This window comes from Amblyomma americanum, chromosome 4 (assembly GCF_052857255.1).
Source record: "Amblyomma americanum isolate KBUSLIRL-KWMA chromosome 4, ASM5285725v1, whole genome shotgun sequence".
NCBI classification, from domain to species: Eukaryota; Metazoa; Arthropoda; class Arachnida; order Ixodida; family Ixodidae; genus Amblyomma; species Amblyomma americanum.
The window spans coordinates 67112392-67256570 of record NC_135500.1 but is presented as its reverse complement, the minus strand read 5'-3'; the positions used below and the strand labels follow the sequence as shown (position 1 = coordinate 67256570).

The 144179-nt window shown below is 47.4% G+C and overlaps 1 protein-coding gene, 1 long non-coding RNA gene, 1 other non-coding gene and 1 pseudogene across 5 annotated transcripts; 2 read left to right on the top strand and 2 right to left on the bottom strand.

The window, feature by feature from the left end:
• Positions 1–10639: 10639 nt before the first annotated feature.
• On the top strand, positions 10640–19372 carry LOC144128017 (uncharacterized). Of its 2 annotated transcripts, none has more exons than XR_013313657.1 (4): positions 10640–10741; positions 10857–10939; positions 11406–11488; positions 19193–19372. It is a non-coding gene; the product is annotated as an uncharacterized LOC144128017 (long non-coding RNA). The 2 variants fall into 2 exon arrangements; XR_013313658.1 differs by having other exon boundaries at positions 11344–11488.
• A 3968-nt stretch (positions 19373–23340) lies between these two features.
• Positions 23341–96246, top strand: LOC144128018 (uncharacterized). Of its 2 annotated transcripts, none has more exons than XM_077661070.1 (10): positions 23341–23505; positions 25760–25889; positions 32799–32922; positions 40089–40175; positions 52846–52972; positions 82369–82492; positions 86949–87003; positions 90721–90849; positions 94735–94888; positions 95832–96246. In XM_077661070.1, exons 2-9 carry the CDS (start codon positions 25776–25778, stop codon positions 94872–94874), a joined length of 900 nt encoding a protein of 299 aa, XP_077517196.1. In that variant the 5' UTR covers positions 23341–23505; positions 25760–25775; the 3' UTR covers positions 94875–94888; positions 95832–96246. The 2 variants fall into 2 exon arrangements, with proteins under 2 accessions (XP_077517196.1, XP_077517195.1); XM_077661069.1 differs by lacking the exon at positions 23341–23505 and adding an exon at positions 23657–23764 and having other exon boundaries at positions 95832–95969.
• Positions 96247–136577: 40331 nt separating this feature from the next.
• Positions 136578–136649, bottom strand: TRNAP-AGG (transfer RNA proline (anticodon AGG)). The gene has a single exon. It is a non-coding gene; the product is annotated as a tRNA-Pro (tRNA).
• Positions 136650–140328: 3679 nt separating this feature from the next.
• LOC144129551 (uncharacterized) overlaps positions 140329–144179 on the bottom strand; it is a 22411-nt pseudogene continuing 18560 nt past the window's right edge.

Sequence of the window (144179 nt, the reverse complement as noted above, 5' to 3'; positions counted from 1 at the left end):
TACCTGCATTCTTTGCGTGCACAGTCACCCCTGAAGCCAATCACAGTGACATTCATAGTCAATGGAGTGCCACTGGAAATGGAGTTGGATTCAGGTTCTCCCGTTTCGTTAATCTCAAAAGATACTTACCGGCAGCACCAAGGTGTTTTGCCGCAGCTTTCACGGACAGACATCAAGCTGAACTGCATACGTGGAACAATACCGGTGCAGGGAACGCTGGTGGTTGACGTATGTCTTGGCAAGACTACATGTCAGCAGACACTGCTTGTAGTAGCCTGCAAGAGCCCTAACCTGTGCGGCAGGGATTGGCTTACAGCATTTGACCTGCTACCACGCCAAGTAAATGCGACACAGCTCGAAAGCACCACTGAAGGGAAAGTGAAAGAAATGCTGCAGGAGTTTGAAGAGATCTTCAGACCAGGCTGCGGGACACTGAAAGGACCACAGGTGCATATCAACGTTCGACCGGATGCACAGCCACGATACTTCAGACCTCGCACGGTACCCTACGCACTTCGGGCCAAGGTTGAAAATGAACTTCAGCGTCTAGAACGTGAAAACATCATCACACCAGTGGACCATTCTGAGTGGGCTTCACCGATTGTACCAGTACTCAAAGCAGATGGCCAAAGTGTCAGGATTTGTGGAGACTATAAGATCGGTGTGAATCCAGCAGTGGTAACGACACAGTACCCATTGCCAAAAGTTGAAGACATATTCGCATCCTTGCAAGGCGGAGTCAAGTTTTCCAAGTTGGATTTCCGCGAAGCTTACAATCAGGTGCCTGTTGATGAAGAAACCAGTAAGCTACTGGTCATCAACACACACAAAGGTCTCTTTGCTTACAACCGTCTGGCATTTGGTGTTTCATCAGCACCTGCCCTCTTCCAGAGAAGAATGGAAGAAACCCTTCGTGACATCCCAGGCACATCAGTCTACTTAGACGATGTTTTGGTGACAGGAAGAACTGACGCAGAGCACCTTCAGAATCTGCGCAAAGTTCTGCAACGAGTCAAAGAGTCAGGGTTGAAGCTCAAACAGGAAAAGTGTGAGTTTTTCAAACCATCCCTCATTTACTTGGGCCACGAGATCAATGCCACTGGTCTTCAACCATCAAAGAAAAACACTGAAGCCATCATTGAAGCGCCCGAGCCCAAGGACGTTGGTGAGCTGAGATCCTTCATTGGACTCCTGTCATACTACGGAAAGTTTCTGCCGAACCTGTCCACACTACTAGCACCGTTGTATGCACTGCTTCACAAGAACAGTCACTGGAGGTGGACAGATGAAGAACGAAAAGCTTTTGTCAAAAGCAAGGAAGCCATCATGGAGGCAAAAGTGTTGGCACACTATGACCCATCTAAGGAGCTCGTGCTAGCCTGTGACGCTTCGCCGTATGGTGTAGGTGCGGTGCTTTCACATCGTGATAAAGGGGTTCAATTCCCACTAGCATTCGCATCTCGAACTCTCACACCTGCGGAGCGGAACTACTCACATCTGGAAAAGGAGGCACTAGCCATTATATTTGGTGTCACACGCTTCAGAGACTACTTGCTATGTCGCAGCTTTATCCTCATCACTGATCACAAGCCACTGGTCGGCATCTTCCGTGAAGATAAAGCAATTCCAGCCATGACTGCTTCACGTATCCAGCGTTGGGCACTCACACTTGGTGCCTACACGTATACTATTGAGCACCGACCTGGACGTCTCAATGGAAATGCAGATGCCATGAGCAGGCTACCACTGGCAGTGCTCTTTGCTGATCCACCGGAACCACCAGAGCTGGTGAATTCAGTCTCAAGCATGGAAAAACTGACAGTGTCAGTGAAGCAGCTTCAGCACTACACGAGTTGTGATCAAGCCCTAAGCCAAGTGCTGCGGTGGGTCAAGGACGGATGGCCACAAAGCACCCCGGACAAAGCCCTACAGCCATTCTGGCAAAGACGTGATGAGCTGAACACGTACAGAAATCTCTTGCACTGGGGTAACCGAATCGTGGTGCCTACTCCTGCCCAGAAGCATATCTTGGAACTGCTACATGAAACGCACCAGGGAGTGGTTGTCATGAAAGGCATGGCAAGGTGTTTGTTTTGGTGGCCTGGTATGGATGCTGAAATCGAAAAGTGCGCTCGACAGTGTACACAGTGTCTGCAGAATTCTCCAATGCCAGCAAAGTCTGAACCAGTGCCATGGCCTGAGCCGGGTGCATGCTGGGAACGTGTGCACCTGGACTATGCCGGACCATTTGAAGGTAAAATGCTCCTTGTACTTGTAGACGCCAAGTCAAAGTGGCTTGAAGTTATCATCGTGCCAAGTGCAACAGCGGAAAACACTGTAGAGCATTTGAGGGATATTTTTGCACGGTTTGGGCTGCCAAGGTGCATTGTAACAGACAATGGAACCCCATTTACTGGCCAAGCTTTCCAGGCATTCCTTTCGGAAAATGGCATTAAGCACCTACGGACAGCTCCTTTCCATCCAGCATCAAATGGTTTGGCTGAGAGAGCAGTTCGAACTGTAAAGGACGGCCTCAAGAAAACCACGGGTGGAGATCTCAAGCTCCGGCTAGCGAGATGGCTGCTTATGTACCGTAGAGCACCCCGCCCAAATGGAACGTCACCATCTGAGCTGATGTTGGCATACCCAATGAAAGCGAAGCTGGATCTTTGCATTCCTAGAAGGGAGAATGAGAGTGCACCCGAGCAGTTGCTGACAGAATCCAAGAGGCATTGCGGAGAGACGAAAAAGGGACCCAAATACAAGAAAGGTGACAAGGTTGCAGTTCGCAATTTCGGCAGAGGAGCTAAATGGTGGTTGGGCGAAGTTGATGAAACGAACGGAACTTCGATGGTAACGGTTTCAACCCCTCAAGGGAAAGTTCGCCGTCACAACAACCAAGTGAAAAAGCACTTGGCCACTCCAGCACCAAGTACAGCGGGTACACCTGCAAGCACCGAGGAAGACGTAGCCAGCACCGCAAGCACCTGGGAGGCTGCGGCGATGCCATCTGTGAGACGTTCAACTAGAACTGTTCGCAAGCCCCTACGTTACCGATAACCTTCTTAAGGAAGGAGGAGTGCTGTGTATGTGTATTGAGTGTGTGGCAAGAGATGGCGCCACCATCCCAGCGCCTGTGTGTGCGTGTATGAGTGTGTGGCACGGGACGGCGCCACCGCCGCAGAGCGCCCCCAGCAAGTGCTGTGTGTGTGTACGGCCAGCGCCGGCCCTGTGTAACGTGTAACCCAGGAGAATAAAGATTGCTGTTACGTTATCCCAAAACACAACATTAGCCACTTAAAGTTCCCATGGAATATCCGGTGGTGTAAATCAAGGCTTTGTGAGGTGCCAATTACACTTCTGCTATGCAAAATCCCTCACTTAAATTTGTACTTATACAGATGTGGGTTCGCTCCGACAAACCTTTGTGTATCATGTGGGCAAGTTGAAACAATAGATCATTTTCTCCTCTCTTGCCGGCGGTTCGCAGTTCAGAGAAAACAGTATTTGGAGGTCCCTCTTTCGAGGTTAGGACTCCCACTGTCTCTTCCAGTTATTCTTTCGTTCGGTGCGAGCGCAGAGGGATTCCCGTTAAGCAGTGTCTGCGGCTACCTTCATGATTACATAAGTGCAACTGATCGATTACCTTGTTAGCCGTGTACAAAATATTGTCGCATGTCCAAAAATGCTCGATTCTATTCCTGGTAATTCATATTTCTTTAATTAATTTGACTGTTCCAATTTCTATATTGATTTAGTCTTCTCACGCCTATCTCTCCCCGCGCAAATACCTCATTGGGAGTATCCACTGAACCTTGGCCAATCCCCCTGTGTGGGCATGTGCCATGCTTACTAAAGAGAAGAAGAAGAAGAAGGAAGGAAGAAGCTCGAGTCGTTTGAATAAAAAGGTGAGCTGGCCGGACACTGCCTCCTAGCGACATTATACCGGCAGAGAAAAGGAGCTCGAAGCGCAGCTACAGGCGCGAGAAAAAACGCAGAATTCAAGAAAGACATAGCTGAGATAAAGCGTCTCATTATAGCAAACCACCAAGGTCTAGGCAACATTACCTCTACACCTCCTTCCTAGTAGACGGCTACTTAGACGTCTAACCGAACAGCCGCCATCTTAATTGGGACGCGTTCCATTTCTCACGAAGCCAACGAAGCCGTCTAAGCTGACTGCTTCGCCGAAGTCTACATCGATGCAGTCTAACTTGCTGTCTAAAGATGGCAGAAGTGATGTACACGGATGAGCGAGTTGTGCTCTTGCGGGCGTCGGACTGTGCCCGGAGTATAGAAAAGGAAAAATGTGAGTCATTCCATTATGTTATTTGGTACGCAAACTAGCGGCTAAATAATCTTCGTGGACGTGCGATTCCTAGCAGTGAATCACGCAGGAGAAAGTCGTGCAGTTGAGAGCTTTGCTACAGCAGCGGACGCTGTAGGTCTGTTTACGTGATCCGGCATCTGACGATGCCGGATCTTAATTAGCTCCTTGATTTTAGAGATTAATACTCGTCGCTGTAGTTGGGTTCCTCGACGGGCGTTAAGGCGGCTGGCGTGACGGTTAACAAATGTGTTCTGTTGCTGTATTAGTTTCATCAACTCTTTCGCGCACATTCTTTTTATCTCTATAGTCTCAGAACAAACACACCGGCATGTTGCGAATTGATTTTAGTCTTTGCAGGATTAAAGCTCGCTGCTGTCCTTAGGTTTCTCGCCGTCTCCGAGTACCACGTACGGCAAACAGCAGGTTTAATGGCACGCATGTGTTTTCCTGTTGCAGTGTATATTAGCCGTATCGCATTTCGCGCATATTGATTACAGTTTTTCGCATTCTTATATTTACAGGACCGTCTGGACGAGCACGTTCAAGGAGCATGTACAGCTTAGCATCAATAATGAAAGAATAATCGCATATCTCGTTAGCGTCGTCTTCGGAGAGCGGCCCCGTCTGCCACAAGTAGACTGAGTCTGACTGACCGATAGGCGCATCCACCAGTCCGGTTTACGCGCAAAAACATTGCAGAAAAAATGTGCAATCCTTGTTGAGAACACGTTTTTATTGATCGGTATTGCTCAGTTTGAGAAAAATTATAGTACAACTGTTTAGAACCTTTAGTTACATTATTATGCCGCGAGGCGGCGGGGACGATGCTTCCGGCTCTGAGTCGACCCAAGTGGAGCAAGTCAGTACTTCCCCCAGCACCCCTAGTGGCCTTTAAAGTCCACTGCACATCGAGAAGTCCTCAGAATCACCCACGGCTGTTGGGGGGTTTCAAGGGGAGTTAGAGGTGCGAAGGCTACCGCAAGGCGAGCCAAGCACACCTACAGCGACCACAGAAAGTCCTGAAGTTGTGGAGGCTGGCGCCCACACAAGTAGCACAGTGGCGGGCGATGAGCTCGACAAGGCCTCAGCCAGCGGGTGCGCCTCAAATCGATCAGAGAGAGCAAGCAAACTGGCGCAGAGGGATAAAAGCGGCCAGGAATCCGGCCAGCGGGGCAACAGCGAGAGACACCCCCTACAGAGAGACGACGCCGACTCGGTTCGGGCGCCTTACGAGAGACAGGCTCCACCCTACTCCTCACGAGAAGTGTGGGTCGTGGATGATGGCAACGCATCAAGAATAGCCGGGGCACTACGACGGCAACTGGGCAAGCGTATGGGGGTGGAATGCGTCTATGACCGCCATGCGACTGTGGTCGATGTGCACCGGAGGCTCACTCAACACCACAGAGGGCCCAGGCACAACCTGCAGCTGCTAGTCCTGCACGCAGGTGTGGCGGATGTAATTAAAGGTGCCCAGCCGGAAGCGGTCGTCAAGTCAAGCAGACAGCTTTTCGCCCCCTATGCTCAAAAGATGGCAATATGTTCCGTCCCCGAAGTTAAAACACGTGGAAAAGAGCCACGGGCGAAGGCAATGCTCCTCAACACACAGCTGAGGAAGCTGTGCGCCTCGAGGAACACAGTGTTCGTTGACTTCTCCGAGCTCTTGGAGGGCGGCAAACGGATGGCGCAGGATGGCGTACACTACCTGGCAGCCACAGCTCGCCAAGCAGCAAAAGAAGTGGCACTCGCGGCTCGCCCTTTTTTATAGGGTGGAGGCGGGAGCCTCGGAGCGGACGACCCAACCGACTGCATCCGAAAGCGCCGGCCCTGAAAAGCGGTCGGCCGGCCTTAGGAAAAGACACACCCCGTCGACAAGTGGAACTGGCCGGGAAGAAACCGAACGCAGCCGATGCGGTCGGGGCAGCGGGACCAGCCCCAGCAGACCAAGATGTCCGGACGAGCTCCGGAACAAGGACAGGCCTCACACAGGCGCCTTCGCCTTGGGCCCAACCGATGTATTGGGAACAGCTGCCCCCCAGGACGCAGCTGCCGCTGGCGGCGGCCCCATGGCATCTGGGCACGATGCGGAGCAATGTGATGACATCGCACGGTGGCCCAACCCCTCTCCAGGCGACGCCGCACCTCCCGCAATTGACTCACCCGGGGGGAGTGCCCGGCGATCTTTTCCAGATGGTAGGCGACACTTCGTCCGACACCACATACGGCAGCAGTGGCCGCGGCAAGCGCAGTAAGGGGCGCGCAGCAGCGTCGCCGCCCAGCACCTCGGAGCAAGGAGCAAAGAAGCTTCAGAGTTGGCTTTCTCAATCTGCACGGCGCTCGACGAGAACAAAAGTGGGAGGAACTGTACAGCGCGCTTCGAACAGAGGAAGTATCCGTATACGCGGTTGCCGAAACCCACCTCCGCGATCTCGAGGAGCCTCCCATCGACCCGAGCTGGTGTTGGGCGGGAAATAACAGATTGGGTGAAAGTCGGAAAGGTGGAGGTGTGGGAGTGATGTGGCGCCGTGATTTGGAGTGGCAGGCGCAAGAGTGCAGTGATCATGTGGGTCATGACGAGGCATGCAGCGACCACTTATGGGTGGTAGGCGATCTTCTTGGGGTACCCACAGCGCTATGCGTGGTATATCTTTCTGTACGCAGCAGTCGTCCCGACACTAACCGTGGTTTAGTGGAGTGCGTGTGCAGAGAAGCTCACCTGATTGCAAAGGACAGGAAGGTGATCACTCTTGGGGACTTCAACGGCCACCTCTCCGAGCTTGACGGATACACTGACGCTAACGGTGACCTTCTACTCTGGCTGGTGGAACAGCTCCAGCTCAACATCGCCAATCTAGACTCGAGATGCAACGGTCAATATACGTGGTGCGCCAGAAACAGTGCAACATGTATTGACTATGCGCTGGCATCGCCTCGTCTTCTGAGCCTTATGCAGCACCTCCACATTGATGAAGAGGGGTTGGTTAGCATGGGCAGCGACCATAACCGCCTGCGTTTGGACTTCACCCACACACATCGTCGGAAAAACAGACCCCAACGGTCGAAAGCTCTCTACCTTCCGGTAAGGCAGATGGAGGTCGTCGCCAAGGAATTCGAAGAGAGCCAGAGGCGGCTAGGAGCCGCTACATACGGCGAGTACATGGAAGCCTTGCGTGCGATAATGCGCTCACACATGGTCCACAAGGGACATAGGCAAGCCTACAAGAAGCCATGGTGGGACAGGCAGGTGGCAGAGGCATGGCAAGCGCGCCGGGACGCGAACCGCGCCCATCGCAGGGCGGTGAAAGATAAGGACCAGGGCGCAGCAGCAGTGGCGTGGGACATGTACCTGCAACGCAAACATGAAATGCAATCACTGGCGCAGGCGAAGTTGGCTGCCGCAAATCTCAAGCAAATGCAAACCCTGCGGGCAGAGGGCAAGTCGGCGGCTCAGAAATTCTGGCGGTATGTCAGCTCCCTGGACAGGGAAAGGGTGGGGCCAACAGAAATGGTCGATAGTGCCACTGGACAGCCCATCACCGACCTGCAACAGCATGTCACAGACTACTTGTCCGGCCTCTATGGGCCACCAGCCTACATGCCTGAGGACAATCTTGAAGGGTCATCGCCCTCAGCTCCATACCAGTACCGACCAGACATCGCATGGGAGGTCACACTGCCAGGCATGAACCGGGCACTGGGGCGCATCAGCGCTTGCACAGCCACGGGACCCGATGGAATACCAGGTCGCCTACTAAAACTACTCGGTCCAAACTCGAGAGAACAGCTGGCCGAGTTGTTTACCACCATTATTAACGGCGGAGACATACCCGAGGACTGGCGCAATGGCAGGGTGGTGCTCCTGCTGAAGCCCGGCGGCAATGCAGCCCACATCGGCGACTACCGGGCACTCACGGTCACCAGCGTGGTGTACCGAGTTTTCATGCAAGTTTTGAAAGCCTGGATCAGCGGATGGGCAGAATCAGCGCACGTCCTAACGGAGCTGCAGAATGGGTTTCGTCCGGGCAGACGGCTAGAAGACAACCTCTTCGCACTCACCAGCTGTACAGACATTGCCAGGAAGGAAGGCAGGAGACTCATCTGCTGCTTTCTGGACGTCGAAAAGGCTTATGATAACGTCCCGCACGAAACTCTCTTCCATCGCCTTGGTACTCTGGGAATGGCACCACCACTTCTCGAGACGATAAAGAGGTTGTACAGGGAAAACGTAGTCACAGCCGTTTTTGGCAATGTGCATTCGGAACGGGTCTACGTACACAGGGGGCTTCGGCAGGGATGCCCATTGTCTCCCCTCCTCTACCTCCTGTATGTGTCCGGACTGGAAAAGGCACTCCTGCAGGCAAACCTGGGATTCGGCCTTAAGTACAGCACCACAGGAATTGGCAACTCCAGCCGACTTCCGGGTCTTGCCTTTGCTGATGATTAGGTAATTATGGGAGAAAACACAGAGGATGTGCAAGAAATGCTAGACATTTGTGCCGCGGAGCTGCGAAGCCTTGGCCTCAAGTTCAACCAGCGAAAATGCAGGGTTGTTCAGCTGGCAGGCGAGGCGACTGATCAGCTATCGCTGATGTTGAATGAAGAGACCCTGACAGTCGACAGGTCGTATAAATACCTGGATATAAATTTGTGTGCTGAGACTGACATGTTCAGACTGCACGAGGCCAAGGTCCATCAGTCTGCACTTCGAGCGCAATGCATCCTCCGACGTCGGTGCCTGTGGGGGTGCCACCAGTACACCATGGTCCGCGACCTCTGGAAGCTCGCGCACGTGCCAGGACTCACATTCGCCAACGCGGTGGTCTGCCTCCCATCAGCCACCAGAAATTGGTTAGAGCGCAGACAAACAGAGGTCGGCCGCACTGCAGTCGGATGTCATGGACGGGTGGCCAATGCAGCCATTCAAGGCGACCTGGGATGGTCTAGTTTTGAGGCAAGGGAGGCATGCAGCAAGCTGGAGTACCGCGGTCGACTGCAGTTCATGAGCCGCAACCGATGGGCAAGGCGGGTCTTTGAATACCTCGCTGCGACATGCCTACGCACTACATGGGTGAAGCGCCTCCACAAGATAGAAGGCAAGTATGGACTTTTCCAGACACCCATAAGTGCCGAATCGGCAACGGCATGGAAACAGGAGGCAAGGAGACGGGTCCAGGAAGAAGAGAATCGCCAATGGCTGCAGGCACTCGCGGAAAAACCGACACTGGCTGTGTACCGCGAGTGCAAAAACAGCATCGGACCCGAAAAGATTTTTGACAACGGCCTGGGTAGCGCATTGCTGTTTGAGGCCCGTGCCGGAGCGCTGCGAACACTGGTGTACCGCCGTCGTTTCGATGCAACACCAGAAGCACAGGCAGCAGTATGCCGAGCGTGTGGCGACGCGGAGGAGACCATCGAGCACCTGGTGATGTCGTGCCAGAGACTCCATCCGATGCCGACAGAGAGCACCACATTCCCACAGGCGCTTGGGTTTCACGGTCCTGCAGTGGACGACGAAGGAGACAACTCCAAGGTCAAGAGCGAGGGGGTGCTGCGAACCAAGCGTCAACTAACTCTTTGGTGGAGCACTGTGTCTAAAAGCGCGAAACCGCAGAGTCGGAAGTGAACGAGGTCGATGAGCGAACCCCCACCTCCTGACTTCAGCCTTTGCGTGTTTTTTCTTTTTTTTCTTCTTTTTCCTTTTTTTGTGCGGTTTATCGTCCTTTCTCTCCTTGTGCGCTTCCATCTTCTTGTTTTTTTGGTCCGGGTGCCCAACCTAGTGGTGCCCACCCGTTACAAAGGGCAAGGCCTCAAGTATCTATCTATCTATCTTCCAATACATGGAGGAATTCCAATACATGGGTGGACGGACATGTAGACAGCTTCCTAGACGTCACACTGGACGTCTTGTCGTCTAGAGTATTGGAACGCAGCCTAGGGCCCTTTTTAATCCATTCTCCTCGCTTGGAGAAAGAAAGGTTGAAGCCTAGTCCACTCCTCTCTAGCTTGGTCTCCAACCCTTGCAGGTACAACATGAACAGCAAAGGAGACAGAGGGCATCCTTGCCTAAGCCCGCGCTGTATCTCTACAGGCCCCAATCCATTTTTTCCCCATTTTATAAGCACTCTGTTACCTTTATATATATCTTTTAAAAGCTTAATTACACCCTCCCGACTTGCAGCGCTCCACGCCGCAGCCGTCGGCATTCATTGCTCGCGGTGCCACCAGCAGGTTGGACGCCATAGAGCTAAATGACGCGGTCGGCTCACTAGCAAGCGTTATTTCAACCCATGACGTCGAATCCGGTTTGAAAAAAAGGCGTCACGTCCGGCAATTTTTTTTTGCTGTTTGAGCCATGTTTGAGCCGAGCCGAGCATTGCCGGTCGACGGAAAGAACGCGCGATCGTGTTGCACGTGAGTAATTTGTTCTTGCTATCTTTTGGTATGCACATACTGAGTGATTGCCCGTTATCTGACACTCGGCATTCCGTTGTCAACTTCCTTGCGCCCGAATATTTTGTGTTAGCAGATAACCCAGGACTAGCGCTGAGCCCGCTTGCCCGGCAGTGGACCCAAATAAAGGGCCGGAGGGAAAGACTCGTCTGTTTTTTCGTAAGTTCTGCTCAAAAGCTCTGTGCAGTTCAACAGAAAAGAGCTTGCGCTGAGCGTGTTTTATATCTTTTGTCAACCCAGCCCAACGTAACTCATGGTCATCTAAAACACGCATAATTACCAGCTTTTGGGTGCTCCCGAAAAAAGGCGGGAAACATTTGACAACAGTCCAGTTGAAATAACCGTTTGTGCGATGAGTTTTGTACGCGGTCGGATTTTTTGTGGCCCCGCGGCTGGGAAAGTCTGTAGAGTGTTGAATTAATGCTGCACTTTACAGTGGTGTGCTGCTGTTACAATTCGCTTTCTAAAACAGGCGCAAAAATTGCGGCGAGATAAGCGATTACGCTTTGGTGTCTGAAGCGCGTAACATGTTCTTTTAAATTCATATTTATTTCGGAAAACAGGACTTTAAAAATTGACTGGCAGTTTTGTGGTATGCACGGACCTTCCCGATTCCTGCTTCGAGTCCGGCTTTGGCTTGCTGGCGCAGAGGCTGTACAAATGGGACGTTAAAATGCTGAGGCAGCAAAGGCTCTAAGGCGCCACAAGGTGAGCCCTCAACCTTCTGTGAGAATTTTAAAATGAGTGCTGTGCCACCTGCGCCGAGCATCGGTTTTACGTGGGAAAGGTGCTTGGACCCAGGTAGCCAACTAGAATGGAGCGCATGAGGCAACTGGAGAAGCAAGCTTAATTTTAAGGCCTCTAAGCTTAAGACATTTTTACAGCTGATGGTGTAAAGAGCCCTTAAAGAGATGAACATTGTGGGCAATGTGCTTGATGTCCTTTAACTGTTTGGAAGCTTGTGAGGTGCATAAAGCTCACAAGGCACTGTTGCAGTGTGTGTGACAGGTCATTGTGGTGATATTAGAAGAAGACATAGTGCAGCACAATGGGACAGAGAAAAGGAGCACACAGGATAAGCGCTTGTCCTGTGTGCTTTTCTCTGTCCCATTGTGTTGCGCTGTCTTCTAATATGCTATAGGAACAAGCCCAAACTACAACTTTGTAAAGATTGGTCATGATAGGTTTCTTTGATTTGGCTGCACTCTCTGCACTAGTTCTGTGAAGTTCCGCGGTGGTGCTGGCAGCGTGCAACAGCAGCTCAGGCAGTTCAAATGCAGCTTGGCACTGGCCGCTTCCAAAACGAATGGTCGAGTGCAGGCCCGATTGTCCAATAGTCTTGCTGTCGTCACGAAATTGCAACCAACTGCATGCCGCCGACACCAACAACCACCAAAATCCTGAAACACTTGGAAGAATTTTCAAGCAGCAAATCGCAATGAAGTTTTACCATGAACCTGCTCTAGGAAATGGTCGTTTCAGAGAAAGAAAAAAAATCGTTGCATGTATATTACACAGGCGACTTACGAATTAGCGCTGAAATGCTGCCCATGCGACTCGACTTGACCGCTTAGGTTTTCATTATGACTCCTCAAACAGTCACTCACCTCCTCTATGTGTAGGTCGAAGAAGCAGAGAATGTATGGCACGAGCTATTTAATGAAATGGTGACAGTTATTTACTGAAAGGTTATGGCTTATGGGGGTTTAACGTCCCAAACCAACTCAGGCTATGAGGGACGCCGTAGTGAAGGGCTCCGGAAATTTTGACCACCTGGTGTTCTTTAAGGGAGCATAGACACCTAACTTTTGGGTGCGTGGTTTCTTCTTTTTAATGTAATGACGCCAGTGCGGTGGCTCAGTGGTTATGGGGCTTGGCTGCTGACCCGAAAGACGTGGGTTCGATCCCGGCCGCGGGGGTTGAATTTTGATGGAGGCGAAATTCTAGAGGCCCATGTACTGTGTGATATCAGTGCACGTTAAAGAACCCCAGGTGGTCGAAATTTCCAGAGCCCTTCACTACAGTGTCCCTCATAGCCTGAGTCGCTTTGGATCATTAAACCCCCATAAACCAAGCCAATCTTTTTTGTAATGAGGTGTAAGGCATTATTATACACGGATTACCACGTGGTATGCTCCTATGGCTGCTAAATAATTTATAACTGAATTTCTTTCTTGTGCTGTTTCAGTTTCACTAGCTGAACGATGACTGTGGCATCAAAGAGAGGTTGTAGGTCATGTGAGGCGTGAAAAACTGCAATATAATCACTGCTTCCACATTAGTTGTCATTCCGGCTCTTGAGGAAGGCTGGCTTCAGCAGTGCAGTAAATCATAACAATGAAGCAGCGATTATATGGACGTTTTTCCATGCCTCACATGACATAAAAGCACTCTTTGACTTTGACGTCACAGCAATTGTTCGGCTGTTCAAACTGAAACAGCGTGACAGAAAAAATTCAATTATAAATTATTTAGTGGCCATGGGCAAATATCACATGGTGATTCATGGGTAGTAGTATTTTCTGCATCGTTGTAGAGAAGAAAACATGCCACCAAAATTACGTGTCTATATTCCTTTAGCACGCAGAAAACCAAATGGAAAATGCTCTTGGCCATTCCCTCCAATGCAAATGCTCTGTGGTGTATAGTATTGTTACGTGGTTGCCGTTCAGAGTGAGGCGCGATGAACGATGGCAGAGATATAATTTAATGGCCGTTGGCCTAGCGCGAGTGCTCTATAACGCACCACAGCCAGCTTCGTGGTCTTTGTCACAATATTCCTTTTTCTCATGGACATTGTCACATGTGGGAAACTGGGTGGTGTGTCATTGTTTGCGTAAGAACTTAAGGACACTGAGAAGTTCCCTAGGCAGCCGATGACCACAAACCATGCGTGGCAAAATTACTCTCTAAAAGTAATTGAATTCCATTACTAATTACTTTCCTAGGTATCAAAAGTAATTAAATTATATTACAAATTACTGGTCTCAAAAAGTAATGACATTACATTACAATTACCTGCCTTAAGTAATGAAAATTACTTTGTTTCGATGCTAAAATGTTGCGCATTGGTCATAGTTTGTGCAAAATTTCTTGAGTTTTTTGTTTGCACCGCCACTGAGCTTGAAAATGGGCGTCAAAAATTTTGCCCCTCTTTAGTCAATTTGAACAGCTGCTTTGCTGATGTAGATGAGGTCTTTGTCATATCACTCTTCAATCAGAAGTACATCGTTCAATGTGTAATGTGGTCCCACCATTCTGATTTTGAAGAATTTGTCATCTGCGTAAACAGCGGGAGTGCAGTGACTGCTTATCCACGCATCATCCCAGAAGTGCACAGGTGCGCGAGAAGCTGCCAATTCTGCTGTTCAATTGATTTGTTCTGGAGGCAAGTTGGTGGAAATACATTGCATGTCGCTGGGACGCCGTTGCCTATGTTGCCCTTGAGTTAGAAATAGGGCCTCAAATGAGGCCAAAAAAACCCGACAACTCACGGCCAACTTTCTTAGACGTGTCAGTTGAGACTTCTTGTCAGTGCGGCAACGTCAAAGCACTGTGTGCTTTGACGTCGCCGTGTGTGCAGTTTGCAGTGCAGGAAGATGCGTAGCAGTCCTGTGACTAATATGCAGACTCTTCACCAAGGCAGTTCTGATGCCTATGCGCTCGTCACCTCCCGTCCACGTGCGCCGCTTCCCTGGAGAGCTGGCCATTACTGGTTGTGCACTTTTAAGGGGAACGCCTTATATGGCACATTGACATTGATACCCGGCGTCATTGTCGATGTCCAGGAAACGTGGTCCACAACCCCCAGTGACGTCATCAGCAGGGGGAAAAAATTTCTTCCCAAGGTGCAGAGAATTGAACCAATTGAAGGCCTTCAATTGCGAGGCGATCACGCAACCTATGGGCCACAAAGCTGCGTTACTTCTTGGCGAATAATGATTCATTTAATTTATGTGTTACCTTATGACTGTATGCTAATGAGTAGGTGTGTCATTAGAAAGGAAGGAAACAATATAAATTAAAAAATGAATGTTTTTTGCCTTCAAAGCATCGAAGTAGTCTCAAGTGCCCTCCGTAATTTATTCTTGCTTTGGGAGTCGCCGCGGTGGCTCATTGGTTATATGGTGCTCGGCTGCTGACCCGAAAGACTGGTTCGATCCCGTCTGCGGCAGTCTCATTTCAGTGGAGGCGAAATGCTATAGGTCCGTGTACTGTGCGATGTCAGTGCACGTTAAAGAACCCCAGGTGGTCGAAATTCCCGGAGCCCTTCACTATGGCGTCCCTCATAACCATAGTCGATTGCTTTGGGATGTTAAACCTCCATAAACTGCATCTTTGCTTTGTATATGCTCATCTCCACAAACGCGAGGCCAAAGCATGGCAGATACGAGGAGAAGCAGGGACTCGGTATGCAGCGAAAGTAATATTGCTTGTAATTGATTACTTTTCCGTGAAATTACTGCTTGAAAGTAGTTCATTACATTAATAAAAAACCAGGCCACAAAAGTAATGAATTACATTAGAAATTACTGAGAAAAATAATTAAATTACTGTAATTATATTACAGTAATTTAATTGCTGGCTAGTCTGCCACACACTGATTTCAAGGTGATTGCACACTGCTTTTCAATGAATGCGAAATCCTGACATGATAGCTTCTGCAAATGGTACACAACAAGGCCTTTTGCATTTTTAAGGCAAAGGTTTGTGCCACCTTCCCTTTTATGTTTTTTTCCCCCCCACCCTGTCCCCCTTCATATTTTTTTTTATGTTATGAATGCAGTGTTTTAGCAACAAGCTTGAATTAGCCCCTATGAAAAAATTTTTTGCTGGTCTGCAGGTGACTGTCTCCATGTTCAGGTTTTGCGCCATTTCCTAGCCCCTGGCATTTATTGGCACCTTCACTTCATTAAAACTTTTGTGAATGTGCTGGTACAAATTATGAAAAGTTCCTTTTCTAGCGCTTGCAAGTTGTTTCCATATTTTTGTTTTCCATGGGGGTGAAGTTTCATGGCATGTCCAGACCGTCAACTATTTCTTACGGTTCTCAGATACTTTGACCCGTTACACTTGTGTATTGTGGAAGAGCCGCAGCTGCTCTTAAGATGCTTTGTGTCCTTGCCTTTGTGCAGGGCAGCAGCGGCGTCTTCTCCACAGTACTCAGATGCATGTGGGCAAAGCATCCAAAAATGATGACTAGCTTGGCTGGCATTTTCTCTTGGTCTCTGAATGCATCATATGGTCAGAATTTGGCTAAATTATGGACATGTATACCAGAAAATCGTTTCAAAAAGTTATCCAGAATTTGTATGGTGAATAAAAATAGCACAACACGCATAATTTTTGGTTTTATGATACTGCAGATTACACGAACCAAGAACAGAACAGCAAGGTTCTACTGAATTTCTTTGAAGGGCTGTGACGGTTTTAAAGGGTGTCTAGCAACCTAGAATTGTCAAGAGGAATTTCGTTTACCTGGAAAAATTGGAGAGTTGTGAGGGATATCATCAAGAAAGTGGTCAAGTCTCGGGAAAGGACGGACTGAAATTAACACAGAGGTCTGCTGCGAGTTTTAACGATACTGTGAGTGTCCAGCACGTGGTTCGTTCTTATTGGCATGACATATTTTTGCTTCTAATGAGTATTAGGCATGGCAGCCTGTCTGTTCTAGCTGTCTTTTTCTTGTCTTCAATTAAGTGAGCATTGTATATACTGGTTGGTTCTGTATAGGTTGCCACACTCCTCATTAAATTTGTCTGGTGCATATGAATAGACACAGCTACGTTCAAAAGTATTTTCTGTGGAATAAGCCGTTGTCATAGTAATGTGCAGAATTCATGCACTTTCAGTATACTGATGCGAGGTGCCACGCCACCCCAGTGTGGCATCAAAATTGATCTGTAAATCTTGCTCTCAGGCCTCGTCAATCTTGTAGGCTATTGCAGAAACAAACAGAGGCTAGTTTCTCTGTGGTTCGAGCTGTGATGACGAGGTCGTAAAAAGCTGTTACTTTTTGTGGAAATTGCTTGATGCTTGTCCTGTGCCATTGCTGCTATCGAAAGGGATGCCAGAGTGTGCCTTCATTGGAAAGGTAGTAAAAGTCAGTGCTTCTCAGTGATGAGCAAACCAACCTTTGTCAGCCCTCTTGTTCAAGGGTTCCTTCTTGAAAGCCTGAAGTATTCTTTTGCAGTACAATGAGCAGTGTATGGAACCCCTGAAAGCATGCAGAGTGTTCCGTTTAGAAATTTTCCAGAATTTTCTCAAAGTAGAGTTGTTTGTTTCTTTTGTGAAAGCACATGTAATGTCAGCACATATGGCCACCACTCTTATGAACCATTAAAAGAAAGCAAAAACTTGTGAGCATAATTTTAACAAACTTCCAAATCTAAGACTGGATCACCCAGGCACTTTTCATCTAGTGAGAAGGAAAACAGCTGCTGAAATTTCTGCACAGATCCCTAGTTGAAATGTGCCAGCATCTGTGGGTCCGTTACGGCCAGGGATTCCAGTGTGGTGAAACCCATACACAAGAGTTAAGCGGGCCATGTCCCGTCAAGAATGCTGCATCTGGGGCAGCATTTCACAGCTGGAGGTGTCACAAGGGAGTGTGGAAGAGGTCGTCTTGTTAATGCTCTCACTTTTGTTGTGTGTTCCGGATAAGTATCCGAGAGCCTTAAGCTGCTGTTCATAGATTTTTTGTGTCATTAATGTTTCTCAACAATGCCACATCACGTCATGCGCCTTTTCAGTGTCTGAACTGTGACAAGAGCATCTCCACCGCAGCTGTGGCTTCGTGCTTAAGTGCTCGCCTCGGCTATGGGAGGTCGTGGGTACGATTCCCGCGGCCTCCGGTCTACCAGCCAATTAATCCAATAGGAACAGGCGGTCCCCCGGCCTAGTGCTCGGCTCTCCAGGGGTGCACTGCGTGGGAAGGATAGCCTGCGCCTCAAAATTCCCGTCAAATGCAGGCACAAAAACGTCTCCACGTGGTTAAAACCCGCAGTCCAAAACTCTCGCCTTGTGCCAGTTACAAAACTTACAACGTTCACTTCTATAGCCTCAAGATAGATGTGCCATAAGCACTCTCCGCTCACAAACACCCTTTGAGCAAAGTGCGGCGGTATTTGCTTGCTACCGTTGTGGCTGGCTCACACGCATCGGCAGGTGTGCATGACGGGTTAAAAAAAAAAGATGGTCTTCTACTGCACGAGGTGGATTTAGGGTTGCTTGACGGCGGAACTTATCTCTGATCCGTCAAGGCAACGGTTTGGTCGAAGACCCTTCTCCCAAGCATCTCACCCTAGATGAGCCGATCACCATGGCGGGGAAATCTTAAAACCGGTGGGTACCCGGCGGCACTGGGAATCGAACACAGCACCTCCCGAATGTTAGGCGGATGCTCTACCACAAGGCCGCACTTCGGTGCTATGATCTTCGCCAAAAGGCTGAGAAATGAAAAGCCGAAAGATTGTCGTTCGGCAGCTTACAAAGTCAAGCTGTCACATTTTTTCCTGAACACAGTTATGGCTCAGACCAATTGTACCATTCTACATGATTTTCCCTCATTCATTGAGATGCTCAATTAGCTTTAGGATGCGATAAATTATGAAGAGGAATGAAATGTTTCTTTACATCACTGCATTTTGTGGAGACATGTTTGTATTGTAATTTCAAATATGTTTTATAATTTGAACTACTTGAAAATAAAGCATATCGCAGTACTGGCCGGCATTTCGAAAGGCCCTGATATGCACAGCGTGTGTACGAGAGCAGACGATGCAGCGGTCCCTGTGTCACTACTTTTGGAGCCCACATGACCAGGGGAGACGTCATAATGCACCCCGACACTCAGAAACCGAAATCGCTCAGTATAAATAATGCGATAATATTTAATGTACATATTTCAATTGCGGAGCACGTATCACGCACCGGGTGGGAGTATACAATGTTTGAAACTAAGAACACTCCAACCAAACATTTGATGTCTCCGCCCCTTTAAGGTTTTCGGTTTAGCATATGGAGCTTGTGACCTCCTGTGTGCCAGCGTCAGAAGCCTTTGAGAAACCCTTTCGTTGTTTGTCTTGACTATTTTTATTCATTCTTGGTCTCTGCCTTGTACACACTTCTTTTTGTGTGTGGTTTCTCTGGCACATCTTGAACAATGTTCCTTTTATCCTTTTTTTTAAGGATCTTTCTAATGTCCATACGCAAAGCCACTACAGCAGTGCGTGGGCTTCTGCTGTAGCCTGTTGGGAGATGTCCTTATCTTTTTTCCCTCATATGCATTCCATTTTTGTGTATTTGTTTGTGGGTTTCTCTTAGTGGTTTATTAGTTGCATTTTATTGTTGTGAGCTTGCATACTTTTTTCTTTTTTCATGGCATCCAACCCTGTGAATGACTGACACTAGTGGAGGGACTGCAGCAGCGACCTTGCATGGCGCGGCATTCTCTGGTCCAAGGCACCTATTCCCCTTTCCAGGCTACTGGCTCAAGATTGTGCCCACAATTCTGCACCTTGGCCTACAGGCAGAGTCGCATTAGGCCCACGTCGGCCAGGACTTCCTTGCCAAATAAAGTGTTACTACCGACACGCCTTGTCAGTAATTGAAGCATGTGAATAAATGAGTAACAACTTCGTTGGCCGTATAGAAAAACCGTGTTACAAAGCAGTTTTCTTTAAGGCCATACCCAGCCACCACATTGTTTCCTCTTAGCAACCTACTCATCTTTGAGGTAAGTGCTTGCCGTGTGTCGCATCACAGTCTGAAGTGTTGCTGCAGAACCGCATATTGCCTTCCTGTTTATGCCATTGCAGCAGAAAATGCTCCACAAAGCTAAAGAAAAAAAAAAATTCGCCAACATACTGCTTTGAGACAACTGCTAAACGGGTGCTGAAGCCCACTGAACATTGTAATTGAGGCCCTTTGAATTGAATGTTCTTTGTAGGTATTTTACAAAGGCAAGATAACAGTCCTAGCAGTGCTACTGGGATTGCTACTCGCTGCAAACGAGGCGGATTCTGTAGCACTGGGCTCTTGCTGGCAGTTTTTGAAATTCACATTACCCAAAACTGCACTGTAAAAGAGCATAAAGAAAACGATGTCTTCCTTCGTAATTCATGCCATGCAACGACACGGAAATCATCACATGGCCAGTTTATCCATTGCCTTCAGGTTCAAGACATCTGCCAGTTTCTATATGGTAGCTTGAGACTGTCGCACTGGAAAATTACATTTACCTTGAAGGCACTTTTTGAGCAGGAATTGGGCTTACCCTGGTTTTCGTGATTTATGTTTTGGGTGCACAAACTGGGTAATAATCAGGCTTTAACTGCTAACAAGAGGCCCTAAATATTTGCTAAATTTGATTTATAGTCTTACTGTTGTAACCTGTCTTTCCTCAAGCAGAATGGTGGCTGAGTGAATTCGCATCACCTGCTAATGTCAGATTATTTTTTTCTTTTCTCAGCTGCTGAGGGCCATTATTGCCAGAGGGGTATGTAAGGTGTGTACTGTAGACAGAGAAATCGCTTAATTCAAACCGACGGTATTTACAAACTGGCACTTCGCTCCCGTCAAAATCGTGCATTTCAGTGCGACAAAGCTGCTGGTAATATAAGCATACGCAACGGCCGTACAGCTTACCTGTCCTGACCGATGAAGCATGGCAATGCAGCGCGCTGCATGTGGCCATCGTGGAGAACCACTAGTCTACTACCCCTGTCACACGGTGCTTTCGAAGTGCAGTTTCTCTTCCCAACTGCGCTCCTGTTCCTGCCACGACGTGGGACCAGTTTGTTACCGTATGCGGGGCCTATCGAGTGGAATCTATGAGGCGCTGCTGACAGTGCTGGTGAGCGGTCGCATCAGAATGAAAAGACCCGTACCAACCTCTGTGGTCGGGCTCTCTTTATTCGGAACTCCGTAAAGAACTATTTTTCTGACCCCTTACCCTTTGTTTCTAATCAGCATAGTTTGAACAAATTTTCAGTCACTTAATAGTTTGAAGTATCGAGGCGCCGAATGCCTGACCATTGGCACGTGGCCACGTACATACTTCCCATCCAAGGCGCGCGCACAATTTGTCCCTAAACGTAATGGCCCTTGCATATATTGTCTTCATGTTCAAAAGACTTGTCGCAAATCTCGGAAGTTTATTATAGCGACAAATTTATATATAAGACTGCTCAAAGGGAGCACGGCTACAAAACCACCGCCGCACGCCGCTCTTAATTCAGTTCCAATAGATTGACCGAAAGTTTGAGCTATAAAAGCGAGCACGAAACAACGAGAATTCACTGTGCGAGTGTGTGTTTGAGGACGGATCGCGCATAAAAGGTTTTACCACTAAACGCACTGATAATAGTGCTTCCATGAGGCACGGCGAAACGGTGATATCAATATAAGATGGAATTCCGCATCTGGCGCTTCCAGCCCTCGCAATGAAAAGAGGTAGGATTAATTTTCCCTTTCCAAAACAAACATCTAATATAACCCGCTGTTACGTTCGCAGTTGCTGCGTTTTTCCCGGTACGTTTTTTTTTTTCATATGAGCCAGGTAGTCCAGCTGCCACAGAAGCACCTACAACTGAAACTCTGCCTATATCTGTTACATAATGCAATTGTTGCATAATTCCCTTGTCGTACGTCGCGAAAGTCATCTCACGATGGTAGTTTACACCGTCCCGGAATTCGTTCAATGCGCGCGTAATGGCGACGCCGGCCAGAAAAAGCGATACTATACACGTACTCTATATAGGCACTTGTTCGTCGCTGCGTCTGTCGTCGCTGCGTTCGGCGACGTCTGCAAGCACCCAGGCCAACATACTTACAGACCATGTGATTTTTGTGCGCCTGTTGGCACAGTTACATCGACGCTGCGACGCTAGTGCAAACGATAGCACAAAAACGAAACTATGCCGCGGCAGATGGCACAAACAGCGCAGTACGAAATGCGCTTGCGTGGGTTCGCTCCGACCATTTTGTTTCTGGCATCCGCTTTATTCTTGTCGCCTGCACCTTAAAATACAGAATTTCTAGATTCCAATATAGCGATGATTCTATGGGATTTTTAATGCGGCCACCGCGATAGCAGCGAAGAAGCGCGCGCTTACCGCATCTTCGCACGCTCCAGGCATGCTCCCTCTTCATTGCTAAATACCTTCCACAAACAGCTGCTCAGGCTAACCGAGACTCATCGCAGTGCGTTTCTGAAGGGCGGTATTTGCTTATGTCAGCTTTGTTCCCCTTTCCCTTATATGTCGTGTTCATTCTACTTGGTCGCCATTGGATGTGCCATACTGGGCACATCCACTGTGCCCAGTATGTCCCACAAATCCTCTTGAATAACGTTACCGCAGGCTCGCCTGATATCCAGAAATGCTAGCCATAGGGGCCTGTGTTCCTTTTCAGCAATCTCTATATAATGCGTCAATGAAAACAGATTGTCGATAGCTCAAACCTCCTCTGTTTCCGGAACCCATTGTGTAGCTCCCCTAGCACCCTCTCGTTCTCCACCCAAGCCTGCAGTCTGTATTTTATAATCTGCATCACCACCCTATAAACCACACACCTCACTGTTATGGGACGGTATTTGCTTACGTCAGCTTTGTCCCCCTTTCGACTATATATCATGTTCATTATACTTGATCGCCATTCATCCACTATCATTTTGTTCACCACCTCTATTAATGTTTGCTTAGATTTCGGTCCTAGCTTCTTTATTAACACAATCTGAATACCATCTGGTCCTGTCGACGGTCGACGTGCCACTAGCAGCCTTCTCCTGTCGTAACGCGAGCGCATGGTTGCGCTCTCTGGAGGGCCACTGCGTCCGACACGGCCGCGCATCGAAGCGAAGTGGCAGATGACGCAAAGCGCCACGCCCAGGTCCGACTTCTGCGCCACTCGACTGCGATGAGTGGCCGTGTCGGACGCAGTGGCCCTCCAGAGAGTGCAGCCACGCACTCGCGTGTTCAGGGTGGACGTATGGGACCGCTGCTCGCTTCGACCGACGGATGCCTCGGGGACTGCACTACCACCGTGCCTGGTCGTATTTCTGACCATTGCCACAGGTTGTAAAGAATTCACATTACTAACTTCAGGACGAAAGCTCGGAACGGAGGAGCGCACATATGGCCACTCGAACAGCCCATAAATTACGCGAAATGAAGGCGTATTTTCATACGGTCAATTACGACAAGATTTTCCTGAGAAAGCTTCGAAAAGACTTTCATTTTTCTGGAGCGCCTTCGAAGGCACAGGCACTACACAAGTGCGAGCACACAAATCACACAAGTGCGAGCACACAAACCACACAAGCGTCCTTTCACAACGAATGTACCACACCACACGTCCAGAGCATCCAGAGGCCGACCAAACAAGCAAGTGATGCAAAACACCCGCGCCCGCACGACCGCGATCCACAAATCACAAATAACGCCAAGCCACGGGTGAAAATAACGCTTTCGTTATTACGACCAGGTCGGAATAACGATTTGGCTTGGCTTTCCGTTATTTTCACGTCGAACTAACGCCGGCCGTATTTTCTAGTCCGACGCTGCTCGTGCCGAAAGTCAGCACTTCACACGAGCCAGCACAAGCCTAGCAGCACTAGCAGCCAGGGTAAAGTGTACTCTAGCCAGGGCGCGAGGTGGAAATTTGGTAGGTGTGAGTGGTCTGTGCAAGCTGGTGGCGTCTTGCAGTGGAAAGTCGCTGTCACCGTAAGTGGTAGCTCCCGTTTTTATTTTTTCCGCTTCTTGTCGCTTGTCACGTTGGCAGTGCCCCATTTCAGCGGTCGGAATTGGTGCTGGTGATGGAACGCTTTTTGCCGCTCTGCCAGTGAAGTAATTCTACGTCACTAAGGATTGAATGACCCTTTTTAGGATTCTGTACTGCCGCGTTTTAGGCTTGTTGGTTGGCTACTTGGGTAATGAAGAATAGCGGAAGATGAAAACACGTCTTCCTCTGCTTGTCTGGCAGGTACTCCTGCGTTTGTTCTAGTGCGCTGTTATTCGTTAGCGAAAAGCCTTATTGAGAGCTCCGATGACCCTTTTATAGCTTGCATTGAACCGTGAGAGGTGGCAGGGCTGACAGAACTTGCTTTCCGTTGCGCGGTATGTCTGTTCTCGCGTGCATGGTCTCTCGCAACCACGACGCGCATTGAACGCGTCTGTTTAGCTCGCTCTAGACCCGAAGCATGCACGACCATCGCGGAATGACTCGTCAGGTTCGCGCTGCGCGGCGTGTCCGATTCTAGAGTCGTGACAGGCCAGCATAGCGCCCTCAGCGGGCAAACGTCGATGGCATCTCTGTGTGGTTCACTAGTTTCGGGCTAGTAGGCATTTATTTCTACTGGACTACTTGTGGCAGTTCTTACATTTATAGGGTATACTATTATTTACTCGTTCCTAAAAAGTGCCCGCCTATCATGTGTCGCACATTGTGCAGAATTTTCACCTGGTGATGTCACTTGGGTGTGTCATGATTTGTTTCAAAAACCGATTCCACACTAAAGTGTGACTTCAGACTCAGCAGGAGCGGGCGTTCATTGTTGTATCGTAGGTGCACCACATTGGGTTACAGAAATGGTGAACCATGCCAACACTAGTCGTTGTCCATCTTTGACTCCAAATGAGCCATAGCAAATGTCTTATGATTCAGTGTTCTTGTGCTAAGCTTGCCACGCTTGTTCTCGTTGCTGGTAAACACCAGAACAATTTGCAATTTAGAATGTGTTTAGCACGCCTGTATGCGGTATAATTATGCGGCTTGTTTGGTGCTACAAAATTATTATAAGCACTTTGCGTGCAGAAGAATAAGTGGTTGTGTAATGATTGGCATTACTGTTCACGCTTTCTAATGTTTTTGTTGCCCAATTCATGTCTCTGCCGCTGATGCTGCGGTAACAAATTATTTTATCTGGTGCACATGATTCAGCTTTTTCACTCCTGTTTATCTGCATGGTGCACTGCCTTGTGCTGCTGATGAGGTTAGTTTGTTTTCTGGAATCTAGCTGACTTGAGGTTGTTTCATTGAACTTGTGGTTTATTTGAGCAAATTGCTTCCACTGCCTCAGCATCTCGTGTATCCCTCTTATTTTTGGTCTTGCTGCAGTGTGAATCAATATTTAACTTTCCTCTGACATACAGGCTACCTCCGACCATTCTTTCATTTGTAAAATATGTAATGAGTTAGATGACTATGTGTTAAAGATTATTTCTTCTTCCCATTATTCAGGCAGCTATAAATTCTAGCTATCATTCCTCATCACATTTAGCAAGTGCGTGATAATGCTGTCGTTAGCATAGTAGTGCTTTCAGCTTCCTACAAAAATGTCAGACTTAAACTAAATTTACAACTGCATGAAGTCACTGGCCAGAGCGACTACATTCCTTAGGGTTTGTTGTGTATACATTGTCATGTTTTAAGCTCTTTTCATGAGCAGTGTAAGCGTAAGTAGGCGTAAGCGTTTCACATTTGCACCTGCTCTTGATGACGAGATGAACTACAATTTCTTTTTTTCGAGCAAGCTTGTTGAAGTGATCGAGTATTGGAACTGATGTGTGTGTCGATCATGAAAAAAGGTGCACAAATGTCTTTTTTGTCAAAGCATTCTGAAGCTACAGTTAGTTTGAATTAAGCCTCCACGGTGGCTCAGTGGTTGTGGCACTCTGCAGCTGGCCCGAAAGACGTGGATTCGATCCCAGCTGCGGTGGTCGCATTTCGATGGAGGCAAAATGCTAGAGGCCCATGTACTGTGCGATGTCAGTGCTTGCTAAAGAACCCCAGGTGGTTGAAATTATCTTGAGCCCTTCACTATGGCTTCCCTCATAGGCAGAGTTGCTTTGGGACATTAAGCCCTATAAACCAAACTACACCAGTCAGTTTGAATTGCACCATGCTTTGTGGCTGCTTTACTAGCCATCATGTGCTTCCACTGGAGTCTGAAGTAGAGTGCGCTATATCTGTTTGCAGTGTGCTACGCGAAACCATGGCATTATACAGGGAGCGGCGTCGGCGTGAGTTTCTAGTTACCTGCCCATTCAATCCAGCACACCAAGTTAAAAACGGAAGATTCCAGATACACATCATGAAGTGCGAAAAGGTGAGTGCTGACTTTAATTAGCTGCATTATATACACCCGGCATCGAAAGTTCATGGAATAAGATGCCAGAAAAAAATTATCTCGCACTGAACATTCGCCCTGAAATAGGAGGGACATTGCAGTCGTGTCTACATTCCAAAGTGTGGCTATCAAGTCTCAGTTCTGATGGTCTTGTTGTTCATGCAGGATTGTTCAGCTTTTGTGGAGAACATATGTTCAAAACAGTTCTCGAACAAGGTTCTGTAGAGCCCTCAAGTTTCTTGGGGTTACTGTTCGGTTACCCGAGTACATAAATCCACGTGTACCTAAATGCTTACCTCTCGTTTGACCACTTCATCTTGGGACTAATCGCACTTATTGCAGGCTGTTTCACTATACAGCCTGCCAGTATTAATTGAATTTCGGCACGTATTGTGGACTGTTCAGTCTGTATGGTACATGCACCTGAGGCAGGAAGGGGTGGATGCCAATGCACACATGGTTCCTCACCACCTTTTGAAGGCTGTTTGGATCCCCCTAGGCTTTGAGTTTTAATGCTACCAAGTGTTGCAAGGCAGTTTCATCGAATTCTCCACACATATCTTAATTTTCAACTGTCTTGAGTGGTAGAGGTGCTGTAGTGTCGCTATTAAGAAATTTACCTCAATACTTGTCCAAATTATAGCACCAGAGCGTGGATATGGCTGTATTTAAATTTTCACTCTTTTCTTACCTTACAAGAGTTATTTGCTGTGAAGACGGGCAGCTAGTCATTACAGAAGGGTACTCTTTCAGTCCTGGCGCTAGTTTCCGTACCTCCCGAGAACTTGAACTTTATTCTCTGCACATAGATTTAAAAATGCTTTAACAAACAAGCACGTAATGTGCCATGTTTAATCATCAGTTGACAAAGTTACAATTGCAGCAGTAAAAAATTACACTTTACAGCCCATTAACATTTGGTGTCGGGCGTGCACTTCCGAATTCACTGTGATAGCACCGTTGTATACTGCTTTTCAAGGTCGTTGCAGCTTTCACTGGCAGCCAGAGCAGTCACTTGCTGCTGAGGCAAAAACCGTGGCACCGCACAACTTCGGTCATGTCTACAGTGAGAGCCAATAAGAAGAGATATACTGTATATTGCCAATTATAAGTTAACGTTTTTCTTGAAAATTAACCTTCCAAGGGGGGGGGGGGGGGGGGTTGACTTCTAATCCGAGTCTACCTATACGCGTACCCGTAAAGTGAGCCTATGTGTTGGGTCCTCGGTGTAAGAATGTATTCAGGCGATGACACTGCGCCCGGCAGCACGACCAGATTTTGTTCGCTGCTCCTCATGCTTCTCTCGAACATAAACAGATGGTGCCACACTATGGGGGCCTCTCTGGTCGCTGAGCTGTGGTGGTCATAATGCAGGTGTTGCACAATCGTTCGGTGCCACGGCGTGTACGTGCGCTTGTTAAGCACGGCAAGTCATAGAAGATTTAAATCTGCAGTTGACACCAAATAATTTTGGCGACTGCGTGCTTTACTTGCTGAACTACATGAATGGGTGGAACAGCAGCAACGACGCTGCCCTGCGATCCTTCAGAGCTCGTTATCGAAATGCGTTCACTGCAAAGTTTTTTCGTTCATCCGCACAAATAATGCTGAGAGCATAGTTAACTCTACCAACTCTTAAATATAAAAGGTTGGCCGCAGCACGCATGCTCCAAGATTTGAGCCAAAGTGCCTATGCGTACGTTGAGACATTGCTTGAGCAGTGTAATGCACCAATGGTGTGAGATGATGCCCGCCGTGCAGAAAACATGGTCAACTTCGGCCAACTGAAGTTTTTTAATGTGCAGTGAAACCTGAACGGCGGTACCGCATTTCGCCTGCATCAGAAATATTGCCTCTGTAGTCAAGAATAGAACCTGCGCTTTTGTGCTGCGTCGCAGAACACCCGCAGCGCTGTACCAACGAGCACAGGGGCCGGAAGAAAACCAAGTGTGCATTTGTGACTTTTTAATGGCTAGTGCAGTGGACTTCCAGCTATGGGACACAAAAATGGTTAATTGAAATTCCCCTGGCATTGCTTTTGCCAAGCTTATTTTTTACGCCAACACTGTGGATGATGAGCTGTTGTCGCCCTCAAGGAAAAACTAGCCTGTACACGCAGAGGTAAAATACTTATGAGACTCCAAACTGCAATTGGCGGATGTCATTTTAAAATAATTGCAGTTAGTGTGGTAAAGCAACTTGTTGACCTCAATAATGTTGGGCTACAAAATTCTCCATCGAGTGTTCTAGGGCCCGGAAAATTATGCAGCTGGATATTTGTTATAAATCCTACCGGCATGCCTTCTGCCTTTTATACCATCGTGTTTTGTTGCACCCAAATGTACAGCGGGTGGAAACCGGCCACGATATCGCCGACCGAAATTTTTACGCTGCCATGTCATGTACAGGTAACGCTGAGCTCCTATACATCATTTTACCAGGGCGCTGCCATCTTGCGTACTCAGTGCAGTCTATGATCTATGCAATATCATCGCCATGTTGGATTGTGCGATTGCGCAGTTGTCGATTGGCCTGTGGGTCAATGGCTGCTGTTTTCTTTCTGTAGTACTTTAATTTCGGTGCTGCAATGCACATGATGCGAAGAATTATTGCTTGAGGTTGACTCAAGCTCGCTGAGACGACATGTGCGGAGCTTTGGGTAGCAACGAAGCTGCGAAAGCTCGTCGAATCGTAACAGTGTGCTGGCTGCGCCTATGATAAGTATTGGAGGTTAGGGACGACTCATTATAAAGGCGTTTGTCTTGAATGGCTTTCTAGATCATTATATTCCGATTTTACGCAGCGCGAAGAAAAAGCGTGACAGGAGTGCAGTGCCTTTATTCGCTCTGCACTGGATCTTCTGTTTCTGATTGAATGTGTGCGAGCGGAAGCTTGCGCTGACTCTTCGTACTCCCACCCTCACTGCATACGTCCTGCTATTTATACTTACTCTTCACAATTTGCTTTTTTGTTTCACACCATTCATAAATGTGGCTGGATCGATCACGCCGATCCATTGCTGGCGACACTGTTCACACGCCCATTTCGTTGCTCTATCGGCCGTTAAGCAATACCGCGATCTTAGGATTGAATACTTGCGGAAAAAAACTCACTGTGAAAAGTTCCATACAAACGCGACGGGCACATTTATTGTGGCTTCGCTGTGTTGCGTTAACGAGTTTAGCCTGGAAAAAATCGAGTCCAGATTAGACTACTGTGTTATCAAAGTACTTTTCAGTGTTCATCGACCTGCCTGTGCTGCTTGCCTTATGTCGTTTTTTTATTATTTTTTATTTTACAATACTGCCACTCTCACCCAAGAGCCTAGCAGAAGGGCATGAACAATGATTTCTTGTTCGCTTACAAGTATACGTTTGAGTGACACAAATAACGGAGAAACAATACAATTTATCAAAATTAAAGCGATAAGGTAATACAAAAATACAATAGAAAGCAACGTAGAATATAATGAACAACAGCGGTGCACGCCATAGACATAAGCAATAACGGGAAATTTAAAGAAGCAGCCGCGTTTCAACTCTACTTATTGAGCGTGCTACTTAAAACAGAATTGGGAACAAACATTAGAAGATCTTAATAATCTTTTGTGATAAGCTCTAACTGTGAAATGAACCTGGATAATAAATTTCTCATTTTTAATGATGAGCTAAGTCCATTTCATTCCCTGATTACGCGAGGAAAAAATGAGTGCCTGAATGTGTCGTTAGAGAATGAATACTCAGTTAGCATATGCTCGTGTTGATGCTATGTTTTTCTAGCTTGCGAATATGAAATGTACTGCGTGGTATCCATTTTATACTGACGATGCAGAAGTTAAGAAATGAACTTAAGTCGAGCTTGTTTTGCTCTCGTCGATAGTGTGTGCAGGCCTGAACAGGCTAAGAGACGTGAAAGTGAGTCAGTAGGACAGTATTTGCTGTGAATGAACCTTGTGGCTTTTCTTTTTACGCCTTCAAGTTTAGCTATGTTAGTTGCTGTGTAAGGAAACCAAACTGTGTTAGAGTTTCTAAAATAGGTCTCACAAATGTTTTGTACGCCAGAAGCTTAATATTCATTGGAGCGAGCTTTAGGCGTCTTTTTAGATAAAGTAGCTTTCGCAGTGCAGTTGTTGTAATATTAGTTATATGCGTTTCTTATTTGAGGTTGACCTGTTTGTCTGTCATCATCATCATCGTCTGCTTTCGACAAAGGATTTTTCTTCTCTCACTGCCTCCCTGCGCATTTGTGCCGTCTTATTATTTTGAAACCTAGTAATGAACAATGGAAATATGACATTTCTTCAAATCCTAGAGGTGAATATTTTGTTTGTGCGCATGCCAGGCGTAAGACTTTCTGCCATCTTTGCTAGGCAATGGATGAACGATGAAGATGAATACTCACAACATAGACAAATGACAAGACTATTACATCCTTGAAGTAAAATAACTGACTCATCTTGCTCAACAGGTTAATTGTATAGCCAAGCCGCCCGTAGCTGCCGTTCCCTAGTGGCAAAATTCATGAACTAGAAGGTGCGCGCTGGAGCAGTGCCAAATGTGCAGGTCTGTAGTTCAGTAGGTCTTGGTCTGATAACAAAAATTGATCCATGTGCAAAGATGTTGGAAGATTATATCAAGTCGATGAGTGGGATCCAGAGTTCATGCATTAAAATAAGTTTTGCTTTCTCTGTGACATGAACATGACCATGCCGCGGCGCTAGAGCAGCCTCGATCTCCCACACAACAGCAGCAAGGTTCCAACCCCCTCTTGCCTCTACCGCGAATGGTGTTCTTCATGTGTCGCACACTCGTGTGTCATGTGCATGTGGCGCTCATATCCCCAGTCTGCATAGGCTCATTGACCAACATTTTTTTAATGTCACTTTCATAGCTGGTGGCACAGATTCAGGTTCATTGTTGTTATGCACCGCAATAATGGAAATGCCTGAAGACGTGGTGAAATGTTTTGCCTGAACCTGAAATCCCTGCTTTTCAGCTCAGAATTTCTTGAGTATTGTCGAAACGTCGCATTGAACGTTGTAAGAAATGTCGCTGCTGTTGTGTATGGACCTGGAGTAGCTCACAGGGCTTTTGCCTCTGAGGGCATACAGTGCTATGCATAGTCATTTTTCATGCTGTTATTTAGCAACAGTGAGCAGCACGGTCCTGGAGCACCTGGGTTGAAATTCTTTAGTGCTCAGTCTGACCTCACTTTGCTATGCATTGCGCTAGTGAAAACTGTCTCCCTGTAGTGCTTTTTATCTCTTGAAAGAAAAAGGATGTACATTAGCCGACCAATTTTTTCAGACTTCAATAATTCTGACTTAGTGGTATTTCAGACTTTGCTGAGGAACCGTCGTGCACCTCATAGGAGCATCTAAATTTTCACTACCAGTATTTCAGACCTTGTGGAGTCCAGAAGTTGGATTTTTCAGGCTAAAATAGGTGCCAACAATACTATGAAGATCGTTTCTCAACCAAAAGTTTGTTATTTCGGCCATATATAGAAGCAAGCAGGCATCACTGTCACAACAAACTTGTTCTCCGCTGCCTTGAAAGGCGCCCTCTTGAACGGAGTCAGCGGGTACTGATGGAGCAAATTCGACAGGCTGACTTCTGTAGGCTTGGCTATTCTCTTGTAATCGTTGCCATTCCAGATAATGGCACACTCTGTGTTGGCATGGAGATGGCCTGTAAAGAGTGCACGACAGCATTTAAAATGGGAGAGCGGGGCAACTGCAGCGTCCACTGCAACTTGGGTGATGCCACCCTTGGTGTGGGGCAGCAGATGCGAGAGGGGCGGAGGTGCATTTGGAGGCGCGTGTTTCTGATCGCGTTTGCCCGTTGGTTACCTGTCGGTCTTCGTGAGCATTACTGCCCATACAAACTAACTGTTCTTGCTTCGCGCGGCATGTGCATTCGCTCACAGCATGACTTGGTGCCTCGCATTGCAGTCTGGTATCGTGATGTAAGGTGCTGTGGACATGACGAAAGCATGTCTATGGTTCATATACAGTCTAATGTCTCTTGCAAACGGAACATGGGAAGTTGCGAATATTGCGATTTTGAAAGCCGCTTTCTTGCTGACGTTATATATTTTTTTAAGTTAATGGATTTTTCGGGCTGTTTCATTATTCAGACTATTTTCCGGGCCCCTCCAAATCCGAAAAATGTGTCGGCGACTGCGTTCTGAACTTTGGTACTTTTATTGTGAAAGCACTATTCCAGTGGGTAAACCCAGAGCAAGATCTTGCAATGTTTATGGGTTTGCAAAGATCTTGCAGTGTTTGTGGGTTTATGCCTAGGGAAATAAATAAAAATAAATGAAATATCCCCGACTGGGGCTCAAACCCACGGCGGCGCAAACAGATAAGCTTCGCTGGCCACTGCATGAGAGAACTAGCCTATCGCTGCAGCCAAACACTCCTTATGTTAAAGTGCAGCACACTCGCATTATGCATTGCGCATCGTCGTCTTTATCAGCTTCCATGTGCGGCACGAAGACGCATAGAATTCTGTCTTCATCGTTGTCATTATTGTTCATGCAATTCTGCTTTCGCATGTTTATAGAGTTTAGGCAAAAATTCTGTCATTTTTTTAAACCAGCGCACCTTAGAGGGTCTCTGGTGATGGGGTCTTCAGCTTTCGAGCTGTGGTGGCTCAATTGTTATGGTGCTCGGCTGCTGACCCTAAAGACGCAAGTTCGATCCTTGCCACAGCGGTCTCATTTCGATGCAGGCGGAATGCTAGAGGCCTGTGTACTGTGCGATGTCTGCGCATGCTAAAGGACTTGAGGTGGTAGAAATTATCCAGAGCTGTCCACTTACACCCCTTAAACCAGTAAACGTTTTTCGGCCATTGACACTCTGGTCCTTATTTCTTTCTGTAGGCACATCCTGAGATGGACATGAAACACTGCCCATTTTCTGCGGAGCATGTAGTACATGCCAGCGACCTGATGCACCACATCTTCACTTGCCCTTTGAGAACTACTGTGGGGCGCTTCCTCACTGGTATGAACGCTTCTTTGCGCATTTTTCAACATTTTTTTCTTGGATTAGCCATCATGGCAGAGAAACAATATCGTGCCATACTGACAAGCTCTGCTGTCCCTCACATGTGGCAGTGCCAGAATTGTCTTGATGTTTTAGTAGCACGGCATGTAGACCATTTCAGTGGTGCTGCTAGGGGATGCACAGTATGGTCTACTGTTAAAGGGAACATGGGATCGCGTGTCGTTAGCTTTCCGCAAGGCATTCCTGCGGAAAGCCAGAAAGAATGTCGCGCTGATTATGGACCGGAGTTTTTTTCGGAATTCTGTCCCCTTGCATTTATCTCATTTTTTCACACCCACAATGCATCAATTACCTCTTCTCGCTGCTGAATGGGCTTTTTCCATTCTGTGGTGTTTCATGCGAAATAAGCAACATTTTCTCTGGGCTAGATTATCCACGCGTGAGTGCCTTGGTTCATATGGCACTCAACATGTACTGTACACTATGAGAGGCATATGAACCAAGGTACTCACACGTGAATAATCTAGTCCGGAAAAAATGTTGCTTATATTGCACGAAACGCGACCACAGAATGGAAAAATTAATTCAGCAGCAAGAAGAGGCAATTGATGCGAGGTGGGTGTGGAAAATGAGATCCATGCAACGGGACAGAATGCCAAAAAGAACTCCGGTCCATAATCAGCGCAGCATTCTTTCTGGCTTTCCACAGCAGCGCCTTGCGGAAAGCCAACGACACGCAATCGCATGTTCTCTTCAACAGTGGACCATACTGTACTTCTGTCTGCTACTGACAGTACCGTATCAAGATTGCAGGCCACACACATGTTAAAAACCTCTGTTAACAAAGAAAAAAGGAGCCCGACAAGAAAACTGAAAAGTTGGGATGCTGTAAAACTGTTATTTTCTGTCTGCTCCAACTTATTGCACACTGCAGTGTTCTGAATGTGGAGAATAGCAACCTGTTCCTCAAAGGCAACTGAATTCAGAGTATAGCACTTTAAAAAACTGCATTTTTCTAAGATGAGCTTGTACGAAACTCCTCGAGAAGAAAAGGATAATTTCCTTGTTTTTTCCCCTCTCCAGGCTTTTCTTCACCTACCCTATCACTTTTGTTTCTGCCAGCTGCAGATCAGCTATCTAGTGAACATGTGGCAGGTTTTGAAGCTGGCACCCATCCCTCTCCTCACTTTTTATTTCGGTATTTATGTTCAGTGAAACTGTTACTGCAGTCAAACGTTGTTATTGCAGGCTGGTAAAAAATTGTAAAATTGTTCAATATATGTGAAATTCGTAATATAAAATTTCTTTGAAAACTTGTGCAGGAGAAGTGCAATACAGTCAGTGAAAATTTTCCAGAGTTTTAGCCAATTTCAAAGCTGCTTACAGTGACTGCGGAGGCTGCAAAACAGCCTGGGAAACTTCCCGCTACGTTGGTTTCTACGCAAAATCATTAAAGTGGTGTTGTGTGAAAAATGGGACCACAGAACAGAAGTTATTGCCATTTTCACCGCCTTCATGACAGTTGGTGTGAGCACGTGATGGCTACTAGAAGGTTATACAACCAACCATACCGCCTACTTTGGGGCATTATTGATGGGTGCAAGAGGTGCAAACGGGCACCAATCAAGTGGCTCATGCTTGCGGTCACGCCGCTTGATCTTGTAAGCGCGAGATAGTGAAACATGGCACGAATGCTTGCCACACCGCCACCAGTCACTCATATAATGAGTCTCTGTCCGCCATCTGAAAGGGGTCAACTTGGCGCTTTGCAGCAGACGCTGCCTGTCATCCGAGTGGGGTCAACTTGGCGCTTTGCAGTTTGACATATCTATTTTATGGAAAACCGCGTTCGCTGTATAAAGTAAGAATTGCATGTATTTGTTAAAAATTTTTTGGGGACATTTCGATATCACCCACAATTTGTAAATTCATGTTTGTTATATCGAGGTTTGACTCTATTACTACATGTTTTGGGTGACATTTGTGCAGAACTTCACAATTCTTTTAAGATAAACTTGCGTCTTCTTGAGTGTTGTGGGTGCCTTTTCACCTTTTGTTTTACAAACCACACAGTTCTTGCCATTGCAGGGACATCTTTAGGAAGCAGATTAATCTTGTGGCACTGCTCTGCTGGCGAATGCTCTATACTTTCCAGCCAGATACAGGGATTTTGACCAATCAGGGCCAAGGAAGACAACAAATAGTCCCTCAAATATTTGGGCAGTGTTGAGACTACAGTAGACCCCCTTGAAGGGACCAGAAAGTTTATCTTATCAAAAGTTCGTCCTAACAGGAGTGCCCTTGGAAATCACTCTTAAGCATGCTGTGCATATGTTACTTGAATAGATGTCCTCTCAGTGATAGAATAATTGCGAATTGAACATACATGAAATGGGCGCGTTATTCTCTTGAAAACAGCATTGGTGTAGATTTATTTTTTCACTTTTTCACTCTCTTCTCTCTCTTGTAGCAACTATTTTTTTCCTGATTTGATTTTTGAGGCACTGAGCATTGTGAAGGTGTCCTGCTGGGCGTGCCCCTCTCTTATCTCGTTTCTACCACAGCATAGCTGTTAACTCTACGGGCAGGCGTGCCATGCAAAATTTGGCTCCCAACTTGTTCTGATTCTGTGGCAGGCATTGGGGCTGCGGCCACTCCTCAGATAGTTAACAGGTCGCAAACACAACGAAAATTTAAACTTTATCTTGCATTTACAAACTTGTAAAAACGCGGTGGTGCCACAGTCGTGCAGCGCGGTTGTAACAACGAATGAGTCACTAGTCCCCTGACATGGAACTCCGGGAGAGGGAGCACTTAAGAGGGAGAAAGAAAAAGAACGCAGGCGAGAGTGAAGGCGCACGGGGAGAAGGAAGAAACAGAGCGATGAAGAGAGGAGTCCAGTGTTCGGAGATGAAGCCGGCGCTTGGGCGGGAAATTCGAAACTGAACTCAGGACAGCACACTCCCCGTCTGGTTATACATATAACCACTATATGATGTTTTCAGCCCTCACGCGAAATAAGCAGGACAGAGAAGCGTCGTTCTCACTCCCCGTGTTGCCATCTTGATCTCGACCTTCCGCACCTTGCCGTCCGCACTCGCGATAGCGTTCACAATGAGTCCCATAGGCCACTCGTTGTGATGAACTTGGTTGTCTCTCAGGAGAACGAGGTCACCTGCCTTGAGACTTCGAGTTGGGCCCTGCCACTTACGACGACTCTGCAGGGTGGTAAGGAACTCGTATCGCTAGCGGCACCAAAAGGCGTCGGCCAGCCACTGAACCTGCCGCCACTGTCGCCGATATATATCTTTGTCATTTAAGACTGGTGCCACTGTGTTGCTGCCGACCTTCTGGGTCAGAAGCGTTGCAGGAGTTAGCACTTCCCAGCACTCAGGGTCCGTTGAGACAGGAACTAGGGGACGCGAATTTATGATCCCTGAGACTTCTGCCAAGAGGGTTACCATGACTTCGTGAGTAAGGCGACGAGAGGTACTCTCAAGAAGCATGGAGTCCAGAATTCGCCGTGTGATTCCTATCATTCTTTCCCACACTCCTCTCGTGAGAAGCATGAGGGGGATTGAATACCCAAGTGCATTCGTGGTCTGACAGGAATATTCCTAGCTTCTCGTGGTCTGGGCCACTGGTGCTCACTTTTAGTTCGGAGCATGCTTCAACAAAATTTGTCCTACAATCAGACCTCAGTTGTTTTGCCGGGCCCCTTATGGCAAAGAATCTCCGGAGCGCATTAATAAAACTTGGGGTATCCATGCTCTCGATTACTTCGATATGAACAGCGCGCATACTCATGCAAGTTAAGAGCACGTCCCATCATTTGCTGTTGGCCTCACCGCCTCTGGTGCGACGAGACGCGACTTGCCACAGGCCATATACATCTAATCCGACATAAGTGAAAGGTGGCTCGGTGCTTAGTCTTTCTGCGGGCAGGTCTGCCATCTTCTGCTGTAGCTGCCTTTCTCTGAGCTTACAACATGTAACACAGCTGTGTATGTATGAGGCGATGCTACGCTTAGCTCCGACGATCCAGAACCCAGCTGCCCTGACTGCTCCCTCAGTGAAATGGCGTCCTTGATGTTTGACCTGTTCGTGATAATGCCGCACAATCAGGGTGGTGACATGGTGTCGCCCTGGCATGATGATGGGCTTCTGCTCTTGCTGGTCGAAATGGTTGGCCCTGCCTAGTCGGCCACCAATTCCCAAAAGACCGTCGGAATCAACCCATGGATCCAGTCTCCACAGAGGGCTTGACTTCGGTAGTCGCTTTCCTCATTGCAAGCTTTTCAACTCCACTGGAAAGGCTTCCTTCTGGACAGATAGAATAATGACTGCCTTTGCTCGGGCTACGCGCTCTGTAGAAGGGCGCAGTTGGTGAGCTGAGCTGTTATGCGGGGAGTTTGACACCTTTTCGGAAGTGCCCTGAATTTTGTCCACCAGCCGTATAAGCATTGCAACTGCGCGAGTCAGCCTAATCCGACTTGAGAAGCGCTCGAACCGCTTGCTGCCGAGTTTTTTTACGTCTACACTGGTTGCGAGAACATTTGCCTGGGGCCGCACCTCCGTGTCGGAACCCGCATCGACCAAGTCGAACTTGCCCTTCAATACCTGCAAGCAGTGATCTTGACCATACAGAAAGTCTGGGCCTGTTAGCCAGGTCGATCCTGCCATTTGGGCTGCTGGCACAGACCTGGTTCCGAGATCTGCTGGGTTCATGTCAGAAGGAACATAGTGCCGTTGCTCTGGCCATGTCGAGCTCCTGATGCGTTCCACCCTGTTACTTACATACTCAAAAAACCTTTGCGTCTCATTATGTATATAGCTAGGACGACTTTGCTGTCAGTATAGAAGTTTACAGCATCAAGTTCCATATCTATTTCACGACTGATAAGCTCTACTAGCTCCACTGCGAACACAGCACCGCACAGTTCAAGCCTTGGGATGATGTGTTCCGGATGCGGTGCTAGCTTAGCCTTTCCTATGATGAACCCGACATGACACGCACCATCTGGATATGTCACTCTGAGGTATGCCACTGCAGCCACAGGTTTGGCTGATGCATCAGAGAATATGTGCAGTTCCTTGCACTCTGTAGTGAGTGAGGCAGGGGCATAGGTGCGAGGTATGTCCAGCTGCTCGAGTACTTGCAAGGAGCCTTTCCACGTCTCCCAGGCGGCTCTCTTGTCGTCAGGAAGTGGGCAGTCCCAGTCGCATGCCTCAGCGACTAGCACTCGGAGGAGGGACTTCCCTCGAATGATGACTGGAGCAACAAACCCAAGTGGATCGTACAGACTATTCACCACTGACAAGACAACATGCCGAGTGAATGGCTTTTCTTGGATTGGAGTCATAAATGTGAAGACATCCTTCTTCAGATTCCAAGAAACTCCCAGACTGCGTTGGATTGGCTGTGAGCCATTACACAAGTCAAGATCCTTCAAATCCTTGGCACGGTCTTCTTCTGGAAATGCTTCCAACACTGTAGGGGAGTTAGAGGCTATCTTGTGGAGCTTAAGGTTTGATGCGGCCAACATCTGTTGAGTGCGGCGTATTAGGCTGATGGCGTCCTTGTCTTTGGAGAGAGACTTCAACCCATCGTCGACATAGAAATCCCTCTCGATGAACTGCCTGACGTCGCTGCCAAATTCTTCCTCTCCTTCTCGTGCTGTTTGCCGCAGCACTTAAGAGGGAGAAAGAACGCAGGCGAGAGTGAAGGCGCACGGGGAGAAGGAAGAAACAGAGCGAAGAAGAGAGGAGTCCAGTGTTCGGAGATGAAGCCGGCGCCTGGGCGGGAAAATTTAAACTGAACTCGGGACAGCACACAACTGTTTAAGTCAAAAGTCAACGAACGGGTGCACTCCTTGCTTACACATCTTCTCGCACGCTGGAGGCACCGCATGGCACGAGATGCACGCACAATACAGAGATCGGGCGCAGAGATCGGGCATCGCTGCGCCGTGCGAAGGTGCCTTGCTTTCCCCGGTTGGGCAAGAAAGCTTCCCCGCTAGAAACCCACACTTCGGATGGTGGCAGCAGCCACTTGTCAGTGCGCCCATACTGCCCGCGTCTCCACAAGGCAGCTTCCTCGCACACTTGCGCGGCGTTGCCCAGGAGCTATCTTGTCGGAGCATGGTTTCTTCCTTGGCAGTGTTAAAATATTTCTCTCCTTCGGTTGCTAGAGCCTCGCAGAAGCCCCGCGAGCGCCGTTGCACAGGGTTGCCGGTTTTCACGGTCGCTGCTAAAGTGTGTCTTAAATGAAGCACACACGAAACATCTTTTCTTATGCAGATTTTTTTTACATTGACCTCTATCGGGAGCCGACCAAGTGGTCTCATACTGTTCACCTTATCCGAGAATTTGTCTGAACCGAGTTCGTCTTAATAGGTGTCTATTGGATTTTGTAAAGAATTATTACATTTGGTGAAAAGGTAGTTCAGGGCTGTGTTTTGAAAGTACAGCTTTTACTGGTTGAATTAGTAGTGGTTAAATTTCTGGTAAATCACTAGTCAAATTCACTAGTTAAATTTGCAGAAAAAGTGCACAAACACAGTATGGCTGAGGCTTGCTGCAAAGTGGTGCGCATCCATTCGTAAACATGGCGTCCGCTGGATCAGCTGAATCAACCAGTGCCCAGCAGCAGCTGGGCACTGGTGTTCTTTCCTTCCTGGGGATGGAGGCGTGGGGTGAGCGGCACGGAGGAACACGTATTGCAGCACATGCCATTTGGATTGGCTCAGATCGCCGCAGTCTATGGTGTTACAAACAACTTGAGGTGAAGTAAAGTGCTCGAAGGTGTGGTCGCTAGTACACGTTTGTATCATCTGTAGTGGGGTGAGAGAATGTTCGGAGCATCTGAATTTGTGCACATTGTACAATGTGCACCGCCGCCTGGGAATTCTACAAATTTTTCATCCGTGATTGTATCACTGAGATTCTGCTGTTTTCACATGCAAATTTTGGCTGCTTGGAACTTTCATGCATTGCTTTTGTTCATGAACATCGCAGTCTGTGAATGCTTCACTGCCTGTTATACTGCTGAGTTTCTGCGTAGTGAGCAGAATAAGCACTTGGAGGGTGAGCAGTGTTTTGCTTGCTTCCTTTGAGGTAAAATGGCAGCTTGCATATAACGTGGTGTGCTTTCCACTTTCCAGCTTCCGAGCGAGATGGTCCGTCGGGGGACACCACCATGCCGCCACCGACCTACTTTGAGAACTACCAGGAAGAAAACTGGGACGAAGGTGAGGACTGCAAATTTGCTGCTTGAGCTGAAGCTGCAGGTTCACACAGCTCCATTTGTTTCTTGCCTCACAGCATGTCTACCTTCGTCTCCTGTCGCTTACTGTGCAGTGGTTCTTTTTCTTCGTTTTTGAACTAAATTAGTTCAGACAGAATGCAGGCACAGTCTTTGTGCCTGGCGTGTAAAGGTAATAAAAATCTATCGTTTGTAGTTGTTGGTGGTAAGTAATTTGTTTTCGTTAATAAGGGAGTATAGCCACCAACTTTTTGGTTGCTCATTTTCTTCTATGCAATGATGCATAAGTGTTGCTTGTTGGGCGAGTTGGTGATCCATGAAAATAGAGCAGCGCGTAACAAAACAGGACACAAAGGAGAGACACGGAACGACACGAGCGCTAACTCATGTATTTATACGTAGCGACAGCAAGAAATAAACAGTTGATAGTTAGCGCTCGTGTCGTTCCGTGTCTCTCCTTTGTGTCCTGTTTTGTTACGCGCTGCTCTATTTTCATGATGCATAAGGTGCCTAACTTTTGGCGGTCAAAATTTTGAAGTTCTGCAGTTGCAGAATGAAAAATTCATGAAGTTCTGTGGGAAGCATAAGACATGAGAGAAACATACAAATTTACTTTTCAAACACATGCCTTGCAAGTTTTGCAGAGGTCTCTCTTCTAAGACTGAAGATGGCTGAAGCATCAAGTAATGTTTTGTGTTATATCTTCAAAGAATGGCGCTTGATTGATACAGCATCCACAAACAGCTGAATGTTTTCGCTGCTTCAACAAAGTTGTGTGAGATTGACAAATATCTGAGAGCAGTTGAAGAGACTACAAATTTGCATTCCAGCCCAAAAGGACGTTTTGAAATTTGTATTCACTTTTTGTCTTTCTTGGAAGGATATGTTGCGAGGGCTGTTTCATTGGATTTCAGTTCTTGAGCAGTTTTCAGGTGCACCTTCCACTCAGAAGCTATAGTCGAATAGAACCTAAGCCTGCAATGAAGTTCTGCCTATATTCACAACTGCCGCACAGAATTCCTCCACTACAAAAAGTGGTCAGTTGTTGAAACTTTTCTTGTTCCCTGCACACGAAACTGATCACAAGAAGAAAAATAAGCTCCAGAATTTTTTATATCTGGCTTGTTTAGTAGTCAAACAATAGAAAGTTCATTTTGTTTACTGTTGCGGTTGGCTAGTGGAGTAACACAGGACGCTGCAGACCATAATCTAGCGTTCCAACTGCTGGTTTTTTAAGTTGTATCCAACTATGGGGCTGGCGATTCTTGACCAAAGACCAGGCACACTTGCAAACTCCGCCCTTTTTTTTCGTGGTATAAACCTGATGTACGGCTGATTCAAACACCTCATACTTTTGAAGAATTTCCAGGTACAGTCGCCTCCCGATAATTTGAAGCCGCTTGGAATTGGAATTTTCGGTTAATTAGAAGTGAAGAGCTGGTCTCGTGAGTTTGGCATGTAACCCTATGGAAGAAATTGCTCGATAATTCGAAGTCCTCATCCAGTAATTTTGTTTAATTGGAAGTTGATTTTCAGCTGGGATCCTCGAGATAACCGTCATTCTTTGGCAGAATGTGCAATTCTTCAAGTGCTACAATAGCTCCGTACTCCGCGTTGGTGTCATCGGCATCGCAGCCGTCCGCAGCGCCGCCATTCTTGGAGTGGCGTGATTATTCATTGCTGCAACTGCTGTGGTCTCCGTGATCAGCTCCGGCGAGAGGCAAGCGGCTGCCGTGCGTGGCCGGAGCTGATCGCGAAGGGCACGCAGGTGTCATAGGTGCTAGCAGCGCTGAATACTGGCAGTGGTGAGATTTTGCGAGATTAGGCTTGCAGCGTGCGCAGGGTATGTCGAGGCGTGTGTTGATTGACCACCTTTGTTGCATTGTGTGGGCAGCTCGTTGGCTAGGTTGTTCCGCGGGTAATCCTACTCTTCGGAATTGACTGTATGTAGTCGCACCGTTGATAGCCATGGCAAACCACGGCTCTTATCGCATGCTCGACCTGGCAACAAAAGTCGAGGTATTGAAGGAAGTTGAGAAGGGAGGTGCCGCCAAACAAGACATTGCGCGGAAGTACGGAATCAAACTGAACACGCTCTCAAACTTCATCAAGAACAAGCGCACAATAATGGATGCATTTGAAAACAAGTTCAAGACGTCGCGGAAGCGAATGCGCACCGCTGCTTACCTAGAGTTGGAGAAGGCTCTGCTGATTTGGATTAGGGAGGCCCGGAGCAACAAACTTCCTCTCAGCGGAGACATCGTTGCGATAAAAGCCTTAATGCTTGCAGCAATGTTGGGGATCGATGACTTCGTTTCGTCAGATGGATGGCTGATGCGCTTCAAGCATCGCCATGACCTTGCTTTTAAGAGCGTGTGTGGTGAACAAGCGTCCGTTAACCAGGAAACATGCGCCATGTGGAAGGACGAAAAGCTGTGTGAATATCTCAGTGAATACAAGCCAGAAGACATCTTCAATGCAGATGAGACTGCACTCTTCGTTGGCTTCTACCAGAGAAGACCTTGACATTCAAGGATGACGACTGTGCTGGAGGCAAACGCAGCAAGGAGAGGGTGTCGGTGCTGATCGCGGCTAACATAACTGGCACGGAACGATGTTGCTTACTTGTGATCGGGAAAGCCGCCAAGCCGAGATGTTTTAAATGTGTAAAGACGCTGCCTGTGGACTATGAGTCGAACAAGAAAGCGTGGATGATGACCGAAATCTTCAAGAGCTGGATAACCAAATTGGACCGCAAGTTTGCTTCCTCGAACCGTAAGGTGTTGTTCCTTGTGGATCACTGCAGTGCTCGCATGGATGTGCCAGCCTTGAGTGCAATACGCCTCGCATTTTTGCCTGCGAACACATCTGTTTTGCAGCCAATGGACCAAGGCATCATCAAAAATGTTGAGGTCCTATACAGGCGGCACCTCCTTGAGCGCATGATTTTGTGTATGGACAACTCCACAAAATACGAGGTGAGCCTGCTCAGTGCTATCCACATGATAGCGCGAGCATGGGATCGTGTGAAGCAAAAACCATCGCAAACTGCATCAGGGCTTGCGGTTTTGTGGCAGCTTCTTCGGAGGATGCCTCTGCAATTTCATCGGAGGAAGCGTCAACAAGCGAGCTTGACGGCACTGATTTTGGTGACGCTCTCGGGGACGTCAATTTTGAAGATTACGTCGCCGTAGAGAAGGCGGTCGAAACGTGCAGTGCACTGATGGATAACGAGATTGTGGAGATTATTCGGCCCCAGGAAGCGATCCAGGAAAGCGACAATGACGTTGAAGACGAGCCGCAACCTAAGGCTGCCGATGCAGCTGCGGGCCTTGCTCTCGTGAAGTGCTTCTTTGCCACTGAAGTTGACGCGGAAGAAGCGTTCCGCCACATCTACAGCCTGCAGAACTTGCTTTCAGCAGCGCGATTCGGCAAGAAGAAGCAGAAGATTGCCGACTATTTTTCTTAGAGAAAATACTCGATCTCGCTACTAATAAAGTGCTGTTTTTTTGTTTTTTGCTTAATTGGAAGTTAGTTTAATTAGAAGTTTTTTTGCGGTCCCCGTGAACTTCGTATTAACGTGAGTCGACTGTATCTGATTCCTCACCATCGCCCTGCACACACCTTCACCACCCCGAAGCTGGCGCTCACCACCAACCAACCCACCTCCACCCAGCGAAAGCTTCTCTCATCGCCACCCTCCAGAAGGCCCTACCCGTCCACCCTTCCACCCTCCAGGAGGTCTCTGCACACGCCTTCACCGTCTAGAAGCTGCCAATGACCACCAAACCAACCTACCCACACCCTATTGAATCTACGCCAACCACCTACAGTCAAAACTCGATTTAACTAAACCCGATTTAACGAAAATCTCGATTTAACGAAGGTATCCCAATTCCCCCTCAGACGCCCATAGGGTTCAATGCTTTGACTAACCCGAAATAACGAAACCGATTCCGTGATCTGTCCCGATTTAACGAACCTTTTTTCGAGAAATAAAGGGGAAAAAGTGTTAATTTTTGGTCTTTTGTAGACAGCACCCCAAAATTTATTTATTGCGAGTCAGCGGTAACAGCGCGGAGCATCTTCATCCCGTCGCTTTTTTCAAACTGCGCGGCGCAAAACGAGTTTTAATTTTGAGTCGAGCTCACGAGATGGCGCCAGCAGTAAAAAAGTTTCGTGCCACATTTCATAGATGGCGCTGTTGCAGTTCGCGTGTTTTTTTTTGTGTGTGTTTGTGTGTTGTGCTCTGTGTTCGCTCTTGTGAGGATTTCCCCGTGCCTTTGAACGCACGTCTTTGTCAAGCTCAGCTTGTTAGGCCTCCATCAGTCTAGCCTTGCTATCGTGAACGCGGACGTGGTGTGTGCGAGCAAGCGCGCCGCTAACCCTCCTGACTAGCAGATGGAGCCCTGCAAGAAACGAAAAAGGCTTACCCTGGACGAGAAAGCGGACATAATTCGTGCTGTGACAAGTGGACAGAAGAAATGTGACGTGGCTGCATCACATGGCATTCCAGCGAGTACTCTCTCCACAATATTGAAAGGGAAAGATGACATCCTCCGCGCCACTTCGTCGGGGAATCTCTCGCGCAAAAAAACGCTGAAGACCACTCCTCAAAGCAAAATGGAAGAGGCCCTCTTCGCCTGGTTTATGGATTTGCGGGCGAAGAATAGTACTATTCCCGTGAGTGGAGACCTGCTCCAACAAAAGCTCGCTCTTTCGCGTGCTTGCTGGGCGACAACGAGTTCAAGGCAAGTCCCGGCTGGCTGTCGCGCTTCAAAGAACGACACGGCATCGTCGGGAAAGTGCTTAGCGGTGAAGCGAGCAGCGTAAGCATGGCTGTAGTCGGCGACTGGCAGTCTGAAAACGTGCCCGACATTCTGGGAAAATATGCCCCCAGCGACGTCTACAACGCCGACGAGAGCGGTCTATTCTACCAAATGCTGCCTAAAAAAACACTCGCCCTGAAGGGGCAGGCGTGCCACGGCGGCAAACACAGCAAACAAAGGCTGACTCTTTTGCTGTGCGTCAACATGGACGGCACCGACAAACGAGACCCGCTTGTCATCGGAAAGAGTGCGAGGCCGCGCTGTTTTAAAGGCACCAAAAAGCTTCCTGTGAAGTACGTTGCCAATTCAAAGGCGTGGATGTCGCGTGCCATTTTCGCTACATGGCTGAAGGAATTTGACAGCGACATGTGTCGCCAGAAAAGGAAAGTGTGCCTGTTGCTGGATAACTGCACGGCCCACTACGTTGCAGAGGTCGAGCTGACCAGCGTGGAGCTCCGCTACTTCCCCCCAAACGCAACGTCCGTGGTTCAGCCCTTGGATCAAGGGATAATTACCTAATAGCATGAAGTGCGCATACAAGCGTCGAGTCGTCGACAGAGTTCTCAACCTGGAGCTGAAGCGCGAGACGAAAATAGATATTTTTATGGCGGTTGAGATGGTGGCGGCGGCTTGGAGACCATTGAGGCCGTCGATAATTGCCAACTGCTTCAGGACTGCCGGTTTCGGTACACTAGGCCCTGAAACTGCCGAAGCTGGTCCGGACTGCGCGAGCGCCGTGCACGAGGATGAAGATGCCTGGGAACACCTTCGCTCAGTGGATGAAGTGCCCACAGGCATAAGTTTCTCAGACTACGTGAACGCCGACGCAAACGCAGTCACAACGGAAGTTTTGACTGATGCCGATATGTTGCGGCTTGTAGGAAGCGTGGAGGGAGTGACGGCTGAAGACGCTGCCGACGACCCTGCAGGTGCCGAAGCTCCCGTGCCAACACCAGGTCAGGTGATGGATGCTCTCGATCTGCTGCGACATTTTGCCGGCGCACACGAGGGGACGGAAGACGCGCTGGACGCACTTCAGACCTACGAGAAATCGGTGCGGCCGTTGCTCACAAAGCGCACGCAGGCAAAGATCACCGACTTCTTTGGCGGAAAATAAATTTGTAGTCCCCTCGGGCCTTTCTTGTCGAGTAAGAATTTTTGTTGTTTCTTTTCATACGCGCTAGCGGCGCCGGTCGTGGTGTTGGCGCTACCCAGTCGAAAGTAGCGCGGGGGTTCATGACGAGGACCATACGGACCCCCAAAGATTGCGCTAGTTGTATGATTACCAACTTTGGCGCCAATTTGTCATTAGCTGTGTGGCTTGCCGTCCCGTCGGCAGTATTTAAAGAAGATTGTTGCGCCGCTAGCCGAACCGTCCTTTGGGTCGGTGCTACCGGCGTGAATTCGTCACGCGCGAGTGCGACGAAAAGTGAAAATGGTACGTGCTAACCGATACGACCGCGATAAGCTGGTACGGTTTATGCGGATGCAAAATGCATTATGTTCAATGGGTGCTCAGTCGGGGACTTGACTTTACTACTTTTAAAACGAAAGTACTGTTTAAGCGGGTACGTTTTAACGAGGTTTTACTGTAATCGAATGTACTGAATTATGTGCCCAAGAAATGCCTCATTCAATTTAACGAAGTTCTCGATTTAACGAAATAATTCACGGCTCCCCTCAACTTCTTTAAATCGAGTTTTAACTGTATCTCCATACCCTCCAGAAAGACCTACCCATCCAACCTTCCACCCTCCAGGAGGTCTCTGCACATGCCTTCATCATCTAGAAGCTGCCAATGACCACCAACCAACCTACCCACACCAACCACCTATCTCCATACCTTCCAGAAGGCCATACCCATCCACCCTTCCACCCTCCAGGAGGTCTCTGCACACTCCTTCACCGTCTAGAAGCTGCCAATGACCACCAACCTACCCGCACCCTATTGAAGCTACGCCAACCAGCTATCTCCGTACCCTCCCGAAAGTCCTACCCGTCCACCCTCGAGGAGGTCTCTACACACGCCTTCACCATCTAGAAGCTGCCAATGACCACCAACCAACCTACCACACCAACCGCCTATCTCCATACCCTCCAGAAGGCCCTACCCGTCCACCCTTCCAACCTCCAGGAGGCCTCTGCACACGCCTTCACTGTCTAGAAGCTGCCAATGACTACCAACCAACCTACCCACACCAACCACCTATCTCCATGCCCTCCAGAAGGCCCTACCCGTCCACCCTTCCGCCCTCCAGGAGGTCTCTGCACACGCCGTCATCGTTTAGAAGCTGCCAATGACCACCAACCAACCTGCCCACACCAACCACATATCTCCATACCCTTCAGAAGGCCCTACCCGTCTATCCTTCCACCCTCCAGGAGGCCTCTGCACACGCCTTCACTGTCTAGAAGCTGCCAATGACTACCAACCAACCTACCCACACCAACCACCTATCTCCATGCCCTCCAGAAGGCCCTACCCGTCCACCCTTCCGCCCTCCAGGAGGTCTCTGCACACGCCGTCATCGTTTAGAAGCTGCCAATGACCACCAACCAACCTGCCCACACCAACCACATATCTCCATACCCTTCAGAAGGCCCTACCCGTCTATCCTTCCACCCTCCAGGAGGCCTCTGCACACGCCTTCACTGTCTAGAAGCTGCCAATGACTACCAACCAACCTACCCACACCAACCACCTATCTCCATGCCCTCCAGAAGGCCCTACCCGTCCACCCTTCCGCCCTCCAGGAGGTCTCTGCACACGCCGTCATCGTTTAGAAGCTGCCAATGACCACCAACCAACCTACCCACACCAACCACCTATCCCCATACCCTCCAAAAGGCCCTACTCGTCTACCCTTCCGCCCTCCAGGAGGTCTCTGCACACGCCGTCACCGTCTAGAAGCTGCCAATGACCATCAACCAACCACATACCGTATTTATTCGAATCTAGGCCGATAGTTTTTTCAAAAAAACGAGATCTAGAACTCTTATGTCGGCTTAGATTCGAGGATTTCGTTTCGAGGTTTCGTATTCATAAAATACGAATAAATGTAGCACGCAGGTGGCGCCCCCACAAAACGCCAACGAAAGACAGCACTGTAGCCGTTGCTATCCGTAGCTGTTGCTATCCGTAGCCGATACTGATCAAAGCACACATGAGCACTGGCTGCCATTTTGGCCTTGTTCTGTTCTCGTGCGGTGGCGTGAGCACATTCGCAGCAGTGAAGTTTTCGTGCGTAGTTTTTATCACCAACACCATGGCACCAAACAGGCGGTGCCATTATAGTGCCGCCTTCAAGCGGAAAGTTATAGTCGCTGCAGAGCAGTCGTCAAATCTTCAAGCCAGGCGGGACTTCGGCGTGGATGAGAAGAATGTTCGCCGTTGGAGGGGGCAGCGTAACGAAATTTTTGCTTGCGCGGCAACGAGAACGGCTTTCACGGGCCCCAAGAAAGGCAGCCATCCAGAAGTGGAGGTAGCTCTGGCCGAGTTTGTGGAGACGCAGAGGTCAGCGGCACTTCCAGTGACCACGGAAGTGCTGCAAGCCAAAGCAAGAGAGCTGGCGAGAGAGCGAGGCGTCCCCCGGGAACTGTTCAAAGCCAGCCGGGGCTGGTTGCAGAAGTTCAAGAAGCGCTTTGGCTTCAGCCTCCGACGTCGCACGTCCATTTGTCAAAAGCTGCCGGGCGACTTCGAAGAGAAGCTGATCTCATTTCAGCGATTCGTAATAAGGAAGAGGATGGAGCACGGCTACGCCGTAGGACAAATGGGAAACGCTGACCAGACGCCGGTATGGTTTGACATGCCAGTGGCGTGCACCGTGAACGAAAAAGGTGCCAAGGAAGTGAAAGTGCGCTCGGCCGGATACGAAAAGCAGCGCATGACTGTAATGCTGGTCTGCACGGCGGATGGCCACAAGCTGCCGGCGTATATAATTTTTAAGAGGAAGACTCTACCAGCTCGGGAAGTGTTTCCAAGAAATGTGATCGTCCGCGCCAACGAAAATGGATGGATGGCGAGCGATATGGTTGAGCAGTGGATCAGAATGGTTTGGCAGCGGCGTCCAGGGGCCCTCTTGGCCAAACGTTCCCTCCTCGTCCTGGACTCTTACCGTGGACACCTCACTGACGGCGTAAAAGCTGCGCTTTCCGAAGCCGGTACCGACGTCGCCATCATACCCGGCGGCATGACAGGCCAGCTGCAGCCTCTTGATGTGTGCCTCAATAAGCCTTTCAAGGATCGGCTGCGCAAGTACTACGTGGACTGGCTTAGTGAAGAGCGGCGCGAGCTTACACCAACAGGCCGAATAAAGCGCGCCTCACTGGGAGTTGTAGCCACTTGGATAGCTGCAGCCTGGGATGACATCCCAGAAAGCTTGGTTGCACGCTCATTCCGCAAGTGCTGCATCTCTAATGCACTTGATGGCAGTGAAGATAGTGCACTGTTCGAGGAGGCCAGCGATAAAGAACTCAGCGATGATGATGACGAATGAGCGGGGGCTGATCCCGGGCTGGCGTTGCATATGTCTCCTCGCCCAACGCCGCCTCTCCTCCTCCTCTTCTCTCAAAGCTCCTTTGGCAGCTTTTTTTTTTCAACGGTCCCTCTTGGGGCCATCAATCACGCTTCGGCAGAGCATGCAGGCACGATGCTTCCCTCTGTGTCTCACTCGAGTTCCTCTCTCTACACCAAGTCGCCTATGCGCAGACACATGGTGCAGTCGTTTCGCGCCACGCACTTTCACGTGCGCGGCGACGTAAGAACAGTCGTGTCGCGTCATAAAAATAATTGTGATAATGAGGTATAAACAGTGTTGTTTTTTCGGCCGGCCTACAATCGAGGTAAGTTTTTTTTTTTCTGTGGCCTTCAACTTTCGGGTCTCGGCTTAGAATCGTGGCCGGCCTAGATTCGAGTAAATACGGTATCTCCATACCCTCCAGAAGGCCCTACCCGTCCACCCTTCCACCCTCCAAGAGGTTTCTGCACGTGCCTTCATCGTCTAGCAGCTGCCAGTGACCACCAACCAACCTACCCACACCCTATTGAAGCTACGCCAACCACATATCTCCATACCCTCCAGAAAGCCCTACCCACCGCCCATCCACTTGCTTCTGCCCTCCAGATGCCTCGACCCACAAGAAGCCCATGCAGCCCTGGAACAAGATGGCGAAATGCAATTCAAAGTAGCAAGAGGAAGGTGATCATTCTAGTAGTGAAGTCTACAATCAATACTGCCAGCGCACATTTGTCTCATTACCTCGTATGATAGCCTAAGTATCTTTTTGTACCGTCCGTATTTTGAGCCTTCAGCATGGCTGCGCCGCCACACTGTCACGTGGTTGGCCAGGGGGTGCGGAGCAGCTGTCAGCGGCGCGGCACCGTGGCTGATCACGTGGTTCGTCATGTGGTTGGTCACATGACCAAGTCCCACTCGGCCAGCTGTAGCTATCGCGTCACTTCAGGTTTAACCAGAGCTAAACCACCACCAATTTTTTTTCATTCTTCATCTGGTTCAATGTGATGGGTCCGCCACACTGTCACGTGGTTGGCCAGGGGGTGCGGAGCAGCTGTCAGCGGCGCGGCACCGTGGCTGATCACGTGGTTCGTCATGTGGTTGGTCACATGACCAAGTTCCACTCGGCCAGCTGTAGCTATCGTGTCACTCCAGGTTTAACCAGAGCTAAACCACCACCAATTTTTTTTCATTCTTCATCTGGCTCAATGTGATGGGTCTCCTCACATAGCATATTTTCTTTCTTCAGCTGTGTCTCGAAATCCTCTTGGGTAGCAGCTTCTCAATACCCTCAGATTGTGAACAGAGCGTTGTATGCTTTATGACAGCCTACCCTTTGATCCTTTGCTCCTTTCCACAGGCCTGCACTGCAGCCTTTCTGCCAATGTAGCAGTGCAGCGCATGTTGAAGTTCAGCTTAGTTGTGTGCTCGTTCAAAGTTCCAGATTATGGTTTTGTAGGGTTTAGCATCCCAATGCGACTAAGGCTATGAGTTACGTCGTAATGGAGGGCTTCGGGTAATTTTAACTATCTGCGGTCCTTTAGCATGCACTGACATTGCACAGTACCCGTCTAGCATTCAGTTTGTGTCCTTCGGGCCAGCAGGCGAGTACCATAGCCACTTAACCCCCGTGGTGGGTCAAAATTTCTGAAGTGAGTCGACATACCCACTGTGGTGCTCCGTGTACTGAGCCGGAGTACCCAGGTTTGAATCCAACCATGGCGGCCGCGTTTCAATGGAGGCAATACCCAAAAGGTGCCCATGCTCTGTGCGAAATCAGTGCACGGTAAAGATCCCTAGGCGGTCGAAATTATTCCAGAGCCCTCCACTATGGCACCTTTCTTTCTTCTTTCACTCCCACCTTCTTCCCTTTCCTTAAGGCTTGGCTCCTTTGGTTGTCCAAGAGACAATTACTGCGCCATTTCCTTCTCTCAAACCAATTTTTCAATCAGCATATGTTGCATCTCTGTAGTTTATTGTGAACCTGGCTTATGTGAGAAGGATAGTGCTCAAAGTAAGTCTTGTGCTGCTGTACAGCTGCAGTCCACCGATTCTGGAGCTGTTTTGTAGCGCGGCTGTGCGCTTGGGATGAAGTGAAAACAGTGACGGGTATTTGTCGGTATGGACTGAGGCATTGTGTCGTTGTAATGTGGCCACGGAATGGACAGACTGGCGCACTGTCGGCTGAGTGCCCGCTTGGCTCTTCTCAGTATATCGCAGCACCTACTGAGTTTGCTGGCATTTTGAAAGGCACTGGTACGCACAACATGTGTACGAGAGCAGATGAAGCGCCAGTCCATATGTCACACTTTTTGGACCGTGTGACCACGGTTGCTGCTCATCCCTGGTTGCGATGTCATAGCACACCCTGATGCTCGGAAACCGAAATTGCTTAGTATAAGTTGTGAAATAATTATTTACCATGCATATATGAATCGCGGAGCATGTGTAGCGCATCCTGGTGCAGTACACAATATTTTATACAAAGAACAGTCCAACAAAAAATTTGGCGTCTCCACACATTTAAGGCGGTGCTTAAATGGGTCATTTTTTTTTCTTGACATCGGACATCGGACATACTTGCAGTTATTCTTGTTTTTCAGAATAGCATGTATATCCAGCGTGCATTTCGGAGCTGTGCCATGAGTTCTGTCCGAGGTTTGTTCAGGCATCTGACCTTTGTTGGTAGAGGGCAGTGGAGGAGAGTGCATCTAGAAACAGGAGGGTGGTGGTGTTGAACACTTATATTCAACAATGAGAGAGGGTGAAGCTCGTGGTCCTCACTGAACTAGACGTGGTCCTTAATCCGGGATGTCATTGGTCGACGCCTCCACATGAGCCTGTTGGACCAGAGCTCATTCCGCTAGTCCGAAGCTGCTGAGCAGGGTCGCCTCCCAGTCCTCGCAAGCGGGGTTGGGAATAGAGGATAACTTCGATTCTATTGGCAGGCCCAGATGATGTGATAATTTAATTGGCCATACTGGCATTGCCCATTGATTTTTGGATGGGGGGGTAGGACATTCAGGCTGCTCAGGGCAACAGGGAGGTTCCCAGGGAATGAGTGCACGGGCTGCTGCATCTGCAGCTTCATTACCTCGGAGGCCATGATGTCCTTGAGTTCAGATTATTCGTTTTGGTGTGGGATCCCGATCTCTGATGCAGAGTTTCAGAATTTTGTTGTCTGGTGGAGGGAGTTGGCATAAAAATTGGTGGGTGTGTTGGGGTCTTTCCAGGTGGGGTACAGGAAACAAAAAGGTTTCGCTGAAAAATTGCACTCTGAGCGTGTCTTTTCTTTCGCACCTTTACAACGCAGTGGCCACCGACGCGGCGTCACTGGAGGACAAGTTTCCGACGCCAGCCGTGGCTCCTGCCTTCAGCAACGCGGAGGCCATGGCTCCGGCTGAGAGGCGCCACTACTACGCCTCGCTCCACAGCCTGGCGTAAGTCTTGTTGGCCAAGCGGGGAGGTACCGAGTCAGGGCTGGGCATGCCAGCGAGGAGATGCTTTTGATATTGTAGCTAGAACACATGAGGGAGCATCCCCGCAGGGGGGCGTCTGCAGCTTGCAGGCGTTGGTGAGTGGCGACACCACGGGTTCCCGAGCATCCGCAGGGACATCCCCGCAAAGGGTTTATGGTGAACAGTGCATCACCACAGACCCGAGCACCCGCGCCTAGCCGTGCGTGGCATCGCCGTGTCCGGGGAAAAGGGAATCCTGGTGGTTGAGCCGATGCCGATCGTTTGGACCTTTAAGGCCCCTCGGCGGAGGCAACACACCACTTTGGCCCCAGTTTCCTGTAGACGGCACCTCCGGCCTGACCTGACCGGGGAAAACCGGCAGTCGCCTTTTCCTGTCCTCCCCTCTATCTTTCACTTTCCTATCTTCTTTCTCAGAACTGTCCTGTCTTCTCCTATCTTAAATACTTTTTCCTTCATCCTGGCGGCGAGGGTTAACCTTGTGTGACCAACTACCCTGAGTTGCGTCATATTGGGTTATAGTTGGGGTGTACAGCTGGCGTGGGCAGGACTTGCTTGCAAGTTCCTGTCCCGTCTCCAAGTTGGGCTCCATGGTGGGTGGCTGGCACCATAGCCGAAAAACACACATACTATGTGGCTAACCTTCTCTTAGCAAATGATCGCCCTCATAAACGAGAGTGGACCGAAGTCACTTCACAGTTTCTGCAAAAAAAAAGAAATCTTCCCCAGATACCACTTCGTACACAGTGAAGTACCTGAAAAACAAGCGAAAATAATCTCCCCTTTTATAGTTTCAAAGACTCTCACATAAATCATTAGGCCATGGCTATAAGGTGACGAATCTGGCCAGTGGAGATTTACTCCTTCAGATCAGAGACAAAGCACAGCATTCTAAGCTCTCAAACATAGCAACTTTTGGAGAAATACCTGTGTCTATCAGTGCACATAGATCCCTCAACACTGTGAAAGGGGTGATTTCAGAACAAGACTTCCTCACTCTGACAGAAGCAGAAATGCTCGACGGTCTCAAGGACCAGAATGTCACTGCAGTACAGCACATAAAAATCAGGAAAGAAGACAAAGAAATTCCAACAAAGCACTTAGTCCTAACTTTTGCCTCCAGTCAACTCCCTGATACCACCGAAGTAGGTTACATGAAAATAGCAGTCAGACCATACATTCCAAATCCTCGCCGGTGTTTTAAGTGCCAAAGGTTTGGCCATGGATCGCAGAGTGTTCGTGGCCGCCAAACCTGTGCCAAATGTGCATCTAATGAGCACGAATCTGATGTCTGCAATGCAGCACTAAAGTGCGCTAACTGTGAAGGGGACCACCCCGCATATTCTAGGTGTTGCCCATCCTGGAAGAAAGAAAAGGAAATTATTACTATCAAAACCAAAGAAAACATTTCATTCCAGGAGGCACGGAAAAGAATTAAAGGAACTCGGGGAACTTTCCTGTTCACGGCAAAAACAACTTTCGCCGATGTGGTACGACGGGGCGGGGCACCACACCAGGCTTCGGCATCTGCCCAGGCCACACACAGTGAGCTGAAGGCAGGGCCATCCGCGCCCCAGTCAGACGCAGTGAAGGCTGCCCTGCCAACCTCTAAAAAAGGCCCGACGGCCTCCGGGTCAGCCGCCCGCAAGGCTTCTCCCAGTCGGGAGAGGCCTACAAACAGTACACCCGAGGGCTGTCCGCGGCGTGCCAGAACCTCTAGCGAGGTGATGGACGTAGCACCGAGCTCACCTCCGCTGCAGCGGGGGCGGAGCTCTCTTGATAGAAAAAAACAAAAAAAAAGCATCATAACTGGCCCCAAAGAAATAGGGACCTAATTTTTTAAATACATCCCCCAAAAAATCAAAATGGCATTCCTAATACACTAGAATTGTAGGGGATTATTTAATAACTTAAGCGATATAAAAGACATCTTAGCCACATTCGCACCCGTGGCCTTATGTATCCAAAAAACAAACTTGGGCCCCAAAAACACAAATGTACTCAAGAAACAAAGTATTACGCCGTGACCGAGAAAACGCAAGCCGGCTCTCAGGTGGCGTTGCTATCATAGTGAGAAATGTCCCGGCTCGTGAGCTCCAACTAAAGACTAAATTTGAAGTTGTTGCAGCTACTCTGATCACACACAAAACACTAACATTGTGTTGTATTTACCTTGAACCCCATCTCATAGTAACAATACCTGAATTAGAAAATCTTTTAGAGCAGCTACCAGAGCCGTATCTGGTAGTTGGTGATTTTAACGCACATTCCTCGTTCTGAGGGAGTGAAAAAACGGATGCCCGAGGACAAATTATAGAGGATTTTATTCTGAGGAATAATATTTGTCTACTGAACTCCGGTAAAACCACTTACTGCTCTCCAGCCTCAGGGAAAATGAGCTGTTTAGATCTCTTTTAGTTCGCTTTCTGTTTTCAACGATTTTAAATGGGACGTCATAGACAACCCATATGGCAGTGATCACCTTCCCGTAATAATCATCTAACATCTGCACCTGAAATAACCCCGACAAAACCGCGACGCTGGATGCTCTGTTTAGCTTTTAGAAAATACCTTTAGAAAATATTGTCATTGATGAAATAAATGAGAAGTTCACTGATTGTATCTTAGCTGCCACCCACTTGGCTATCAAAAAGTTTGATGGACACAAGATTATAATGATGCAAAAAAACGACAAAATAGTTTGGGGTATTTTTCGCCGGTACCCCACACACGACAACCTAGTAAATTTTAAAAAGGCAAGAGCTAAAGCTCGGTATGTCCGTCGTAGTGCTGAGAAATCGTCATGGCAGAGCTATATGTCATCCATAAACAGTCAGATGATATAAAAAAAAATGTGGGAACAAGTAAGAAAATTAAATGGCAACTTATTGCCATACACAATGCCGCTTTTGACACCGCCTGGTAAACAAACAAATATAAGAGAGCAGGCAGATATACTGAGTGAGCACTTTGCTGCAATTTCTAGCTCGTCACATTACACCCAGTCGTTCGTAAAATACAAAAACCTGGCCGAAAAACGAAGACTCCCAACGAGTGGAGGTGCTAGTGAACAATACAGTACTTTAATTACCCTCCAGGAAATCAATAGAGTACTATCTTCCGGCAAAAAAACAGCCCCAGGACCCGACCAAATACACTATGAAATGCTAGCCCACCTTTCCCAGTCTGCCGTAGAAGCACTTCTAAGATTCTTTAACAAAATTTGGGTATCAGGCAAACTACCCGCCGCCTGGAAAAAAGCTCATATTGTACCATTTCTTAAACCCGGGAAAGAACCAACCTCCCCCAGCAGTTATAACCCCATAGCTCTTACCAGTTGCTTTGCCAAATCGTTTGAAAGTGCCCTGAACTTCAGATTAACTTTTGTCCTTCAATCTTGTGACCTTCTTGATATCAACCAGTGTGGTTTTAAAAAGGGATGTTCCACTACAGATCACTTGGTTCGTCTGGAAAATACTGTCAGAGAATCTTTTGTACATAAACAGCACTGTCTTGCAGTATTTTTTGACTTAGAAAAGGCATATGACACGACCTGGAGGTTCGGGATCCTTCAAGGTCTTGCCGAGCTTAGAATCCGAGGCAGAATGTTGAATTGCTTAAAAGACTTCTTGTCCAGCCATTCATTCCACGTGCGCCTAGGCTCAACCCTCTCAAGGAATTTTATTCAGGAGAATGGAGTACCTCAAGGATGTATTTTAAGTACAACACTTCCTAGTAAAAATGAATTCTATTAGGAAAATAATCCCGAGGTCTATTGTGTATTCTGTCTATGTTGACGACCTTCAGATAGCATGCACATCCTCCAACATATCTACATGCGAAAGACAAATACAGCTTACAATAAATAAACTGGCAACATGGGCAGATAAGAACGGTTTCTAGCTCTCTACACAGAAAATAGTGGCGTTACTTTTTTCACTCAAACGGGCTTATAGACAGATCCCACTCTACACATAAACAAAACCCAGTTACCTTTTAAGAATGAACACAAATTCCTAGGCATAATTTTGATAAAAAACTTACTTTCCTGCCTCACATAAATGCTTTGAAAAAGAAAGCATCGCAGTCTTTGAACATACTGAAAGTCCTTTCCCGTAAACACTGGGGTTCCGATCGGGTATGCCTTCTACAGATTTATCGTTCTCTAGTGCGTTCCTTTTTAGACTATGGTTGCATAGTGTATGGCTCAGCAAGGCCATCGTACTTGAAACGACTCGACACAGTGCAAAACTTAGGTTTTCGTCTTTCAACTGGTGCTTACAGAACGTCATCCATAAATAGTCTTTATGTTGAAACTAACGAACCATCAGTCACAGACAGAACTATGCTCACATGCTCATACATTCTTAAAATTCGTTCCATGCCAAAACACATATGCTACCCAATAGTTACAAAGTGCCCATCTCGAACACTGTTTACCAACAAACCTCTGGCAATCAGACCACTTCTGCGCCTTGAAGAGAAATGCCAAGAAATAGATATAATGGACACATTGCCCAGCATTGCCCACAAACCTGACCCACTCCTGCCTTGGTACTGTGTCACATATATTAAGCAGCCTAAATTAAATTTTAAAGGAAAAAGGTGTGAAGAAGACAACGCGAATTAATGGAAGAATAAAGAAGAGGAAGAAGAAGCATTCGTTGAGGTGGAGAGAGATGATTGGTGGAGAAGCATTCGGTGAGGTGGAGAGAGAGGATTGGTGGAGAAGAGAAGACGAGGACGACAAGGCTTATGTGGACTAACACCGAGGCTATAAAAGGGCGAGTGAGAGCGAGGCACAGGGGGGAACAGCAGAGAAGCGGAGGCTCCGGCGGGTCAGGGACACATCGGCTGGAAGAGAGCGACGCCGGTCACTGCGCCGGTGAGCTTGCGTTCTACGACATCGCATTGTGGACTTCCTGCCGTGCCTGAGCCCGTTCCGGGGAGTCAACAGAGGACGCTACCACCTGCTACAGCCAGGGGTGTCTCCAGCGCTGTTGCCATCCATCCGGGTGGTGCCCACAATGCCAACATGGGCATCACCTCCATGGGCGCTTGGACCTGGAGCTAGTACAACGCAGCCAGCGACGCCGCCAGCAACGCCAGCCCAAGCGCGTCGAACGCCGCCAGCGACACCAGCCCAAGTGTGTCAAATGCCGCCTCGATGCCGGAGACTGTATCTATACAACGCCGCAGCCACACCGAACCAAACGTGAGCACGAACGCCGAACGCTAGTAGTAGACGCTGATACCAGTGTGCCCGGGTCGTGTGTTTTTATAGTCTGTGTTTTGTGTTTGGTTAGTTTTGTGTTCTAGTGGGTGTGTCACGTAGGGTGTATTGAATGTGCGTTTGTGTGGGTACACCTCTCGCCTAGTCCATTCTTTCGGTTCGAGTGTTCTCCGGGGAGATCCGTGACAAAGATAAGTGGCGATCCTGAGCCAGGATTCATTTCCTTTTTTCTTTTGCTTTGTCTCAGATCTTTCCGATCTTTCGACGGCAGAAATTATGGATTTGGCAAGAATGTTAGAACTGGTGTTCAAGCTAGGGTTAAGCAAGGAAGAGTCGATGCATCTCTATGACAAGGAGGCAAAGAGGCAGAGAGAGGAGGCAGATAGGCAGAGAGAGGAAAGGGCGCAAGCACGCGTAGACGCTCACGAAGCAGAAGAGCGCGAGGCAAAAAGAGCTCGCGAGGCAGAAGAGCGAGAAGCTAGAAGAGCCCACGAGGCAGAAGAACAGGAGAAAAGAAGAATAGAACGGGAGGAGTTTATTTTGTGGAAACAGGCGCATGTCGCGGGAGGATATGACGATATCACGGACAATGATCAGCGTTCCTTAGCGGGTACAGAATCACCTAGACCGGCTAGAGTTTGTCCAAGAAAGCTGATGGCTCCTTTTGATGACGAGAGAGATGATTTGGATGCATATCTGCAACAATTCGAGCGGATAGCTTTGGGGCAATGCTGGGAGCGCAGTGAATGGGCCACGGCATTGAGCATGTGTTTAGTCGGAGAGGCACTGAATGTGTTTGGAAGGATGCCTGCTGCTGATTCCATGGACTACGAGAAAGTCAAAAGGCACTCCTCCAAAGATTCAGGCTTACGGCAGAGGGTTTTTGTGAGAGATTTCGCACCGCGAAACCTGAGGATTCGGAAACCGCTAAGCAATTTTCCTGCAGGCTGACCAACTATATTGATAGGTGGCTTGATATGTCAAACACAGAAAAGAGTTTTGAAGGGGTGCGTGACAAGCTAGTCACAGAACAATTTTTAGCATGTTGCAGCTAAAAGCTGGCGCTATTCCTGAAAGAAAGTTGTGTTCATTGGAAGAGTTCGCCGACACTGCAGACCAATTCCTCGAGGCTCAAGGGCTAAGAAATTTGAGTAAGGCAAAGGAGGAAACCCAAAAGACCCTAGAGACAGATGCGGCGAAACCAAGAGTATATGTGGGTGCATCTAAGGCGCCAGTAAGGTGTTTTTTCTGCGGCAAGGTAGGACACCGTGCAGCTGACTGTCAAAATAGTAGCGCTGCTTAAAAAACACAGGTTTTGTGTCAAGGTTGTGAGAGGAGGGGTCATACTCTGGATGAGTGCCGATACAGAACGCAGGACCGAGCTGCATGCGTTGTCGACTCTAGGGTAGAACTTGTCACGCCACCCGAAGTTCCACAGCTGAAAGGAGAGCAAACGCCGCTGGAAAATGAGGCAGTGAGTGGAACACCCAAGTCAAAAGCAGCAATGCCAGTGTTGGTTGGGCAAATAGGGGACCGTCCTATATTGGTGCTTAGAGACAGCGGAGCTAACATAGTCTTGGTTCGTAGAAGCCTGGTGAAGGACGAGGATCTTACAGGGGAAGCGTCGGCCATCACTCTGGTAGACAGCACAGTAAGGTACCTTCCTGAAGCCAGGATTCTAGTGTCCACGCCATATTATACTTGGCAGGTAGTGGCAAAATGCGTAGACCAACCAATCTACAATCTCATCTTGGGGAACATTACGGGTGTAAGAGGTGTCGAAGACCCCGATCCCGAGTGGAGGATGCTCGACGTTGAACATCCAAGGGAGGAAAGGCCCGCGACAGCTCAGACGGGTGCAGTCAGTTTCTCGTCAGCAGTTGAGACAAGAGCTCAAGCGACAGCCCGAGCAACGCAGCGTCCGCTCTCTACTCCTGTTGCGATGTGCTTGAACGTAACACCGGGCGAAATTGCAATTAGGCAAAAAGAAGACCCGAACCTGAAGACCTGCTTCGAAAGAGTCGGGGAAAAAGTGAAAAGAAAGAAGAGTCGTATGTCCTTCGAATATCAATTGGTAAATGGTCTTCTGCGCAGGGAATGCATATTTAGTTCAGGTAGGCGGGTCCAACAGGCGGTATTATTGAGAGATATGCGAGAGACCGTGCTGCGCTTAGGACATGACGCCATTATGGCCGGACACCAGGGTGTTAAAAAAACTGTCACCAGGATCACCGAGGAGTTCTTTTGGCCGGGTGTTCAGAGTGGCGTTAAGCGCTTTGTTCGCTCATGTGACGTGTGCCAGCGGACATTTCCAAAGGGAAGAGTTGGTCTCGTACCTCTGGGCAAGATGCCAGCCATCGACCTACCGCTTCAAAGAGTGGCTGTTGACTTTTGTGGGGGTGGCATAAGGTACTATTAAACCCCAATTTCAATGTAGACAGAAGACAACGCTGGAGCGGACTTCATGAGTAGAGCCAACTGAACAGCTCTAGGTATCTCTGGCATGTATCGTTGTTGTTGTTGTGTTAATGTATCTCTGGGATTTATCTTGTTGTTTTTGTTGCTGTTTTTGGTGTTATGTGATTATACAAGGGAGTGTGTTGTGGACACGAACATGTTTATTAAGGACTCTGTGCGGACAGCGGCAGTGGTGTGTTAGTGTTCTGGAAACCCAATTTGGTGTGCTGTGTTAGTGGTGTGCGTTTGGTGTGTGCTGGACCTCTGCGGTGTGGTGTGTGCTGGGTTCAGAATCGCCACAGAAGATAGTCGGTTGGCTGGATGGCTTGGAGATGAGGGTGACGTGAACAGTTATTCTTGTTGAAAAACCGCTCACGTGCTCATACATTCTTAAAATTCGTTCCATGCCAAAACACGTATGCTACCCAATAGTTCCAAAGTGCCCATCTCGAACACTGTTTACCAGCAAACCTCTGGCAATCGGACCACTTCTGCACTTTGAAGAGAAATGCCAAGAAATAGATCTAATGGACACATTGCCTGTTCGCCCACAAACCTGGCCCACTCCCGCCTTGGTACTGCCTGCCCTCTATGTGCGACTTCACATTAACAGTTTCAGAAAAAACAAACACCACATGAGCATATATTACAAGAATACTTAACCTAAACGAAAAATACAGAGAATACACAGCATTTTTTTTATAGACGGATCAAAATCTCCACACTGTCGGAAGTGCTGTGGTTCAAAATAATTGGGAAAGAACAGTACGGCTGCCTGAGTACGCATCCATTTTCACGGCAGAGTGTTACGCAGTCTCTGTGGCTGTAGAAAAAATTATAAATGAGAAAATTGTGAATAGTATCATTTACACTGATTCTCTGAGCGTACTCACCTGACTTCACCATAGAAATGCGGTTACACCACTAATCGGGGACATCATTCATAAAATAAGAAGAGCCACAACACAGGGACAAGACATAAAATTTTGCTGGGTGCCAAGCCACATCGGAATCGCAGGCAATGAGAAGGCGGATGCATTTGCTGCAGAAGTTCGGAACAAAGAAATAAAGAATGTGAACATTCCTTACAAAGATGGCATGAAGCTGGCACAGTGTAAAATCAGGTATAAATGGCAGTCCCAATGGAACACTGAAAGAAATAATAAGCTACACTTTGTAAAACCCTTAATAGAAGAATGGAAGTCATGCTCACACCAAAAACGTTTCATCGAAGTTTTTCTATGCCGTCTCCGTATTGGACACACACACCTAACACATAACTTTCTAATGACAAAACAAGACAGACCTTTATGTGAGAAATGCGGAGATGACGTCACAGTAAATCATATCCTATTCTTGTGCACACAACTCGAACGGCTAAGGAAAGAATATTTTACCGTATTTTACAATGAACGCATTACCTTCCACCCCAGTTTACTTTTAGGAGATAATCCACTTGTAAGAACTTCATTTGTTTCTAGTTTCCTGAACGACGCGGCGATTTTAAACAAAATATAATATCACTGAACTATTATTTCTAAAAATTCTTACCTTATGCTTTGACGCATTTTATGATACACCTCATACATTTCCTCAGGCCTGAGAGGAAGGCTGGGGTCTACATTTGATTAGTGGGGCTCCTCGGAGTCCTTGTCCGGACAAGGACTTTTACTGAGGACACCAAATTGTTGAAATAAATTATACCATGTGTTTGGCGCATGATAGCCTGAGTTGCTTATGCGCCATAAAACCCAATACCATACCATATACCTTTGTAAAATTCTACAGAAAACAATTTCTTATACCTTGAGCTTGGCGCATGATAGCCTGAGTCGCTTATGCGCCATTAAACTCAACTCAACAACAACAACATGAGGGAGCAAGACAGCATCATCATCAGCATGACTACGCCTACTGCAGGACAAAGGCCTCTCCCATATCTTTCCAATTAACCCTGTCCTGTGCCAGCTGATACCAGCTCATCCCCGCAAACTACCTAATCTCATCCAGTCACCTAACCTTCTACCGCCCCCTGCAACGCTTGCCTCCTTAGGGAATCCAGTCTGTTGCCCTTAACAATAGGAGTATGCAAACAGTACTTTTCCAAATCGAATAAGAATAGTGTAGGTTTTCTACTGAATTGAGTACGAATATCTTAGCTGAAAACCGAATCTAATATGAATAGAATATTTTGACGAATATTCGCTACTTGTGCGAATATTCAGTGAGCAATGGTGAGGATAGCGAAGCGCTGTTTTTGCATTTGTAGCTGTACAGTAAAAGCTCGTTAGTTCAAACTTCGTTAATTCAAACTGACGCCTGGGGCCAGGTATAGCCCTGTGTATTTCAATGGTGGAGAACTCCCGATAATTCGAACAAGTTGGCATCCGCTACGGGTAATTTGAACTACGAGGCCCTGGCTGACATTGCTGCTCGTACTAGAGGTGTAAAACAAGTGAAAATAAAAAATGCAGAGTGCACGAGGCTGGCGGAGCCCACATTCCGGTGCATGCCAAAGCAGGTTTCCACTGCCAGAGTACTCGCCCACGCCGCCGATGCTTCGGCACAAGCCGTTCTAGGTTTTCATTGTGCCGCGGTCACTGGGTCACAATCACGTGGTGTACACAACGCAGTATGGCAGTTCGGGTGCCACTGTCATGGTTTTTGTTAGTGCCGCGAGCTACGTGGCAGCAGTGTGGAGACGTTGGAGCTCTTGAGTGACGCCGATATAATTATTGAGGGTGCATGCTGTCAGCAGACGCTACAGGGTTCACGTGCGGTGAGCACAGCCGACAGTGATGAGTCCGACTGCGGTGACAAGCCTAAAGCACTGCCAAGTGCATGTGATGTAGCATCGGCGCTCAATGTCGCAGCACGCTACTTCTCTGCCAATGAGAAGTCTGACATTGTTCTCTGTAACTGTTGGGCAAGCAGCAGATGATGCTAATGGAGTCTCGGCAGAAGCAACATAAGCAAATGCACATCACTGATTACTTTTAATTTTGACAACCCTTCCCTTTAAATGAACATGTTCTGGAGCATAAATAGCGTCCTATATTCCAGCACCAAAGCTCGCTGCTCACACGAATGCATTCCACTACTTGTTCCAATCAATTTATTTCATTTGCCATCAGGGCTGCGTGAATTCTCAGAATCGCCCGCCACAAACTTGTAGGATCGCCTAGTTCGTGATAACAAGACTAGATGTGACTCTTTTGGATTCTGCCTGTGCGGCAGGTCACACTGACCGCTCATTCTAGCGCCCATTCGATAATTTGAACAATTTTCCGGTCCCCTTTGAGTTTGAATTAACGAGCTTGTACTGTATATCTTAATAGCCGCAGCACTGATCTCCATTTAAGGGGTGGGGGGCACAACGTGATGTTAGTATTTTAACTTTATCGTTGTCATGTTATGCACATATGAAAAGTACCTTTTGCTGTTGATAACGGAAGGTACTAAACTAGCGTCACATTTTAGTGCATGAGACGGGCGAGAGCTTATGTATGAGGCATGGCCTTCGATGTCGGGCATAAAGACCGGGTTTGCTGAACATGCCTGGGCCGTGCCGTGTCATCGGTCGGATCTCTCAGGACATGCATAAGGATCGAGGGTCCAGCAATCCCGCGCATACCTATCGCGGCAGCATAGTAACGCGGCGTGCATGGTCCCTGTTTTTTGAAAGTCATGGAAGAAAAATATGGCAGGCCTTATTTGAACTTCGTATCAATTATTCGAGGAGTATTCGAAAACTTCAGGGCATACTTGATTCGTTTTTACTACTTTTGAACATTCACTATTTGATACATTCAAATAATCGAATACGAGGATATTTGATTCCGTATTTGAAATTAGCTATTATTCGCACACTCCTACTTAACAACCATTGATTAATTATCTTGCCTTCGCATTACATGCCCTGCCCAAGCCCATTTTTTCCTCTTGATTTCGACCAGAACACCATCAACCTGCGTTTGTTCCCGGTTCCACCCTGCTCTCTTTCAGTCTCTTATCACCTATTTTTCTTTCCATAGCTCACGGTGTTTGCTCAAATGAGGCAGCTTTAGCAAAGTGTATTAGGCAACTAGCAGGTCCGGTAGTGTTCTTGGAATGTTGGCAAGTAGTGCACATACAAAACCATACTGTCGTGTGGCTGGGTTTGACAGCATGGATGTGGACAGGCAGCTGGCTTCTTGCTCACCCTGTTTATTAGGCTGTTTTGCACCCACAGAGAATTGAGCAACTCAACGGTGTCTTATGATTAGACTGGTTGTGGCTTTTGCCACGTGATGAACTTTTTGACATAAGATTAGGCATGTGCGAATATTCGATAATTTTGCGTATTCGGTTGCATGGTGAAGTCTTCGATATTAGATTTAGCCGAATGTTTGGTATTTGAAATCTTGATAAACATTCTTCTCAAGAGAAAATATCTCTGGAACTAGCGCTTCGTGTGGTTTGAGTTCAGTGTACCTCCTCCATGTATAGCACTGCGGCGCACACACAACCAAAGCCCAGACTTCACGCCATGTACATGCGCTCCCATGCATATGCTGGATCTGGTCTGCGCTTGCCCGTGGCATTAGCCATGAACAGGTGGAAGCATGCCGTCCAGATCTGTACCTGCCAAGTGTCTGCAGCTGCACTATGTGCGGCACACATGCACTGTAACCAGCATGGCAGCGTGCATCAATAGAGAGATTTAGCATAGTGCAATTCACTTCCGTGTGCTGCCAATGTGCACGTGATAATTGGTTCTGACAGGATAGGCATGCAAACAGCTTGCCGGCGCCTGGCATCTTTTGGCATCCTCAGGGCAATCTGTGCATACGCGGTGGCTTCTTGCGGAAGCAGATCAGACGATGCTAGATCTCTCTAATTGTAGGATGTCCAGCTCCCTTGACTTGCGTCTGAGCTGACTGCAAGTGTCACAGCTGTTCTTCTCATCTTGAAAATTGGAAATCAAGTGCTACGATGCGAGCACCAAGGGGAGCTAGCATGTGGCACATGAAGATGGGTGTTCCTTTCAGACACCTGACTGGTGGTAAAGCATCCGCCTCGCATTCGGGAGGTGCTGGGTTCGATCCCCAGTGCTGCCGTGTACCTGCAGGTTTTTAATGGGTGCAAGATTTCCCCCAGCCTGGTGCTCGGCTCTTCTGGGTGAGATGCTTGGGAAAAGGGTCTTGACCACAGTTGTTCTGACGGATCAGCGATAAGTTCCGCCGTCAACAACGTTAAATCCGCCTCGTGCGGTAGAAGCCCATTTGTTGGCCCTTTTTGACCGAAGCGGGGCCTCGTGGTGGAGCATCCGCCTCGCATTCGGGAGATGCTGGGTTCGATCCCTAGTGCCGCTGGGTACCCACCGGTATTTAATGGGTACAAGATTTCCCCCGGCCTGGTGCTCGGCTCTTCTGGGTGAGATGCTTGGGAAAAGGGTCTTGACCACAGTTGCTCTGACGGATCAGCGATAAGTTCCGCCGTCAACGTTAAATCCGCCTCGTGCGCTAAAAGCCCATTTGTGTGGCCCTGGTGGCGCTGGACATTTGTCGAGCGGTGTGTACGCCTAGCGGATGTTCATGGAGCCATCGCTATGCAATGACACTATCGAAATTAAAGGGACAATGAGGATAACTCATCAAATTTTTTTTGTTAGCAAAATCTTATAGTTCGGCATTTCATGGCCGGGAGCGAAAGATGCATTTATTTCAAAGAAATTTAGATTCTAGATTGAAAAAGTTTTTCCTACCACTCCGATTCAAACTCGAGAACTCTTATGACGTCACGCAGAACTCTTATGGCGTCATAGGACGGAGTGACGTGAAACGTGATGTAAGCGCAGACCCCGTGATTTCTGGTGGCTAGCGGTGCGGTCTAGCAGCTGCCGAAATGAAGGCTACCGCCGCCACACATTGAAGGCATCTATTGGGGGTCGCTACCGTCGCTTCGTTTACGTTTGTACCGGCATCTTGCCAGTGTTATGATTGGATCCCGTTCCCGAACACGACAACGTAGTTCTCGCAAAAACTCTGGCCTGCATTTCAGCGACCTCAGCCCCACAGAGCGTGCGATGCTCTTGAGGGAGCACGGTTAGGTTAGGTGCCGGCGGGTCGTTTCCCGCTTCTGCTGTGAGCAGCCGTTGCAAACTAAATATCATAACACCAGTGCGGGTTATGTCGGCCACCCTCCGATGCAACGCGCCCATCGGAGGCTGGTCGAGGCTTTGGGGCCAACGGATTGTGATTCCTTGAACGGCGCTGTTGCACGGTTCAGCAGGCGGCATCGAGGTCTCCCACAGTTGCAAGGGCCAAGTTATTTATTTTTTCGCCACAAAAAACGGATGGGTGCTCAAGGGCAATCACGTTTAAAGTTGGCGGCTTGAAACTAAAGCTGACGCACGACGCTTCAACGGCTTCCGCTAGATCCAGCGGGTCCACTGGATCGGGCTCTCTTGCCCACTTGCTTGTACCTTCAGATGTGTGCTGTGAATGGATTAAATTAGCCGAGAGCCCGAAAAGAACAGCTCTGCCCAACTGCCGAAGCTATTGAATTACGTCTTAAAGCGCACCTCACCGCGGAGCCGAATCAGTCTGGCCGGGTTGGCGGCGGCTGGCGCACTCGGCGCAAAATAGAGACATGCCCTAAGTCTCTGCCAGTGCGGTCAGGGTGCGCCGAAGCAGCCACCGAATGCGTCGGCGGTCAAGTGCAGTTGGAGTGTAGAGGGTCTCGCTTTGGCCGACGTGACGTCGCCGTGCAGCGCACGCGCGCGCGCACTACGCCGGAGCATAAACGCGTCTTAACAGAGCCTGCGCTTAACTGCTAACCAACGTATTCGGTGGCGGCATCTATGGGAGCCACTGAAACCCCCCCGCCTACTCACGGAATAATAATAATAATAAAAAAGAAATCCTGTGCCGAGGCTCGGAATCTAACCAGGGTTTTTGGCATTTGAGGCGGAGACGCTACCACTCCGCCGCGACGGCTCATGGTATAACCATCAATAAAGGCGCATCTAGTGAATGAATGCACTCTTTTGATGCAGAAATCTCCGCGCTTTCGTTATGTATATCCTGGCCTAACAGAGCTAGGCCATCAGCAATTTTTCTTGACTGCTTGTACCTTGTCTCCCGTCCCTAATAAACGATTTCCGTTAAGTAGTTTGAAGTTGACTGGCACAGCCTGGAATGTTTCACCGGGCGAGCGTGTGAAGACACAAGTGCTTTTTATACTGCGAACTGCCTTGTACGATCACCGACCATTGTGCCATCATGGTTTTTCATCGACCGTGGCAATCATCTGACCAGCCTTAACAAGCTCCTTTAAAGGTTAACTAGCACTTGAAGCGGCACTTGGAGTTCCTCTGCTGTTCAGCGCTTGTGTATCGAGGCGTGTCAGAAACAAAACCACGGGGCACGCAAAGCTCATAGACACGAAGTGCCATAAGAAATCGAAACTCTCCTGGCCGCCTGTGGTGCTGCCAAGCATCGGTTTTCTTTGCTTCCAACATTTAGGTTGTCTTTTGTCTGCCTTCCTTGTGTGATAAAAGTGCAGTATCGGCTTTAAAACAAAATTTACTTCAATATTGAACCGCGCAACCTTCTTTTGAAAAGTGACCTATTTTTAAGTTTGCAGGTACAGTCGACGACCGAAAATTCGGACGCCTGATTTTTCGAGCATGCTTGATTATTCGTACTTTTTCAAGGCACCGCGACATGGCCCATAGAGCCAATGTATAAGAGCGCCTGAAATTTCGGACGCACCGCAACTGACTGCTCTATTTTTCGGACCTCATTTGCACTTGCCGCCAATACCGAAGCCGCCATATAATGTGTACAGTGGAACCTCATTACTTCAAACTGCAGGAGAGATGGAAAACTTGATCAAATAAAACGAAATTCAAGCTTAAAGGGTGCCTCTTGCAATACTGAAATTCTGCGTGAGTCTGCATATTGTGCTCACGTGGTTTGGAATTTGTACGGTTCTTGAACGTCTTCCGCCGCACGAATTTGAAAACCAGTCAGAGTTCGCGGAACTCGTCTATGCCGAGTCTTTCGTTTCAAATTCGGAAAGAGGCAACAGCGAAGTGCGTGGGAGGCATACGGCTTCACGGAGACTGCGAGCGCGGGAGGAAATGCTGGTGCATTTTAAAGCGAGGTCAGCTTACCCCCGGCAAAATGCACCGCAACCCTGCCTTTCCTATCGTAAAACCGTAAATAACTGGCGTTTCGATGACAGGCAACATGCCCCTCATTATACGCAAGCCACCGCAGAGTGCATATCGCCGAATACAATGCGGATTTTGGCTCTAGTTGCTAGGCCTAATGACGGAGGCCAACACCGACGGAGCCCTTACTTTGGCCGTTTCTCAGTTCTTATTGTTTCGCCATTTTCTCGTTCTCGTTCTGGGCCCATCGTACTGCGGGCGCAATGCAGTTCCAGCGGCGGTATGTTCGTTGTCCCGTTCAGACTTTGTCCCAACCCATGCCGAGGGCAGTGACATGCCGAGGGCAGCACAGCCAGGCCGAGCTCGTGAAAGCGGTCACCGCCTGTTGTCTGTGCACGTGTCGCGCGGCGAAATTTAGTCATTAGGAGCTTTAGAATGTGTGCAACACAACTGACCTCTTCCTCCAGCATAATGGCAATAAGTTCGTGATTTTTTCGATGAAATTTTATTTTCCGGACTGCCTGATTTTTCTGTCGTATGCGCGGTCCCTAGAGGGTTCGAAAAATGGGTCATTGACAGTAATTGGTTGCAAATTATGGCAGTGGCATAGCCAGTAATTTTTACTGTACATATTGTTAAAGGGGCCGTGAAACACATTTTCTGTGCATTGTTTTGCCTGCTGGTTGTATAGAATGAGTTAGGGCATATTGCATATTGTATTCCGGTTTTTAAATTTTTAATTAGGTAATAATAATAATTGGTTTTTGGGGAAAGGAAATGGCGCAGTATTTGTCTCATATATCGTTGGACACCTGAACCGGGCCTTAAGGGAAGGGAATTAGGTCGCAAAAGCAAATTCATGCCACTGATGGTGTCACCCCACAGTGGCAGTTCCTAGCAGTGGATATGACATCATCAGGTAGGAGCATGATGATTGGACAAACAGTAAATATACTCAAATTGTGTTAATAAATGAAGATACTTTTTCTCGTGTTTTTTGGGTGTTATATTAGATCAACAAAACAAACATGTTTGCCTTGTGTAAAAGCACTGCAAAGGAAGCAAAACAAAAAACCACCTCCAGAGGCTCTGGTTTTTGTTTCGCATCAAAGGACTTTGCCCCTCTCTGTACACATCAATGAACTAGCACACGCAGCACTTAAGGTGACTCTGTGTATCTGAGAACGGCTTGATGGAATCGATGTGATCAATCCATTGCATTCTACAAGCGTTCATTTCAGTGCCAGGGAAGAACGCAAAGAAAAAACATTCGTTTCACATTTACTGGTGCGCATCGTCAGCTTGTGGGGATATCGGGTGGTGGCACTACATGGAGACACGTTCCAGTCAACAGTGCGCAGTGGCAGGGCTCAGCAAGTGGTAGCACTGCGCGATATGCTGAAAAGTGTCTCGCGTAGGTCGTCACTCTGTCGCAATATCTCGTACTCGAGTTCGGGTAAGTCAGGGAAGGCCATTGATCAGCGTTTCCTTCTGCGCCATCGACGTGACAGTGAAGCATCGCTGGGCTAGCTGGGTGTCTCATGGTTGTTGTAACCATGGAAACGACGCTGCCATCCTTGCAAAAATGAGTTGCAGTGAACATGCAACCATGGTATGCAAATTTCCGTGACTTGCTCAGATAGGCTGTTTTGATCGGTCCCACCGAATGTTGTCATTGGGAAAGTGAAATGGGAATGGGAAGCACCGTGAAAATAGTTGAGGGCAGCATTTTGTTTGCTTGTATTAAAAATTAGTTCCTATGCGCCAACTCCTGTAATTATTTTTGAGTCATTATCTTCGTGACATAAAGAATTGACTTGAAGTATCGGTGGCATCCCTTCAAGCAGTGTTTCACAGCCCCTTTAACAACTAGAAGGTTAAAACGACAGTTGAAAAAATTTCTAGTAGGATGAGATGGATAAATGAAAACAGATGAGGCTAGTGGGATGTTATAGTTTAGTATGTGTACAAGTATAACAACACAAGGTAGGTTGAGATCCCGCATAGCAAAGAGAGGTGTAATGTCTAGGTCACGAAAAGAGCGGAGCAGTTCTGAGAGTTTACTACCGTATTAACTCGTGTAATGTCTCCATTAACATTCTCATTAGAGACATATAGTAGCGCACAGCAAGGCTTCATCCCGCCAGTAACGAAAGAGGAAGTAAAGAAAGCATTAGGAGCAATGCAAAGGGGAAAAGCAGCTCGTGAGGATCAGGTAACCACAAATCTGTTGAAGGACGGAGGGGAGATTGTGCTAGAAAAACTAGCCGCCCTGTATACGCAATGCCTTATGACCTCGACTGTACCAGAAGCTTGGAAGAACGCAAACATGATCTTAATTCATCAGAAAGGACACGCCAAGGACTTGAAAGATTGCAGACCAATCAGCTTACTGTCCGTTGCCTACAAGGCATTTACTAAGGTAATCGGCAATAGTCAGGGAAACCTTAGACTTTAATCAACCAAATGATCAGGCAGGCTTTCATAAAGGATATTCCACAATAGATCATATTCACACTGTCAATCAGGTGATAGAGAAATGCGCAGAATATAACCAACTCCTATATATAGCCTTCATTGATTACGAGAAAACATGTGACTCAGTGGAAATCTCAGCAGTCATACAGGCATTGCGGAATCAAGGTGTAGATGAGATTTATGTCAAAATACTGGAAGATGTATATAGAAACTGTGCAGCTATCATAGTTCTCCACGAAGTCGGCAATAAAATTCCTGTTAGGAAGGGCGTCAGGCAAGGAGACACTATCTCGCCAATGCTATTCACCGTTTGTTTACAGGAGGTATTCCAAGGCCTGAATTGGGAACAGTTTGGGATAAGAGTTAATGGAGAACCTAAGTAATGTGCGATTCGCTGATGACATTGCTTTGCTGGGTCACTCAGGAGATGAACTGCAAACCATGATCAATGAGTTAGAAAGACAGAGCAGATCGATGGGTCTAAAAATTAACATGCAGAAAACCAAAGTAATGTTTAACAGTTTAGCAAAGGAACAGCAGTTCACAATTGGAAGCGAGGTGCTGGAAGCGGCAAAGGAATGCATCTACTTAGAGCAGGTAGTGACAGCTGATCTGGATCATGAGAGGGAACTAACTAGAAGGATATGAATGGGGTGGAGCACATATGGTAGGTTCTCTCAGATCATGAATAGCAGGTTACCAATATCCCTCAAGGGAAAAGTGTGCAGCAGCTGTATCTTACCGGTACTCACCTACTGGGCAGAAAATTGGAGTCTAACAAAAAGAGTTCGCTTTAAATTAAGGACAACACAGCGAGCCATGGAAAGGAAAATGATAGGTGTAAAGTTAAGAGACCGGAAGCGGGCAGAGTGGGTGAGGGAACAAACACGGGTTAATGACATCCTAGTCGAAATAAAGAGGAAGAACTGGGTTTGGGCAGCTCATGTACTACGCAGGCAAGATAACCGCTGGTCCTTAAGGGCACCGGAGTGGATTCTAAGAGAAGGCAAGCGTAGCAGGGTGTGGCAGAAGGTTAGGTGGGCAGATGAGATTAAGTAGTTTGCAATCATAGGGTGGAAGCAGTTGGCAAAGGACAGGATTAATTTGAGAGATATGGGAGAGGCCTTTGCCCTGCAGTGGGTGTAGTCAGGCTGATGATGATGATGAAATTTATGTAAGGGCTGCACTTTTTTTTCCAGATTCAAGGGCCAATTTTTGGCTTGCGACCCGTACACGCGATGTGCGAAAAAGAACACACCAATCAGGGAATGAGCAGCATTTATTCTACGTTCAATCGTCACTCACGGAATCATCAGACTCCGGGCTGGTGCTTTGCTCTGGTGCACGCTCATCCCTCAAGAAGTCGCGCTGCAGGTTCGTTGTCAAAGCACAGCCATTTTTCCACGCTTCCATCACTTGGCAAACAGTTCTTCCAGTTCGGAAACTTGCATTGCTTGCTTTGGGCAGTGCACTTTTTGCAGCTTGTGATCCTCAAAGCATCTTTTTGGTTGCGCCATCGTCGGATGCACTTCTTCGCCACGTCTAGTTTCCTTGTTGCCGCACGCTTGCCGTATTGCGACAGCAAACTCCCAGCCATCTAGCTATTAAGGTGTTTGCCCGTTGTGCTAAAACTGCAACGCTTGGTGGCAGCACGCGAAAGCCACAACTACGGTGAACTAACGCTATCACAACTCCCATACCTTTGACAGCCACAAAAGGCTGGAGCTGATGATACTGGTACTGATTTGGATAGGGGGAGCTCGTGGCGAGGTAGAAAGTTGATGATGATGAGCCACGGCCACGAGCACCATCCGTGGGCGGCACCTGGAAGCTCCTATGACATGTGCCGCCTCCGCGATCAAGCGCTCCGTTGCTCGCAACTGGAGCTCATCGCGGAGGATATGGCGCCTGTGTATTTCGAAGGCTATTTCCACGTGGGTCGTGGAAAGTTTTGGTGGGGCCCTTGCACGAATATTTTTGAAGCGAAAAGCTTCACTACAGAGCCCGCGTATGCACGAGTGACATGCAAGGCGCAGGTGGCCGCCCCTGACTCCATCCTGTTTCTCTCTCTTTCGCTCCCTAGTCACTATACTGCGCATGCACCACTAGTAGCATGGGACACCTGTGTCCCACCACTGTGCAGCAGCGTCGTGCCTTTCCTCAAAATCCAAGTTTGAATTTTCAGTTTTCTCACTTCTTTCTCTCCCTCCTTTATCCCTTCCTAGGCGCAATTTCCTTTCCTCAAAAACTAAACAAGTGAGGGGACAGCATTCACAAAGTTTATTGGTGTTGACAACTTTGCAAAGGCTGTTCATTTTCATGAAAGGAAAGGCTCACAACCAGCTCTGTGGGTCACTGGAGACCTCAATCGCTTTCATGTACATGGTGTTGGTGTCCAACTGCAAAAACCTGCTTTGATTGTGTTCTGCACACTGGATAGGCAGTGCGCCCTCCCTGCCACCCTGGAAGGTGGCATGCAGTTAATGGTTGATCGCGAGAGATTGATCACGAAACGAATGCTGCGGCCTAGCTATTGCTGCAGAGCCGCATGTCAGCCACAACGGTGTCAGTGCTAATGCATTCAGGCCACATATCTTTCTCTCACCACCGCCACATATATCAAAGCACGAATGAGGCGTCCGCATATCCAGGGGGCCAGTTATGCCCTCTTCCTTTGCTCAAAGCCATCGCCGTCTAGAACATTATCAATGCCAACGCCATTAAACACAGCGATCGCCGACATCTTTCGCTTTGTATATCCTGGATTAGCTGAGCTAATCCACATTAATTTTTAGTGTTTCGTTATGGAAAACAGTACGGCCCATGCACGGCTGCAGCCTTTACACACATTTGTACACTATTTGTGGGGCTCCGCTACCAGTCATGTAGGTGGGTTGTGATTGAATCCCAGCTGTGGTGGCTACGTTTTGATTGAGGCAAAATGCTAAAGATGCCAGTGTGCTATGTGATGTCAGCGTGTGTCCGCCCTTTAACTGCCAAATTCCTGAGCAACATACCAAAATCAGCAAATTTTTTCACGATTTTTGGCGAAAACGACTGTTGTCAGGCTTAAAGTGTGTGCTGAATAAAGGCACAAAACGCGTTGTGGGGAGAATAACCGCCCTCTATAGTCAGATGCAACTCGAGAACGAGGCGGCAGATGCCCCTCAAAGGAGCCCCTCCAGCAAATGGTGTCGACCGATTCTCCCCCTTGGCCGATCCCCTTGGGCCTGCTAGCGTGAAATCGCAGGGGATGGCAGATGAATGGGGAATAACTATGGTTTAAAGGACTGTTGACTCGAAGTTTTTGCTTTTTGTGTTTTCTTCTTCCAAATGATGTTTTAGATATTGGTATTTATGGAGCTCCTCGTGGTAGTTGCCTATGATAGCTGAATGATTTATAATTGAATTTATTCTCTATGCTTTTTTGGTATCTGTTTTATCAACCGAACAATGTCTGTGATGTGTAGTTGGACATTAGGTCACATGCACAAAAAAAAGGCAGTATAACTGCAAATACAGCATTTGTTGTAGTTCTAGCTCTTGAAGCAAGCTGGCTTATGTGCTGTAGTGAGTTAAAGATACACATCAGAATTTATCTTGCAGTTTTTTTGTACCTAACTAGGCCCAAGGATTAACTGCACGTCACAACCATTGTTTGGTTGATGAAATCGAAAGTGCATGAAAGGAAAAATTCAGTTGCAAATTATTTAGCGGTTGTATGTGAATACCATGTAGGAATTCATGTATTCTTTTGTCTAATGCATAATTTTAAAGAAGAAAACATGTGATGAATTAGGTGTCGGTGGCCCTTTAATTGGAATAACCACGGTGTCATGAAAAGGGGTCAACACCATCGGTTGGGGGGCGTCTTTTGTGGGCCATCTGCCGCTTCGTTCATGAGTTGTAACCAACCATAGTGTTGAAAAATTGCTACTAATACATTTACCGACCGTAACTCGTCTTTGGTGGTGGGAGCGGTGCAACATCGGGCCAGACGGCGTTGCTCGTCATTGGGGATATTGTTACAATCCCCCATGTCAAGTACAGCTCTGGATTAATGGTTAAACCCTAGGTGGTGGTAAATATTCTGAGTCCACCTATTCTGGAACCCACCACTACGGGGCCTCTTTTACCTTCTTCCTTATTTCTCTTCCCCCTTTCCTTTGGGGCCCATTCAAGGTCTTCATTTAGAGAAGGTGAGACCATTCTTGTCCCTTTCCTTTCACCAAAACCGATTCTATATTCAGAGAAAACTACGCAGCGCCTATATGGCATTATTACGAGGGAACAAGTCTCTAAAAAACAAACCCGTAATGTTTTGTCTCACCACATCACTTGGCAGTGAATTCCAGTCCTTGCTGGTCCAAACAAAAAAGGAAGATATTTGTCCTTGACCTTTGCACTTTGTATGATCAATTCGTGAAGATACATAATGCATTGGGTGCAAATATGATGAGCATGAAACTCCTGTTTCATTGTGATACATTGAGTAGAAGAGCTTTAGAGGGAGAGCCCTGTGGTGCTCTCTCAATGAATCCCAGTTCATTTCCTTCTTCATGCTGCTTGTGTTAAGATAGCAATCATAGTCCGAGGACAAATCGCATGGCAGCAGATCGGATATGTTCAAGCATGTGTGCATGAATATGATAAACTGGATCTCACACAGGACAGGCGTATTTCAAAATGGACCTGACACATGTTTTATGTGCCACTTCTATATCCTCTTTACACACGTTTTGAATTCCGCTGAAGAGAACTTAGCTAGGGATATACCTGCCTTTGTAGCTACTATATTAACATGTGCAAACCATGTACCGTCCTCAGAAAAAATAATACCTAGGTGCCTATATGTAGTTCCTGATCTTATCATTTGTCCTTTGAGGGAATACTGACATTGGACTTCATACTTTCTCAGGTGACACATTTTAGGGACATTCTCTTGTTTCTACTCCAGCTCTGAATACGCCTGAGATATTCCTTCTGGACACTCTGGAGTACACAAACACAATCATTCGCAACCGGCTGTACTCAGGACTTAATTCCATGATTAATATTGTTTATAATAATAACACAGTTATACATCAAACAATAACTGTATTTACATGATTGTAGGTCGACTGGAATGTCAATCGACCCCCCCCCCCATATCGCATGTCATAAAACAAAAGGGTGTGCCCGTGGCAATCCACAACTACAGTGTATACTTGCGTATAATCCACCCTCATGTATAGCCCGCACACTCCACTTTCAGCCGCAAAAATTTAAAAAAAGAAAAACTAAAACGCGCCCAAATCTTTCCTAGTCCCACAAAGTGCTACAAGATGGCGTCAGTTTTTCCCACCCGCATCCATTATCATCGTGGCTCAACACGACGTTTCCGTGTCTTTCTGTTTCCGGTTTTCACGGTGCCTTGCCCACTGCCAGTCTTTGTTATCCGGTGCTTCATTCGGAAGTGTGGGGACTGCTTGCAGAATCTGTCGTCTTGCGTGCGCAGTCATGTGGCAAGCTATGTGCTTTTGAATGCGAACAAAAAGCAATGGGCAAGCACAGACGCAGACCAGCTTTGGGAGCATGGCAATGGGGTGAGCTCGTCCGACAGCGGTGAGAGTGCCGATGAGCTGAGCTCACCTGATGGCGATGAGCGCAAAAGTAGCGATGAATGGTGAAATAAAATCTTCGCATCAGTCGCCAGCTTTTTAATTATCTCACACAGTAGTCATAGTGGAACCACAGTGAGTTAATTTGTGTGTAACCTGCACCCGAGAAAATCTGATTGAAAAAGTGCCTCTTATACACGTGCATACCATATATACTTGTGTAATGAACCTCACTTTTTTCAGAAAAGATGACTTCAGTTTGGGGGGAGGGTTCATTATGCGGGAAAAAGAGTTTCAACAGATTTTTTTGGAAGGATAAAAGTTTCATATCATACCTCCGTTCACCCTTCCGTCATCAACAAACGCATGTGGTCAGATGCGTTCATGTCGCTGGTGTTTAGCATCGTTCACTTTGATGCGATCCCACAATTTTGTGGCAGCCGGCAGCGCCAGCCAATCGCGGCGAGATAGCACGAGCATGCTGAGCGCTGGCTCTGAAGCGGTGTTCACATGGGGACATCGACAAGGATGCACCTGGTTAGGAGGTGAGCGATGTCACCGATCCGCCGATGTCTACCCCTGCTCTTGGATTTACGATTCATATGGACAGCAGGGACCAGCCGACAGGGACGAGCGAAGCAGCCAAGCTTTGGAGGCAGAGGGGAAGGGTCTTAAGGGAAGGAAGGGGCCAAAAGACAATACTCCCTTGCTCGGTTGTGTTGGTGTCTGGACACTGGAGGCTGAAAAAAAAAAGACGAAGGGGGAAACAGAATAGATGCACGAAAGGAAGGGAGATAAAAGAGAAAATAAACCTGGAGGGGAACAGCCAAAAAATAGAAAGACTGTAGCGGGCTGCACTCCACGCACGCCACCAAAGGCCACATCTTCCGGAGAGACGGGGACTGAACATACCGGCCGAACAAACGGTCCCCTCCTCGGTTGGCGGCGGCTGCTGGAGCAAAACTGGAAGCTGCATCGTCGCAAGCACTCTCGAAGGCGTCAAGTGTATGCAGCCGCTATCACTTAGAGAGGGATTACATCGCCTGTGTGAATACCCAGGTCAGGTGCGCGTTTTTCCAAATGCGAGGTTAAAAAAAAAAAAACACACAGGACGGTTACTAGTGTGTAATGCGAATGTTAAAGCCTTAGCCTAGATTGACGATCTTTAGATAGCATGTACATCCTCAAACATATCCACTTGCGAAAGACAAATACAGCTAACAATAAATAAACTGGCAACATGGGCAGACAGGAATGGTTTCCAGTTTTCTCCACAGAAAACAGTGGCCTTACTTTTTTCACTGAAACGGGGTCTACAGACAGATCCCACATTACACCTAAACGAAACCCAGTTACCTTTAAAAACTGAACACAAATTCTTAGGCATAACATTTGACCGAAAACTAACTTTTCTACAAAGAAAGCTTCTCGATCGCTTTCACACAAACACTGGGGTTCTGACAGGGCAAGCCTTCTACACATCTTTCGCTCTGTTGTACGGTCCTGCTATGGTTGCCTGGTGTATGGTTCTGCAAGGCCATCCTACTTGAAACGACTAGATCCAGTGCATAATTTGGGGTTGCGTCTTTCCACTGGCGCTTACAGGACGTCGCCCATAAACAGTCTTTATGTCGAAACAAACGAACCAGCACTTACAGATAGAAGAAACATGCTTACATGCTCATGCGTCCTAAAAATCCGTTCCCTTCCAAAACACATCTGTTATGAAATAGTTACAAAGTGTCCATCCAGAACAATCTTTAACAACAAACCGCAAACCACCAGGCCACTGCTCTTACGCTTTGAAGAGATCTGCCAGAATCTCGGCGTACTGAACACATTACACAGCATTGCGCAAAGACGAGGTCCACTGCCTCCATGGTACGATTTTCCTACATTGTGCGATTTCACTCTCACACAGTTCCGCAAAAAGCAAACTCCACAACACCAAATAGTACAAGAATTTCTGGCACTTGAGGAAAAATACAATGGTTTCACAGCCTTTTATACTGACGGTTCGAAAACGGATACTTATGTAGGAAGTGCAGTGGTGCGAGGGAATTCGGAGACAACAATACGACTTCCACAGTGCGCATCCATCTTCACTGCAGAATGTTACACAGTATATGTGACCGTAGAAAAAATACTCGGCGAGAACCTCAAAAACGCTATTATTTACACAGACTCTTTAAGTATACTTACAGCCCTCCACTCAAGAAACGCACTCACTCCTATACTTGGGGACATTATACACAACATAGTAACAGCCACAGCTAGAAGACAAAATATTAAACTCTGCTGGGTCCCGAGTCATGTCGGCATAAAAGGCAATGAGCGAGCAGATTTCTGTGCTGCTCAAGCTTGTGGCAAGGAAATAAAAAAAGTAAATATACCCTTGAATGACTGCATGAAATTAGTAGAAAGGAAGTTAAGGAAAAAATGGCAATCGGCTTGGAACAGCGAATTGAGTAATAAACTACACTTAGTAAAGCCGATTTTAGGTGAATTTAAGTCGTGTGCACCAAGAACGTTTTAAAGAAGTGATTTTATGCCGTCTCAGAATAGGCCACACGCACCTTACGCACAACTTCCTGCTAACAAAATAAGATAAACCTGTTTGCGAAGAATGCGGAGATGAACTTACGGTTAACCACATTTTGTTCTCATGTACGAAACTAGAAAAACTAAGAAAAAAGTACTTCACTCAATTTTATCATGAATGCATCCCTTTCCACCCTACATTGCTTTTAGCTGATAATGCCATTGTTAACATACCTTCCATTTTTAGCTTTTTAAAAGCAGCAGGCATACTTGAAAAGCAGTAATTTTTTTTTAACCACTGGACCTCTTTTATACATGATACACCTCAGCCACTTTCTCATTCTTGAGAAGTAGGCTGAGCCTGTTTATTTGATTGGTTGGGAGCCTCAGGATCCTTGCTAGCCAAGGAAAGCCACTAAGGCTGCCTGACCTTCTTTAAGGCTTTTACCATTAGCCATTTCCAAATTTCATCCCTTCTTTTATTACTAGGCAGTACAATCTTTTTAAATCATCTGCACCATCGCCTCTTTTTCATACTCCAAAACATTCTGTAGAAAAGCAATTCTATACCTTGTGCTTGGCGCATGATGGCCTTAGCTGCCTATGTGCCATAAAACCCAACACAACACAACACGCCTTAGCCTAGAGCACACAACGTCTTGGCACTCTGCCAAGTTCGCCGAGTGTGCAGCGCTGCCCCCTTCCCCCCCGCCGCTCTGGCAAGAGCTCTCCTCATAAGATGAACAAAGAAGGGATGATGTTTCTGGCGGGCAGCATCTAGGCACGCTGCCATGCCATGGTTTGCACTGCGGATGGCGCGAAAACCGAGAAACCCCTTGCAAAAAGCTGAAGGCTAAAAGAAGTGAATTCTGGACGACAAAACTGGGGGGCGGGTTCATTATGCGAGTGGGTTCACTGCGCGCATATATACGGTGTATGGTAAAATGTATTAGTCACTGGACTGCTCGTCCACACTTGTGTTAGCATCGTCACAAGTGCTGCCGCCGTAATCGCTGCTGCAGTCCTGCAGCACGTCGTTGTCAGTGAAATCCCGCACTTCGCAAACAACCGCACCATGATATCTTGGGGAACAAATGAAAATTTTGCCTGGCTGCAGCAGCCGTATACCTGCGTCAGTCGTACATCAACTTGTGGCTCGGCGCAGTTGTTCGTTTCTTATGCACTGAAAGACAGCCGCACCTTTGAATGTAATCGTGAAAGGACATCAAATGGGTAATAACCGGACCTGAAGCACTCATGATAGTTGACAAAGCGCGGCAGTAAAAACTGGTAAAACATGGCCAGCACTCAAGTCAAATGCGGCAAACACAGCCAGAGAGAAACTATCCGGGAGCAATGTCAGCTCTTCCATCGCCTACCAGTACTTCCCAGAAGTGCTGCCGTTCCAAGTGGTGGTGCTGCCAGTTTTGGAGCAGTGGCCCTTCCATCAACTGTTGGCACTCCCATGAGCACTGAGTGCACAGTAAATATTAAAAAAACCTGGAAAATCCTTCCAAGCACGCATGCAGAATAGCTGAATGTCGAACCACACTGTAGTGTCTCTGATATCTTGTTTGTCTCGCCTTTAATGATGCTGCCGTGCTTGCTTTGGTTTTGATTGTAAGTCGACCCCCAACTTTGGATTCTCAAAATTAAAAAAAAAAATTGGTTGACGCCTTATTTACACAAATGTAAGCCGATCTATTTTTCAAAATTTGAAAATACGGAGTTCTGGGGTCGACTTACATATATTAGTGGGGGCTTCTCTAGAGAAATAGAAAGAAGTAAAAACAGTCGGAACGAAAGCATGGCCCCATAAATAAAGGCGAGACAAACGAGATATCAGGTGTGCCACAGCATGGTTGCATTTTTGCTGCGCAGCTCCGTCGCATCGCTCTTGGTGCTGGCCTAGAGCAGTTGCTATGTCAACGCGCAGAACCGGCACACCCCACTCCCCACACATGGCTGCTGATGGCGGCTGCTGATAAGTGGCGGCCCAATAGCACATACTTTCTACTTTTATGTTCTACACATACGTTCTACTGTTCACATGCTTTCTACTGTTAATAGGCATCCTCCAAGTTTTTTTTGCTTTCAACTGCACATTCGGCGCTCAAGGGAGCATCGATAGTTGCTGGAAGGGCTGCTGTTCCTATCGCGGCGGCACCGGCACTCAGAATGGCAACGCCGCCAGAATATGTCTGTAGCCGACGGAAGAACAGGCGCCGCTCACTTGTAGTTTCCCGTTGGCTCTGATGCGGTTGACTACTGCCAGCCGCGTTTTACAAGCTTTTAATGTAGTGCTTTGTCAGTCATTTGTGCTCTGGGTCCCGTAAGTGACCGGTGCTCGTTCACGGCTGCATTCAAAATGGCTGTCATTCTTTATGCCAAAGAAACAAACTGTGCGCCAGGCCGCAAGTTCGACGTTCGCAACAAGTAATACAGGTGTGGCAGCTGCAGCGGGGCAAAATTTTAGCTGTTCCATGCGATATCGTGATGTTGCTGTTTGTGAAGTGCGCAATTTCGCTGCACGACGATGTGAGGACGATGGCGCAAGTGTGGACAAGTCCAGTGACTAATACATTTTCGTTTTGGAATATGTCCACCGGCACGCCAGCGTGCAGCAGCCGGTAGCGGCTGGCGATAAGCGGCGGCCGCAGGATAATGCTGTCAAGTCCTATTATTAAAGGCCAAGCTTAAACAACCTCCAAGTTTTTTTTTTATTTTCTGAAATGTGACACGAGGGGGTTGACTTACATTCGAGTCGACTTACAGTCCTGTAAATACGGTACAATTGTGTTAATGTGGTATATATTTTACTGGCTGTCGGTGCTTCCCCTCGTGCCTGGGATGCTGGCTAATGCTTTGTGTGCGTGTCCTTGCTGTGCAGGGATGAGCAAGTGCCCGCGGACATGCGGCCCCATTCAGTGCGGCACATGCGAGCACCCAGCCCCCCGTTGCAGAACATGGATTCCCACTTGGACATGCCACGCACCCCGACCACCGACCCCAAGGTGTGTGCCGTATACACAGCACAGTGTTTGGCCAAACTATGCTCATTGAAGCAGAGGGTGTCTGTTTGTCTTTTATTTTGTGTATTTCCACAGAATGAAAGGCTTTGCTCATTGAAGTAGAGGGTGTCTGTTTTTTCTTTCATTTTGTGTATTTTCTCAGGAAGCTATATTTTTACGTAGTTGTCCCAGTTTCTCGACGTTTTTTGCCTCCTCTTGTGCCTTTTATTTGAATCTGACACATAACAAAAAAAATAAATTGTACTGAACGGTAGGAAAGGTCGCTTGAAACTCAATGTAGTCAGAGTGGCCTTTTATAGGTCAGCCATTCCCCAATTTTTTTTTGCCAGTCCCATCCTCCTTTTTTCTTTGTGAGCCATCAGTTTCAACGGAAGGCCTGTGGAGACACACCCATTAGTGTACTCTGTTTCCTGCAGCAGTGATTTTATTTTTTTCTCTAAAGTGCACCCTCGCTGTGTTATAGCACGGCACCACAAAGGGGATAGGACAGAAGGAAACAGCAGACTTCGTTGTTGACGAACTGGCTGAACACTCCTGCAGCTCCTGTGCTTTCTTGACGCTTGTGTTGGTAAATTCATCACCGCATTCAGGTGCCAAGCAGTGCAAATTGTTTCCAACTCTCCAGGTCACTGCGCGGGTATCTAGTCCACATGCTGTTAGTAGCAGGGCAGCAGCAGCAGGCACTTTCTTCTTACTTAAGGCGAGGAGAAAGTTTTACAAAGAAATGTTGTATCAGTGAAGTTGTAGTACTTCAGGGAATAAGTATTTTTGTGTGCAGATTCCAAATATGTCACTTAATTTTATGTAAAACATGTCCTTGCACATGTATGCAATATGTTATGTAACGTCTTGCCGATCTAAAAAAAATTTGTTGCATGTAACTTGTTAATATATATGCCATTGATCTCTCCCGACATCAAGGTATGCAATAAGGGTAAAATTATCAGCCTGCCTATCGTGGAAGTTGAGTTGTAGAGTTTTGAAGTTGCCACTTCTGAAATGGGAAGAAAAATTTCTTCCCGTTTGACTTCAAAACCTTGAAACTGAAGTTCTATGATGTGCAGGATGAAAATTTTACCATTATTTCATACCTTGCAGCCAAGACTGGCATATACCAGGTGTCCTAGCTAAATGTAACCAAGCTTTTAAAAAGGATGAAGTGTCCTAGCCCAGTGAAACCAACTGACTAGTCTGTAGTATTTTTTTAATTCTTCACAGTTAATTAATCAGTTCTCTAATTAGCTAACTTTTTAATTATTTATTTGAGGAACAAACGGTCAATGTAAAAGTAGCAAATCGTCTCAAAAAACCACTAGCAGCGCTGTTTCCATCAAGGTACAATTTACACAGCTTTATTTATTGGCCTTAAAAGAAAGCTGTCACATGACCAGCTGCTGGGTCACATCTCTGCCCCAATGTGCCAATGTGCACGCAAAGGCTCAGCGGGGAGAGCACTTCAGTAAAAATGGATTTTGTTCTCTAAGACTCGTCTGGGGATGTTTAAATGGCACCATTGTCACGCGGACACTTTTTTTATTGCTAGTGCTAGGGCTTAAGGCCGGAAAAAAACGGTATCTTGGCGCAAACGTTTCAGTCAGCTGTTTTTCAAAGTGTTCTACAATTTTTCTATTGACACTTTGTTCCCCAGGGTAATAATTAAAAAGTTAGCTAACTAGGATTCACTAGTTAGTTAACTTTGAAGACCGAAAATATACTGCAGACTAGGTCACACGACTCTAAACAACCCTTAGTTGGTCTCACGCGGGTAGGGCATTCAATGTTTTTTAAAAGCTTGGTTACATTTAGCTGGGACACCTGGTATATTGGCAAGTTACATGCAGCAAAATTTCCTTAAAGTTGTTTGACAAAAAATTACATCTTACATACACGCGCAGACTTGTTTACATAAAATTAATCGACATGTTGGAATCGGTGCACAAAAATATGTTCCCTGAAGATTTGATTGCAGTGACTTCATTAGTAAAAATTTTTTAAACACCCTCCCTCTTCTCGGGACCCCCCCCCCTCAACTGCCACAGTGTGCAGGGGACTAATACTATGGTGCTTGAAAGTGCATACTGTTCTGGCTGTGCTTATTTAATTCAAGAGTCTACATCTATTCTAATGGGCCTGATGTTAGTGTAGGCTGTGTAGACGGGGAAAGCTTCTAGAGGTTTCCATTTGTCAGGTCGCCGTGCCCCTGCAGCTTTCGACACTCACACTGAAGTTTAGCAGGGGTCATCACCTGGCATATTCCATAGCATTATGCATTCTGGAAAAATTGCAGCGCAGCAGTAACAAATACGAGACGAGAAGGACGCAAACACAAGCGCTGACTAACAACTGTGTTTTATTGCTCTGAGCCAGCCTATATAAGAACTAGGTACAAAACAACAAAACAGAAACCAACACATCACCTCACGCATTCGTGGCACGATTATCGGAATTGTCTCCCGTTCCTCCAATCTTTCGTCCTATCATTGGCGTTCAGAAATGACATTTCTTTTTCACTAAGGCACACAGAGGGGTTGCTGACACACTTATCTGCGCATTTTGATATCGCCAGAGCTTCTGCTATCAACCTCGTGGTGGTGTCCCGACACTTACGAAGAATAACTGTGCTTTCAAGGGCAGGGGTGCAGCCTTTGCACTGGCTACAGTGTAAGGCGAGTTCCCCTGAGTTTGGGTCCCTTAGGTTCCTTTTGTGCTCTTGTAGCCTTGTGTTCAGACATCTCCCTGTTTGGCCTATATAGGCTGGCTCAGAGCAATAAAACACAGTTGTTAGTCAGCGCTTGTGTTTGCGCCCTTCTCGTCTCGTATTTGTTACTGCTGCGCTGCAATTTTTCCAGTATGCAGAACCAACTAGCCAGTCACTATGTTTTAAGCATTATGCATTATTTAATTTTTAAGCAACTGGGTTAATTTCATTTTATGGCGTTGTAGTGTTGGCTGCACGATATCATCAGTTGAATTAATGATGTGGCCAGTGCGATCAGTGTTCACAAGTGTTTTTAATAGTACAGGAGTGTTGTGAAAATTGGTTTTAGGTTTTTGAGGAAAGGCAATGGTGCATTGTCTCACATATCTCCGTGGACACCCGAACTCATGTCATAAGGGAAGGGCGGAATGTTGTCAGGATATTGTGGGCGGCTGGATGGCTGGTTGGTGTGGAATATTAATCGGGCCAACCTACCCACCACTGCAGGCTTCGTAAGTTTGGAGGGGGTGGAGCGACAAACCTCTCTATCCCACATGCGAAAGACGAGGTTCGGACTGCTGACTGGCGATAGGGGCCACGCCTGATTAGCCGTTGTCCGGAGGCATGAGGTGTATACAAGTTCAATTACAACACTTTACTGAGGTAAACATCAACAACGAAATGTTACAGAACAAAGCCTAGCAAATTAGCGTCGGTATACAGTTGCGACACGAAATGTTGCAGAACAAAGCCTAGCAAATTAGCGTCGGTATACAGGTGCGACACAAATAACAAATGCAGAGTGAGGACGCAAACAAACTATTAACAAGAGGGAAACATCAGGGCAGTAACTATACAACGACGTTAAAAGATTGAAGGTATACAGTACTAAGGAACGAGACGAGAAACAGCGACCGATGAAACGTCGAGAGAGAGGGGGAGAAACAATGCTTAGCTGCGAAGTGGCAAGGTCCAGTCACAGGGAGCATTGGACTGTGCGTGCTCGTTGTGGGGCTGATGGGGTGTCGCAGGTACGTGTGAACTCGGGCCACGCGTTTTCAGGGCCGTCGTCGCAGCGCCATACGCGTCATACCCCCGCCTAGGCTCGCTTGCCGACCACTTCCCTGGCTGAGCTTGTTCACGTCCGCATGCACTGATTTCTTCAGGCCAACTGCTTGGCTCATGGTTTTCTTGCCGCTGTGTTCTCATGGCAAACGAAAAAACTCTTCATGGGCCACGAACAGATGAGATGCAGATATTGAAACGGGAGAATAAGCACCAAGAAATCGGTGAAGGAACACGACAGAAAGCCCCGATGCTAATGATGATCAGGGTTCCATGGCATCCAACTCACAGCTCCCCGTTCCTACTGCGTACAAGCGCTCTCGTCCTGGTGACAGTGCGGGGAAGGGGCGGAATAGCCTTGAATTACTCTCCAGTGTCGCGAGGGTTAACCGTCCACACAGGAGGTCAAAATTCTCACAATGACGGCATATGTATGAGAAAAACAGAGGTGCTTTGTCTACCCCTGCCGAAAAAGTGACTGAAGGACGACAGGGCACGCACGAGTTTGTGACAGAGGTGGGAGAGAAAAGAGGAGGTGCCATAGTTAGAGTGTAGTACCCTGTCTGTAATTGTGGGTGCCTTTCTCATTAATTGGTGAAATGCTCTTAAGGGGAAGTAGTGTTAGAAGGATTTTCTTCTTCTGGTATTCTGGTCATTATTTTTTCTTGTTCCTAGGTTCTCCGTGACCTGGTGATGGTGCAGAGGGCAGCCAAGGCCCAGTATGGTGATGGTGAGTCCTTTCTTCTGTCTGAAAACAACCACATCGCACTGCAGTCCCATCAAAATTACCGGCACCAGCAATTTGTGAGGGACACTACAGGGAAATAATAAGAGTTAATAAGTTGAGCTTAAGAGCTCTTTGGCACCGAAAATCGGCCCAAAAATCAGATGTTCAATCTTTTCATTTTCGTGTTCCTCGCACCATTCCGCATCTGTATGCAAATTTTCATCATTATACCACACGTAATTAAGAAGTTACAGCGATTTAAAAATGCAGTACCACACCCACTGCCCTTTAAATTGTGGACAAACGACACCCAATTTCGATCGCCCGGTGCATCGAAACTACGCGCTCTATCGCGGCCATTTTGGTCTCGTTCGAAAGCGCGGGCTTTCGGCTTATTTTTTTCTTTCGAGCAGCAACCCTGTACATGCCGCCTTCGCCAAAAAAACGAAAGAAAAAATTAATAGTGGTGCGCGCTCCTATTGGCTGGTTTAGGCACGTGATCAAAATGGCGTCGTCTGGTTGGTTCTGGCAAGCTAGCCATGGAAAGCGGACACCCGGCGACACCATTTTGTCTTTCTGCCGACCACGCTAGTGCAACATGAGAACCATGGCAGGAGGCACGAAGAAGTACCGCTCTGTGCACAAGTTCGGGTGAAAGCAGGCAAAAGGAAAAAAATGTGTTAATGACGGGACATTGTTGCATACTGTGCAACAAGCAAGCGCCAGTGGTACGGGATTGCTTGACGGTCACGTTGCGGGCGGCGACACTTCTCCGTCTCCGCTGGATAACGGTGGTGTTCTTCGTGTCGATTGTAGTCGAGTACAAATTGACACCGCGCCTGTCACAAACAGTGACATAACTCAAGCGAGTGCCCGTGAGCAGTCTACACTTGATCAACTGGAATCGACGCCGGCGACGGCACGAAAGACCGTGCTGTTCGCTGATGCAAGTGGTGCGTCCGCAGGATCAGACGCAGACGGAACAGCCTCCTATGCAATAATTGACCTCAGCGTTGCGAATGTCCTCTTGGATGCCGTGCGGTGCTAAACGTGTCGCGGATGCGTGAGGTTGATTACCAGCGACCAGGGCTATGGCCTCGCCGTGAAATTGATCGTGCTATGTGACAACTGTGATGAGATTGCGGCCGAGTGGAACTCGCGGAGGGTCGACGGTGAGAAAAAGTGCAATCCTTTCGAGCTCAATATTCTTGCTAGTCGAGCAATGCTGTCGACAGGTAACGCCCAGACAGCAATGAACGATATCTTTTCGGCGATGGGATTGTCGTGGCGTGGCATGCACAACAAGACGTTTCAACGGCACTTGAAAAAAACACTGCAACCTGCTGCTACTTGAGCAGCCGCGGCAGAGCTATGGCACAGGCCGTGCAGGCAGTGGCGAAGGTATATGACGACTTGTGTTTTAGGCACAGGGGGAACATTGCCTGTGTTACGACGGCACATGGATGACGCGCGGGCACTCGTCACATATAGGCATCGGTGCCGTAGTGGAACTCTTCACTGGTTATGTGCTCGATTATGTGGTGCTGTCAAACTTTTGTCTGGGCTGCGAAACTGGCCCAAAGTCGAACGCTGACGGCTATGATCTCTGGAAATCGCGCCACGAGTGCCAGAAGAACACCAAATGCAAGGCTGGCCAAATGGAGGTAGAGGCAGGCAAAATTCTATTTGAGAGGTCTCTACAGCGCCATAACATGTGCTACACAACGATGTTATGCGATGGGGACAGTCGCACGTTTAATGCCCTTCAAGATGCTAAAATCTATGGCTACATTGAAGTAGTCAAGGAGGATTGCATAAACCATGTGCACAAGTGTATGGGAGCAGCTTTGCGCAACCTCTTGCAGGGGCACAAGGGTGCAGGAAAACAAAGTCTCGGTGGCAGAGGAAGGCTCACAGCTGATCTAGTTGACAAGCTGGCTATATATTATGGCCGAGCGCTAAGGTCAAATGTAGATAATGTGGATGCCATGCAGCGAGCTGTGATGGCGACAGATTACCACATCACGTCTACTGATGACTGCCCCAATCACACTTTGTGTCCCACTGGTGAGCAGTCTTGGTGCCACCACAACGCTGCAAAAGCAAAAGAGGAGCCCGAACCAAAGCATAAGTGCAGTCTGCCAAGCGATGTGGCTGAAGCTCTTTTGCCCGTGTACAGTCTCTTATCAGAGAAGAGCCTGCTGCAGAGGTGCATTCGGGGGAAGACCCAGAATTCAAACGAGAGCTTCCACTCGATCATCTGGACCTTGATCCACAAAGAGCGGCATTCGTCACTGTTTGCTGTGGAAGCAGCCACAGCAGAAGCTGTGCTGCGCTTCAATGCCGGCTGCAAGCATACGGCAACAGCAATTCTGCAAGAATGCAAAGCGAACGTGCCAGCAACTGTCTCCAGGAGAGCCGAAAAAAAGGACTTGTTACGAGCAACATGAATTAGGTGAAATTTTGACAACTATTTCATCTACAAGAAAACTAATCAGACATTTGAAATAAGCATGCAAAAATATACAAATGGTACAAGTTTCAACCAGATCCACCCATAAATAAGGAAAAAAGTTCTAAGAGGGGTGTCCCCCCTTAAAAGGGACTGTGAAAGGACTGTGGAACAGTGTTAACCGAGGTAAAGAGAAGTGGAGAAGCGATAAGTATTTCATTCTACGACAAGAAATTATGATTGAGCTTCAGAACCATCTCAGTGCGATGATTAACTGGCCCGCAAGTTTTAGAACCATTTTTTTTTTAATAAGCCGAGAGCTCTGTTCCAGGAACTCGTACTTAGTGTGGATGTTAAAAGCATTTGTTCTACACATTGAACCTATTTACTGGCAACCTTAAAAACTGTTTCATAGACCCTTTAACTCTTTCAGATGCCATTTATTATTTCAATTCAAAACAAACATTATTTGGCCTAAATAGCATGTCCAGACATCAAGAATGCCAGCTCGGTAGTTTTCCAATGGGAAGCACCAATAGTTGATTCATACAAACTGACAAAATGTTTGGGAACTGATATATTAAAACACTGGGATTTATGAAATTCACATCCTAGAAACCGTTGCATCATGTCATATTTGAAAGGTTGATGTGACGCAAGAAATTCAGAAAAAAAAAGACGTTAGTAGCGATGACGAAATCCTTGAGCAAGAAAATTGCACAAGACCTTCTACCAAGCTTACTGTTTTGTAAAATATGTTCAGCTGTGTTTGGTAGCATAAAAAAAAGCACCCTATTTGCAAGGTGAAGGATGCTAAATTTGTTTGGAACAAAAATGTAGTGCTAGCTAGAGCAGTCTGATGAAACATTGGTAATGTACAAAGCACGTGAAAGAGTTATGGGAGCCTGAAGTAGCTGCATTTTATTAAAGGCACAATGCAGGCACGCCCATGTGCTGTGCAATGTCGATGCACATTAAAAAACCGCGGGTGGTTGAAATCAACCTGGACTTGATGCCTTGCATTGCCCATGAGCAGCTTGCTTTGTGATGTTGAACCATGCATGCCATGCCGCTTTGTTGTGGGCGCAGCACAGAAAGTATAAGGTTCTCGTTGTGAGAGAGAAACTGGTTGGTGTCGGTTGAGGTTGAGCTAAGTAGTGCACGTTGTTTGAACGCACTCTTGCTTACTTGAGTGCACTTTTGGAGAGAGATAGAGTGGCAGGGAAGGCTCCTACAGTTGGCTCTGCTTGTGGTGTGTGCACATGCAGCTGCTGCGGGGGATGAAAGTGACACAGATGACGATGACGACAACAGTGATGAATTGGAGGAGCCGGACCGGGGCCAGCCGTACCCGATGGGAGTGGGCCGCGGATGCGTGGTGGTCCCCAGGGCTGCTGGTGAGTCCGGTGGCTTGTGCCACCTCTTCTCTGTCTGCTGCTTCATTGTGCGAAGCCTTTTGCCGCCGCAAACGCTGAGGCTGGAACCGCTGTGAATGTGCAAATGGCCTGTTCAGCTTGGAAAGAGAATCAAGAGAGTTGAGCCGTTCTGTTTCCAAGCACAGGCAGGTTGTGGGTACTGTTTCCAGCCACTGTGGCAAGTTTCAGTGGAACAGAAGTGTTGGAACATCCACACAAAGTGGGGTCTGTCTTCGTCTGTGGTGAGGAAATGTGGGATGTCGAAATGACCATGCCTTGTCTCTCCACTGCTACAGACATTAGTGGTGCAAGTAGAAGCTTTGAGAAATGCAAGTCTATGAATCTCCGAAGGCTGTGTAGGGAAGTGGAAAGCACAGGCAGATCAGTGATGTAATCTGAAACATCCACGCTTTATTGAAGTTGCAATTTGTGCTTGTTGGGTGATCTGTCCTCGGCCTTTGGATTATTTGGGAATTTCCCTAGTCCCTTGAAGTCCTAGTTTGTGAGATTTCACTACCCTTCATGTTATTTATAGTTGATATTGTTAGTTGTTGATTCACGGATTTTATTTTGTCAGTCATTTTGCATGAACACATCATAGATTGCATACTGTTGTGCTGCTTAAGCAGTATGCATTTCTTTGCAGGTCTTTCTTTTTTTCATGTTGTTCAGCCTAGCTTTGTTTACTTTGGCTTCAGAAACTGCACTATTTAGGAAAAAGAAAAGGGTAGCAACATTTGCCAATGCATCTTTCTCTGCAATTTTTTCTTCACATTTGATTCAGTGAAAGACGTTAATTCTACCCCCATTAGTTCAGAAAGTTGGTTAATTTGACCTGCGAGCCTGGTTCCCTCAAATATATGCAGGAGTCTATGGGGCAAAACCCTCATTAATTGGGACAAATTAGAGTGCATGTTGGCTGATTAGACATAGCTAAAAAAAATGCAGCGTAGGCAATCCATATGGTTGTCATCACTAGTGTGAGGGAGGGCAAGGTTATGGAGGTGATGGCAAGGGAAGCTGGGCCGGCAGCGGCCGAATGCTTTGTTGTCTTTGCTAACCCTACTTTTGCATAGTTGTAGCGTAGTTGTCGTAGTCATATTAATACTATCTTGAATAAGTCTCAATTTAGCATGGGCCGTCTCTGCGTGCTTTTTGTTGCTATGGTTGCAGTTACTTAGCCCTAAGTCACCTTTCTTGGTTATGGCATGCTTTGTCAGCCTGTTTACTGTGCTGCTTTTGAGTGTGTAGCATGCTGTGCCTGCGTGTCATGCCACTGTGTCACGTGCTGCTGCGATGGCGACACTAGCAAAGCAGACGAGTACTACCAGGTATTGCTTTTCACACTGGGATATGATACAACCTTTGCCACGTTCTTCAAAAATGAAAAAAATATCTTGGAGGTGTTTGGCAGTGAAACCTTCAATACCAAAAGAAAACTTTGGACAGCTGCCTACCTGGAACTCGAAGAAGCCGTACTGCAGTGGATTACTAACGCACGTGACGCCCATCTCCCTGCGAGCAGGCCACTAATTTGCGCCCACGCCGAAAGGTTCACCGGGAAAATGAGCATTGAAGATTTTAAAGGTTCCGAAGGTTGGCTTGCTCGTTTCAGAAGCCGGCACCGTCTGACTTTTAAGAATGTGCGCGACAAAAGAGCCTCCATGAATGAAGTGATTGAGGAGTGGCCCAAGAGTGGAATTAGCTAGGCCAGTTGGTTCATGACACATAAATAACAGCGCTCGTGTTTGTGTCTCTTCCTTATTGTCCCGTCTGTCGCGCTGTTATTTATGCATGAGGAGTGGCCCATCATTGGGCTTTGTGAACACCTGGCTGCGTATGGTGCCAGGAATATATTCAACACTGACGAAACAGCGCTGTTATTTGAAAGCACCTCCTGGACAGAACGATCGGTCACATTCAAAGATTACCCTTGCACAGCAGGAAAACACAGCAAGGAAAGAGTTACCGTGCTTTTGCCGCCAACACGACTGGAACAGAGTGGTTGCCACTCTTTGTGGTTGGGAAGGCGCAGAAGCTGACGTGCGTAAGAACGAGAGGCACCTTCCTGTTGATTACCAAGCTAACAGGGAGGCTTGGATGACATCGAACATTTTTCAGTCTCGGCTGCGTCAGCTTGACTGGTGTTTTGGAATCGAGAAATGCTCATGGTTGTGGACAACTGCAGTGCTCACTGCAAGTTGTTGGGCCTTGATTGGATCAAGGTGGTGTTTCTCCCTCCGAATGCAACCACAGCCCTACAGCACGTGGATCAGGACACAGTTCAGTACCTCGAATGTAAATACGGAAAGCACATGCAACAGTGCATACTTTTGTGTCTGGAACATGGGAAGAAGGCCGACCTTACGTTCCTCAGCGCTCTGAACAGTCTGGCTTATGCATGGGCATGGGCCAACACGCCTGCAGCAGTCATAGCGAACTGCTTCCGGCACAGCAGTTTTGTGCCACTGGTCTGCTGTGTAGAGGAAATGCCATCTGGAACAGCTGATGCAACCTCAACCAGAAAAGACGACAGCCGTTTCGACGTCTTACCCTCTTCCGTGTGGCTCACCGACTACATGACCATCGATGGAGTCAGTCGCCGGGCAGCTGACTGAAAAAGAAATAGTTCAAGAGGTCACAGGTGCAGGCAATTATTGTTCATCGGAAGATGACGTTGTGAGCAGCTGCCCCAACCGCTGAAGTGCACGGTATAAGAAGCCGCAGAAGCCCTGTCCACGCTTGACTTCTGTGAATGATTTCAAATGGTGTGTGCCACATAGCATCTGTCAGTGATAACCATAATTGTTGCTGCTAAAATTCTCGCTTAAAAACAGATGATTGCAGACTTCTTTGACATATAAAGGTACGCCATGCTGGGGCATATTTATTTTTTTTGTTGTTAATTCGATATTTCGACATTTGGATAATTCGACAATTTTGTGCGGTCCCATCAGTACTGAATTAACGAGCATTTGATGTATAATCCGGGTGTCGTGTAATCGAAAATCTCGCATAACTGATGTATTTGAGTAAAAAAACGTGTCCACCATTCCGGCTTTCAAAACTTAGTTTGTTTCTCTGCGCATCATAAAAGCACCCATTTTCGTTGTGCTAGGATTAGTTCAGAGACTGCGCACAGCCAGGATATTCGGCATCAGAAGAGGCAGCTTTAGATGAGGCACTTGAGCGCTTCCGTCCCCACACGTTAAGCGTGTCTCAAAAACGACGATATTGTTGACGCGCCAGAAATACGTGAAGGCTTTTTGCAGCACGTAATATGACCATGCCAGCAACACGTCTTTCTGTTCATACTTCCTCTAGGGCTGCTGTCACTCCATGGCAGCAGTATCTGTACTGGGAATTTGCATCACAGAGGGAAAAACAAGTCCTCGAATCATGTTCAGTGTCTGTCATCTCATAATTGATCTCTGCACATGGCACAGAGGCACGTGAAAAAAAGTGCAAACGGTCAACACCACGCAACCGGCAAACATGCCACTGCTCGTGGCATGACATGGAGCATGTCTGACGCATGGCTTTCAGGTGAAAGATGCACTGGTGCCACTACACAGCGGCTCAAGCTTTCCGGGGTTTTTGTCTCGCCGGCGCTACTGCTTTTGCAGCCTCCCTGGCCCCACTACTCCTATCTAGTTCACTGTACTTGCAGCCACATTGTTCTTACTATGCCAACAATATATACTAAAAGGCCCACTCACAAGTCACAGTAAGCAGGATGAATCGCTTTTTGTACGTGTGTGACAAGGACAATAACATTGCCATTGTGTGTTGCACACTTGACGAGGAGTCTCTGTGAACAGGCCTCCCCCTTTTTATTCCCTACATTGGCCGCCTTTCTTGCACCAGCTGACTCTGAAGAGGAGGAGGACGAAGAAGTTCGCTCCAGCATGTGGCTCTTGGGCCTGGGCCGGGGCCTGGGCCGGGACCTGGGCCGGGGCCTGGGCCGGGGCCTGGGCTGGGGCCTGGGCCGCAGTCGTCTGCTGTGACGCAACTGAGAGAGGTGAGGGGAATGATATGCCACAGGATGGATGGCACCACGGAGACTCTCCTCGCAAATTCCACCATTTGTTTGGGCGACTCTGAGGTTTGGCTAGCCTGGCCTAAAGGTGCTTACGGGAAGAGCCAAGAAGATCCATAGGATAAGGTAATATCTAGCATGGAAGGCCGGAGCAGCAGGCTGGCATTTTTTGAGACATTCGAACGGTGGGCAGATCCTGTGTTGACACTTTCAGAGAGAAAAAAATAAACAGTGTGATGTCGGTGCCTGCCTTGCACTACCAGGGCCCTATTGGAGCTTTCTATTGGCCCTGTTGTAGTCAGAAGGAACAAAAAAAGGTATAGAAGTAGCAGTTGCTGTGAAAGGGAAGGGGATGGCAAGAAAAAAACAACCTGTAGTCTTTCTTGAGTGGCATCACGTGTGTGTGTGTGTGTGTGTCATGCCCTCACTTCATTGCTTTTCGTTATGCATTGTGCAAAAAGTGCTTTTTTGAACTGGCGTTGTCTTCTCACTGGTAGGCCATTTAATTTATTGCGTTACATGAAAGATGTTTTGGTATAACTGGCATGCAAGTGAATCTTTTTTGGGGGCACCTCTAATGTTATGAAGAAAGTGCGTGTGGTTTCTTAGGGTTCCTTTCACAGGGAGTTTGCTGCGTGCTGCTTGCGTTGGATACATAAACTGCTCAATCCCTTTACAGTGGTGTTCAGGACGTCTCCATCCAAATTTTGTTGTTCGTAATAAAATATCAATTGCTTGGCAGTTTGTGGCTCTGTTGACATTCATTCAGCTGCTAGATACGTATCTGTTTGCAGTTGATAGTTGAAAACTCTCAGAAAGGAAGGGGTCTACTGTATATTATGGTTTTATTAAAAGGTTAACTGTAACGAAGTTCAACTGTGTATCATTTGGTTGCTTGTGCATGTGGCTCTATGTTCTCTTGCAGGCTTCAAGTTGCCCACGTTAGCAGCTGTGACAAGGGTGCGCCGGGCAGGTTGACATGAGGTTAAAGAAATGCAGCGCACACAGCAAAGATTACCAGCTTCCAAAAAGATGATTTCATCAAGTTTAGTGCACAGGCTGTTCACATCATTCAGGGTTGTGTCCAAGCATTGCAGGTCTTTCAGTGTTTCTGCAGCAGTCACAGGAATCAATTTGGAGCAAGAAGTTTAACTCTCTCTGTGCCCCGTGCTGCTGCTGGTTGATGCGGAGCCGCTAGGTACTGTGATGTATCTGTATGAAAACACTGCCCGACCATGTTGTTTGTTCACCAATCATTCCTCAGTTTTAGTTGTGTTGTACTGTGTTTCATCTCTTGGTACGGCCAAGTCATAATTGCCTAATAAACAGTTGTCCCTCCACCAGCTGTTAAGTACTTGCAGGCCAATAACGTGGCGTCGTTGAAGCTGCATCTTTGCTGATAGAACCATGCTGGGTGTGGTGTAGTCTCATTTCCCCCATTATAGGTGTGCTTTAGATATGGAAACGTCCTGGTCTTTATCCGCAGCTTAGTTCAACTCCTGATGCCACCATTTCATGTGGTCACTGCAAAATGCCTTGTTGGAAGTCCATGGCTTCCAGGTCATTCGGGTCACCAGCACTATTGAAATTGTACCCACAGCTCCTAAGGCAACAGCAGCAGGTTATCTTCGGGAAATGTTATGTCATGGTAATAAACGAGGTAAGTGCTGTAGAGTAGAACCTTGCTAATAGGCCTAGTGCACAAGCAGTTCTGCTGCGGCGCCACAATGCACCCTGGCAGTTGTTCTCCGGTTGGTGCAGCATCTGGTGTTATGTGGGTCAAGGAGTTGTGCTTGCACTAGCAGAGGATTCTGCAGTGTGTGTTCTCTCAAAGAGAAAGGTACCCGAAAAAGTGCATAGAAGCTTTGGTCAGATAGGCAGCTGATGCAGCTCCGTGATGTGTACAATGCTGCACGATCATAAGATATTGCAGCAGTTGACCCCCTCCCTTTCCGAACTACTATGAGCTAAACTGAGGGCTGGGCACAATGCTTGAAACAAGCATCTTCAATAGTGATACCACATGCCCTGAAAAAGGTTGTATTTCTGATTCGAGATACAGAACCAAGAGATTTTTGATGCAGATACTTAATACTGAAAATTATATACTTCATTATGCCATTGAAATTGGGAATAATAAATCCGGTGTGCGATTTGCTAAGTTAGGAAATTTCTGCGTGGTTTCTGGAAGTGTATTTGAAAGTGCGTTGCCTGCTATATTTTCCCTGCCTGGTCATCGGTGACAAGATTAATAGATGCCTACCGTAGCACTTATCGTCAAGGCTCGCATACCTGAAACCTCTTTCATCGCTGGTTCTTGGCGGCATGCTTAGTTTTGCCGCCGGCCGTGATGAGGCATTTGCATAACAGACAAGCCGCTTGCGGCAGAGATTGCATTTCGCGCAAACCAGCAGCATGTGCCCATTGGCACGTGGTGATGGATGCATAGATGACATTCATTTCCACTGGAAATGGAGAACCCTTACTACTGCCTGCCCGCGGCACGCAGGCCTGGAGGACGAGGGCTGTAGCCTCCGCGACTAAAGGCTGACAAAGATTTTGTCTCTTCGCGGCCTCAGCCGCCAGGCGGATAGCCTCTCCTGGACTCGCACTTGGCCCGCAAGGAGCGCTGTTAGCCTTGATTTGATTCGAATTGATTTAGAGGGTTTAACGTACCAAAGCAATTCAGGCTATGAGGGACGCTGTATTGAAGTGCTCCCACCTTGGGTTCTTTAACGTGCACTGACAAAACACAGTGCACAGGACTCTAGAATTTCGCCTTAACGAAATTCGACCACCGTGGCCGGTATCAAACCTGCGTCTTTCGGGTCAGCAGCCGAGTGCCATGACCAACTCGTAGTCTTGATATTGCGTGAACAGCCGCTTTTGAGCCGATGCCAGGCATTTAAAACATGGTAGGTGTTCGAAAGGGTTTAAACGAATCCGGTCACACAGTTTGCTGTAAGGTCCACTGTTGGTGCAGCTAGTTTTTGACAACTTCAGTGTTAGAATGACGCCATGGTGACATAGAAAAGAACACTTGAATATGCAGCCTAGTGAAATATTTTTTAAAGCTACTGTTTTTCATGCAAACTGGTCGTGGATCACTTCACTACTTAATGAAGAATGTTCAGCTTCAAACATCTGTTAAACACAGTTCCGTGGAAAATAAAGTCCACCGTTAGAAAGTGCATGGAGCTTGCAGCTTTTAGAACAGGGCAAAGGCCGAGACTGGGTAAATACTGCAAGAACTAACGATCAGAAACACTTTCACATATTTTCATTGAAGGCTAGAAACAAAACAAATAGAAGGGTTCCAAGTTTGATCAGGCAAAGCATACCTTGCTAATCTCTGATATTTTTTTTACTTGGTGATAGTAATAGTTTACATAAATTACATAAACCACCGGCCTGACCCCCAAAATGCGGCCATGCTATAAGCAAAGCGGTTTGAGGAGGAGCATCATTTTAAGTCATATGTGTTGCTATGAAGCTAGCTTAAAAATTTGAGCAGTGTGATGACGAGTGATAGAATGCCTATCAGTCATGCAATATGCCTAACCTCAGTGAATATTTTGTGGTCCGTTTTAGTAAATAAAATTTAAAAAAAAGCTTTTGTACACAGGAGCGCACGAGCATGTTGCCATGTTGTATTTTATGAAGGTGCCTTTCATCAGCAGACAAGAGTGAAGCATTGATTTGATTTATTTGTTTCTTTCTGATGCAGAAAGAGGAGCAAGAGCAAAAGGCGAAACGCCTGACGATGGCTCTTGCCCCGCATACAGTTTGGCACAAACGTTAAACATAGCTTTAAAAAAAGTTCCACACCAAAATCTTCTGGGGGAAATAAGAAGGGGAAAAAAAGGTAAATAAATCATGTAACGAAAAATAACAGTATACAACAAACAATCATTCTTACATGCCGACACAAAGTACTTCGTACAAAGATTGCAAATATAACAAAATTCTGAACATGGTTGTTGCAAGCTTTGGAACAACAAAAATTGCAACATCATAATAACAAAACAATAGCAAGATACAAATGAAACTGCACTAAAAAAAACAGCAATTAGGGGCAGAAACATGGCAGATTATGTGAGTTCTAAGTTATTTTCCAGCAGCAGAGCTCTAAGCCTGTTTTTGGAGACATTAGCACTCAGATCTGTTAATCCTTGTATTTAATTTAGAAGGTTAGCTGTTTGATATTCAATATGTTGTCGTCCATAATTCGTTCTTATTTTTGGCGACCGTAAAGTTTCCTTACGGAGTGGGTATGCTGGAGCTGCAGTGGATTTTTGTACACTGTAAAGCTTCGCTTTTTTTATGTACTGAAGCAATTTGAAATAACAAATTTGATTGGCTTTTAGCATTTTGTATTTCAGAAAAAGTGGCCTTGTCCGCAGTAGTTCCGGTGGGCCGTGATATTGCTCAAATATTCTTAACACTTCTTTTTTGCAGGGTAAGTAATCTTTTGTAACTGTGACTTGTAGTGGTACCCCAGACTAAAGCACAGTAGGAAAGCTTGGAGTAAAAGAGTGAGTAATAAAGTACAGTTCGTATCCATTGAGGGATGAGTGGACAAATCTTAAAGAGGCAGCCAGTTGTTTTACTTAGGTCAGCTATGAGGCTGTTAACATGAGAATTCCACGATAAGCTTTCTTCAAACAACACGCCTAAAAATTTTTGAGCCTTGACTTGAGCTATTTCTTTGCCATCAAACAGAATTTCTATGGGAGATTTCCTATGCTTGTTTAGCAGTGCAAACAATATGTATTTCGTTTTCTTGATGTTCAAGCATAATTTATTTGTGTTTAACCAAGTAGACAGGCGGAACAAATAGTTAAACAGCATGTTCAATATCCAGGAGTGAATGGCTAGAGAAAAATATGTTTGTGTCATCTGCATACATGATTAGTTTCGGGGTATTAGGAATAGAGCATAAATCATTTACGTATGTTATGAACAGCAAAGGCCCGAGAATAGACCCCTGTGGAACGCCTTTTTTAACTGGCAGAACTGGAGATGAATATTTATTAAAACTGACAAATTGATAGCGGTTTGACAGATAGCTTTTTATTAATTCTAGTGGTATTCCGCGGATCCCATACCTATTCAGTTTAACTAGGAGGACATCATGACACACAGAATCAAATGCTTTACGCAGATCTAGAAATAGTCCAAGCGTATATTGTCTTTGTTCAAAATTTGTTATTATCTCATTTTTTATATTAAGCAGGGCTGATTCTGTAGATTTGTTTTTTGAAATCCGTACTGCATATTACTGATTACATGATATTTATCGAAAAAGTTTTGTATCCTGACGTTGATGACATGTTCAAAAAGCTTGGACAGGATCGGCAGGACTGAAATTGGTCGGTAGTTAGTCAAAGCAGAGCTGTTCCCACCCTTAAAAATCGGGTGTAGGCGTGCTATCTTTAAGCTTCTGGAAACACACCTATCTCGAACATACATTTCATGATATGAGCCAAAGGAATAGATAATAAATGAAATGTCATCACATGAAATGTCATCATAGCCAGCAGCTGTATTGTTTTTTAACGTATTAATTATTCATTTCACTTCGGAAGATGTCACGGGAGTTAACATGATCGAATTTGCAAAGTCAGCGCAACTAGTAATAGAGTTATTTTTTTGTTTTGTGTTAAGGTTGGTGCATTCGGAGCAAGGAACAAAGTAGTTATTCATGGCGATTGCAGCTGCACAGCCAGACAAGACGCCCTTCGGCATTGTAATATGCAAGTCTACACACGGTTTCCCTTGATTGGTTAGGCTTCTAGCTTCATTCCATATTTTTCGGGGATTGCTTCTTATTTTTGAAAATAGCTGCTCATAATACTGAGTTTTCGCTTGTTTTACCAGCGAGTTCACTATATTTCTATACTTGTATTCAGTAAACTCTGTCGGGTCACGACATTTAACAAAGGCGTGGTACATTTTGTTCTTTCTATTTATCATCTTCAATATAGCTTTACTGATCCATGGTTTTCTTATTTTTTTACTGTGCTGCTTCTGCGTTGTTACTGGAAAAGACTGATTGTAGCACAACATAAGTTTATCGAAAAACACATGATACGACTTGTTCGGGTCTTTTTCACTTGGAACAGGTTGCCAGTCAGTGGTACTGATAAGAGAGCGAAAGATTTCCAAAGCCCGTTCGTTTATAATGCGTGACTCTTTAATTTCTCTTTATTTATTTTTAAAATTCGCAAGTGGAATGGAACAAAATGTTGGTAGGTGGTCGCTTATATCTACTGATAATAATCCAGAAATTACTGATATTACGCATATTACGCATATTATTACGCATATTACTGATACAGATATCTAGTAGTGACTCGGGTCGCTTTTGTAATAAGGTTCACACATGCAGTGGAATTTATCAGCTCGTTCAGTTGCCTCGCCGGTGGGTTGTCAGAAAGCATGTCGATATTCACGTCACCCAGGACTGCAAAGGGAAGCCCTGAACTACTGATGCAATGAAGAAGAGCTTCAATGTGTTCAAAAAAGTGTAACTTGTTCCCTGCTAGTGGCCTATAGACTACTACAATCACAGCTGCATCTAACCGCATCGTGAGGCATTCCACATCATTTGTGACCATTGAAAACTGCGATACGACGTCATGTTTTGGTGACTGCAGCACGTACACGGCCACACCACCTCCCTTATTTTTCGAACGAACTAAGCCATTATACCTGTATTGTTCAAATTGTGGTGGAGACTCGCCCACTGAAAGCCAGGTTTCAGAGAAAAGTATAACATCAATTGAAATTGAAAAGGATGACAACAGATCATGCAGTTTATCTTGCTTATTGCGTGTACTGCGTGCATTTATATGCAATACTGTCGGGCGATTTTGCGGGCTGCCTAGGAATGAATTAAAAGAGTCAAGATTATGGTATTTGCAGTTTATATCTGTGTCCATCTTGAATGCGTGCCATGCAGAAATATAGGACAGTTTGTCTACTCTTCGTTGGCTGTCATCTTCTCGAGATCATCCATGCAAGTGATCCTAACGACCGAAGAGCCCTCGTCTTTTCGCGCAAAAACCTTGCATCCAGCGGTCCGGACAAACTTCCATCGCACCTCCTTCTTCCTCTTAATCGCCGCACCAAGCAACTGTTTACCAAACCTCGTCAGATGCTCATTTACATAGACAGGAGAGGAAGTTTCAAACCCAAGCTTTTTTGCATCCATCCTGACTTTCTTGGCCTTGTTAAGTATTGCGTTCCTCTTAGTTCTGCGGACAAGCCGAACCACAATGTTTGATTCATCATGGCATGCAGTGGGTACACGATGGCATATGTCAACGTCCTGTTCTGTAATTTCCTCTCCAACAATGACACCAATTTTTTGCACAATAGATAACGGTTCACCATCCAGTGGAATGACTTTGATCTCAAGGTTGTTGGAGCGCTGATACTGCTCGAGCTCGTCAAGCCTGCATGTGAGTTTATCATTTTCTGCTTTCAGTTCGCAGTTCTCTTTCAGTACTTGCTGAATTTCATCTTTAAGTTATGTCATTCTTTGTAGGCTATCTTTTATAGCTCTCAATTCAGCTCTTAGCTCACGCCGCAGGTCTTCGATTGCTTTTGCAGTATCGCGGTCGTCTTTTCCCATTTTACAGCTTTTTTCTTTTTTTTTAAGTACACCACATTCAACACATCAGTCAATATAGTTTGGCAGCAGCGCACAATTTCCACATAATAGGCGGGCACTGAAGTTAACAAATATACCTCACCTGCAAAAGGCAGAGAAGATACGTGATGTGGTCCTGATGGTACGCTGCTGCCGAACTGCTGAGAGGCATTGGCCTTGCCGTCCTTTTATTGCTCCGTAGCCGAGGCTTGCAGCCCTCTGCCGGGATCACCCTGGTGTCGACAACTGGCGTTGCTGAAGCGGCACTTCCTTCCGAGATTTTTTTCCGCCCCTTTCCAGGGTATCCCGCAGAAAAATATCAACTGCAGAACGGAAAAGCTCAGCCAGAAGGGCTGCGTGCTCAGTCAGACAACCAAAGCGCTGACTCGAATATCCTTGTGGTATAGTTTAAAAACTTGTTTCACTAGCGCATCTTGAGAACTATGGCATGATGTAGTGTTGCTCCTCCAAACCAAGTCCACTTTCCTGGACAGCACTTAATTACCAGGCAAACTGCGAAGTACAGTAAGGTACGTTTATGAACTTATTCATCGGAGTGGTTTAAATTCTTTGATGTCCAGCAAAACCTTCCTTTCAGAATATTTCCTGTGCCCTCACTGAGTAAACACCAGCAAAAAGGAGCAGTGGAGTGCGTTTCTGACAATTGCAGGAAAGCTTCACAAGAAGGACTCTGCGGATATATTGATTGTTGTGATGTAATGACTACGTAAAACAATTAAGTCTACTTTTTTTCTTTATTGCCTGGCTTTGGCCCATAACATTTAACCAACAAACACTAAAAAAACAAAACGGTATGTACATAAGACACTGTCGTGGATAGCCAGCATGAGTCTGGCTTCATTATACTAAAATTCACGAAGCATACAGAGCGGCTCTAGCCTCCAGAGCCATTCGGGAGGCTCCGCAGCGGCTTTCTGGATGGCAAGAAAGCAGTCCATTCTTTCCCGAAAATAAATTCGGGCAGGTCGTGCGTCTTTGTCACAATAATAGCCTGCCATTCTGGAGCGCCATATACAGTGGAGGCCCAAGAGCATTATGAGATCAAATGGTACCTCATACTCATTGTCTGTGCTTAAATAACGAATTCCCTGCGCGTCAAGTGGTAGCTCTGTCTTTATTGTCCTTTGTAACGCATCCCAAAAATAAACCCCTTCCTAGCAATGCAAAAAAACATGGTCTATTGTTTCGGGCTGTTTACAAATTAAGCAGTTCGATCCCCACAGTAAAAAGAAATCCTTTCCTTCCAAAAACTTTTTAACTGGGAGTGTCCCGGTGTGTAATTTAAAAAAGGTCTTTACTCCTGGTGGCACCTGCATTTTCTTTACCCTTTTTAAAACATCAGCTCCAGGACCTCCACTGTACATAGGCTCTGGGAAAACAATATCACAAAGATCATGGTACAACTTCTTTCTTTTAGTTTTATACAAATAATCGCTGGAAAAACGAGCAGAGAGAAACCTAATATTCGCTACAATCTCTTTGTAGTAACTAGAAATTCCACCCGAGAGCTATTCTGTGGATGCAACAAACTCCGGCAGCAATCGCCGCAGCCTCACTTGGCACACGGTGCGCAAGAATGGGTCTGTGACGTCGCGAAAAAACAACGGTTCTCCAGCTGCCTTAAAAGGGTGAGCCCCAGCCCCCGTCTTTTTCCTGCCGGAACAGGTTTGTTCTGCTGCAACGTTTCCATTTGGAAGCCCATATAAAGACGGCAAAAATCCTGTGTAGCTTGTGAATGTTCACACGAGAGCAATGCAAAGCCTGCATTACATACCAACGCTTGGTAATAAAAAAAAAAAGGTTGTAGATTGTAGCTCTGGCAAAAATTGAGAGGTTGGTGCCTTTCCATTTCTCAGCTCTCTCACGTGCGTCTTTAGTTCGCTCCTCGCTTCCGCGATAAGCATCGAGCGGAACGCCCAAATACTTGCCCGTATACATTGGCGAAATGGTCCGGGTGGGATGGCCACCATCTATGCCAGCTAGAGTCCAAGGCACTTGGACCAGTTAACCCCGCTACCGGTGGCTGCTGAACTCGTGTACACACCCGACAGCTTCGCTTATGCTCTCCTGATCAACTGTGATTACTGCAACGTTGTCTGCATAAGCCAGCTGCTTAACCTCAGCTGCTTGTAACCTATAGCCATTAATACTAATGTTTTCTATTATTTTCATACACAGCATTTTGATGTAAACACAAAATAAGAGAGGGCTAAGGGGCAGCCCTGACACACCGAACGCTGCACGCTAATGGGGGCCCCCAGACTCTTGTTAACGATCAGTCTTGTGCAGTTTCGATACGCATAACTGGGCCGACGTTCACATGGTCTAAAACGGAAAATGATTTCATGAGGAACACAATGAAATGCCTTTTCGTGATCGATCTGAAGCATGGCCACTCGCCCATTAATGTCATCATAGCTTTCAAGTATACTGCGCGCTTTGTAGATATCGGAAAAATTGACCGCAATTTATTCCACATGTCTGGTGGGGTCCAACCATATCCGATATCGCTGTCTGTAGTCTTCGCGCAAATACCATCATAAAAATTTTGTAGTCCACATTAGTGTGCTATCGGTCAATATGCGGTAACCAATTGTAGTTTATTTCATCAGTTTTAGGTATGAGTACTGTACGGAAAGTTCCAAAGACGGAGACAACACGTTTATTGCATGCAGAGATAGGCTTCACTAAACATTGTACGGAACACCGGGCAATTTCATGCTTAAATTCTTTATAAAATGCTGCACTGAATCCATATAGTCTTTGCAATTTTCCGAGGTTCAATTTATCTATCGCATGCTCTACTTCGCTTTGAGTATTGCTAGTTCCATTTTCTTCTTTCCTTTCTTCATCCAGACGTGGCATTGCACCAAGAAACTGATGCTTAAATGCAACTGCGTCTATTGGATGCGATGGAAAAAGCATCCGGTAGAATTCATTAAAGGCTGCTTTGGTGTGGTCAGTGTTTGCCGATAAGATACCGCCCTATTCTATTTGACGATGTGATTCCTTTCCTGCGTGGGCATTTTCTAAACCGAGAGCACGTTTTGATGGCACTTCGCCAGCAGCTGTGTCTTCCGCCCTCACCAGTGCTGCGCGATAACACCGTTCTTTCATAAGCTTTGTTTTGTTTTCTTGATATGTTCTATCCATTTTTCAGGATCTTTGCATTACTGCTTCAGCAGCGTTCGCAGCAGTGCCCTTAACTCAGCTTCGCCTTGTTTTTCCTAATACTGGAATACAGGTGGCCCTTTCTATCAACGTTAATGAAACCAACTTGAATTGCCAAACTGAGAGCGGTTTCGCGGCGCCGCCACCACTGGTTGCTTTGAGTGGTGCTGCAGTCGTACCAGGCTTCAGCCAGTCCGATCAGTTGCTGTACTCGTACTGTGCGAGCATGTCGTAGAGTGCTTTCGCGGCGCGGTTACTTAAAGTCTTTGCGCTATGTGCGCTTGCATGCAGAGTTTCAGGTGCTGTGTCTGCCATGCCGACGTGCTGTGTGCCGGGCTGCACGAGCGGTTACAGAAACGACTGAGAGGCATTTTTTCACAGCTCCTCGTGATGGGGATCTCCGTGCGGCATGGGATCGCGCCATTCCCCGTGTTGACAGAAAACTCTCCGACAAATCACGCGTGTGCGATCTTCATTTTCATGAAGAAGACATACTGAAGACGCACACTCATGTTATTAATGGTGAAGGAGCAAAAATCGAGAGGGGTAAGTGGAGCCTCGTCGAAGGATGCGTACCGAAGGTTTTCCCTAACCTGCCTTCTTACCTGTCGAAGTCGCCTACAAAGAAGCACAAACTGCCAGACAGGAAATTACAGCTAGGAAAGAAAAATTGAATCCAGATTGTGGCTATGAAGAAGCAACCTTGAACCTCGATGCACCTGTGAAGGACGGCGAGCCCACTTTAAAGGACTTCGAAGAGGTTCCTTTACCGTCTCCACGCTGGCAAAGGATATCTGGCAGCGATAGCAAAGAAAGTTATGTAGCATTTTTTGTGCTCAGAATGGAGCAAGAAATGCTTACTGTTGATAAGTGTGTCTTTGTTGCAGAAAACCGGTCGGTCACTGTTAGTGCACGCGGTCGTGTTTTGAGATCTGGAAGAACCGTCGGCACTGTTTTGCAGCTGGCTGAGCTCCTGGCAAGCGTAGATCTACTTGAAGTGTGTCTTGGCTACCAGAATGCATGTCCTGGAAAGCTGCCAAGTGCAATAAGGAGCAGACAGTGAAGTGCTGTCAAAGAATGTACCATGCAGACCTTGCCTAAAACTTGGCTTGAAATTGTCAAGGAAAGAGACTGAAGAACAGCTCAAGCAGAAGCAGCCGAAACAGAGACTGAACATTTTTCAAAAAGGTGTACGTGCAGCACTCAATAGAACAAAGCTGCTGAGAAACGTAAGACACCTAAAGGCAAAGTTGACAGCAACTGAGCCAGAGGACAGCCTCACAGAAACCTTACGCAAGCTGCCTCCACTGCAGCAAGAGGCTTTTCGTTCATCAAAAAAAATGAAAGCCAAAGGTCCACGGGGCATACGCTATACCAGCGCATGGGTCATGAACTGCCTCCTTTTGCAAATTGAAAGCCCAAAGGCGTACAAGCTCATCCGCTCCATTCAGCTGCTGGCGCTTCCAACTTGCAGTCACCTCAACCATATTCTAAGAGAAATGCCGTGTGAATATGGCTTCAACAAGGTGGCGCTTGATGCAATACAGGCACTCTTCTCCAACAATACAGACCGAATGAATTATGGCACATTGCTAATCGACGAAATCAAACTGCGGCAGTGTGGAGTTTAATCCTTCCACGTACAAGTTTGATGGCTTTGTTGACTTTGCTGGTACAGCACCTAGTGAAGATGGAAAGCTAGCTGACCATGCACTTGTTGTGATGTTTGTTCCCATTTTTAATTCCTGGGTCCAGCCTGTTGCCAGCTTTGCAACCAGAGGCGCGGCACCAGGTGTTGCGCTGGCAAAAATGGTGATTGAATCGGTTCTTGAGCTTGAACGCCATGGAGCAGCAATTGCGGCAGTTGTTTCTGACGGGGCAGGAAACAGCCGGTCTATGCGGACTCATCTGGGTGTCTGCGGTAAGCTGTACAAGGCCAAAAACAAGATCCCACATCCATCTCTAGAGAAAGGACGATTCCTGCATTTTTTATGTTATGTGCCTTGCATAATCAAGTGCATTTGTAACCATCTGCTAACCCACACATATGACATGGTAAATGCTTTTCTTTCTAATCACTGATGCTTGCGTTATGCTGTATGATTTTCCGACACAAATCACTGCATGTCGTTTCCGCAATTCATCTTGACATGTGATTTCTTTTGTCCTGTTTAGGCTGATACGCACAGTCAACTTCAATGATTACAAGCAGCTGTACACGACAGAGGAAAACAACCAGCTCAAGGTTGTGCCAAAGCTGACAGCTTCCCATGTCAATCCAAGTAACCTTCAGAAAATGATTGCAAGACTAGCAGCACAAGTTAATATCAGTCTTTCTTTTTGTACTGACTTGGAATTTTGCACACAACTAGCTACCGAAATTTTGTACGTTTGTACACTGCTTTGATTTCAACATTGAGTCTGTTTCTTCATTTTGTGTGGGCAAGCAGCTCCACATCCCTATATGTGTAAACCCTTTTGTTGCTTGCCTTTTATTCCAGCTTTTCAGCAGAAGTGTAGCAGTCGGCCTCAGCTTGTACAAAGAACAAAAGGCGGCCAGGTTTTAGACTACCCATGGCACAGAGAACTTCACATTGCTCCTCAATAATTTGTTTGATGCCTTAAATGCAAGGGCTCCTACCCAAGGGATTCGAAAGAACTCTCCAAAGATTTAAGTAAGAAATTTCATCACACCACAACTCTTTAATAGCCTACAAAATGCCTCATCGCTTGGGACCATGTCAGTTCACAAACTAAGCTTCTTTTACACATGAGAATATTAGCGCAGTGATGAAATGTCTTTCATCATATATATATATATATATATATAGTCACGACTGAAGTCACAGGGAAGGTACACGTTGCCGAGGACCAGAGAATAAGGTCGGCTTGCCGTTCCGATCGCAGAGACCAGCACCAGCGCGCCGCTCGTGCCCACCACAACCGCTTCGTCGTCGTCGGCACCAAACAAGGCTGTCGCGCGGCGCTAGGCACGTGGCATTATTCCCCCCCGTGAAAGAAAACATCGTCCCGATGACAAGGTGAGAGGAAGAAAAAAAATGAGGTGAACTGTACAATAACGCAAGGTTTCACTTGCAGGAAGCGCTCAGTAGCGCGAAAAGTATGGCTTTAAGCGCACCACATGCACAATTTCAGGCCGCTGGCGTCGAACACTGACGGTCACAGTTCCATCTGGAATGACTTCGTAATTAACGTTGTTTAAGCGGCGCAGGACTTTATAGGGTCCGAAATAGCGGTGGAGTAGTTTCTCGCTCAAGCCTTTGTGGCGCACGGGGGTCCACACCCACACTTGGTCCCCTGGTTCGTAGTGGACTTCCCTGTGCCGGAGGTTATAGTGGCGAGCGTCGGTGGCATGCTGCTCCTTGATGTGCAGGCGGGCCAGCTGACGGGCTTGCTCGGCCTGTTCTGCGAAATGGGCGGCATCGGGTTCGACCGCTTCTTCCCCGCACGGGAGCATCGCGTCCAACATCGTGCGGGCCTCTCTGCCATATACGAGACGGAACGGCGTAAACTTCGTGGTTTCCTGCGGCGCCGTATTGTAGGCGAAGGTGACATACGGCAGGATCTCGTCCCACATTTTATGTTCGACGTCGATGTACATTGAGATCATGTCCGCCAAAGTTTCGTTTAGTCGTTCCGTTAATCCATTTGTCTGAGGGTGATACGCTGTTGTGCGATGCTCGGTATGGCTGAGAGTTAAGGTGTCCCGCAGTAGCCGAGCTGTAAACGCCTTTCCTCGGTCAGTAATGACGGTCGACGGTGCACCGTGTCTGAGCACAATGTCGTTCATAAAGAATCGAGCAACTTCGCCGGCAGTACCTCGGGCAAGGGCCTTCGTTTCGGCGTAGCGTGTTAAGTAGTCTGTGGCGACTACGATCCACTTGTGTCCGTTCGAGGATAAAAGAAATGGGCCTAAAAGGTCCATGCCCACTTGCTCGAAGGGTGTGAGGGGTGGTTCAATAGATTGCAACATACCGGATGGCTTGAGCGTGGTTTTCGCCGCTGGCATTGTCGACAAGTCTGTACGTAACGTCTAACGCTCGGAGAAAGATGTGGCCAGTAACAGTTCTGCCGGACTTGGTTTAGGGTGCGTGTAAAGGCAAGATGCCCTGAAGTTGGTTCGTCGTGGCAGGCCAGGAGGATTTCGTGCCTTAGATCAGCCGGTATGACTAGCAGGTATGTTTTCGCACTCGACGTAGAATTCTTATAAAGCACCCCATTGCGGAGGCAATACGACGACAACCCCCGAGCAAGATACCGGGGTATTGTAGGATGCCCACCTTCAAGATGGTCAATAATCAGTCGCAGCTCGTCGTCGGCACGCTGTTTGGAGGCGAGATCGGACGTAGTGACTGCTCCGAGGAAGCTATCGTCGTCGGTGGCATCTGACGAAGGAGGGCCGACGTGCGCGCGGGACAGGCTATCAGCATCGGTGTGCTTCCGGCCAGACTTATAAATAACATCGAAATCGAACTCCTGCAGGCGCAATGCCCAACGTGCTAAGCGGCCACAAGGATCCTTTTAAGTTTTTCAGCCAACACAAGGAGTGATGGTCAGTGATGACACGAAACGGTTGGCCATAAAGGTACGGGCGGAACTTGGCAGCGGCCCATACTACCGCCATTCTTTTTCAGTGGTGGAATAGTTACACTCTGCACGGGAAAGTGCACGGCTGGCGTAGGCAATTACTTTCTCGACCCCGTCTTGGTGCTGAACTAGAACGGCACCAAGGCCGACGTTGCTCGCATCCGTGTGTAACTCTGTGTCGGCATCATCGTCGAAATGTGCCAGGATCGGGGGTGACTGGAGCCGGCGTCGTAACTCGTCGAAAGCCATCTGCTGCTCGGCGCCCCAGGAAAATGATGCGTCATCTCGAGTTAGGAGAGTCAGAGGGCTGGCCATCTGTGCAAAGTGTTTGATAAAGCGACGATAATAGGAGCACAGCCCCAAAAACCGTCGGACTGCTTTTTTGTGGGCGGGGACGGGAAAGGCAGCAAGTTTCTCAGGGTCAGCTCGGATGCCATCAGCACTCACGATGTGCCCAAGAAACTTCAATTCGGTGAACCCGAAGTGGCACTTTTGAGGCTTGAGAGAAAGGTTGGCAGACCGGACAGCTTCGAGAACAGTTCTCAGGCGGCGCAGGTGTTCTGTGAACGTCGGTGAAAAAATTATCACGTCGTCGAGATAAACAAGGCATGTCTGCCACTTAAGACCTGTGAGCACAGTGTCCATCATCCGCTGGAAGGTGGCAGGAGCACAGCAGAGCCCGAATGGGAGGACGCGGAATTCATAGAGCCCATCTGGTGTTACGAAGGCAGTTTTTTCACGGTCCCTCATCAACTTCAATTTGCCAATAACCACTCCTGAGGTCAATGGAGGAGAAGTACTTGGCTCGGCGAAGTCGGTCGAGAGAGTCGTCAATCCGTGGCAGCGGATAGACGTCCTTCTTTGTCATACTGTTAAGTTTCCGATAGTCAACGCAGAAACGAAGTGTTCCGTCTTTCTTTTTAACGAGGACTACAGGCGACGACCATGGGCTGCTGGAAGGTTGAATGACGCCATCGGCGAGCATCTCCTTGACTTGCTGTTGGATAGCGTCTCTCTCCCGAGGAGACACACGATAGGGCTGCTGATGGATGGGTCGAGTGCCTTCATGCGTGATAATCCGGTGTTTAATGACCGACGTTTGCTGCACTTTAGATGAAGACGTGAAGCACACACGAAACTCCAGCAATAGATCTTGGAGTTGCCTCTTTTCAACGGAGGAAAGGCTAGAATTGATGTCGACAGCGTGTACGGCATCATCCGGTTCAGTGCTAGGCGTAGCTTCCTCTGAAGCAAAACATTCGGCGACTTCGTGCAGATGGTCGACGTAAGCGATGACAGTGCCACGGAACAGATGTCGATGTTCATTGGAGAAATTGGTGACAAGCACCTCCGTCTCTCTTCCACGAAGGAAACAAAGACCTCTTGCCACAGAAACTTCCAAGGCGAGTGAGAGGGAGACATTAGGCTCAACACCCCGGAGGCCGTGATGTGGCTCCTCACAAGTAACTCTGGCGAGGATGCTGGCACGTGGTGGCACTGTGAGGCTATCATCGGCGACTCGCAGCGTGGAGTGGGACCCGCGGTGCTCATGCCTTTCAGTGGCCAGTTTGGCGGAAAACGTCACCAAGCGGTTCGGTAGATCTATAGTGGCACCGTGCTCACGAAGGAAGTCGATGCCAAGAATACCATCACGAGAGCATTCGCGTAGAACAAGAAAAGTCGCAACAAATGTGCAGCCTCGCACCGTAACCCGGGCTGTACACATACCCAGTGGTGCAACCACATGTCCGCCTGCCGTCCGTATGTCTGGTCCGTTCCATGGCGTCACCACCTTTTTCAGTGTCCTTGTAAGCCGCCCGCTAAGGATAGAATAATCGGCTCCCGTATCAACCAAAGCGCTGACCTCCTTCGTGTCGACGATAATAGGGATGTCCAGGGAGACCCGGCCAAGACCAGGGCCTGTCGACGTCGGTTCGGAGTGAAGTGAGCGGTGTGGCGGCGGAAGCTGGACGGCGGTTCGGTGGTCGCCGTCGGGACAATTTAAGCGACACGGCTGTGATAACTGGTCGGCGATGCGGACGACGTCGGGGTGGTCTGGTCTGTGCGGCGAAAACTGGACAGGAATTCGACGTCGGGGCGAATCGAGCGGTGCGGCGGTGGAAGCTTTACGGCGAATCGGTGTGCGGCGGCCTCGCCCCCAAAGGTCGCCGGAGCTAGTTTTCCCGATGAGGGCTCGAGGAACCATGGCGTCCAGCGGTATACCGTGGCCCAGAAGGCGAAGAGCGACGAGGCGAAGGCGAGCGCGACTCGCGACGAGGTGAATGTGGCAGGCTACGCTGGCGGGTGACGTACTCGGCGATGTCCTGAGGCCGCTGACCAGGCCGTGGACGAGGGCTGTCGGGGGAAAATCCTCTAAGGCCCATCTGACGATAAGGGCACTGCCGGTAGAGGTGACCTGCTCCGCCACAGTGGTAGCAGAGAGGGCGGTTATCTGGAGCGCGCCAGAGATCAGTCTTCCGGGGCGCCTGGCGCCGATCTGCCCAAAGGGGCAGCGGTTCCGCAGCGTGCACAGCGACCTGAGGTTGCGTGTAAGGCGAATAGGTAGGTAGCAGGGCTGGGCGGCATGTGACATCATGATGATGATGATGGATTTTTATGGCGCAAGGGCAGCTATGGCCAAAGAGCGCCATGTCACAAGGTATTTTTTTCTTTTTCTCAAGGTGGGGTCAGAGACCCATTTCCCAAGCATTTCACCCTAAATAAGCCGAGCACCAGACCAGGGGAAAGCTTGTACCCATTGTATCACCGGTGGGTACCCGGCGGCACTGGGGATCGAACCCCGCACCTCCCGCATACGAGGCGGATGCTCAACCACTTGGCCACCGCTGCGGTCTCGCGTGTGACATCAGCATAAGTCATCCGCTGGGTGGGGCCCGGGGGTGGTGGTGGAACGACTGTACTTGTCGGTGGCGTGAGTGCGTTCTGGACCTCATCACGGATGATGCTGGCCAGGGAAGCTGCACCAGGAGTAAATGATCCATGAAGTTGCTGGAGCTCCTCGCGAACCACGGTGCGAATGAGGTCGCGAAGGGAGCTCGTATCTTGCCCGGGATTGTAGTCGGTTCGGTCAGACGGCGGTAGTGTGGAGATGGAATTCAGCGGCCGACCGTACTGGCTGCATCGCTGCTGTAGCAGTTTCTCCATGGTCACAGCTTCAGCCAGAAACGCCGCGACTGTGGTGGGCGGGTTCCGCACGAAGCCGGAAAAAGCTGTTCTTTGACGCCGTGCATCAGGTGCCGCACCTTCTCACTAATGGACGGGTCGGCGCGATGGCAAAGGCGCGTGACGTCTTCAACGTACATTGCGACCCCTTCGTTCTGACGCTGAACTCGAGAGGTTAGGGCACGCTCGGCATTCTCTCGGCGGTCACTGTTGGCGTACGTACCGAGGAGCTGGCTTCGGAAGGCCGGCCACGTAGAGAATGTGGCCTCGCAGTTCTCGAGCCATGTCCGAGCAGCGTCTTCAAGGCTGAAGTAGACGTTCCGCATTTTCGCAGTGTTGTCCCAGCCGTTAAACGTCGCGACCCTTTCGTAGTGAGCTAGCCAGTCCTCGGCGTCTTCAAACTGCTCACTGTGAAATGGTTTAGGGGTGCGTGGGGTCTGAAGGATGAGACAGGACGAAGGGGTGGAAGGGACAGTCATGGTACGGGCGGGCGGTGTCGTTGCCACAGCTAGGGTCTCTTCGTCAAGAGCGAAGGCCTCGGGGTGCAAGCTTCGGAGCCGTCGGCTGGTACGATGAACAGGAGTGGTCACGAGAGGCGGCCGCGTAGGATCGTCCGCAGGAGAAGGGATCATCGATGGCACCTCCACCAGTGTCACGAATGAAGTCACAGGGAAGGTACACGTTGCTGAGGACCAGAGAATAAGGTCGGCTTGCCGTTCCTATCACAGAGTCAGAGACCAGCACCAGCGCGCCGCTCGTGCCCACCACAACCGCTTCGTCGTCGTCGGCACGAAAAAAGGCTGTCGCGCGGCGCTAGGCACGTGGCAATATATATATATATATATATATATATATATATATATATATATATATATATATATATATATATATATATATATATATATATATATATATATATATATATATATTTAAGAGAAGTGGGCACTTCTACGAAGACACTTTTATTTATCAACGTTTCGACCGCGGTGCGGTCTTCTTCAGGACTGTAGTGGTCTCGCGTCAGATGGACGTTTTAAGTTTGTGAGCTCAAGAGGAGGGAGAAAGGAGTGTAACACGCAAATAGCAACAACGGTTCAAAAAACTGAAAAAAAGAAAATAAAGATGGGGGTGCGGGGAGCAGACCGGGACAATATTGGGGGAGGAAGCAAAAAAATAGAAATAAAAGAAAAAAAGGGGGAAAACTAGTATAGTAAGGAAGGGTGGGGTACAAAAGGAGATGGCGAAACGAGAGAAAGGGAGAGGAAGACGGTGCGGGGGACATGGGCAGCACGGAAACAAAACACACAAACAAAATGCACAAACACAAAGGGCGCCGCTGCAGATGCGTGGCCAAAGAGGAGCCGCTGCGCAAATGACACTGGCAGTGACGAACAGGGCCATCACAGTGTAGACAACATCACCAATCTATCTCTAACACCGCTCACAGAGTATGAGCGAGCCGTCCTATCTAGAGGGCTGACTTTTTGCCCCCGCACAGGCAAATTCAATGAATTCCAACTCCTGAAAGATCTTGACGACTTCGCCAGAAAACTTCGCCTGAGAGAATACTTTTTTGATAAGCCCGGAAACCCCCACCAAAACACGGACTTCCACCCAGCAAACCAAAATTGGACTCCCAACATTGGGCGGGAAAAACACTTGGATATCTATATTAAGGCAGTTCAAAATGACATTGTTGAAAATTTTAAGAACCGCAGGTTAGGACCAGACAATCTTTCTAAAAGAGAACGTACTGCTCTCGAGGCGCTCAGCAACCGTACCGACATCGTCATAAAGCCAGCTGATAAGGGCGGAGGCATTGTTATCTTGAACAGGGATGACTATATAGCAGAAGGCATCCGACAGCTTTCTGACAACCATTTTTACAAACAACTGCATGGCGACCCCACCGACGAGCACTCAAAAGCTATATCTGACATTCTCCTCGACCTCATAAAACACAATGAAATCTCCCCGAAACTATGCAAGGCACTCACGGCTACCCATCCTCCTGGGCGTTTCTACATGCTCCCTAAATTACATAAAGCCGGTATTCCTGGACGGCCAATAATTTCAGGAATCGGCACTCTCACAGAACCAATATCAAAGTACATTGACACTCTAATTAGCCACATTCCAGCCACACATCCATCCTACATCAAAGATACAAACCACTTTCTCCGCCAGATAGACAATATAACATTACCAGAAGGAGCCTTTCTTGTGACCATGGATGTAACATCTTTATACACAAACATTCCCCATGCCGACGGCATTGCAGCCCTTTTAGAATCTTATGAACAGCAGAAACCTCATGAATCTCCAAGCCCAAACGTGTTAGGAACACTAGCCAAAATTGTGTTAGAATATAATAGCTTCGATTTGATCGTCAATATTATCTGCAAGTAAGTGGCACCGCTATGGGAACAAGAATGGCCCCAAATTATGCCAATGTCTTCATGCATCATATAGAGTCAAAATTTCTTTCTTCTTGTACAATTCAGCCGTACTTTTACAAGCGCTATTTGGATGATATTTTTATAATATGGACAAACACAGAACAACAACTTATCCATTTCATTGACAGTTTCAACTCCGTGCACCCAAACATAAAGTTTACGCACACCTACTCAGCCAGTCAAATCAATTTTCTTGATGTTGACATTCTGGTGGACAAGGGGTCAGTTCGTACAACCGTTTATAGAAAACCAACCGACTCACAAAAATATCTACATTTTCAAAGCGCCCATCCCCGTCACTGCAAAACCAGCATCCCTTATTCGCAGGCCCATCGTTTTCGAAGAATCTGCTCTAACGACCTAGACTTTCATGAAAACTCCGAACACATGCGCAACGTGCTCTTAACACAGCGCTATCCATGTTCCCTTATTGATGACGCCATAAGCAGAGCTTCAAATCTTAACCGTAGTCAAATACTCCAGGGGCACCAAATAGATAACCGAAATGATTACACTACAAACCTTATCCTCACATTTAACAGTAACGCACCGAACATAAACAGAATTCTTAATAAGCACTTTAACATTCTCCAGCAAAGTCAACGACTATCGAAAATATTTACATGCGCACCCCGCGTGATTTACAGGCGTGCCAAAAACATTCAGAACCACCTAGTCCACTCCAAGGAACCCAAAACCCCAAAATATGGATGCCAGCCCTGTGGTAAGGGTCGCTGCAAAGTTTGCAAGCACATGCAGACTACGTGTTCCGCAACTAGTACGAGGTCAGTTTTCCAGCATTCAATCAACGGTAACTTTGACTGCGACTCATCAAACATTATTTACCTTCTTGAATGCACTTTGTGTAACCAGCAATACATAGGACAGACAAACACTGCATTCCGCATTCGATTTAACAATCACCGCGCACACGCCAAGTCTCTCCCAAACCTTCCCCTATCCAAGCATGTAAACGCAGGACACCCATTTGACCAACTAAAAGTAACAATTATTCAAGGGGGCTTCAAAAACAGGCGAGAACGTGAACAGCGTGAATCCTATTTTATCCACAAGTTTAATACTATTCAAGAAGGTCTTAACGAAAAGCCTGGTACCCTTTCTTTTATTCACGACCTCCAAACAAAATAATACTACACTTCTCGTTAATTGGCTAACTCAGATATACCTTTTATAACTCCTAGTGTATATCCCAGGCAATCATACCCCTCCTTACTTACACTATCCTGCCTCGTGCAGTATTGATAAGTTTTTGACGTTCTTTCCTTACATTTTCCGACAATCTGAAATCTTTGCACACAGCTAGCCCAGCCCTCCTCCCCTACAAACAAGTATTCCCGGCGAGGTCGGTTCAACGACCTACCCACGGAGAGGGGTGCACCGTTCAGTGAAACCCAGACCCCGTGAGTAAATTCTTAGACATGTGCTCGTTAACGTAGCCCACTCCTTCCTTAACGTTCTAGCCCTCGGCTCACCGGAAATTAGTGAGACCCCCAAAAGGCGCCTGGTTTGGCCTGTTCGTCACTGCCAGTGTCATTTGCGCAGCGGCTCCTCTTTGGCCACGCATCTGCAGCGGCGCCCTTTGTGTTTGTGCATTTTGTTTGTGTGTTTTGTTTCCGTGCTGCCCATGTCCCCCGCACCGTCTTCCTCTCCCTTTCTCTCGTTTCGCCATCTCCTTTTGTACCCCACCCTTCCTTACTATACTAGTTTTCCCCCTTTTTTTCTTTTATTTCTATTTTTTTGCTTCCTCCCCCAATATTGTCCCGGTCTGCTCCCCGCACCCCCATCTTTATTTTCTTTTTTTCAGTTTTTTGAACCGTTGTTGCTATTTGCGTGTTACACTCCTTTCTCCCTCCTCTTGAGCTCACAAACTTAAAACGTCCATCTGACGCGAGACCACTACAGTCCTGAAGAAGACCGCACCGCGGTCGAAACGTTGATAAATAAAAGTGTCTTTGTAGAAGTGCCCACTTCTCTTAAATCTTTATTCTGCGGAGCCAACGCAACCTACGTTCGTAACATATATATATATATATATATATATATATATATATATATATATATATATATATATATAATGTGTTCACACATGTTAGCAAGAACCATTACATGTAGCCATCCCACATTGCAGGTGATCAAGGAATTTCTTCAGCTGCTGAATGCCACAGAGAAGACGTGCAAGCATAGCGGCATTCAAATGTTTGCTTCTAAAATGACAGCTGAGTCGCTGTGTGTCACTCTCCTTTCCTATCTCGATATCATCGAGCTTCTTCACACTCAAGAGGTACCATATGTGCTTACAGTGAAGCTGAACCAGGATCGACTGGATGTGTATATATTTTTCTCTCTACTGTTCTGCATATGTATGTTGGTTTAAGCTGTGTATGAACAAGTGCACACAACAATGAAATAGCAATTAAGATTAATTATTTTCAACATACCATACGCTGTTTTCTTCTGTTTCAGTGCTTCTTTGGTATAGTTCGAACATTTGGTGGCAACGAAAACCATCCAACAATCACGAACTTCACCCATATATTCTGTCTCCTAAGCTTGCATGCACCACTGAAGATGGCTGTGAGGGGCAACAACTGCACAGGTGTGGCCGATCCCGTGCTGATTGCACTCGAAGAGACACTGACGATCAAGAAGTCGGCTCTAGTTGACAAGCAAACAAGAAATCAAGAACTTCACGGCTTGCTCAAGGCAGTAACTCTTGTAGAGCCGTCTGAAAATCCCGGCGATCATGGCTATAGCCGCCCTTCCACTAAATTTACAGTCATATATTATCTTTCTGGCTATGTTGCAAAGAAGGCTGACAAATTTTCCAAGTGCACAGATTTCAAAGAAACCATGACAGATGTGGAGAATGTGTCTGCAGCAGCTCTTCTGACTGAAAAGCGCTCATATGTTCCTGGAGCACTAAAGCACCCTTCAAGCCCCCTTACTGAACTTCTGAGTGGCATCGAGTCAGTGATCGAGCAAGAAACTAAGACGGGAAGAGTTTTTGCAAATCTGTTCTGGTTAATTGTGGATCTTTCGAGCAGGAAGCTTCAACGGGTGGGTTGTAGCCTGCACTCTGAAGATTTCACAGTGCAAGTAATGAAGTTATATTTGGTAATGCGGATGCATTTTTGTTCAAGATTCCTGGCAGAGAGGAGTAATGTCAGTCAGCAAGTGAGGAATGCAAGGAAAAAGTCTCGCCTGCTGTAATCAAGTGTGCACGTAGGAAAAAGCGCAAAATGTGTTGTGAATAAAATGTAGAAGTGTCTGTATTTGTGTCTAGCTGTAGCGTACTGCGTGAAGGATCACAAAATACTTGTTGGAACGGTAGCGCACGCTATAGGAACGATACACGGAGAGCGGTTAGCTCAAAATACTGAAATATCTTGTCTGGAGTTGGCGACAGGCATCCTCGCTGTCGCGGGGAAAGGGAAACGACTCGAGGACCCGAGAAAGTTCACCGTCTTCGCTGCTCGGGTTGTGAGCTGTGCGCGGATTCATGAAGAGCGCTGTGCGTAAAATCCGCTTATTTCGGAAAACTTCACCACAGAAATCGTAGGTACTTGTGGTCTGCTTTCGAGTACCATAAATGCGGGAGTTTGCGCTCTGAAGCTATTGCTAATTAATGTTTAAAACACGCTGCACAAATGCCTGCCAGACATTCGCGTTTACGTAAGCTGATAAGTGGACTTACGATGAGCCTTGCGATGATCTGATTTCCTCCTTTAAAGTGAATGTCTAATATGCTACTTTGGTGAAGAAACTCATAACCACGTTCCTTTAAAAAATTATGACCGCCCGCAATTTCGGCCAACGGTGGCATTGGCTAGGCAGCGATGATCTGTACCACTCCGAGTTGCTGCAGCAAAGGTTTGTGGAATACTCGCCGCACAAGGTTCAGAACTGACTGGTGTCTTTGCGAAAAACACGGTAAGTGCGATATTTGGGACGCCACCTACTCAACATTCCCGAAGGCAGCATGCTACGACGCTGGGCGGCCGCGGGGCTGCGGCGTCTGCTCGGCGGCCAGCGGGAGCCTGTTCCGACGAGAGCGGCCCCTCGCGCGAAAATTTGCGGGCCGCTGCAGCAGCATGCGGAGAGTTTGAAAACTGAAGTTGGTTCCATTAACGTTGCTTTCTATTGCTTTGATTTTTTAAGATTCATTACTTAGCTCCCACTGTTGCCAAATCTTCAGGTTCTTGCATGGGTTTATTTTTGCTATTTCATCCTTTCTGCTCGGTAGTGGACATCGTCGTGAAGAAGCGTGCTGTTTAGCCTCCACATTTCTTATGAAAATGCCTTGCTTCGCTTCACACTTCCCAGGCAGTACTCAACTAAACAGTGGTCTGAGAAGGACACTCCCACAACTTCACAATGGCTGCATTCAGGGCCAAGGTCAACTGTTGCATAAATGCGGTCCAGCCGTGCATGGCTTCAGCCCTGAAAATTGGTGAACTTCACTGCCCGCGCACCCTCAAGATATTCAGCCACATCCTCGAGGTTTCCGTTCACAACCATTCTGATCAACACTTCCGTGCTCCTGTCTCGAAACCCCCGGATGCTTGACTTACCGCGCGCACTAAGGACACAATTGAAGTCGCCTAAGACAGTGAGCTGCCTCTCCGTGCAAACGCGCTCTTGGATACTTTGGAAAAAAGCAACTCTTTCCTCAACCACATTTGGCGCGTTCACGGTAACCATGCATGCGCCACTCAATGCTGTTAAGAGGAAAATCAAGGACAATACACCGGCCATACACACACGAAAGATAGCCTGCACCTCTAGCCTCGCAATCTTGTTTACAAAGAGCACGCAACCAGCCGATGTCCCCACTGCATGACTGATGACAGCAAAAAATGTAGGCGTGAAATTTCGCACCATGCTGCCGGTTCATTCATTGCTGTACAGTTTCGTCTCCTGCACGGCCAATACATCTATCTCGCGCTCCGTAATAAGTCGGTACACCTGACCTTGTTTCTTCCTGGTCGCCAGGCCGCTGACATTTATTGCAGCGACTTTAAAGGCGGAGGCAGGAGCCATTTTTACGCAAGAGGAAGAACCCAACAGCATGGTGCTTACCTCCCACGTATAGCGCGCGGCTAGACGCCACTGTTGGCGCCGGCATCATCCGGCGGAAGAACATCTGCCTGGTCGAGGACTACCTTGTGGCCGGCCCGCTTGTGAGCCGAACAGTTTGGGCGCGGCGAGAGCGCCGGACGCCGGGCTTGAGCCGTCTCTGCAGGGGGTTCCTCGACGCCGGGGGTACCCAGCTTATCCCCTTCGGGGGTGGACTGGTCGTGGGGACGCTTCCGCGGGGTGGTGAGAAGGGACGTGACGCTAGTTGTGCGGGCGCCGCTCTTCTCGTGGTGGTCCTCGTTCGGGTCTTTTGCCTCGATGGCCTCAGGCTCTCGTGGGCACGCCCCGTTCCCTGACGTCGCGTTAGAGAAGCCGAGGGAGTCTGCCGTCGGAGGTTGTCTCGCTGGTTCGTCGGCAGCCTGGGTGTTATCACTGGAACTCACAGACGTCGCAAGCGTTGAAGCCGACTTGCCCGCCTCGTCCGTATCAGTCGCTGCTTCCTCCGCCTCGGCGACGTCCATGAGTTCCGCGGTGTCGTTCGCCTTTCCGAGCCCGGTAGCCGATTCGTAGGTACGGACGCAGTCCGCGTCCGCGTGTCCAGAGCACCTGCACTGGGAACACCTGGGCACCTTGCAGTCGTGGCGAACGTGACCCGTGCCGTGGCAACGCAGGCACTGCATCGGTCGCCCGGGCACAACCACGAGGGCCAGCTCACCGGCTACTCGCACCTGGTGTGGCAAATCGTCCACCTTCATTCCCGCTTCAACTTGAGTAGCACGGTCCTGGTGGTTGAGCCTTTCTCCTTCATCCCTTGGACGCGCCAACGCTCCCGCGTCACCTCCGTCACGTTTCCGAACGCCGCGAAAGCAGTCCGAATGTCGTCGTCAGCCACACCGTGCAGCATCCAGTGCAGGCGCAGCTTTACCTGCTGATCCTCCGGGTCGAAAATGATGCACCGGCGTCCTTTTACTTGTAACTCTTGTAGCTCTTTGAAGGCAGAAAGTTTCTGCTCGGCTTCAGCACTGCTAAACGTCACTGCCCACACATGATTAATCTGATATGCCCCCAACACCACGACATAGGGGAGCGCACCAACGTTGGCGAGGGTTTCCCGAAAATCTTCCACCCTGTAGGGCCTCGCTCGCACGTCACTGTGAAGAAACACCGGGTTAAGAACAACACGTCCTGTTAGGAGAGTAGGCAGAACAATCTCGTACTCGTTCTCTACGTCCGCATTAAACCTTTTTCGGCGGCCAGCCAAGGCCTCCGACGGAGCTCACGATCCCGCGTCCGCACCGAACGGCAGCCGGAAGTAGAATGAGACCAACGTGGCGAGGTTCTTGAGCGCCAGCAGCTAACCCATTTTCTATCACCTATGACACTACGAAAAAGAAACAAAGGTTGTCACAAATTGCCACGTTGCGCGTGAAGGAGCGTGTGCAAAAATGAATGGCATCGATTAAGTCTATTTTAACGAAGGCGGAAGAATGGCGGCCGAAATATGGTATGCCGCAACCAGTACTCGAAGGAAAAAGGGAAACTGGGCTTGTCTGGGACCTCGCACCCTAAGCGAGAACCGTACCCCTGGATCAACTTTTTTTCTTTATTGCATTTTGACAACGGGTAAAAAGAAATGAAACATGTCAGCAACAATTGCACTGACACGGTGAGCAAAAATTTTTTCAGTGCAACCAAGTCGTCAAGTACGTTTATCCATGTCTGATGAGGCAGTGCCCGATAGACTTCCCTCAGACTTATGGCACCTTGAATAAAATGCTCGCATAGAGATCTCACAAGTACATCTGCATTGTTGAATTGTGTGCTTGTTTTTCATAAACTATGGAGGCGAAAGAGCATAATAGTAGGATAGAAATCTGGGCTAGTTGGGTTATGTTCATTTTAAAAGAAAAAAATACAACGCGAACAAAGACGACGGACGAAGAAGAGGTGCACAACACAAGCGCTGTCTCGGAACTAAAATTTTATTCAGGAGGAAACACATACAAAAGCGAGCGAAAAAACGGCGATGTCAGCAATCACGAGGCAATCAACACAAGGAACAACCCAAAAACTGGAAATATAGCGTGGGTGCCCTTTTCTATGACCAATGGCAAATCAGGTATTGTGTGGGAACCGTATCACCGCATAAAATAATGTGATATAAGGTTGGCTGATGCACGCGCTAATTTTCTTTATGAAAAACGCCTCCATAATCTCTCTTGTACGCTGGTCCCGGTGCCGGTACAGTACCTCGGTTTTCTGAAATATCGCCTTACAGTTCTTTTTATGTTCACACTGAGCGCAATGTTTTGATACTTACTTCTACGGTGCTTTTTCGTGTTCTTTTAGGCGGATATTTAAGCAGCGCCCGGTTTGTCCGATATACACCTTTTGGTGAGTGAAAGAAATCTGATATTACACTGAACGCACACAATCCACAAATCTTGATCTGTGTCGCACCAAACACGTAAAGGGGTGCATTTCTTCCATTCTTGGACATCTGTCCCAGTCATCGGACACAGGCGTTGAAGCTTTAGGGGTGCTGATCAGACTACGTCAACACTAAAACGACTAGCAACATTCCTCAGATTGTGCCCCATGCGATGCACGTAGGGAATTGCCACTGCTTTCCTTTTGGCTCCCGTTTTTTCACCTCCGTTCGTGGTTCGTAGATCCTTGAAATTGCCAATTAGTTTTTCGCATGTACGTGTCATAACAGCGGGGAACCTGCCGCGGTCAGTCGTTGCACCTGCAAGTAAACACCGTCTGCTACGGAGTGCACACAAGATTTTTCTAGAGCAGACCTTAGGCAGGAGAGGGCTGTGCCGTTTTTTAGCAGTTTCATTAGCCCTGAACAAAAGTTCAGTATCGGTTTTTTGGAGCGTGGTTTGTTGACCCAACAAGTGTGGCCCTCCTTGAACATCAGTCTTAGATCTAGGAACTGAAGTTCCATCTTTTTCCGGCATTTCGAATGTGAAATTTTGACCTATGGCGTTCTCTTTAAACACTTTCAACACATCAACCGCACGCTTTGCGTGCCCTCCCTTGTTTACTAGTACCAGAAAGTCATCTACATATCTCCAGATCTTAAAAGCAAGACCGTCAAGATTATCACTGATCGCTACATCTACGTTTGCTAGAAAAATACTAGTGAGTATCGGGGCTACACGAGATGCGATACGCACACCCTGTTTTTGCAAGAATATTGTCCCCCGCCATTCCACAAAGGTTGAACACGGGCAAAAGGAAAGCATTTCTAGAAAGGCCTCTGCTGTGATACCGCACTCTGTTATCACATGCGAAAAACTAATTGGCAATTTCAGGGATCTGCGAACCACGAACGGAGGTGAAAAAACGGGAGCCAAAAGGAAAGCAGTGGCTATTCCCTACGTGCATCGCATGGCGCACAATCAGGAATGTTGCTCGTCGTTTTAGTGTTGACGTGGTCTGTTCAGCACCCTTAAAGCTTCAACGCCTTTGTCCGATGACTGGGACAGATGTCCAAGAATGGAAGAAAAAAGCACCCCTGACGTGTTCGGTGCGGCACAGATCAAGATTTGTGGATTGTATGCGTTCAGTGTAATATCAGATTTCTTTCACTCACCAAAAGGTGTATATCGGACAAACCGGGTGCTGCTTAAATATCCGCCTAAAAGAACACGAAAAAGCATCGTCAGATGTATCAGGACATTGCGCTCAGTGTGAAGATAGAAAGAACTTTGAGGCGATATTTCAGAAAACCGAGGTACTGTACCGGCACCGGGACCAGCTTATACCAGAGAGATTATGGAAGCGTTTTTTCATAAAGAAGAAAATTAGCGCGTGCATCAGCCAACCCTCTATCGCATTATTTGATGCGGAGATAAGGTTCCTAGACAATACCTGATTTGCCATGGGTCATAGAAAATGGCACCCCGCGCTATCTCTTCAGTTTTTGAGTTGTTCCTTGGGTTGATTGCCTCATGCGATTGCTGACTTCGCCGTTTTTTCGGTCGCTTTTATATGTTTCCTCCTAAATAAAATTTTAGTTGCCAGACAACGCTTGTGTTGTGCACCTCTTCTTCGTCCGTCGTCTCTGTTCGCGCTGTATTTTTTCCTTTAAAATGAGCATAATAGTGTCGTAATGGATGTCCTGTTTTCCTACCGGTAAAAACCTGATGCCACGCGGATGTAATGGTAAATCTTTCTTTAAAGTTCTTTGAAGCACATCCCGCACACTAAAAAAAACCATCCCAACAATCTATAAATACATGATCTATTGTTTCAGGTTTTTTTACACAAAAAAAATCTGTCAGCCAAGGGACAATGAGACCTCTGTCGTGCACCCGTGTTTTAACCGACAGTGTACCGGTGTGAAGTTTAAAGAAGAAAGTTTTTAAAGATGCGTACACTGGCATTCTTTTAACCCTTTTGAGCACATCTGCTCCTGGGCCTCCGCGATTTGGCAAACGGTAAATGGGTGCAGGGAGCATTTCTTCTCTTAGATCTTTATACAGATTTTTCCTAGTGACACTGGAGGGGTGCTGCATTGAAAATCGCACCTGTACCATTCTGTACGCAAGTCCAACTTCGCGCAGGTAACCTCTCACGGCACCACGCATTTCTTCAACCGAGCATACTGCAATTCCTGGTAGCAATCGACATAAACGAACTTGCATAACTGTGCGAAGTAAAATGTCGTTCTGGTCGCGAAGAAACATAAAGGGCGGCACGATTTGTCGCACAAATTAATGAGCAAGACCGAAACCACCTCTCTTCACGGGCATGAATAAGTTTGTTCGACTGGTTCTTTCCCAAGTCGATGGTGGATCTTTTGAATCTTGATTTTCTAGGTGCTCAACACATTCTTGACATACCATATCTTGGCGGTGAGAAACAGGTTACACACGGTGGCCCGCGAGAACATTGATAGTTGTCGCCCCTGCCACGCACTGGCCTTTTCCTGTGCCATTGCCGCCTGTTCACTCCAGTATGGTTCGGGGCTGCAATAACAGTCCAGCCTAACGCCAAGATACATCTTCGGAGTAGTGGCCCACCGGAGTCGAGATTAGTAGTCTGGCGTTTCCTCCCAGTCGCCATGCCAGAATCCATCTCTTCCAATTTATTTGCGCCCCGGTGCTTTTGCAAAACTTCTCAACAGCCGTGGCTTCACAGTTACTCTGTCTACCTGAGCATAAAACGGCGATGTCGTCGGCGTAGGCCAAGATTTTGACGTGAGCTGACAGTAACGTGAAGCCAGTTATACGCTCAGATTTTTGTATAGCCAGACAAAGGGGCTCGAGATAGACTGCGAGCAAGAGGGGTGACAAGGGACATCTGTGCCTCACTGAAGGGCGCACATGGAGGATTTCAGTGAGCTCCCCATTATCAATGACGCGCGTTGTGCAGTTCGCGTACGCCATTCGTACGCCCTCCGATATTACACAGCCCACATTAGCATGATCTATCAAGCTGAAGAGAACATCATGTGACACACGGTCAAACGCCTTTGCGAGATCTAGCTGCATCATTGCCACCCTGTCGCCTAGTGCGTCGCAACATTCAAGCACACTTCGCGCTGTGTGTATATTAGGGGCGATGCTACGACACTTAATACCGCAAGTTTCTGACTCCCCACTAACATTGTTATGACACTCTGAATGCGCTTTGCCAGAACCTTCATGAATATCTTAAAGTCTACGTTGGTGAGGCTTATCGGACGATAAGACCCCACCAACAGACGTTTTTCTGGCTCAGCAAACTTCGGTATGAGTACAACGTGCGATGTTGTGAATGACAATGGCTTACGTTTTTCCTCGTACGCTTCGACAAGAATTTTCAGCAAAATATGGGCAGTCTCTGTCTTGAAATGTTTGTAAAAGGCGGCTGCTAAACCATCAGGGCCGGATGCTTTACCCAATGGCAGTTGATCGATTGCTTCCTCTAACTCTTTAACGGATATTGGCTGTTCAAGACGAATTCTGACTTCATCGTCGAGCCTTGGCATAAACGATAGAAAATCTTTATGGAAACCTGCCTCTGTCCTTCGCGTGTGACCCAGCAAGTCGTTGAAATGGTCTCTGATTACGCGCTTGATAATGTCGCTATCGGCCGACAACTCGTCGCCGTTTTGTATCTGGCGTATTTCTTTTTGGCAGGCGTATCTTTTTCATCGCCTAATGCGCGCTTTGTTGGCGACTCCCCTGCCCACAGTTTCTGTGCGCGTGCGCGCACCATCGCTGCTCTGTACTTACCTGGATCTATTTGTTCTACTGCACTTTTTTATTTCTTATTTCTTTAAAAAAGGTTCCTGGCTGAGTGCTTTCAACACTAATGAGCAGCGCAAGCTGCTCACGGAGCTGGGTTTACTTCTGTTTTTCTTCAAACCTTATAACGCTACTTGTTTCAATTGCCCTCATTTTCACAAACTGCTTAAATTCTTCCCATTAAATAGCGTAAATTTCCGGTTGCTCCATGAGCAGCTTTTCTAGGTCTTTTCCTACTCCACTGACAAAGCCTTCTTGCTCCAATAACTTTATATTGAGTTTCCATAAAGCCCAGTTAAAGCGCTTTTTATTGCGACTCCAGACAGAGTTTGCAACCACTAGGCAATGGTCCCTAAATGGCGCCGGTTTGACTTCGCACGAGGTACACAAAGGAGCAAAGTCTGTCGGCACATATATCCGGTCCTATAAAGTATGGCTATCTCCCTGAAAGTGCATGTATTGCGGACGCGTGCCAGTCATATAAACACTTCCTACAGTCTCTAAACGATAGTCACCGACCAGAACATTCAAGAGTCCGCCTTTTTCATTTTCCTTTGCTGCCACCTTGCGTACAACGCTGGAAGCTCACTGGAAGGGTACTGTGCGCCCAACTCGGCCGGACTGAGCGCCGCTGCGGAGCACGTTTTGTTGGAATCTGTCAACGATGGCGTGTCCTGAGCAGCACCTGGTGCCTGGAGAATTTCTAGGATTGACTGATGGCTGGGTGCGAAGTCCAAGGCAGGCTGCTGTGCCCACCGAAGAGCAAATTCTTCAGTATCTCTGATCATCCAGCATGCGATGCGAACGCCAGCTGAGCAAGGGCCGCCGCTTCAGAGATGAAGGCTACATTCGAAACATAATGTTCAATGAAATATCCCCGATCAGTGAGGTTGGCGTTTTCCGCTGTATATGCCTGCCATCCATGAAAGGTGGATACTACATCGTGCACGCCGTAGCACAGAAAACGACTGGGGACAACAGTTTTCACAAGCAATCGTTGTGCTCAAGCGTTGCCGAATAGCTACACGAGCTGTAAAAGCACAAGCGTACTCGCAACATTGCAGCTCTGCTAGCATTTCACTTTATTTTCCCACAGCACACCGCTTCATAGGTTAAAGAAGCATGCGCGTCCATAAAAACGAGCGCGAGAGGCGCACTTTGAGCCATTCATGGATGATGGATATGATGCGAACACACGCACAACGCACCGTCTTCTTCTCCTGCCTCTTAATACATGGCACATACCCACACGGGGGGATTGGCCAGGGTGTAGTGGCATAAACAAGGAAATTTCCATAGGAGATTACTACAAAATGTTAGCACCATGCGTGAATGCTCTCGTAGCTTCTTTTTCGTTGTCCGCTCCATCGCGCGTTGAAAGCGGCTCACAGCACTTGCCCATTTGGCCTTCTTGCTTAAGAAAGCAAAAAGCGTTGGAACAAAGTCTGGGTTCCGCGGTGACATTCGAGGCCTTCCTGCCCATGAATAAAACATTCGTGATAGACTGCACACGCATTTAACCAGAGTACCTCGTCCGTACCTGTCACAAAGTGATTCCCGCACAGTCTTGACGTGCTTGGCGATGTCCAAAAGCGGCCACGATCGTCGAGCCGGCGAACTGCTTTTATCCACACTTCGCGTCGAAGGCGGTCCCGGGAAGCGTTCGGAAAGCGAAAAAACCCGAGTTTGCTTCCATTTACATATTGGGCATTGCAGCCGTATGCAACACATGTCGTAGGCATCGCCAAATGCGTCGCGCTGAACGCCCGACGGCTGCAGCAACGCACCGAAGATGGTTTGTTCACACTTCCACGGCCGGCCTCGAGTGGAGCGCGCGACACTTTCGCGACACCACCGCCAGGAGATGGGCGCATGCGCAGTCGCGTCCAATCAAGCTAATTAATGAACTTGGCCCAAGAGGCAAGGAAACGCTGATAAAAGTATTGGAGGCAGTCATAACGAATCAGCAAATTCCGCACAGCTGGAAACAGAGTAAAATGAATTTGATTTATAAAGGAAAAGGCAGAAAGACGAGCATAAAATCCTTCCGACCGATTACGATAACATCAGTTACATACAGGCTGGCGATGCAGGCAGTGAAAATAAAAATGCAGTCATGGGTAGAAAGTAATAGAATACTCGGAGAACTTCAGAACGGGTTCAGAAGTGGTAGGCGCTTAGATGATTGCCTGTTCGTGCTTACCCAGTGCATAGAAATAGCTAAGGCGGAAAACAGACCTCTGTATTTAGCCTCCTTGGACATAAGTGGTGCATACGAGAAGGTGAACAGTGAACTCCTGTGGAACATATTAAAAGGTGAAGGTGTCAGTCATGAGGTAATTAATTTTCTACAGGAAATATATCGAGAAAATGAAGTTGAAATAACATGGGAAGGAATTAAGAGTAGAACAACTATCCAGATACACAAAGGATTAAGGCAAGGTTGTCCTCTATTACCGCTGCTGTTCATGTTTTATATAAGTATGGAAAGAAGGCTACAAGGAAGCAATCTAGGTTATGATCTGTCATACACATTAGGCGGAAATGTTTTTGAGGAACGACTACCGGGTTTAATATATGCGGACGATATTGTACTGTTAGCAGAAAGCTAGGAAGATTTTCAAACTTTGGTGAATTGCTGTGTAGACGAAGGAGACAGTCTAGGTTTCAGTTTTAGCGCAACTAAGTCAGGTGTGATGGTTTTCAACGGCACAACTGATCAGGAGCTTACAATACAAGGCCATGAAATACCCCGAGTGGCCGAATACAAATATCTCGGGGTATGGGTAACCAACGGGCATATGTACACGGAAAAGCACGAACAGTCTCTCATAGCAAAAGGGCGTAGAGATGCCGGGATAATGGAACATAGGGCATTTTGAGGGTACAACAGGTATGGAGTCCTCAGAGCTATTTGGAAAGGAATAATGGTGCCGGGGCTTACTTTCGGGAATGCGGTTCTATGCTTAAGGGCTGCAGTTCAGTCACGATTAGAAGTAAATGAGAGAACTGTCGGAAGATTAGCACTAGGTGCCCACGGGAAAACCACAAACGAGGCAGTACAGGGGGATATGGGCTGGACAACGTTCGAAGCACGGGAAGCTCAGAGTAAAGTACTATACGAAGAACGCCTGAGGAAATTGGATGATAACAGGTGGGCAGCTAAGGTATTTAAATACCTGTACAGAAAGAGCGTTGACACACAGTGGCGGAAACGAACTAGAAAGCTGGACAGTAAGTTTGTCAGAGACGAGGAAGCGCTTTGAAATGCCTTCACTTAAATGTTCGTTCCCTTTGTAACAGAGAAGATTCTATCGAGCATTTTATTTCGAGTTTTTCATTTCAGTTTGATGTGATAATGCTCACTGAAACGTGGTGTAAAAATGATCATTGTCACTTCGGGTTTACACCTTATCAGTCATTCTCCTTAAATCGCCCAAATCGTCGTGGCGGAGGCGTAATGATGCTACTAAAGAAAGGGATGCAATGTGAACTGCTTTCTCGTTTCTCTGTTTCTTGCTGTGATTACGAGGTTTTGACTGCGAAAGTGAACAATTCTGTTTTCTCTGTATGTTATCGCCCGCCCGATGGAAATGTTGAAAACTTTTTTGCGTTCTACGAAGAGTTCTTATCGTTTATTTCTGAGGCTGGTTACTTTGTTCTATCTGCTGGCGACTTTAATATTGATTTGTTAGGAGATTCAGCAGACAAAACCACTATGAATATGCTCATTACTTCAAACGGGTGCTCAAACCAAATCAGTTTGCCTACTAGGATCACAGAACATAGCGAAACTTTGTTAGACCTAATTATTACTAACTCGGTCAGTGAAAATAACATTGCGGGTGTGATGACCTGCGACTTGAGTGACCACCTTCCCACCTTCATAATATTAGATAGACACAATCATCATAGTAAAAAACAATTTATAAATGTTCAAATAATAAATCCTACTCGCCTAGATGCCTTCAGGAATGACGTGCTAAATTCTGATTTCGAATATCTTCTTGCGATTAATTGCGCTGACAAGGCGTATAACATGTTCGTTGATCACATCGCTGAAATATATAAACGGCATTTTCCGCTTAAGCAACTGAAACTTGGTAGGAAAATACGCAAGCCTTGGATCACGCCAGAGCTCATTAAAAAGATCAATGAGAAGAATACTATGTACCATCAGTTTATAAAAACTAAAAATCCCCAAAAACTTAAGGAGTTTAAGATATACCGAAATCAGCTGAATAAAGAAATAAAGTTAAGCAGACAAAACTATTTTCATGCGGAACTTGACGCCTGCTCTCGTAAGCCTGATCTTTTGTGGAAAAAGTTGAACACTGTTTTAAATCGCAGTAACTCGTCCCCAAAAACAGATAAACTTAAAATCGGTGAAGTCGAGATATCCGGTTGCGCCCTGGCAAACTTATTTAATAACTATTTTGTGCAGTGTAGTGATTATTTTCCAGTGTCTGAATTTTCAAGATTCATGCCCCCTAGTAACCAATCTACTTTCTTTCTTGAGGCCATTAGCGAAGAACAAGTTCGGTCTGTTTTTATGTCTCTTCAAAACAGCTCTAGTTGTGACGTTGAAGGTATGCAAATTCGACCGCTTATACATATTATGGATCTTATCGCACCGACTCTTACCCATATATTTAATCTTCGTTTTTCAAGTGCCGTTTTCCCACAAAGAATGCAGGTGGCTAAGGTTACGGTATTGTTCAAGAAAGGTGATCGAAATGACATCAAGAATTATCGCCCTATCTCAGTGTTGCCAATATTTTCAAAGGGTTTAGAAAAGATTATTCATGAGCGCCTTTCAATTTTTTTTCAGAAATATGACCTTTTAACCCCAGCTCAATTTGGATTTAGAAAGCATAGGTCCACGGAACTAGCCTTGATAGAACAAAAAGAGTTTATTTTATCACAGTTTTCAAGTAAGATGGTTGTACTGGGCCTGTACATTGATTTCACGAAAGCATTTGACTGCATTGTTCATTCCATTTTACTCAAAAAACTTGAATTGTATGGAGTGCGTGGGCATTGCTGGAATCTTATAAAATCTTACCTTGGCTATCGGCGGCAGTATGTTCAAATAGGTGAGCACTGTTCCGACCAAAAACCGATTGCAAGAGGAGTGCCTCAAGGCAGCATTCTTGGACCTTTTCTTTTTAATATCTACATAAATGATCTGGTAAATACATGCGCTGAAGCCAAATATATATTGTACGCCGACGATGCCAGCATATTTTTTTCCGCTACAGACTGTGCGCAAATCAGCTATATAGCAAACTCCGCCCTTGTAAAACTTCTGAAATGGTCTGTAGCAAATCAGTTAGAAGTTAACACCAACAAAACTAAGGCTGTGCTATTTAGACCGAAATCAAAGCAGGTAAATATGAACGTAGATCTTATCTATGGCACCAGAAAAATAGAAATAGTAAGTAGTATTAAAATTCTTGGGGTCACGTTTTCGCAAAGCATGCTGTGGGATATTCATGTAGATTCTGTTTGCACTAAATTGTCAAGTGTCATTGGTATTTTATCCAGATGTAGGTCTATATTACCTTTCAGCGTAAAAAAGCTGATATATAATTCTCTTTTTTACTCTCACCTCTCTTACTGCTTTTTGGTATGGGGATCTACCACAGTAACAAACTTAACAAAGGTGTACGTCCTACAAAAAAAGATAATTAGGCTTATTTTTGATGTCCCCTACAATTCTCATACACATGCTCTGTTCATTAAAGCAGATATAATGCCTGTCTGGAAATTGTTTAGCTATAGACTAATTGTTTCCTTTAAGTACGAATTAAAAGAAAATCGAAATTTCTTTCGCAACCTAGCCAAGCTAGAAATAAAGCCTACATCCTACACTATACGTCAGTCTGAATACTGGAAGGTGGTCACTCCCCGCGCTAACTATTCTATGGGTACACTATCGTACATTTTGCCTAAACTTCTTAATGATCTGAATAAATGTGGAATTGATTTAGGTTGCACTACAGTTCGTGAACTGCGCTACGTGATATGTGATGTTTTTGAACAATTCTAATATTGATTTCCTTGTGATACATTAAATCGAATCAATTTTGCGTTTCTGCATGTTTGTATTCCTGTATGTTTCATGTATGCTCCTGTACTGCCTTGTAGAGGGGACCGTGGGCTCTAGTCAAGCTGTTCAGCAGCTTTTACCCACGGCCCCTCCATCGTTTTGATGGAAATAAAGCTGTTATTATTATTATTATAAATAGCATTAAACGACAGGTTATAAACGTCGAAGGTAAAAATTGGATAGATTCAATGGAAAAGAAGCATAGTGTAGAACTATATCGATGCTGGGAAAGGCAGATCAGGAAGGAAACGTTTTATGATAACTCAAGAGGCAGTGCCCTCCTCTTTGAAGCTAGGTCAGGGTGTCTTAGAACGCGCAGCTACAGAAAAAAAAATTTAACAAAGATGACACATGTGCTGTGTGTGGTAATTCTGAAAAAACAAACAAACAATAGAACACCTCATCCTAAAATGCGATGGTATACATCCCGATTTCGATGCAGGCACAGTCACTCTTCCTGAGGCCTTAGGGTTTAGATATAACAATAGTCATGGAAATAAATCTGCGGTGGAAATGAGCAAAAAGCGATTGGAGGATTGGTGGCACAAAAGCAGAGAGGTGACATAAGTTTTAAAGTGTAGGAAGACGTTTTTTAAAGGAAATGGCGAATTGTATTAACAACTTACAGCAGAGTAAACAAAAATAAAGGAAAAACAGCATAGTGGCAACAACCACTGCTCCGTTTCAAAGGGGACGCTCCTACCTTCCATCCATCCATACGTCGTGAAGAAGACGGATTCTGCACTGTTATCACGTACGGCCGAAAGCTTTGCCCATCGACTGCCTGACAAACACAGTTCATATAATCCAAGAACATAACAATCTTGTCGCATTTTAAGGACTCAGTTCGCTCAAAAAACAATTTACGTTCCATTTCTACATTTGGGGTGTACACACAAATCACTCGAAAAGGCAGGTCACAGTACAAGAAATCGGAGACCAGGAGACGACCGCTTTCACACGAAAAGAGCGACTGCATTGCTATGCCTCTCTTCCTAATAAAGCGAACAGAGCCGCCTGACGCACCGACAGAATGACACACACACACACACACACACACACACACACACACACACACACACACACACACACACACACACACACACACACACACACACACACACACACACACACGCACGCACGCACGCACACGCACACGCACACGCACACGCACACGCACACGCACACACACACGCACACGCACGCACGCACGCACGCACACACACACACACACACACACACACACACACACACACACACACACACACACACACACGCGCGCGCACGCACGCACGCACGCACGCACGCACGCACGCACACACACACACCAAAGTCCGCGCAAAAGGTAGACACTATTCGGTGATTCGCTTCTCGGCTTTCACTTCTTGTTTCCTGGATTGCAGCTACGTGAAGGTCGTTCTCAAGAAAAAGCTGACTGAGCTGACATTGTCGCCTTCTCGCTCCGAGGCCTCTAACATTTAAAGTGGGTACACGTAGCACTTCCCGTAGGTTAGCTGTCATTTAGGAAATAAAGGGTTCCTTATTCTGTGGTATCTACCTTCGTAGCACACATATCGGAAGCTCAGCGGCAAAAAACAACAACTATGGTGGCGGTTTACCCGCCTGCCGTGAGTCAACTGGCACGTTTGGCCGCGGCTTTAAGGTCGAACGCCTCATACCTGGTGCTTTTGTCGGAGGCTCGTCCCTACCGCTGGCGTCCAGTTGAGGCGCGCTAAAACCGGCTTCAGCGTGCGTACGTTTTCCTGCCACGCTGTTGCGGCTGACAGAACGTCCATGGGTTCCGCCGAAGGTTGGGTGACGCTCTCCAAACAGTCCACATGTGTTTCTGTCGCACCCCTCGGCATGCCGGAGACTGGTATAGGATTTACGGGTGCTACATCCAGCTGTCCGGTTGCTGCACTGACTTTTGGTAGCACCTCTGGTTGATCCGCCTGTGGAGGCGTCAACGTGGATTCTTGGGCCGCTGGCTCACCTGCCGCTTTCGATGCCTCCTCCGCGTCGGCTTCGTCCATTAGCAGCTCAGAGCTGTCCTCACTGCTCACCCGCCCGGTGACGTTGGCGTAAGTACGAGCACACTGCTCTCCCTCATGCCCGAACCGACGGCAGGAACCGCACCGTGGGATCCGGCACTCACGACGGATATGTCCTGTGCCCCGGCATCGGAGGCAGAGCGGAGCCCTGCCCGGGACGACCACGTGCCAGCCCGCCAGCGACGCTCACCTGATCGGGCAGGTCGTCCAGCTTTACGAGCCTCGTCGTTGAGCCCTTGTCAGACACCCCGTGTACGCGCCACCGCTCCCTCGACACATCTTCGTTTTCTCAAGATGGATCATTACCAACTGGGCCAAACTTCGGAGCTTTTGCATAGTATTCCCTCGACACGTCCGTTACCTTTCCAAATGGTGCTAAGGTGAGCCGCACATCTTCGTCCGGAACACTGTGGAGCAGCCAGTGCAGCTTCATTCGTACGTCCTGGTTAGCGGCGTCGATTACAAGATACCGGGCACTTTTCACTTTCAGCTCCCCGGCACTGACAATATTCTTTAGCGTTTCATAGTCTTTAAAAATTGACTGCCCAGGCAGAATTCAAGCGATACGCCCCCAGGGCGACCACTTCCGGCAAGAGCGATAGCTGAGCGAGCGCGTCTCAAAATCTTCCACCCGGTACGGACGAGCCCTGACATCACCGCGCAAAAATACGGTGTTCACAACGAAACGCCCGGTAGGCAGATTCGGCAAAAACAACCAGGTACTCAGATCCTGAAGACAAGGCAGAAGCAAAAGACCTGTTTCCGCTGCCGGGCATGACCGCTGTAGCCGCTCCAACCGAGGTCGTCATTTCACGACCGTTACGATCGGTGGCCGGAAGTGGGATCCCCTAGACCAAAGAGCCGTGGTGCTGAATCGGCAATAGCTAACCGATTTTCTGTGTGCAATGAATGGGGCTACGAAAAAAAATAACAAAGGTACGTTGCGCATGAAGAAGCATGTGCAAATAAAGAATAGCTGCGAGTCAGTCTGCTTAAGGAAGGCCGAAGGATGACGGCCGGAATATGAAATGCCGCGACCAGTACTCAGCGAAGCAAAAACGGAGACTGGGCTCGTCCGGGATTTGAATCCGGGACCTCTCGCACCCTAAGCGAGAATCATACCCCTAGACCAACGAGCCTTTTTTTCTTTATTACCGACTTGGCAAATACACACAAAAACGCAGCACTTCTATATACCAAGAGATAAAAGCACTAGTTTAATTCTGTCTAGTGTATTGCAGTTCAAATTGCCTCATAGAGGACAGCTAGATCCAAGACCGGTAACCAATCAGGAGGTTCATTCTGTGCCCTGAAAACATCCCTGATGTACATCACACACAGCGAAATATCGCCGAGCGGGACGTATAACAACATGTTCATGTCTTACATTCATTCTTGTTTTCCACACGCTGTGCATGCAAAGCAGCATCATGATGTCACATGGCACTCCTTGAGGTGAAGCACATGGCAGGAAACGTATCCCACGAGGCGTTATCGGCAAAACATTTTATTAAAGCTTGCTGAAGAATATCCCACAGGAAAACTGCGTCGTGGCAGTCGAGAAAGATAAAGTCAATAGTTTCTGGTTTTTACAAAGAATACAGTTAACACTCCAAGGCACAAAGAGGCCTTTGCTTTGGAGCCATGGCTTCAATATTATATGCAATTAAAGAAAAAAGACTTGGCCGAAGCTCTGATTGGCATTCCTTTAACCATATTAAAGACATCACGCTCAGATGCCAATTTATACATTGCACGATACACTGGTACTGGCAAGAACACATCACGTAGATCCTTATATAGCACCTTCCGCGAGACTTTAGCCAAATACTCTTCAGAAAACCTCGCCTGGAGAATACGAAAAGATGCGACAACTTCGTGCAAAAATGGACTTATCGCCGTTGAGCTTGATACAGTGGACAGTATATACTCAGGCTGTGAATGACATAATCGCACTTGTATTGGTTTTCTTAGAAAATGATCACTTTGATCGCACAAGAAAAAAAAAACGGGTAACTACTTGTTTGAGAAATAAATGCGAAAGCCCGAGACCGCCGTTCCGTACGGCACGGCATGGAATAGGTTGCACCGGCCTGTACGTTCCCATGTAGAGGCCCGTACAAACGTCGCAAATACTCGGTGCAGCTTCTGAACCGCCGCTCTTGCCATGCAAAACGCTTGCAAAAGATAAAATATTTCAGCAACCAAAAATACATTACACACAGTGGTCCTCGAAAAGATGGAAAAATAGCACCCTCCTCATTTAGCTGTCTGAGATTTAACTCGCTGTGTTTCCTCGTCCCAATATTCTTTACTGTTCTTGTAATGCTTGAGAGGGATTCCAAGGTACTTGCCAGGGGTTATCGTCCATTGCATTTGGCAGAAAACTTCTGGAGTGTGTTCCCAGTCTCCATGTCAGAATCCTAAGAATTTTGTTCAACTCACTGCGCTACCAGTTATCCTACAGAACTCCGCGGTTTCCTTAACAACTTCACGCACACTGTCCTGGTCGGCACAAAACACTGCGATGTCGTTTGCATAGGCCAGAACCCTAACTTCCGCATCAAAGAAGTTATACCCTCGAATGTTTGGTTCCATAAGGAGTCTCAAACAGAATGGCTCCAAGTAAAGGGCGAAGAGGAGGGGCGAGAGTGGACAGCCTTGTCGGACAGAAGACAGCATTGGTATGCTTTCACTCAAATCCCTGTTTATGACTAATTTAGCGAGGCAGTCTTTATAAACCATTTTCACGCCGTCAGTGATGACAGAGCCGACGTTCACATGCTCCAAAAGCGCGAACAGGATATCGTGTCCGACCCTGTCGAATGTCTTCTGCAGATCTATTTGCAGCATAGCTACGCCGTCATGCATTGCGTCGCAATATTCCAGGACACTTCCTGCTGTGTGTATATTTGTGAAAATTTACCTGCCTTTTATGCCGCATGTTTGGTGGGGACCTACGAGTGACGTGATAACATTCTGTAACCGACTGGCAAGCACCTTCATGTATATATTATAGTCGACATTTGTTATACTTATAGGACGATAGTTTTCGACGCAGAGTAACCTAACAGGGTCCGCAGTTTTGGGTATCAATACTGTATGAGAAATCCTGAAAGACGGAGGGGTCCTGTTGTGTTCATAGCATTCAGCTATCACGCGTTGCAGGCAAGAAGCCATTTCAACTTTAAAAAACTTGTATATGGCGGCACCAAAGCCGTCCGGCCCTGGCGACTTACTGGCACCTAATTCGTCAATGGCTGCTTCTATTTCTGATACACTTATAGGTCTCTCAAGTGTCTGCTTGACGTCATCATCCAGAACAGGCATCAACGGAAGAAAGTAGGCTCTGAAGTTGCCAATAGCATTTAGTTTCTGGCTAAGCAACTCTCTATAATATTCCAAAAAGGCTCGCTCAACCAACACCTTTTCACTGGTAACTTGACTGTGATAACAAATTTTGTTTATCTCTTTTTTCACCGCATGCCACTTTTCTTCGCTCAACGCTCGTTTTGTGGGCGTTTCATCCTGCCAGAGCCTCTCGGCTCGTGCCCTTATCATTGGGCCGTGGTACCTCTCTCCATCAATAACTTCAAGATTACTTTCTATTTCTTTTATTTCTTGCGCGATCGATCCCGGCTTGAAGCTTTCTGCGCTTAACATATAGTTTAGTTGGTTATGGAGCTCTTGTTCCTGTTGTCCTTGATTGTGCCTCAGTACACACGTGCTTTCTATCGCGGCGAGTTTAAGATTACATTTAAATTGTTACCATTCATATATGAAATTTCCGGATGTTCTCAGCAACAAGTCGCTGATATATTCCTTTGTTTTAGCAACAAATAGTTCATCTTGCAATAACTTCTCATTGAAATTCCATAGCTCCCAGTTGAATTTTACCACTTTTTCCTTCCTACCAAAGGTGGCCATAACCAAAGAGTGGTCAGTAAAGCTTACATGTCGGATTTGATAACTGCAACAAACTGGCACCAACTCAACAGGGACATATATGCTGTCAAGTCTTGCATGAGAAAGACCTTGAATGTGCGTGAAATTTGCTTGGTCTTCTGGTGTCAGCACAATGCCAAAGTCCTCTAGCCCATTTTCATTAACGATTTGCAGTAACAGTTCTGCACTAACGTCCCGTGAAGCTTGTTTAGTAGTTTTGTCTTCCGGTCTGCAGACACAAAGTCTCCAAACAATATAACACGCCTTCCGCACGCCACGTACGATTCAATACTTTTAAACAAACATTCACGTTCATGACATCTATTCGGTGCATAGACACATATAGCTCTCCATGGCATTCCAGAACAAAGAAAATCACAGACAACAAGCCGCGCCGAATCACACGTTATCACAGATTCAACTACTGCGCTAGAATTACGGATCAAAATAACACAACCCCCCCCCCCCCCCCGACTTTTCCACCGCATCACAAACGCACACGTTGTACCTATTACGGAAAACTACCACACGTTCAGTTTGTTCTACACTTTCAATTTTCGTTTCTTGGACAGCCAGCAGATCGATATCGTTATGTAATAAAAGACGATTTAGCTGTTGCTGTCTTCGTCGCGTTGAAAGGCCTCTCACATTCAGTGTCGCGGCCCGTAGGCTACTTTCTAGATTGGCCGCCATTGAAAGCATGTGGAAGTCGCCGACGAAGTTACGTCTGAATTGCAGGAAGTCATGCTGCAACTCCGTAATTCTCTGGCGCTTTTCTGGTGCACGTCGCAGTAGCCGGAAGGTGAATCCAGGCAGACACTGTTCCCGATCACCAACCGAGCCACCGCTGCTGTGTTTGAAGCGTCACCCCCGCTACAGCGGAGGCGTTGTAGTCGTTGTCCTCCGGTCAGGTGGCACATTAGGTTTTCGTTTGAAAGACGGCCGCCGTACTTGGAGGGTCTTTAGCGGGGGTTCCTCGTTGCCGTCCATATCTTTGATGGCTTCTCCGTTGCGGTCGTCGTGCGCCCGCTTTGCTGGCACGCTCGAATTCGGGGGCATGTCGACGTCATCCGTTTCGCATGCGGTACCCTGCTGCGAATGGGAAGCTGGTTCTCCATCCGAGCCGTCGCGTATCTTCCCTACCTCTGCCGTCGAAGCATAGTCGGGCGTTACGTCCACCAGGCCACAGTCCGCATTCGGCGTTCCATCCGGCCCGGGGTGTACAGGGGGCGTATCCTGCGAGGTCCCTTCAATGCTACCGTCACGCGTGGCTTCCGCGGCGTCTACCTCATCCATCAGGTGCTCTGCCATCTCATCCTTTCGGGCCGGGCCGCGCATTTCCGTTTGCTAGCCGCTGCAGACAAGGCCAATGTTGCCCATGCCCGTTCCCGTCAAATGCAATGTTGCCAAAAGAGACGCTGCAGCCAAGTGCAGTGTTGCCCACGCCCGTTCCCATGAAATGCAAGCGCCTGCCAGGCCCAAGTTGTATTGTAGTAAAGCGAATAGGCGAGTGTCACAGGCAGTGTGTAAAATTCCTGGCCTTTCACAAAGAGTGAAAGGTGAAAAGAGTGAAAAGTGTGAAAGGTAGATGTTTGTCAAATTGAGATTAAGAGCATGGATAAGGTCAGAGGCTATATATACGCTCTTCCCTGAATAAACACTGTTGAAAGTGTAGCGCTCGTCCTGTTCCCTTCCTCGTCCCTGTTGCCAGTTTGCGCTCTTATGTCTTTCACGAATATGCACCAACAAGGCCAGTTGCAAGTACTTCTTAGTCATATTTCTTCTACATCGGGCTCTCTGTTTTGTGTTCAACCCTCGCCTTCCCATGTTCCCCTGCTCATCGCAAACATCGTTGCCTTAACGTGCCGGGCCAGGCTACTTGGATTCTTCCTGCGAAAAGGACTCGTACCTAGTGAAGTCACTGGCTTCTTCGGTCCTTTTAGACCCACCGTAGGCCACGCCAAACGTGTCTGCAAGATACTCCGGTCCGAACTGTGGTACCAAGTGAGGCTGCTTCAAGATCTTCTAAGGGCAGCATACTACGCCCAAGACCAAGAGTGGCTGGCGGCCATCAGACATCGAGAAAGCAAGAAGCTCGCAGCCCAGAAAACAAAGCTTTGGTGGAAGTTGCACCATGAGCCATGTATCGAGACACTTGGAACAACTGAAGAAGGGGGAGACCAAGGATCCCGGACGCTATGATGTGTTAGTCCTGGGAGGAGCTGAACTCCCGGAAGGAATAGCGGCAGTCCTGAAGGAAGGCCTAAAATTTAGCGTACAAGCCAAACTCAAACCACACGAATGGCTAGCCCTTAACCGACGACTGGCCAACAAAACAACGAAAGAAAGCCAGGAAAGGTGCCTCTTGGACGGCGTTGACACCCTCCCTAGATCAGTCAGAGACCCAACCCTCACATCCATCGAGCTGATCCCACGGCGAAGGTCGTTTCGTTTTTTTAGAGCGAATGATCTGCAGCTTGTGCAGGCTGACAAAGAAGGCGGTTTTGTTATAATACCGTCCGGTTTGTACAACAAAAAGGCAATAGAAGCAGTCAAGAAGAACTTCAGGTCCGTGAAAGTGAAAACGAAGCAAATGAAGAAAGGTGCAGTGTCGTTTTGTGAGGAACTGCACCTGCATAAACTAGCTAGTGCCATCAGCAAGTGTGAAAAGAACTGCCTTTCGGTCTTTTTCTCGGCAAAAACTCACAAGCCAGCAATACCTTTCCGGACAATAGTAAGCGAAAAGGATAATTGGCAACGGCAAATCAGTAAATTTTTCTCAAGCACCTGAAGACTCTGGAAATAGAAGACTCCTTTGGAACTAAGAACTCTGATGATGTGATAGCCTTCCTTCAGACTAATAGGAACATTAGGTCTGGTTTTTCCGTTGATGTAGAAGACCTTTTCTACTCGGCTTCGCATCGACATCTCTTTTCTGCAGTGCCTGATTGCATTGATAGGAATGGAGCCACGGCTTCTCAAAACGCTTCTGGTTTGAATGTGGACAACTTCATGTCATTACTTGAGTTTTATCTGAAGGCCACTTTTATTCATTTCAATGACCAAACGTATCTACAAAAAAGGGCATTTGCATTGTCTCGTGTGTGGCCCCGGTACTTTGTAATATATTTTTATCTGAAATTGACCGCTCTTTGAGTGAAGCACTTGACACGGATTGTATAGTCCTCGTTTTTAGATATGTAGACGGTTACCTGGTCTTGTTGGCAGATAGCGATTTTAGTTTTGACGAAGCAGTAGCTGATGTTTTAGGTACGTTTGGTCGAAACAGCATGGGCCTTGCCTTCACTCACGAACTGCCTCCTAGCAGTAATAACCAATTACGCCAAATTACAGTTTTTAGACCTCACCCTAACCTTTCACCCTTCACATGTTTGCTGGCGATACTGTCCACGCACCAAGAAAAATTTGTTGCCATTTCATCCAAACCATTCTAAGACCGTTAAGAGGGCTATCGCTTCACAGTGCCTAGCGTCCGCACTAAAGAAGTCCTGCCACCATGCCACGCACTCCAGCTTTGCATCTCAGGTGTCCAGGTTGCAGAATGCAGGCTTCCGGGCTCCCCTGGTTTTTTTTTTATTCGAGAAGTGTGCCATGAGGCATAAGTTGAAAGAGGAAAGGGGGGGGGAAGGAATGTACGGGATTGAAAGTTAAAAGAAGGAGTGAAGAACCGTTGCGCTGAGGTAGTCGCAGAGGTTGTTAATGAAACGGTTGTCCATTGTCCACTTCACGAAGTCACTTTTGCGGTTCCACCGCAGGCCCACCTCCCTGAGGAGCCGTTTTCTGATAGCAGCCGTCGCTGGGCACGTCCACAACAAGTGCCGCACATCACATATGTCCGGTGCAGCGCTACAGTGAGGGCACCTGTCAGGTAGTGGCAGATCTTTGGCACGCCACCGATGACGGACAGATGGTGTCAGTGCCGCCCCTGCCCGAATCCGGCGCACGGATACCTCCTCCTGCCGAGTAGGACTACCGGGGAGAGGGTGCGAACATGGAGGAATTAGAGCGCGTGTTCGCTGGCGCAGAACTTCGGAATCGGAAACGTGGGACAGGAACGGATCTGGGGGAAGAGGGGAAGGTGGCGGATCGTCTAATGTATGAAGATGAGTCATAGCATCCGCTTGAATGTTATGTGGATCCTGGGCATGGCCGCGAATCCAGTGTATGCGCACAGGACATGGATACTTTGCGCAGATCACATGAATAGATTGTGAAATCTGGAACGTTCGTCGAACAGCCTTCAGCTGTTTAAGGGCGGCGCGGGAGTCGGTGTAAATGTGAACTGTATTGAATGTTGGAACGAGAGGAAGGGAAGCAATGGCATTGTAAATGGCTCGAAGTTCCAATGCCAGGGGAGTGCACGTATCAGCAGTATACGTCGCGCGAGAGTTGAGATGCGGATGAGATGGACTATACACAGCAGTAACTCCCCTCTCTGCAGAATGAGATGCATCTATGTATAATATGCACCCTTCAGGCAGATACGCTGCTGATACCGACGGGGAAACAGTGGGGCGATTGTCAGTGAGCTGGCAATAGGACCACGGTGGAAGTGTCTTTAAACGATGAAGTTTGAGAGACTGTTTTCGAGCTCTATTTGCCACCCGTTGGTCGATGATTTCACTGTGTATTAAGTTGGGCGAACTCCTGTAGCACAGGTATGGGTGTTAAACGAGGCAGATATGTTATGACGCGCATAGCCT

Bases quoted from the DNA above. Each gene is read 5' to 3' on its own strand.
- LOC144128018 (XM_077661070.1), top strand. From the start codon at position 25,776: ATGGCATTATACAGGGAGCGGCGTCGGCGTGAGTTTCTAGTTACCTGC. The intron at 32,923-40,088 runs GTATGAACGCTT...TCCACTTTCCAG, and splicing joins TGTGGGGCGCTTCCTCACTG to CTTCCGAGCGAGATGGTCCG. The intron at 90,850-94,734 runs GTGAGTCCGGTG...TTCTTGCACCAG, and splicing joins GGTGGTCCCCAGGGCTGCTG to CTGACTCTGAAGAGGAGGAG.